Source organism: Pleurodeles waltl, chromosome 8 (genome assembly GCF_031143425.1).
Source record: "Pleurodeles waltl isolate 20211129_DDA chromosome 8, aPleWal1.hap1.20221129, whole genome shotgun sequence".
NCBI lineage: Eukaryota > Metazoa > Chordata > Amphibia > Caudata > Salamandridae > Pleurodeles > Pleurodeles waltl.
The window spans coordinates 70,042,516-70,186,694 of NC_090447.1; the positions used below are offsets into that span (position 1 = coordinate 70,042,516).

At 46.8% G+C, this 144,179-nt stretch overlaps 2 protein-coding genes across 5 annotated transcripts in view; one reads left to right on the forward strand and one right to left on the reverse strand.

Moving 5' to 3' along the window:
- Window positions 1-23,357: 23,357 nt before the first annotated feature.
- TAF10 (TATA-box binding protein associated factor 10) lies at window positions 23,358-45,230 on the reverse strand. Of its 3 annotated transcripts, none has more exons than XM_069203727.1 (5): window positions 44,822-45,230; window positions 36,414-36,565; window positions 35,921-35,985; window positions 26,153-26,267; window positions 23,358-24,180 (listed from the first exon to the last, which is right to left on the reverse strand). In XM_069203727.1, exons 1-5 carry the CDS (start codon window positions 45,048-45,050, stop codon window positions 24,091-24,093), a joined length of 651 nt encoding a protein of 216 aa, XP_069059828.1. In that variant the 5' UTR covers window positions 45,051-45,230; the 3' UTR covers window positions 23,358-24,090. The 3 variants fall into 3 exon arrangements, with proteins under 3 accessions (XP_069059828.1, XP_069059827.1, XP_069059829.1); XM_069203726.1 differs by having other exon boundaries at window positions 36,414-36,571; window positions 44,822-45,228; XM_069203728.1 differs by lacking the exon at window positions 44,822-45,230 and adding an exon at window positions 44,188-44,365.
- Window positions 45,231-134,149: 88,919 nt separating this feature from the next.
- Window positions 134,150-144,179, forward strand: part of NUP98 (nucleoporin 98 and 96 precursor) — a 603,720-nt gene continuing 593,690 nt past the window's right edge. For both annotated transcript variants that reach the window (XM_069203729.1, XM_069203730.1), the window contains exon 1: window positions 134,150-134,263. The gene's annotated coding sequence lies outside the window, so the exon portion shown is untranslated. The remainder of the gene's footprint in view (window positions 134,264-144,179) is intronic.

Genomic DNA, 144,179 nt, shown 5'->3' on the forward strand with positions numbered 1-144,179 from the left:
GTCCTGAATAGTGGGTGACTCCTCCTTGTTTTTCTCATTATCTCCCCTGGACTTGCCACCAAAAGTGGGGGCTGCGTCCAGGGGGCGGGCACCTCCACTAGCTGGAGTGCCCTGGGGCATTGTAACACGAAGCCTGAGCCTTTGAGGCTCACTGCTAGGTGTTACAGTTTCTGCAGGGGGGAGGTATGAAGCACCTCCACCCAGAGCAGGCTTTTGTTTCTGTCCTCAGAGAGCACAAAGGCCCTCAACCACATGGGGTCAGAACCTCGTCTCTCAGCAGCAGGCTGGCACAGACCAGTCAGTCCTGCACTGAACAATTGGGTAAAATACAGGGGGCATTAGATGCCCTCTGTGTGCATTTTTTAATAAATCCAACACTGGCATCAGTGTGGGTTTATTATTCTGAGAAGTTTGATACCAAACTTCCCAGTATTCAGTGTAGCCATTATGGAGCTGTGGAGTTCGTTTTTGACAGACTCCCAGACCATATACTCTTATGGCTACCCTGCACTTACAATGTCTAAGGTTTTGCTTAGACACTGTAGGGGCATAGTGCTCATGCACCTACGCCCTCACCTGTGGTATAGTGCACCCTGCCTTAGGGCTGTAAAGCCTGCTAGAGGGGTGACTTATCTATGCCACAGGCAGTGTGAGGTTGGCATGGCACCCTGAGGGGAGTGCCATGTCGACTTAGTCATTTTCTCCCCACCAGCGCACACAAGCTGGCAAGCAGTGTGTCTGTGCTGAGTGAGGGGTCCCTAGGGTGGCATAAGACATGCTGCAGCCCTTAGAGACCTTCCCTGGCATCAGGGCCCTTGGTACCAGTTACAAGGGACTTACCTGGGTGCCAGGGTTGTGCCAATTGTGGAGACAATGGTACATTTTAGGTGAAAGTACACTGGTGCTGGGGCCTGGTTAGCAGGGTCCCAGCACACTTCTCAGTCAAGTCAGCATCAGTATTAGGCAAAAAGTAGGGGGTAATTGCAACAGGGAGCCATTTCCTTACAAGTGCCATAACATAAGACGTGGTGAAGCAAGCATGGAAGACAGGATGGTACACATGATAATGGAAATCACATTTCCCAGATTCAGAGTTGTAGACCCAGCCACTAAAAGATCAGCATACTTGGGCACTCTTCTGGGTCAATAATGGCCACAGAGTATTTATGTCTGAACACCGAGCTCCCTTATCTAGCAAGTTGTTAGAAATGGGGTCTTTGGTTGACAGTCAGGTTACCCCCTGTCCAAGCAAGGACCCTCACTCTAGTCAGGGTAAAAGAGAATCACCCTCAGCTAACCCCTGCTTACTCCCTTGGTAGACAGGCAGAGCAGTAGGCTTAACTTCAGAGTGCTAGGTGTAAAGTATTTGAACCAACACACACACAGTAACTTATTGAGAACACTACAAAATGACAACACCAGTTTAGAAAAATACAAAATATTTATCTAAACAAAACAAGACCAAAATGACAAAACTCCGACATACACAAGTCAAGTTATGAATTTTTAAAGATTAAACTAAAAAATAGCGCTTAGAAACACAAAATGGTTCGATGAGGTGTTAACACAGCGTAGTGACGGAGCCGTTCCCAACAAGCCGACACCAGTGGCGCCGGATACGGAGACGCGTAGACCCCCAAGTACATTACCTTTGGTGAAGAGTGAAAACAAGTCGATGCGTGAAGTCGGGGATCGCGGCGTCTGTGCGAAACTTTCAATCCCCGCACTTCGAACGGCGTCGGTGACGACGTAGTGCGGCGACTTTCACGGAGTCGCGGATTTCAGCGGGGCTGCAGCGGCGTCAGGCCTGTGAAGGTCATCGCGTTGCAGCGAAGATCACAGAGTCGGTTGCAGGCGGCGTGACCAGATTCAGCAGCGGCGTCGGTCCGAAGTCTATTTCCTTGGATTTCCACGAGCTTTCCTTTCAAGGGCCCAGGGACTGGATAGGGCACCACTTGTCAGAGCAGGAGTCTCTCCAGAGACTTCAGGTGCTGGCAGAGAGAACTTTTTGCTGTCCCTGAGACTTCAAACAACAGGAGGCAAGCTCTAAATCAAGCCCTTGGAGATTTCTTCACAAGATGGAAGGCACACAAAGTCAAGTCTTTGCCCTCTTACTCTGGCAGAAGCAGAAACTGCAGGATAGCTCCACAAAGCACAGTCACGGGCAAGGCAGCACTTCTCAACTCTTCAGCTCTTCTCCAGGCAGAGGCTCCTCTTGTTTCCAGAAAGGGTTCTAAAGTCTGTGGTTTTGGGTTCCCTTCTTATACCCAATTTCTCCTTTGAAGTAGGCCTACTTCAAAGTAAAGTCTCTTTTGAATGTGAAATCCTGCCTTTCCCAGGCCAGGCCCCAGACACTCACAAGGGGGTCGGAGACAGCATTGTGTGAGGACAGGCACAGCCCTTTCAGGTGTAAGTGGCCACTCCTCCCCTCCCTCCTAGCACAGATGGCTCATCAGGAAATGCAGACTACACCCCAGCTCCCTTTGTGCCACTGTCTAGTGTGAGGCGCAACCAGCCCAACTGTCAAACTGACCCAGACAGGAAATCCACAAACAGGCAGAGTCACAGAAATGGTATAAGCAAGAAAATGCTCACTTTCTAAAAGTGGCATTTTCAAACGCACAATCTTAAAATCAACTTTACTAAAAGATGTATTTTTAAATTGGGAGCTCAGAGATCCCAAACTCCACATGTCCATCCGCTCCCAAAGGGAATCTACACTTTAATCAGATTTAAAGGTAGCCCCCATGTTAACCTATGAGAGGGACAGGCCTTGCAACAGTGAAAAACGAATTTAGCAATGTTTCACAGTCAGGACATATATAACACATTACTATATGTCCCACCTAAACCATACACTGCACCCTGCCCTTGGGGCTACCTAGGGCCTACCTAAGGAGTGTCTGACATGTAAGAAAAGGGAAGGTTTAGGCCTGGCAAGTGGGTACACTTGCCAAGTCGAATTTACAGTTAAAACTGTACACACAGACACTGCAATGGCAGGTCTGAGACATGATTACAGAGCTACTTAGTTGGGTGGCACAACCAGTGCTGCAGGCCCACTAGTAGCATTTGATTTACAGGTCCTGGGCACCTCTAGTGCACTTTACTAGGGACCTACTAGTAAATCAAATATGCCAATCAACAATACAATTTACAGAGAGCATATGCACTTTAGCACTGGTTAGCAGCAGTAAAGTGCTCAGAGTTCAAAAGCCAACAGCAACAGGTCAGAACAAATAGGAGGCAGGAGGCAAAAAGATTGGGGATGACCCTGCATAAGCAAAAAAACGTCCAACACGTGATTACTGTGACTATAATTTTTTGCACAACTGACTCATTCTTTCACTTTTGTTGTTTTCTCCCGTTCACTTCTACACAGTCCTCCTGTTTCTTTACCTGTCGCGATTCATTATTGCCTATTGTTAGCTTGGCTTTCCAGACTTCAGAAGTCATATGGTAAGGATTTGTACTGTTATTTACATGTCATAATTTCTTCCTGCTGGGTGACACCCCCCCACCCCTGCCCCACCCCCCTCCCCCACACACACCTTTTAGTGATTCATGTTCTCGCACTCTTACGTAGAGGTTTAACTTTGATGACTTGAGATGCTGTGCTTAAGGAAATTCAGATCTTCCAAATACAAACCTGCAGGGATGTTTCTCTCTCCCTCTCACCTACCACGCCCGATTTTCCCCTTAGCGTGGGTTTTGAATACCATCTTTGACCTAATTCAAGGGAGTAAGTCAGCCCATGGGGAGATGGAGGAATTGGCCTTGACACCCTCATGCTTGCAGTACAGAGCTACAGAGAATGTGTAAAAAAAAAAAAAAAAAAAAAAAAAAAAAGGACGAGTGATGGAACTACCCAGTGCAGGGTGGTTAAGATATTAAGATAGTAGGGAGAGTGATGGAAAAGAGATGGTAGAAAGGTGGATAAGCAGTGTAAATCACTGAAATAAAGAGTGGAGTGGGCCAAAAACAAGCTTGAGTGTGCTTAAAAGGAAACTGGGAAAGGTAAGGTAAGAGCAAAAGGAAGACACATTAAAGTGGTAGCTTGACTGAAGAAAGTGTAGATTCTTTCCTCGCAGGAGAGGCAATGCTTTGGTTCCTTACTTGCAGGGGACATGATGCGTTGATTCTTTCATCAAAGGAAAGGCAATGTGCTGATTTTCGGACTCAGTTCCTTACTGCAGTGCAAGGTCGATGAGAAATTGACACCCCCCTGCCGCAAAGCATCAGTGCGCATAGACCCCTCACACACGTAACCCCTATGCGACACCCTCTCCAACCACTTCCACCACAAAATCCTGGACATCAACAACAGCTTCATACCACACACACCCCTCACTCACCCAACTCAACCCCCACTCATGAACCCCCCCGCCCCCCCCCCCCCCCAACACCACACTCACCACCTGGGCCCCCACCACACACGAAGAAACCGAAACAACCATGAACTTCATCCACTCCAGATCCCCCTCCGACCCCTGTTCACATCGCATCTACAACAAAGCCAGCCAAACCATCGCCCCCATACTCCGCGACATAATCAACTCTTCTTTCTAATCTGCCACCTACCCAGACTCCTGGAAGCACGCGGAAATCACTGCTCTCCTAAAAAACAAAACAAAAAAAAAACAAAGCCGACCCAGACACCCTTTCCAACTATCGCCCCATCTCCGTCCTCCCTTTCCCCACCAAGGATGCCGAGAAACTAGTCAACGCCCGCCTATCCCACTTTCTCGAAGAAAACAACACTCTTGACCCCTCACAATCCGGGTTCCGCAAGAACCACAGCACGGAAACAGCCCACATCGCATGCACTGACGACATCAGGACCAAAGTCGACAAAGGCGAGACAGTCGCACTCATCCTCCTAGACCTCTCCACAGCTTTTGACACGGTCTGCCACCACACACTCCGCACACACCTCCACAACATAGGAAATCGCCACAAAGCCTTAGACTGGCTCGCCTCCTTCCTCACCGACCAGACCCAGAGAGTCCGCCTTCCTCCTTTCCACTCCACCGCTACCATGATCATCTGTGGAGTCCCCTAAGGGTCCTCCCTCAGCCCCACACTCTTCAACATTTACATGATCCCCGTAGCCAACATCCTCCGATCACACGGATTCACTATCCTCTCCTACGCAGATGACACCCAACTTATCCTCTCCCTCACCTGCAACCCCACCACTGCCAAAACCAACCTACATACTGCTCTCCTCGACACCGCCAACTGGATGTCAAATAACCACCTCAAGCTTACAAAACCGAGATCATCATCTTTGCCCAAACAAAACCATATGGGACAACTCCTGGTGGCCCACAGCCCTAGGCCCCGCATCCACCCCCACAAATCACGCACGCAACCTTGGCATCATCCTGGACCCCTCCCTCTCCATGACAGCAAATCAATGCTCTAACCACCACCTGCTTTCACACACTCCGCAATCTAAAAACAAATCCTTCAAATGGATTCCCCCAGAGACCAGGAAGACAGTCACCCATGTGCTCATCAGCAGCAGACTAGACTACGGTAACGCCCTCTACGCCGGCACCACACTCAAACGCAAACTCCAGAGAATCCAGAACAAAGCTGCACGCCTCGTCCTTGGCCTCCCCCGCCACAAACAAATCTCATCACACCTCAAATCCCTTCACTGGCTCCCCATAGACAAGAGAATCACATTCAAGATCCTCATCCACGCACACAAATCCCTCCACAACACCGGCCCAACCTACCTCAACGACAGAGTGAACTTCCACACTCCCACCCATAACCTCCGATCAGCCGACCTTGCCCTAGCCACAGTCCCCCGAATCCAATGCACCACCACAGGAGGCAGGTCCTTCTCCTACCTCGCCCCCAAAACCTGGAACTGCCTCCCCACCAACCTCCGCAAAAACCAAAGAACTCCTGCTCTTCAGAAAGAAGCTGACGACATGGTTGTTCGAACAGTGACCCTTCCTGCCCCCCCCCCCCCCCCCTTGACCCGCCCCGCGCCTTGAGACCCTCACGGGTGAGTAGCGCACTCTATAAATTTTTTGATTGATTGAGTGCGTGGTTATTCTTCTTCAGGTCACCAGCTTACACTTCCAAGGGACCAGGGACTGCAGTTGGCACAACTTGGCAAGTAAGGACTCTCCCTGGGCACTGGGCTGCTTTTTATCCGACTGAGCACGAACATTACAAAAATGTTAACTAAACAAACATTTATTAACAGGTTAATTACAGTTAAAAAATAAAAAAAAAAGATATATCTAGGTGGTCCTGCACCACTTAACTTTAGGAACACTCATTTTTAAAAACATCTTGAAGCAAAAGTGTAAAAATATGACGTCTCTTCAGAATTCAAAAAGTGTATTTTACTAAATCAGATGATATTAGTACATTGGAAATTGAGAAGCTTTGTGTATTTTTGTTTTGTTTTTTAAGTGATTTTTTAATAAACATGACTCTAGAAACATTCATTCTTCCCCCACCCTGGGCAAGTCAGTTGTTATGTGGCCCTTTAAGTGGCCTGGTTTCATGTTATACAGGAACATTATTGTTTATTAAATCAAACAGAGGAGACCGTTTTGTTCATCAGTAATCCTAAAGTCCTGTATTTCTAGTGCTTCTATATGTGTGAATGGAAGGACAGTGGAATACAAAATTGCAAAGCATCACACAATTTGATAAAGTGGGGAAGCCGGGATTAATGCCTGGTTTTCTGGTTTCACTTTGTGCAATTCAGCCACTAGATGGTTATGCTTTACTCCCCTAAATCCACCTTGCCTCCAACACACTCCAAACCTCCCCCCAACTATGACTGCCACACTATTCGCTTCAATGCGACCCTTGGTCACATCACAGACCAAAACTATGGCCCCCCCAGGAAAATCTTTGCAAGTACCCATGGTCTATACTGGTAGTGAACCCGCCATCGCTGATCTGCGTTGTGTCATTGTTCCAATATAAAACATTTCTAAGTGAAATGCTAATGTCATTGTTGTGTGCCCTGAAAGGGTCACACACAGTACATTTCCCAAGTCTCAAAAGGAAATTAAGACCTTTTCAGGGAAGAGACAAACTGGCATAGGTCTTTCACTCTTTTTACCGAGTTATACTGATATGGATAGGAATGAAAGGAGCCAGACGTGTGGGACATCTCTCATCTGCAGGTAACTGTGCAGCGCTGTCTCAACCCCACAATCAGTAAATACACAAACATTGGTGGTTCACAGTAAACCTATTCTTTATTATGTACCAGTCTCCCACAAACCATGTGAGAACAACCATGATTGCCAGTAATGCAGTGCAGACAATGGTTACTGAAGTGAATGCAAAATACACACCAATTGTATTCTTCACTCAGCTCTACAACAATGAATTTAACATCTACCTAATTTATTATTCCGTAGCTACAGCTATTGTTTTGCTGGAGTTCTATGGTGTCACTTGGATAGTCCCCGCAGACCTTTATGCCTGAAGCTCGATAATCACCTGTGAGCATCCCTACAGCAGTCGGTACATCTTCCGCAGACAGCGGTACCTTTTATACCTTTTCAATACATTATGGCCTAAGGAGCAGGGAGGCCTTCTCTGCTTGGCTCATGTACTTGCTACGCAGTCTCTACGTTTTGGGAGGCACCCAGAAGTTGCCACTTAAGCATATTCTTTGGTTCTGTGTCAGAGGAACTACAGAAGGTCACTTTATACCGATGCAGTTTCCTTGCTAATGTGTAATGCTAAACACTACAGAGTGGAAAAGAAAATGTCACTTACCCAGTGTACATCTGTTCGTGGCATTAGTCGCTGCAGATTCACATGCTGTGCATAGTCCGCCGTCTGGTGTTGGGTCGGAGTGTTACAAGTTGTTTTTCTTCGAAGAAGTCTTTTCGAGTCACGAGACCGAGGGACTCCTCCTCCTTTGTTTCCATTGCGCATGGGCGTCGACTCCATCTTAGATTGTTTTCCCCGCAGAGGGTGAGGTAGGAGTTGTGTATGTTAGTAATAGTGCCCATGCAATGGAATTAATAAGTATGTACAAAATAAAGCTTAAGGTAATATATTTACAAATGTACAAATGTTGGAGATTACTTCCAAACGGCTACAGGCTCCCGGGGAGGCGGGTGGGCGCATGTGAATCTGCAGCGACTAATGCCACGAACAGATGTACACTGGGTAAGTGACATTTTCCGTTCGGTGGCATGTGTAGCTGCAGATACACATGCTGTGCATAGACTAGTAAGCAGTTATCTCCCCAAAAGCGGTGGTTCAGCCTGTAGGAGGGGAAGTAGTTTGAAATAAAGTTCTCAGTACAGCTTGACCTACTGTTGCTTGTTGTGCAGATAACACATCTACACAGTAGTGCTTAGTAAATGTATGAGGCGTAGACCATGTTGCTGCCTTACATATTTCGTTCGTTGGAATATTTCCTAGGAAGGCTATGGTAGCGCCTTTCTTCCTGGTTGAGTGTGCCTTTGGTGTAATAGGCAGCTCTCTATTTGCTTTAAGGTAGCAGGTTTGGATGCACTTAACTATCCATCTGGCTATACCTTGTTTTGATATTGGATTTCCTGTATGAGGTTTTTGAAATGCAATAAATAGTTGTTTTGTTTTTCTAATTGGTTTTGTTCTGTCAATGTAGTACATTAGTGCTCTTTTGATGTCTAATGTATGTAGTGCCCTTTCAGCTATTGAGTCTGGCTGTGGAAAGAACACTGGTAGTTCTACTGTTTGATTTAAGTGGAACGGCGAGATAACTTTTGGTAAGAATTTTGGATTGGTTCTTAGAACTACCTTATTTTTGTGTATTTGAATAAATGGTTCCTGTATAGTAAACGCCTGAATTTCACTTACTCTTAGAGATGTAATGGCAATGAGAAATGCAACTTTCCACGTTAGGTATTGTATTTCGCAAGAATGCATGGGTTCGAAAGGTGGACCCATGAGTCTTGTTAAGACAATGTTGAGGTTCCATGAAGGAACAGGTGGTGTTCTTGGTGGTATAATTCTCTTTAGGCCTTCCATAAATGCTTTAATGACAGGTATTCTAAACAGTGAAGTTGAATGAGTAATCTGCAGGTATGCAGATATTGCTGCGAGATGTATCTTTATGGAAGAGAAGGCCAGATTTGATTTCTGCAAATGTAGTAAGTATCCTACTACATCCGTTGGAGATGCATGTAATGGTTGAACTTGATTATTATGGCAGTAGCAAACAAATCTTTTCCATTTACTTGCATAACAGTGCCTAGTGGATGGCCTTCTAGCTTGTTTTATGACCTCCATACATTCTTGTGTGAGGTTTAAGTGTCCAAATTCTAGGATTTCAGGAGCCAAATTGCTAGATTTAGCGATGCTGGGTTTGGATGCCTGATCTGTTGTCTGTGCTGTGTTAACAGATCTGGTCTGTTGGGTAGTTTGACATGAGGCACTACTGACAGGTCTAGTAGTGTTGTATACCAAGGTTGTCTTGCCCATGTAGGTAGTATGAGTTTGAGTTTGTTTTGACTCAATTTGTTTACTAGATATGGAAGAAGAGGGAGAGGGGGGAAAAGCGTACGCAAATAACCCTGACCAATTCATCCATAGAGCATTGCCTTGAGACTGCTGGTGTGGGTACCTGGATGCAAAGTTTTGGCATTTTGCGTTCTCTTTTGTTGCAAATAGGTCTATTTGAGGTGTTCCCCAAATTTGGAAGTAAGAGTTTAGAATTTGGGGGTGAATTTCCCATTCGTGTACTTGTTGGTGATCCCGAGAGAGATTGTCTGCTAGCTGATTCTGGATCCCTGGAATAAACTGTGCTATTAGGCGAATGTGGTTGTGAATCGCCCACTGCCATATCCTTTGTGCTAGGAGACACAGCTGTGTTGAGTGTGTTCCCCCCTGTTTGTTTAGATAATACATTGTTGTCATGTTGTCTGTTTTGACAAGAATGTATTTGTGGACTATGATGGGTTGAAATGCTTTCAACGCTAGGAATACTGCTAACAATTCGAGGTGATTTATATGAAACCTTCTTTGATGTACGTCCCATTGTCCTTGGATGCTGTGTTGATTGAGGTGTGCTCCCCACCCTGTCATGGAAGCATCTGTAGTTATCACGTATTGTGGCACTGGGTCTTGGAAAGGCCGCCCTTTGTTTAAATTTATACTGTTCCACCATAGAAGCGAGATGTATGTTTGGCGGTCTATTAACACCAGATCTAGAAGGTGACCCTGTGCATGTGACCATTGTGATGCTAGGCACTGTTGTAAGGGCCTCATGTGCAATCTTGCGTTTGGGACAATGGCTATGCATGAGGACATCATGCCTAGGAGTTTTAACACCATCTTTGCATGTATTTTTTGTGTTGGATACATGGCTTGTATGACTTTGTAAAAATGTTGAACCCTTTGTTGACTTGGAGTGGCTATCCCTTTTGTTGTGTTGATTGTTGCTCCCAAGTATTGCTGTGTTTGGCATGTGTGACTTTGTATAGTTGATGGAGAACCCTAGTTTGTGGAGGGTTTGTATGACAATCTGTGTGGTGTGAACACCTTGTTAGGGAGTTGGTCTTGATTAGCCAATCGTCTAGGTAGGGGAACACGTGTATTTGCTGCCTTCTGATATGTGCAGCTACTACTGCTAGACATTTTGTAAAGACTCTCGGTGCGGTTGTTATACCGAACGGCAACACTTTGAATTGGTAATGTATTCCCTTGAATACGAACCTTAGGAATTTCCTGTGCGAGGGATGTATCGGTATGTGGAAATACGCGTCTTTTAGATCTAAGGTTGTCATGTAGTCTTGCTGTCTCAACAGTGGTAATACGTCCTGTAGCGTGACCATGTGAAAGTGTTCCGATTTGATGTAGGTGTTTAGTGTTCTGAGATCTAAGATTGGTCTCAGTGTTTTGTCTTTTTTTGGTATTAGAAAGTACAGTGAGTAAACTCCTGTGTTTCTTTGTGGACCTGGTACGAATTCTATTGCGTCTTTTTGTAGTAATGCTTGAATTTCCAGATCTAGCAGGTCTAAATGCTGTTTTGACATATTCTGTGTTTTTGGTGGGACGTTTGGAGGGAGTTGAAGAAATTCTATGCAATAACCATGCCGGATAATTGCTAAGACCCAAGTGTCTGTTGTTATCTCCTCCCAAAATTTGTAGAACTGGCTTAGTCTTCCCCCCACTGGTGTTGTGTGAAGGGGTTGAGTGACTTGTGAGTCACTGTTTGGTTGGCGGGGTTTTGGGACCCTGAAATTTTCCCCGGTTTCTAGGGAACTGTCCCCCTCTGTATTGGCCCCGAAAGCCTCCCCTTTGGTACTGTCCCTGGTAGGTAGACGGTGTTGTTTGTGAGGTACTAGCTTGTGTGGTTTGACCTCAAAACCCCCCTCTGAAGGTTGTTTTGCGAAACATGCCAAAAGTGCCTCTGCCCTGCGGGGAATAGAGTGCGCCCATGGCCATAGCTGTGTCAGTATATTTTTTCAATTTTTCAATTGCCGTGTCCACTTCGGGTCCAAACAATTGTTGTTCATTGAATGGCATATTGAGTACTGCCTGTTGTATCTCAGGTTTGAAGCCGGATGTGCGCAACCATGCGTGCCTCCTTATGGTTACCGCGGTATTTATTGTTCTTGCAGCTGTATCCGCTGCATCCATATAGGAACGTATTTGGTTATTGGAGATATTTTGTCCCTCCTCAACCACTTGTTTTGCCCGTTTTTGTAATTCTTTGGGTAGATGCTCGATGAGATGCTGCATCTCGTCCCAATGGGCTCTGTCATATCGCGCTAGGAGCGCCTGCGAGTTAGCGATGCACCACTGGTTTGCAGCTTGTACTGAAACCCTTTTCCCAGCTGCGTCGAACTTGCGGCTCTCCTTGTCTGGAGGTGGTGCGTCGCCTGATGTGTGCGAGTTGGCTCTTTTACGAGCTGTTCCTACGACAACTGAATCTGGTGGCAGTTGTGATGTGATAAAAGTAGGGTCCGTGGGCGGTGCTTTAGATTTCTTCTCCACCCTTGGAGTTATTGCTCTGCTTTTGACAGGTTCTTTAAAGATCTGTTTAGCGTGCCTTAGCATTCCCGGGAGCATAGGAAGGCTTTGATAATTGCTGTGGGTGGAGGAGAGGGTGTTGAAAAGGAAGTCATCCTCGACAGGCTCTGAGTGTAACAACACGTTATGGAACTCTGCTGCCCTAGCTACCACCTGTGCATACGCAGTACTGTCTTCAGGTGGTGAGGGCTTAGTAGGGTACGACTCAGGGCTATTGTCTGATACTGGGGCGTCATAGAGATCCCACGCATCCTGGTCATCTTGGCTCATAGTGGTATGAGCTAGTGAATGTTACGGTGTCTGTGCCGGTGATGTATGAGTTACCGGTGGTGGAGAGGGTGGTGGAGTTACCTTCTTTACCACTTTTGCTTGTGGTGTCTTTTCTTGTGGTTGGAAATAGAGTTTCCTTTTCCTCCTGATTGGGGGAAGAGTGCTGATCTTCCCTGTACCACTTTGTATGAAGATCCGCTTTTGGGTGTGGTCTACATCTGTGGTTTGTAAATCTTCCTCAAACCTGTGTTTGCGCATTTGGGAGGACAGTGATTGTTCCTCTGAGTACGAACTGGCTGTCGCTTCGGTTGCTGGTCGTTTAGGCACCGAAACCGTGTCTTTTGTTGTTTTCGGCTCCAACGAGATTTTCCTCTTTTTCGGTGTCGAACTTTCTCGGCGTCGACCATCTTCGGTGCCGCTGTCTCTGTGCCAAGCAGCCTCGGTGGTGCTGTCTCGGTGTCGACCCTTTTCTGCAGCACTTTCTCGGTCCCGAGATGGCTGCGTGCCTGTGTCTCGACCCGAGTCGGACGACCTCGGCACCAGTTCGCCTTTTTTCGGTGCCGATCACCTACTTTATGGGTTGAGCCATGGCCTGTTGGCAGTGGCGTCCCCTAGGCTTTGTCTGTTTTCCCGTGTGGTGCTTGCTTAGACGTCTTACTCACGGTTTCCTCGACGTCGAATTCTTCCGAGTCCGATTCATGGATGGAGAAGGCTTCCTCTTCTTCTCCCTGTTCCTCGAACCCTCGTTGTCCTGTCGGCGTGGACGCCATCTGCAACCGTCTGGCTCTTCGGTCACGGAGCGTTTTTCTTGACCGAAACGCTCGACAGGCCTCACATGTTTCTTCCTTGTGCTCGGGTGACAGGCACAAGTTACAGACCAAATGTTGGTCTGTATAGGGATATTTACTGTGGCATTTAGGACAGAATCGGAACGGGGTCCGTTCCATCAGTGTCGATGTTGCACGCGGTCGGGCCGACCAGGCCCCGACGGGGGATCGAAATTACCCCGAAGGGCTACCGGAGCTCTTCCGGATTCGGTGTCGATTCTAATCTAACCCGATACCGAACGAAACAATACCAAGGTAGTTTTCCGAAGTTATGACTATCTTTCCGTCCCGAAACACGGAGCGAAAAGGAACACGTCCGAACCCGATGGCGGAAAAAAAACAATCTAAGATGGAGTCGACGCCCATGCGCAATGGAAACAAAGGAGGAGGAGTCCCTCGGTCTCGTGACTCGAAAAGACTTCTTCGAAGAAAAACAACTTGTAACACTCCGACCCAACACCAGACGGCGGACTATGCACAGCATGTGTATCTGCAGCTACACATGCCACCAAACATGTCCTTTCCTGGCTTAATAGAATGAGCAACAGAACAGAGTGGAAATCAAACATTTAATTCTGTAAATCTGCATTATTCTAGTAAACTCAAGTTGGCACAGGCCTGTCTTTAGACCTACACATTTTATCCAATGCATAAAACAGGATCATGTGGACATACAGCAAGGCCTGTTTTGTATGCAACGTTATTAAATTATATACAAAGTATGCCACACATCACTGCTAAATTTATGAGTAAAAATAAATGTAGCCAGCAGAATAGCAGCCTGCGAGCTGCTCTATTTTAATGGTAACAGTTCTGCAGGGCTGATTCGTCCTCTTACCTTCCAAAATCTCTATCAAGTTCCCATATTGCTGAATCCTGGAACCATCTCTTACCTGCAGCTTAGCAGTTTACTCCTCCTCCTCCTCTTGGTGATGCACCACTTGACTATCATTGAAACAAGGAGGACCATAGTCAAATAATTTGCCCTTTTTTGGGCCAGCCTCCCGATAGTGCCCCTTAAACAACACAACCCAAGAAACAGTTTAAAGATTCCATGTTGTATTAGACACTGCGACTCAAATCATTAAATTGCCTGTTTACCACAGGGCCCCTGAGCAGGTTCCCATGACATGGATTTTCACAACAACATACCAACACAATCAAATAAAAGGCCTAGAGAAACCAGAGTGTGAAGTCTCAACCAAACTTAAAATTCAGGGATACCATGAAGCAAGACTGGCACAGTAGAAGTGACACCAGTGAGAATGTTTCACCAAAGTAACATGAACATAGAATGCAGATTACAATGGATTGTTGTATCTAAATAGACAACATACATTTACTTTCTCAAAAGGGAAAGCTAGCCATTCCTTGCATACAAAACAAGTCACTCTACTTTTTCACATTTAATACAACACAAGATATCCTTGTTACAATCAACTACAGCGACTCCTCACATCATCATACTTCTTGGAAAGTTACCAATATTCCTTTACTTGTTATTGAATCTATTGCGGATGGTAAACCGCATGGAACGGTCATATAAGGAACGGTGTGAGTCCTTCAGCTGAAGATAAAGATACTGCTTTGTTCTGCCATCCAGTATACCGGATGGATAGCTGGGGTACCACTGAGGTACAGGATCTGTCTCTCGAAACAGGACCCTAAGCAGGTCTACACTGAGGAAAGCAGGCAAGGACCAGAAAAAAATAAATCTTTTAACAAGTAGATGCACGCAAGATTCCTTGCAACCTCAAGTTTCTGAACAGCACCCATAGCATGGAAACAGGTGCAAAGGAAAGCAATGACTTACTTCTGGGAAAAGAGCCGGGCCCAGAAGGCTTTGCAGCAGCTTTTTATAAAGTATTTTGCAGCTAAGGCAGAAGAGCATCGCCCCACTGCATTCAGGAAAAGTAAAAATAAAATGATAACAGTGCTATGTTATTATCACTTTATTTTTCTTGGGGGCCAGGTTGGGGCAGAGTGGGGCTGGAGGGGCCCGTAGGAGGGATGTAGGAGTAGTGTGTGCACCGTAAGTGTGCATGTCTATTTGGCCGGCCAAACAGACATGCGCACTTTGCATTTTCCCACCTGGCTGTGTTGCACACTCCAGAGAACTTGCACAGGCCTTCACTCCCTGTGTGAGCGCCAAACCAGGCCGTTCACACCAATCACGATGCTGGCGTCATGCTGGTGACAGCAGCATCATGATTGGCTGAGAGTGTGTGCTGCCGGGAAGAGGACAAAGGATAGACAAACACACCTCCCAAAGGAGTAAGTTTTATTTTATTTTTTTACCCCCATTCAGTGGCAGCCACCACTGGTATTTTGTCCACTGCTGTCTCCTGTTTAAAAGCACCTATAAAACACCCTGTCCTCCACATATCCCCAATAATGCACAGATCAAGGACGCAAAGACCTCACACAATGTCAATCATATTGCCTCATATCACTGTTGAATATTGAGGTAAAAATCTTTACAGGCATATTGGCATACCCCCCTTAGGCTCACACATGCAAGGAATAGTGGATCCTGAATCAAACAGGCTTTATCCTCGAGAGAGGGGGCTGTGATAACACCAAACGCATAATAAATATCATCAATAAAGCAGACGAGGAAGGCATCCATCTTACTCTCTGTTGATGGCGAGACAGCCTTTGACCACGATCATTGATTGTTTCTGCTGAGTCTACTGGATAAATTTGGTTTTGGTCCCAGTCTTGGAACCTGGGCACTGAGCTGCTACTCTGGCTTGGTGGCCAGGGTCAGTCAATGGCACCTTGCCATAATCCTTTAAAGTGCATAGGGGACAAGACAGGGGTGTTCGTTGTCCCTTTTTTCCAATGAATACAAGATTAAATCCTAGATTAAGTAAATACAAATGGGCAAACAACAGTATAAAATTCACACTTTGTCGACAAAGTACTAGCAATGGTGTCTGACCACTTGACCTTCATCACTGCCCTCCTACACAAATAAGACCTGTTTGGTAGCATCTCTGGATTCAAAATGCATACTCAAAATTCCCAGTTCTTGAGCATCAAGACCACTCGGAGATTATGAGATACTTTGCAAAATACTATTTCCCCTTTCCTGGGCACAAAAGCACATCCACTATCTTCACATCAAAATATACCCCACTACAGATAAGATAGTCTCTCAAAATGATGAAGAACTACTAGGGCAGCCCACAGATCTAAAGAGCTTGCAAATTGGGACATTTATGTGGCTGGACCGCATTGAGGCGTTAAAGATGACCTTCTCCCTAAAATGTCATATGTGATGCAAATGATTGATCCTCCACCCTTCCCACACCCCAGGTATAACAGATAAATTACAAAGAATCATAGAACAATTAATATGGGATGCAAGAAGCCCAGAGTGGCTAAAAAGCAGGATACCGGACCCTTGGGGAGGGTGGTTTGAGGGTTCCCTGCTTGATGCATTATATATAAACTTGTAGTACAATTCTGACACATAGTAGAATAGCATTGCCCTTTGTCAGAGAAGCTTGCTTTACAGACCAGATACTCACAGGAACTCGTGTGCAAGGTCCAGGGACCTAACAACTTCCCCCTCACTGATGATTCCTATAAGAGGAAATCCTGCTTTCTCAGCAGCTAAGGAAGGGACTACATTCCTGCGATGGCAAGTAGCCATAGGAAGCTGGCTCTTTATACAGGGGACCACAATGAGGTACACTGTGCAAAGAGTCCAAGCAATACCATGACATCCCAAATGATCTCTTTTTGGGGTAGTGTAGTCAAACAGTTAGGCATCTCACAGGGTAGTGTTAAGCATGTAAGGCACACACTCATGCATTAAGTAAGACACACCAATTCAAGAAATCCGACAACAATTTACAAAAGTAACGAGTAGTTGTATGTAAATTTAGATACCAATATCATGAAGATCAAGTGAGTAATTTGAGTTAGGAATTTTTATAGTTTTCAAAAGTAGAGTGCATTTTTCAGGAAGCTGCAATATAATCCAATTGAGGAAAAGAAAGACAGCAATCCAAGTAGAGTACAACAATTTACAAGACTAATCTCCTGGACTTAAGGGCGTTTTGGGGCAAGTTCCAATGCCATACCAACAGGTCACCTCAGGGAGCTCTGGTGCATCAGAGTGCAAAAGTGTATTACGGCATCAAGTGTCCCATTCAAGTCTATGGTGATCGGTCCAGGGGAACCCACAGGGGGCCTCCATCCTTGAGGTCCTCGGGCACGTGAGGACATTGTCAGTCCACTCCTCTTCGGGATGTAGGGCACAGGGGTCTTCTGACATTGGGTGCAGCACTAGAGTTTGTGGTTGCAAAGGGGGTGAGGGGGCTGCAGAAACACTGCAAGCATGGACTGGGGGTCCTGTCTGACTAGGCCATCAAGTGGACTCAGGTCTCACAAGGTGGGGAGAGGTGGGAACGTCCTTGGTTCTCTTCTAGGTCTGGGGCAGAAAGGTGCAGAGGTGTCCAAGGGCATCTGGCTTTTGCCTCCTGGTCACTTGTGGTTGCAGGGTTGTCTGCAGACACCGTTGTGAAGTCCACAGTGGGAGAGCACAGGCTGGGCTTCTTTTCTGGAAAGCCCAGGGACCACACTGCCATCGCTGGCCCACTTCAACATGGGCTGGGCAGCTCAGTGCAGTGGTGATGTCTGGTTTCGGGTGGTCACGGTCCTCTCAGGGCTTTCTTGGGTACGTGCAGATGCAGGGAAGCAGTTCCTCTACTCCAAGGTAGTTCCTCCTGGCGATTGGCAAAGCAATGGCAGCTCCGCCCATTTCTTGGAGGCTGCAGCAGCAGGACAGGTCAGTTGCTCCTCTAAGGTCATGTGCAGCACACAGGCTGGCAGGTTTGGAGCCAAGTCAGTCATTCTCTTCGGTTATTGGGTCCAGCAGTCTTCTTGTCCACGCCTCCTTTTGGGTCCAGCAAACATCTGAGGATCTGGTATCAGGGGGTCTGTCAATACTCAATTTGGGGGGGGGGGGGGGGCAATCACCCTGTCCAGAGGTCCTTAATTCCACCACGTGCAAGATGGTGGAATTTCCTAACTTGTGCCCACTTCAAGCTGGCCACCCCTAGGGGTGTTCCCAGTCTTGAAGTGTGCCACGCCTCCTGCATAGCTAGTTTTCCCAGGTATCAGATGGGCCCTGGGTCAAGAGGGGTGGCATCCTCTTCGGATAAAGGCCAGGTCTGCATACCAAAGGTGGTGAGCTTCTTTGAAGCTCCTGCCTTGGAACGTAGGTCATCTGGCAGGGAAGGGTGTTTAACACCCCAGCCCAGACAGGCTTTTGTTTTTGACCTCTCAAGAGCAGAGGCTCTCCCCCAGGTCAGATTCTCATCTCTCGGTGGCAGGCTGGTCAGAACCGGTCTGTGAGCTCACCAGCAGTTGGTAGGTTTTTTTCAGGGGGCACCTTTAAAGGTGCCCTCTGGGTGCATGTATTAATAAATACATCACTGAAATCAGTTAGGGTTTATTAATAGGAGATGTTTGATACCAAACATCCCTATGTTCAGAGAAGCCATTGTGTAGCTGGGGGAACATGTAGCCATTATTCTCCTGGATCTTAGCTCAGCGTTTGACATGGTTGACCACTCTCTTCTTTGCGACAGACTCTGCAAGATAGGCGTGGGAGGCCCTGCGCTCTCTTGGTTGTCTTCCTTTCTCACAGGAAGATCCTTTCAAGTTCTGGACCGCTCTTTCTTGTCAGAGGTCGTTCCTTCAGCCTGTGGAGTCCCTCAGGGGTCCTCCTTAAGGCCTACTCTCTTTAATATCTACTTATCTTCCTAGGCTAAAGTAGTTGCTCCGTACAATCTTTCAGTGATCACCTACGCTGATTATACTCAAACTCAATTAGTGGTTTCTCTCTCCGGTACTGCGAAGTCTCCCTCCGTCAATTTATCTGGCTGCATGAGGGATATAGGCGACTGGATGATTCAATCCAAACTCAAATTCAATGATGGCAAACCTGAAGTACTCATTTTAGGCAATGGTTCCCCTGCCTCCACTTTATCATGTTACTCAGAGGCCTTCTCCAGTCTCCCTTCCCCTAAAGGACAGGTAAAAAGCCTAGGTTTTGTATTGGACTCCCGTCTTACGATGGAATTACAAGCTAAGAAAATGTCCTCGGTCTGTTTTGGTCTTATTAGATCGCTTAGGAAGATTCTCAATCTTCTTCCTGCTTTGTCCAGAAGGATCCTGGTCCAGGCATTGATTCTTTCTCGCCTGGACTGTGGGAATTTCCTCTATCTCAGCTCCCCGGAATACGTGATAAGGAAGCTGCAGATTGTACAGAGCGCAGCAGCTAGGCTCCTTACGAACTGCCTAAGGAAGGCACCTAACTCACCGAAGAGGAATGAGCTAATTAAAACATCCAGTAGAAGAGTGAAAGGGAATTAAGGCTGCAAGGAGGAAAAAAATCAAGGACAAAAATAAATAAATATAGTAGCACGTTGTTAATGAATGAGCAAAAAAAAAAAAAAACCACCACACACCGCGCAGCAACACATCCATTACTCGTTAAATGGATCCTTTAAATGTAATTTAATCAGAAACCGATATAGGAAAATACATAAGGCTTGCCCATACCTCTTTCTCCTACCACAAGTAGTCAACTAAGCGTGCAAGGAAGAAGTCGCAGTTTGACATATTTCATCCAATGCACAACAAGGTCATTCCACTCTGTCACAGAGAGCCCCTCAGGATGACTGCGGAAACGTTTTGCATGGTGTCCTAAAACACAACGCCTGACTGCACAATGAGCGCACCATCTTTCTCTGAAAGCTTGCCATCCCTGCTAAGCTCTTGGCCTGGATGTAAGATAAGCTTGTTTCAGGGGTTTCACCACTAGGACGCAGGTATGGAGGAACGTGTTTTAGACCAGTCATCCCATACATACTCCTGGACCTGCAGAAACGGGGACTAGCATGCCTGTCTACGTCTTGAGCTTCAGGTAATAAAAAGGGCTAGAACAATAAGCTCCCCTCTCACCCAAGTAAGAGTTTACTACACTACTAAATAAAAACATTTGCATATGTTTGGCCAACCATTTCCTTTAACACGGTTATTAGCAAAGACACAGGACCTCAATTCAGAGTTTAGAGAAAGCTGGAAAAACCTCCAATATCTGGACCATTCTCTAATTACACAGTACCACTAACCTCCATCCACAGTAATATTCCTATGGTGAGGAGATTGACGGTAAAGTCTACTCCATATTAACCTCCACGAATTGAGAACATTTCAGTTCCTTCGGTCTGTATACGAGGCCCTTAGCAAGCTTGGATTTCTGCTGAGGGGGAAGTTGTGCCCTTTGGGGAGTAAGGGTGTCCCCTCTATCCCCCCCACTCCACCCCCCCAACCACTCCACACTCCTCCCTTCACACACACAATGCAAGACTGCTCTATAGTATTAGACTATTAGACGTGCCACAGTAAGGCCAATGCAAACCCCAAATGATTACTTTGTAATCAGGCTACGAGTTTAAGCCAGCCCATACCCCGGGAAAAAATAATTGAAGTTCAAGAACTGAAAGTGTTATTGGCCTAAAACCCAGGGATAGATGTACATATTGCACAATAAATGGGACTCCTAGACAGGTATGCTTATTAAATTCTCAAAATTAATAAAGAGATCCGAGCCAGGTGTTTGGCACCAAGAGTCAAAGCCAAGCTATTGAAATATGTGGTATGCAAGGAGGTATGCCGTGAAGAAGGGCAGTGAACAAAAGCAGGTCATTATTAACTACCGGTTTCTGCCAGAACCCACTTTACAGCCCAAAGTGAGCAGAAAGGGCTGGATGTAACCTGCAGATTGTGAACAAAGGAGGATTATGGTCAGTAACCTTAGGCGGTAGCAGTTCTCTCTTGGCTAGACTGCATACATGTGTGAATGAGATGCAGCTTGGCAGGTTTTACTCTGCAGGCTCCCTCTGGCTATGTATTGCAAAAGTCCAGGATTTCAAAGGTTCTTATAATGTTGAAAACAGTCACTCAGGACCCCTAGTCCACAGGTGGGAGACTGCAATAATAGGAGACCATCAGAAGACACACATGGTAGAAAACTATTTTTCCCTTTTACACAGTTCAAACCCCAGCTGTGTGAGCCTTGGAAAACCAGAGGACAGAGAAGATCTTAATGATAACCAACCATAGGTGGGCCTAGGCACAAGAGCCCAACTACACGTGACAGCAGCTCTACAGCTTCCTTTCTGATTGGTTGCAAGAGAGGACTGGTTTATTCTAATGACATGTGGTATGTAGACCTTTGTGTGGAGGCAGGACACCGCCTATTGCAGTGTAAGTGCCAGTGACAGCCCATCCAGGTACACCCAAGCTATCTATTGTGTATGGCTGTCTAGGAGGAATACACAAAGCCCAACTGTCATCTGCACCAAGCCACGTGACCCAGAGACAGGCAGCAAGCACAAAATGGCTAAGGCAGGAAAAAGCAGTCTTTCTAAAAGTGTCATTTTCAAAATTGTATTTTAAAAATCAGACTTCACCATAAACTCAGAATTTATTACAATTCCAAAGACACCAAACATGATCCAAATGCCTGCTCCCATTTTGAAATGATAGCTTATTAAATGTAATACTCTAACCCCAATGTTATCCTATGGGAGAGGCAGGTCCTTTCACTATCAAGGCAAGTAAAACTTGAAAGTACATGTCCTGCTTTTTAACTACACTGCACCCTTCCCAATGGCCTGCCCAAGCACAATCCGAGGGGTAACTTACATGTATTAAAAAAGGTGGGTTTGGACCTGGCAAAAGGTTTACTTCTCCAGGTCAAAATGGCATTCTAAAAAAAACTGTCCAAACAGGCTGCAATGGCAGGCCTTAGACATCTTTAAAAGGCTACTTTTAGTGGGTGGCACAATCAGTGCTGCAGGCCCACTAGTAGCATTTAGTTTACAGTCCCTGGGCATGGGTAGTGCCACTTTACTAGGGACTTATGTAAATTAAATAAGTCACTTGGGTATAAGCCAATGTTGCCACGTTTTAAGTGCACAAGCACTTTAGCACTAGTTAGCTGCGGTAAGGTGCCCAGAGTCCTAAAGCCTGCAAAAATGAGATCAGTATGTACACAAAAATTCTATCCTTGTCCTCTATGAGGCGCTAATGTGAAGCTCTTTGCGTTCTGAAAGGTACTCTTCGGGAGGGGAGGGCGTGGAGTGGGGGCGGGGGGCAAGGCAGTTATATTAATCACAGCATCAGTAGTACAGAAACAGGGCTAGAGGATTCTACAAATGGGTGCTGCTGAAATGGAGCAATGCTATCATGAGGAGAGTAGCCAATGAGAGCCAGGTATGCATTGTTTATAACAAACCAGTCTCCACATTATTAAGCTCAAGGTAAAATGTGATGCCAATGCTGTCCTACACTCCCAACTCCTCGAGTCTGCTTTCTGGTCCTCCTTAGCCTCCATGCCTTGGTTCTTGTCCCTTGTCCAACAAGGCATAGGTCTTCTTCTCCAGGTAGTGTCCCCCTGGTCTTCCTCATACAGTTCATGGTCCTCCTCTTGGTTGTAAACTGTTCTTCCTGGTCTTGGAACTCCTTTAGGTCCCATTTTCTCTGATGCTGCTCCAGATATTTATCCTGATGGTACTGGTCTCCCTGGCCTTCATACTCAGGTCCTCCAGGTCCCCAATCACCCTACCCTGGTTGTTTGCCACGGTTCCCTAGTACTGGTTCTCCTGGTGCTGCTCTAGCTCCAGTTAGTCCTCCTGGGCTTAGTCCTACTGATGCAGATCCTTCTGGTGCTGGTTCTCAATATTCCTAGGTCTCATGATCCTAGTCCTCTGGTCCTCCTGTAATTATCCTTCTGGTCCCGATTGTTCTGGCCCCTAGCCTTTTTTAATGTACTGGTTATATTCAGGTAATGCATCCGTAAACCGTATCAATGCAAGTCTTTCAGGCATTTCTGGGCAACACTTGGTGGTGGTAATCCAATGATGGTAATAATAAATTATACACGATTGGACTCCACACTGTTTAATAATCTAGCAAAATCACATTATGCGTAGTTAGAAGGCCACTTTTGTGACTAAACTGCCCAGCAAATGAGTTTTCCATAAGAAAACCAACACAGAACTGGTATCAGGTTATATTTTAAATCTGGTATGGTCATATATGTCAAGGACTATTTTCAACCATATCCTCTGGAGTGAAAGCATAGCAAGCCAAGTATAAAATACAGAATACAAAATATTTTGCCCAAGAGGAAATAAACAAAAGTAGCATAAAAACTCTTTATTTTACAAGTTAAGTGATATGAAAATCTAGCTTCAATGTGCACATAATATAAAAATTAACATCCAAATGAATTAGTTTTTCTGACCACAGCACTTGGCACAACAAAACATTTGACAACAAAAAAATGTAACTCAATCTGAGAACACAAATAATATCTTTACAATGACAAGAGAAGTGGTTGTTCTAATTGGTTTGTTTTATAACATAAGAAAATGGCAATTTCTTAAATTAACTGCACACCTTTAAATTTCACTTTCACTTCATTCAATAAGGGGACACCACAAACCCATTATCCTCAATACTTGCCAAATAGTTTCTGCTACAGCACAGTTGACTCTTACCAGTATATTGCCAACATCCAAACTGGTGTTTATAACAAAAATGAAATAAAGTCTGACATTTCCATGCTCCAGGGTTGTCCCTCTCTTTGAATTAGGACTTAGTCTTTTGAAAATTCATAGCATGGGTCCCTCCAGCAGGCACATATTAGCAACAGTCGAGCTGAACTGGGTGGAAGTGTCCAACTTCCACTGTGATCGTCTAATTGCATAAGTAATAGCTGCCTTGAAACTAAACATCCATGCCAACAAACTTTTTGAATCCATGGACTGCAAGCCCGCCATGCCTCAACAGTAACAGCAGGCCTGTGTCTACTTGAAACAGATCTGCAAAGGATTCCGCTCTTGGAACATTTGTGAGCAGGACAGTAGAGCATTTAGGTAAAATAATGAGGCTTCTTCACATTAATTCCATACTCCGATAATGCTGGGGCCAAATCTTCCATGGTGAGTGTGTATTTTTTATCCTGAATAAGAGACAATAGTCAAGAGAATGTAAATGAACTGCAAAAACAATTCAAAAGGCAATTCATTACATAGACACAGGTACATAGTGAGTCACATTAATGATATTAAAATTAATATTTGGGGCACAGAATATTGAAATTCAAAACCTTCCACATATTCTCCCCACCTTGAGTATATCGAAAGATACACAGTGAACACACATCTACAACCTCAATTAATGGTGTTTCAATGCTGTACCATCTCACTGTAGAGATAAATATATACAGAGCACTCAAATAGCTACAACGTTCTCTTTTCTCCATGTGGGTATGTTATGGAGACTTAAACCTATATAGAAGGCTGGTATGTGGTAGCCTTAAGTGTGTGTTTTTTTTGTTGTTGATGGAGTTGTGGTTAGAAAGCAGTTATGTGGATGCCACAAGCTAGAAAGGGTATTCACCTCATTAAAACTAGGTCCAAAAAGACGCGATTGTTAGTTTAAAAATAACAAGATGTTAGAAATGGGGTCCCTGGTCAGCTAGGATATGCACCTCAGCGAGGCAGAGCCCACCACTCTAGTCAGGACAAGGGAGCTACCAATCCTTACTTAGTCCATTACTGTCTCTCCAAGTGGGGGACAGCACCCTCTACTTATACTCCTTTGGTGCAGCCTTCACAAAAAGGGGGAGAAGGGGTTCAAACTAGCACTAACCGGTCCAGGGATGTCCCTTTTCTCCTCCAGCACTGGCTCAAGACATAAGCAGGAGGGTAAACAAGCCCTGTGTGTGAGCCCAGGGCACAGCCTTTACAGATGCATGTGTGCCCAGCCTCTACCTGTCCCAGCCAGGAAGACCATTCAGTATGCAGATGCACTCGTGACACCTCCATCCTCCCTGTGTACTGGCCATCTGAAAAATATGCACAAAGCCCAGCTGTCACTCTGCTCCAGACACGGATTGGAATCAAGCTGCAAAACACCAGAGTCATAAGCACAGATAAATGCTCACTTTCTAAAAGTGGCATTTCTATAATGGTTATATAAAAATAAAAAAAAACCTACACCAGTAAGCAGCATTTCTCACTAACACACCAAACATGCCCATGCCACCCTTTATAGATCAGACAATAACACTTAGACATACGTTAGGGCATTTCCAATGAAATCCTATGAGAGGAGCAGCACTCACAGTAGTGAGAATCTAAATAGACTGTCACTACTAGAACGTGTAGTACATAAAAGGCATATGTCCTACCTTTTACATACACCGCACCCTGCCCATAGGGCGAGCTAGGGCCTACCTTAGAGGTGACCTTTGTGTAGCAAAAGGGGAGTTCCAGGCCTGGCAAGTAAATTTAGCTGCCAGGTCCCTGTAGCAGTATCTGTGCACACAGATCCTGCAGTAGCATGCCTGAGACAGGCTTGAAAGGCTACTTCTGTGGGTAGGGCAAGCTGCGCATCAGGCCCACTAGTAGCATTTAATTTACAGGCCCTGGGTATAACGGATACCACTGTACAAGGGACTTATAAGTAAATTAAGTGTGCCAAACAGGTGAAAGCCAATCATGGCAAGTTTAGAAGGAAGAGCACATTCACTGCTGATCAGTGCTAAAGTGTAAGTGCTCAGAGTACCAAAGCCAACAAAAAGAGGTCTGAAAAATAGGAGGAAGGCAAAACGTTTGCAGGATGACCCTGTAAAAAGGCCTAGGTCCAACGCAAGACATGAAGTTGAATTACTCAAGTGAACTGCCAATGTCAATTCCATAATTAGTGAAGGGTGAACATTTGATTGTGAAAAATACCGAAAGGTCTTTGGCATCATGACCGCAAATCCTAATTCTAGCTGCTTATCATTTTACAATATTACTGTCCACCTTTGTAACAACAAAAATAACCAAACTTCTAGCTAACGCAAGTGAAGTTTAAGAACTCAAATTAAAGTTTTATGCAGACCAGAACTTCCTCTTTAAGACTTAAGACTGGTCGGTACATACCTTGGTTTTGTTACGAGAGCTAACCGAGGCGGTTCCCTTCATCTTGCAGTGCTGTAAGGCATCATTGGCAATATCCGAAATGAACTTCTGAGCAGCCAAAGATATTAAGCGAATTCTATAGAAAACAATGACATACTTAGAATTCATAGCTCTCATATTTTCCAAAACAAAAATAATCAATTTTCTACACTAGTGTATTAGAAGAGAGGTGAGATAAAATCCTAAACCTGGGCTGAGTTAAATGGGAGGGACAGACAGGTTGATGTTTAGAAGTGTGTATAGACAATTTAAAGAGACATAGTACTTTACCCTGTGAAATGTTTCTAGCGCATATCAGTTAACCATTGGTTGGCTGCAGCACTATACAGCTTGCAGAATTGTGAACGCTACAAGTCTCACCAGCAGCTAGCCAGCTTAAGGGGATGGAGAAGTTACAATATTACCTCTTCAACCTTGTTTACAAAATGAATCATGGCACTTCCTCACAGGCACCACATCACTTGGCAAAAATAAAAATTACAGCCTTCTATATCCAAAGCAGAATCTAAGGCTCCTGCCAGGAACGGACCCATGAAAGGTCTCCTAGAATGACAGTTTGTTTTCTGTGTCTGCATCTCAAACATCACAGGAACCATAACTAGGCCTGATCTTTTTATTTAGCTCCATTTATCCAGTTCTATTTTTTTTAGTACACAATCGAGTACAGGGTGTCTTTTTGAAGTAACACGGTCTTTAGTGACATGAAAGTAAGTTTCTGTAACGGGGAAAGCCTGGATTTCACATACTCTTTTCGCAAATGCGATGAACAGTGGAGCTCTGGTTGTCCAGATGCAGTATTTTAAATCTAATTAGTGGATTAGTGGTAAAGGACCTAACACCAACTCAAAAAGACCAGTATTGAGTTCCCACACTACTGGCAGGGTCCTTTGGGGTCACGGCACCACCACATAAAAAGATCTCCGGCAAAGAGCCCCCCCTCACGGGGTGGTGCCCGTCAGACATTGCAGCGCCGGTCTGACGAGGAGCAGTGCCTATGATGAAGCATGACACCCTATGGGTGTGTGAGGCCTCTTGCTCCTAGAATTTAGGACCCCGGTCACTACTTTCTGTTTTACATGGTTGGAACAGTGTATTACTTATTTTTGTAAAGGACCTAACACCAACTCAAAAAGACCAGTATTGAGTTCCCACACTACTGGCAGGGTCCTTTGTGGCAGATACACTCTGAATAGACCTTTTGGGATTCCTTAATCCTATAGGACCTAGGTGATGGCTCATTTGGGAGGGCCTGTAACATGATGGTGGCAGGTTTGCTGTGAGAATCGGCCTGCAGTGCTTCCTTTTCATTTTGGCCATTACTTTGGGCAACAGGGGGGGGGGGAAACCTGCAGAAAAGCACAGACAAACCTTTTGCACATCCTATTGAAAGGGTCGTCCCTAATTAGTTTTGCTGAACAGGTCTCATTGTATAGAAGCATTTTTTCTGGTTGCTATGTATTGCAAAAAGATCTCCATTCAGTGTTCATCACATGCTGAAAATTTTATTCAGGATGTTGTCTTTCAGCTTCTACTTGTGACAATTTTACTAAAATAGTCCACTTGGTTAATCCGTATCCCCCAAAAGGTGTACTATTGCTCATACATTGGGGGGGGGGGGGGGGGGGAATTACCTAGTGCCACAGTTTGAGCATGTTCCTCTCAGTTTGTTGATATAAAACTTGAGCGTGGTGTCTGTCTTGATTACCACCACAAAATGTTGTATATGTGTTAGAAATTATTGTAGGGCTCTTCTTAACCACATATTTGAGGACATTTATGTACAGGTTTCATTCTTGTGAGGGCCACAGATCCTTGGCTGACAGTTCTTGAAGATGATCACAATACCCCATACATTGATGGGGCTGTCCTGAAGAGAATGTGGGACTGGGGTAGACAAAAAATCAGCCCTGGTCCTGTAGCCTTTGGTGATGTCTAACAGAGCTTGCTTCATTATGTTTGTCAGTATCAGCAACTTTGAAAGATACAGAAACTAGAGTCCACTGGCTGTGCAAATAAATTCATCCTGGAGAGGCTACTTGTCAAGTCGGCAGAAAAGAATTAGGACTATGCATGACAACATTATGCCTAGAAGCAGCCGCAGACCGTCGATAAAGGCAATGGGCCAACGCCGCCTCACCATTTTCCCGGAGAAAAAGTGTGTCTGTCAGCCCTGTGGGGGTGGCCTCTTCTGCCTCACAAAACTGCCTAGATGTCCTCCCACTAGTGCTGCGGGTTTACACACACAAGAAAAAAAAAAAAAAAAAAAAGAAGGGGGGGGGGGGAGGAGATGAAAGGAGGGTTAGCACAGAAAGTACACCCTCAGCAGCACGGGGGCGGCTGGGTGCAGTGTGCAAACATGCGTCGGGTTTCCAATGTAAATCAATGGGAGACCAAGGGGTCTCTTCAGCGATGCAGGCAGGCAAGGAGGGGGGGGGGGGGGGGGGGGGGCCTCCTCGGGGTAGCCACCACCTGGGCAAGGGAGAGGACCTCCTGGGGTCACTCCTGCACTGGAGTTCGGATCCTTCAGGTCCTGGGGGCTGTGGGTGCAGAGTCTTTACCAGGCGTCGGGATCTGAGGAACAGGCAGTCGCAGTCAGGGGGAGCCTCGGGATTCCCTCTGCAGGCATCGCTGTGGGGGCTCGGGGGGGCAACTCTGGCTACCCACGGTCTCGCAGTCGCCAGGGAGTCCTCCCTGAAGTGTTATCTCCACAAGTCGAGCCGGGGGCGTCGGGTGCAGAGTAGCAAGTCTCACGCTTCCGGCGTGAAACGCAGTTGTTTTAAAGTTGCTTCTTTGAAACAAAGTTGCAGTCTTGGGTGAACAGGGCCGCTGTCCTCTGGAGTTTCTTGGTCCTTCTAGAGCAGGGCAGTCCTCTGAGGATTCAGAGGTCGCTGGTCCTGGGGAGAGCGTCGCTGGAGCAGCTTCTTCAGAAGGGGGGGGGGGGTAGACAGGCCGGTAGAGCTGGGGCCAAAGCAGTTGGTGTCTCCGTCTTCTCTGCAGGGTTTTTCAGCTTAGCAGTCCTCTTCTTCTTAGGTTGCAGGAATCGGAGTTCCTAGGTTCAGGGGAGCCCCTAAATACAGAATTTAGGGGTGTGTTTAGGTCAGGGAGGGCAGTAGCCAATGGCTACTAGCCCTAAGGGTGGCTACACCCTCTTTGAGCCTCCTCCCAAGGGGAGGGGGTCACATTCCTATCCCTATTGGGGGAATCCTCCATCTGCAAGATGGAGGATTTCTAAAAGTCAGAGTCACTTCAGCTCAGGTTGCTTAGGGGCTTGTCCTGACTGGTTAGTGACGACTCCTTGTTTTTCTCATTATCTCCTCTGGCCTTGCCGCCAAAAGTGGGGCCGTGGCCGGAGGGGGCGGGCAACTCCACTATCGGGAATGCCCTGGGGTGCTGGAACAAAGGGGGTGAGCCTTTGAGGCTCACCGCCAGGTGTTACAGTTCCTGCAAGGGGGAGGTGATAAGCATCTCCACCCAGTACAGGCTTTGTTACTAGCCACAGAGTGACAAAGGCACTCTCCCCATGTGGCCAGCAACATGCCTCGAGTGTGGCAGGCTGCTAAAACCAGTCAGCCTACACGGGTAGTTGGTTAAGGTTTCAGGGGGCACCTCTAAGTTGCCCTCTGGGGTGTATGTTACAATAAAATGTACACTGGCATCAGTGTGCATTTATTGTGCGGAGAAGTTTGATACCAAACTTCCCAGTTTTCAGTGTAGCCATTATGGTGCTGTGGAGTTCGTGCATGACAGACTCCCAGACCATATACTCTTATGGCTACCCTGCACTTACAATGTCTAAGGTTTTGCTTAGACACTGTAGGGGCACAGTACTCATGCACTTGTGCCCTCACCTATGGTATAGTGCACCCTGCCTTAGGGCTGTAAGGCCTGCTAGAGGGGTGACTTATCTATACTGCATAGGCAGTGTGAGGTTGGCATGGCACCCTGAGGGGAGTGCCATGTTGACTTACTCGTTTTGTCCTCACCAGCACACACAAGCTGGCAAGCAGTGTGTCTGTGCTGAGTGAGGGGTCCCCAGGGTAGCATAAGACATGCTGCATCCCTTAGAGACCTTCCTTGGCATCAGGGCCCTTGGTACCAGGGGTACCAGTTACAAGGGACTTACCTGGATGCCAGGATGTGCCAATTGTGAAAACAATAGTACAGGTTAGGGAAAGAACACTGGTGCTGGGGCCTGGTTAGCAGGCCTCAGCACACTTTCAAATCAAAACTTAGCATCAGCAAAGGCAAAAGGTCAGTGGGTAACCATGCCAAGGAGGCATTTCCTTACACTATGTAAGGAGTCTCAAACTAGTGTGTGGAAAACACCTTGTGTGCTGGTTACAGAGAGTCAACTTAAGAAACTTAGCGATACTGAAATGATGTTTTGAGACTATGTTTAAAGGAAATAAAACAACAAGCATGCAACATAACATTCTGTGTATACATTTTCATGTAGAAGCAGTGACAGATTATCAACTCCAGGGTCAATTGGACTTTCATATGCACATTTTAGGTGCCCTTGATAACCTCCGAATTGGTTTTTAGATTTTGGACTACTGCAAAGGAAAAAATAATTTAAACCCTGCGTTGTGATAAATTCTTTTTTGTGAGGTATGAAAAGCCTTAATGACTAAACGCCTGATGCAATTTTATTTGTGACGTTTTTTCCTTAAATATTTTGCATTTTACATAATATGTTGTGGACGTTGGAAGTTCTCTGGTTAGATAGTTAAACGGTATGGTCCTTTGTTGTTAAGCGTTTAAAGCATTTATTGAACAAGAATGAATTCTTAAACATGGTGCCACCTTTGCCAGTCAGCAGGTAACTGCCAGCAAATAGAACCCCGCTGTTCAACCTTCTTTGTTAGAACACAGGATCCCTAAAGAGTACTTTGAGCAATAAAATATATTAATTTGCCAATTACAAAATTATAAACATCCCCCTCTGTTAACAAAGAGGATGCTAAGAACTGTAAAACAAGAAATCTTAAGATGAGGAATGAGAATAAAACAATTCATATATAGCAAACAACTTCAAAATATTAAAAGTTTAATGAACTGTGTGACCGTTAACAAGTATAGACATACTAAGCTACAACAGTATTTACACTGGGGCGAAACCATGTAGTAAACACAAAATTTAATTTAACATAATCCTGCAAAAAACACAGGTCATCTTCTTGGTCTTGGAATGCTACTGATCCTGCTACTTGTCCAATATTGGCATTATTTTCAACTCCAAGACTCTCACAATCTCCACTTCCCAAGCAACCTCGAGTGCCACTTGAACTCACCATATCTTCATTTCTCATTAACATGCACCCACTACACCCATCAATCATGCCTTCATCCTCTGCTTATCCAAGGTCACTGTTTGGCCACCCTGCTTAAGTTCCATCATTCTCCACTGGTCAGAATGACATTCCACCCATGTACTTTCTTCACTTTAAAAAGGTCCTAAAAATGTATTCAAGCCTTTAAGCTTCCAGATTGAATCTTAACCCAATCACTTGGCACAATTCTAGCCCTACCATTCCCCAGTGGCAAATTATCATTGTGATCATCCTTCCCTTCAATCAAATCTTGCATCCAAGCGGGACTGAGTTTCGAAATGGGTTTCCTACCCCTCATCATACAAAATAGAACCTTTCCTGTAACCGTGTTTTCAGTAGTGTGATAAGCCCATACTAGATCTGATATTAACCTCTTCGTAGCTAGGCCTCCCCCCCCCCCCCCCCCCAAGGTGCCAGGCCTTTTTTGGCTATTTAGGGCAGTTCGCGCTTGGGCCCTCATAACTTTTTGTCCACATAAGCTACCTACACCAAACTTGTGTCCTTCCCCCCACCTTCACCCCCCCCCCCCCCACACAAACATCCTAGGGATTCTAGAGGTACCAAGACTTTGAGGGATCCCCTGGAGGAGACAAAAAAAATTAGCCAAAACACTGCAGATTTTTTTTCCTTTTTCAAATGGGAAAAAAGGGCTGCAGAAGGCGGCTTGTGGTTTTTTCCCTGAAAATTGTATCAACAAAGTGTTTGTGGTGTTAAAATCACCATCTTCCCAGCTTTCAGGAACAGGCAGACTTTAATCAGAAAACCCAGTTTTTCAACACAATTTTGGCATATTACTGGGGCATAACCCATTGTTACTATTTGTTGTTCTTTTAGCCTCCTTCCAGTTAGTGACAGAAACGGGTGCGAAACCAATTCTGGATCCCGGACAGCTAAACATTACTGAAAAATAGACAAAATTCTGAATTCAGCAAGGGATAATTTGTGTAGATACTACAAGGTCTTCCTACAGAAAATAACAGCAGAAATAAAAAATAAAAAAATAAAATCCACAGCCATTTACTAAAGTAATATACTGTTGCATCTGATGGACTTCTGATTGTGGAGATATATGGGGCTTGTAGGTTCATCAAGAACCCTAAGTACCCAGAATCTGTGTTTTTGGTCCTGGGCTCAGGAGCCATGTAGGAAAACATACCAAACCCAAACGTTTCTGAAAACTAGACACCTGAGGGAATCCATGGAGGTGCAACTTACATGGACCCCCCCCCCCCCCCCCCCAATGTTTTCTTACCTCAAACTTAAAATTTAGCTTAAAAAAAAAAAAAAAAAAAAGAAAGAAAAAAAAAACACACACACAACATTTCTGTGTGAGATCACTGCACCAGGACTAATTTCCTACCACCCAACGTTCCCCTAAGTCTCCCGGTAAAAATCATACCTCACTTGTGTAGGTGTGCCAAGTGCCTGTGACAGAGAAGAACCAAAAACATGTCGAAATTGAGGGGGAACCAAAGCGGATCAAAAAACATTTTTAGGCTGACAAGTGGGGCAGAATTTTTATTGGCACAGATTAGACAATGCTGGGTGGTAGGAATTTTGTGGACTCCTGCAGATTCTGGAAGGGTCCATCACAAAAATGTGGGGGAAAAGTGTGATTTTAAGCAAAGTTGGAGGTTTGCAGGGCATTGTGGGTAAGAAAATAGTGCAGGGTGCATGTGACTCACACCACCCTGGACTCACCCAGATATTTAGTTTTCAGATGTGTCTAGGTCTTGTGGATATTTGTACATGCCAGTGTACAAAAGTCCAAAAAGTACAACCCCCACCATTCCAAGCTCTCATGACCCAAAAGTAAAACCAAAACAATCAAATGAACTCTTGCTTGCAGTTGGATAAGATGTTTTAGTGTGCTGGGGGGGTGCATAACTATGCCCATACTGGTTGGTAGCCACCACCACACTTTTTTTATTTTTATTTTTTTTAAATTCATTCCCTGGCATCTAGTGGACTTTCTGCCCCCCTCCCCGGTTGTGGATCAGGGATAATTGCCCCATCTTCCCACTGGTGGCCCGAACAACTTTGGCCCCATTTATTTGGGGGATGGCCATAACCCCACCCTCATCTTGAAAAGAAAAGAAAAAAAAATCCTTCCTGGTCTCTGGTGGGCTTTCTGCCCCGCCCTAGGGGGCAGATGGGCCTTACAAAAATGGCGTCTAGTGGTTTCTGCCCCCCAGGGGGGCAGAAATAGTCTAAATACAATTTGCCACCCAGGGGAGCGACCCCTGCCTAAGCGGGTCGCTCTTCATACATAAAAACATAAAATAAACAAAAAATATATCTATATCCCTAGTGTTAAGGGGTTTCAGATCGGCCTAATTATAATTAAGGGGGAAGCGATTCCTCTTCCATCCCCGACAGGGGGTGTGGGTGGAAAGCCCACAGTGGGCCTGGTGCAGGACGAGGTCCCAGGTAGCATGGGGGTAAAACCTCCACATCCAGTCTGTTGACCCCAGCTAACTGCAGTCCTCCCTTAATCATGTGGTACGCCCTTTACACAAATCCATTCGCACTGGGACTTTATAACGCTGTACGTCAATGTTTAATACCAGAGGACATTAAGAAGTCTCATCTCTGCAGATGTCAGCTGCGTCCCATTGTCAATAATGAGGACAGCAGGGAATCCTTCCTCTCAGTAATACTTCCCTTTAAGCTCTTATAGTTGCTGTAGTAGTGATTTCAGACAACTTTTACAACCAACCATTTAGAATGAACATCAGCCATTGCCACAGCAAATTTTCTTCCATAATCCAGAGCCGACATGGGTCTAATGAAGTCCAAGCATACTCTATGCCACAGGCTGCTAGGGTCACAAGTATTACTACCATCTGTTTGTACACCAACTCTCAATCTCTTTTCAATCTCCTTGCATACAGAACGTCATTCAACCCATTCTAGTAAGTCATCATCCATTCCTGGCACCCAAAACGCCACCCGAGTCTTTTTTTGTAATAGTCTGCCCCAAATGTCCTTCCTGTGCAATTTCAATCTCTTGCGTACTTCTGTAGGCGGGATATTCTTGTCTCCATGCAACACTATTTTCTCTCCTAGTTCAGAAAATACATCCAGTACTTTTCTGTAGGGTCAAAGTACTGCAGGAAGAGTGCTGACCCTTCTCTCATCTTTTCAACACATTGTCACTCTCTATGGCTGTAGACCATTCGGACTTGCTCACTATTCCCTTGCTCCAGTCGACCACACCATACACACTCCCCACTGCTCCCTCTTGTACATTCTTCATTACTCCTTTTTCCATCTACACATTCCCAGGAGTGCCATGTGTGAAAGGCAATCTGCCTGAACATTTCTCTAACCAGGAAGGCATTCTATTCTATGGTTGTACTCTTGCAGACGTGAGGCAAGTCTAGAAAGCCTTGCTGAACCTTTACCAGTATCTCCGGTTGACAAAATTAGCAACGGTTGTTTGTGATTAGTTCATAATGTAATTTGACATCCCCACGCATATGTATAGAAGTATTCTAAAAGCCACGTTGCTGCCAAGTTTTTTCCAATAACGGCATTGTGTCTCTCGGATGTTGTTAGCGTGCATGAGGCAAAAGCAACAGTTCTCTGTGGAGCCCTTAAAGAGACCAAAACAGCACCAATCCCTATAGCACTGGCATCAGTGGTTATATTGTTTTTTTGTTTTAATTATCATAGGGTACCAATAATTGGCACTACACACTTCTCTCCATCTGTTGGAATTATTGCTGTTGTGCAGACTCTCAACATTCACTCCTTTGAGCATGAGGGCTTTCAAATTCTGTCTTGTTAGCAAAGTTGTTGAACTTTGCATAGTACTCAATTAAACCTACAAATAAAAATAGTACAACTGCTCTTTGTCGGTGCTGATTTATTGGCAGCTGCCAAGTCTCCCTTAGGTTTGACACCTTCAGTGGTTAAAGTGTGATCAAAATATTCTACTTCTCCGACTAAGAATGGCCAAAAAAGTCAAATCTGACTCTGAAACTCGGTCTAACGCCAATTTAAGACCAGATCTAAGGAAACCACTCTAATGGTTCTCGCTCATTCTTAACCTCAACCCTGTTTTCCCCTAGGGTGAGAGTGATGCAAGTTACCTGTCTCAGTGTGCACTATCCCTTCAGTCAGGAGGATGGCAGTTTAGTGTTGTTCATCAGTACCAATCACCTCACTCCACAACAGTGCACTTGTGACAATGACAAACAGAACCAGCTACTTTTTCTACAGCAGACATCAAATAAAAGAAATCTAGCACAAAGTGCAGATACCGCATCATTCACTTCAAGAGCTGGATAATGGTGAAAAAACCCTTATGCCATGCCCCATGAGTTCTACCGGGGAATTTGATCAATCGAAAGAGGTTTTTTTTTTTACCCCTTTAGAACAGATTACTCACATGCGAGGGTCAGATGCCTCAAAGCCAGCACGATTGAGGTAATATCCAGTTACTGCATCTGGAATCTGTCAGTGGGAAATGAGAAACTAATTACTTAAACACCTTCAAAAGCTGAACATCACACAAACATAAGACGGAATTTAACACCACTGATCTTCACACAGAGTAAAAACATTTCAAGTTTTCATTGGGAAGACCAGCTCTGTAATGCTTGAGAATGGCAATTCCAAGACTGAAAGGTTAAACAATGCTCAATTTCGTATTTACTTACAGATTTTTGTCTTTTCTAAGCTTAGCACAGAAGTTTTCAATTTATAGGGATGTAAACTCACATCAAAAAGATAAACATTCACCACGGTACAACTTGATCCCATGTGAGTTCATAGTGCATCAGTATCTTGGAGCTAGACCTATTCAGACGAACTGTGGGTAGTACATGTGTAGCCAGTAGTCTCTTTACTGACCTGAATATTAATAGTAAGATGACTCGTACCGTGGGTGTGTAATCCTCCAACTGCATCAGAAAGTCAACTAACGGAGTAGTGGAAAGAACAGGCTTCACATCTCCATTTGCTGCACCTGGTGGCACATAGACCCCGTTGGACATTGATCCTTCAGACGGGGCAGCAGCTACTGCTGCAGGCACTGGTACTGGGAAAGAAAAAGACCAATTAGCCTAACAAAGGAAAATGCAGCCTAATTTCCTGGGGGCAAATGCAAATCACAAGACGAGATGCATACTACTCAACATGCAACACATCTCCCTAAACCAATGGCAATAACCTGGAAATAAGACAATATCCCCTCTGATGTTTCTTTTGCCTGTAGGCCACATCCTGGCATCCCCCCCTCCTGGTCCTCCCCTACTGGCTTTTCAGTTCTATTCCTACGTTACACGTTCCAACCAGTTTTCTCAGACTAGCGTCCTACTTGCTTCCTTCTCTCCTCAGATCATCCCTTATTCACTCTCTTTGGTGTTCCACTATGTCAGAGAAGCACCTATCCTCAACCCTGTTAAATTTCTCAGGAAGACATTTAGATCCTAGCAGATGGCTGACAAGGATGTCAAAGACCTTTGCTTTCATCAAAACATCTGGCACGGATCTCCGTCCTTTGGCAAAAGTAACCACTTTGTCCACTTCTTTCAAGGCACCTAAGGCTTGCATAGTGGGTGCCATGTTTTAATTACCCACACTACAATTTTTCGAGAGGAAATAAATTCCCAATGGGAGAGTTTTTCTCTCAATACAAAAATATAAATCCCCCACCATACAGAGAGCCCACCCCCCTCAGCATGTATTGTGAAAAACAGAAAAAATAAGGCAGTGTATCAACTATTTTATGATCTTAGGTGGCCAACATAAAGCTTCTAAACATGGTGAACATCTTAAAATGGTAAACCAATGCTATTCTAGGGACAATAACGTTCCAAAATGGCTTTACCGGTGCGGCATTACATTTGCTGATCTCCACTGGGAAGCAAAAAAAAGGCCCTTGAAACTTTAAATACGTCCAGGATTGAAGAAGAACACTGGAGATCTACGATGATAGTGTGAACAAGTATTCTAAATGCTAACCGCCGAGTGCAGCACTGAAATAATTAAGAGGCAATGTCTGCCTGTAGTGTGGTACAGTCAGTCCACCTGAAATACTGAGCCCTGAACAGGCAGGCACGAGAACAGGTAGGCCGGCCTTCTTGGGAGCAACCCGCCACCTGACTTGAGAATTCTTAACCCGGCAGGCTTGTTTCACCCCAGAAGGATGGCTCTAGCAGCAGTAAGATAGGAGCGGCCTCTATGGTCTAAGGAGGCCCCAAGCACACCACCAGTTGAAGCCTCCACCCTGACAATGAGACCTGGACGAGCAGGATATGGCTGCAGACCTCAGCAGGAGACAGATCAGCGTAAGATCAAGGAGCAATTCCCCCTTAATGCAGGATTTGGCCCAGCGCTAGAACTGCAGAGACAGGAGAGATTCTTAAAAGATATGTTGGAGACATATCGGTGACTGAATGAGAGATGATTATCAAAGCCTGGAAAATGAGTTTGAAAGATTAGAAGCAGACTGCTGAGAAAAAAATAAATCAAGAAAATTAGAACTCCACTTGATCTTGCAATCATCTTATTGCTCTAATTAAGGCATTACAAGAAACAAATGCAGGATATTCAGTTCATATTAATTGACGAGGCACAGAGTTAAGGCTAGTATGGCGAGACAGACATGATCCAGGGCACTAGACTAATTGCATATTAACAGAGCAGACTACCCAAACCACAGGGGATGTATTGAAAATTTACAACACAATAGCCTTTTCTTAAAGAATACAGCTCTATGGGTGCTTCGCTTGAATATATAACCCACATTGACTAGACACCCCCAGAGAAAGATTAGGCAGCCTGGACGCCAAGGTGTAGTGAATGCAACCTAACTGTAGTGGTTAACCATGATAACAATTGTGATTATTCCTTGAGGTGAGTACTTACCCGCCTCAACTAACAATCCAGTTTCTTACAGCAGCCATTAGGATATCAAAGGGGAATGCCTCAACTTGCACATATCTAACCTACTACGAGAATGTGAGAACGTCAACTTTTAGTGTGGAAACTTCAGGAGCCTTAACTATACTTTGAAGGTTGTTACCCAATCTCATTCCTTCTGAGACTCATTATCACAGAATGTGCTCCTAAAAAGGAGTTACTTGGAATCCTATCTTTCCCCCAAAACATCTGAACTTCTTTGTCCAACATAACTCCATCAGCCCTTTGACTTGGCACAATCCCAGGAATTCGTAAAAGTCAACTCCGACTCTCCCTTGGAGCTTTGCTCTCTAGGCACCTTGAAAAACGACATCTCCAGTTACGCCCCCCAATGCAACGCTCCCTTTTTCACCAACCTGAAGCTAGAGCACATCAAACGTCCTTTAAAAAAAAACAGTCCTTGACATTGTGATCGATCTAATTTCAGGTTATTTGTAACAGGCCCACTCTAGGGAAAGGGGATAGGGAGAGTTGTATTCCAACAAATTTACACTGTTCTTGAAAAGAAGGCCTTCTCGAATGTTTAAACTGAATTCCAGCATGCAAGCAGTAAAGAATTATCCCTCCTGACAACGTAGGATGACTTCAAATTAACTGTTGATATTAACACAGTGACTGATCCCCTCTTCTAAGACCTTTGCTTTTGACATAGTACACCTAGCTATGGTATCTACCCCTTCGCCTCTGTTAAGAATCTATAAGTGGTCATGGATCCGGATACCCCATATTCCAAAGATCAACCAGGCATCCAAATTGATCTACCCTTAACATACGGATAAATATTTCCCATTGAGCTCTGTATCAGGCCCACAACACGACTGCCCTAACCCTACCCTGCCTGCTTTAAACCAATTCAATTTACCTTTGAGCCCATGCTTCCTACACAGACTAGAACGGAGATGGAAGTTCCTTGCCTGAATTCTGCTCCTTCAATGACAGATCACATGCATCCAGCCCTTTAAGCTCTATACCGAGGGCCAATACCCAGGAGCATCAACTTCCACGAATGTTGCAGTACATACAAGTTTGTTCAGGTTACTGGTAAAGGTTTTCCACAATGCTAATGCACCAATTATCTTCACAGAAAGAACTGCTTCACCTTTAGAAATGTATGCGAGAAAGGAAATTCTACTGAAAGTACTTTAATACAATAAAAATCAAAAAAGAACCTCTGGTAAACCTTAGCTGATTATGGCAAGGTTAGTGAAGCCCTAATGCAGTGGAGTTTCTTTCCATTACAGATAGAAAAGTCATCACATTGTATCCCAAACTGGAAACAGACTCCCTCCAACTATGTGGAATTTCAAAGAGTTTTAAAGACGCATTTACTAAACCCGCTACCCACCATCCCTCTCCGTCTTCCACTACTAGGGGAAAGAAAGAAAGAGAAAAAAAAAAAAAAAAAAAAAAAAAAAAAAACCACACACACACACACACACTATTTTGTCCCTTTTCAATTATTTAATTTTTATACACACCTTGTGAATGTCCAATTGGCGTGGAGCTTTAGTCCACAGGAACAGTGCCTTTTTTTATTATTATTTATTTAGCTGTGTGTTTGATTTCCTCTATGTGTAGGGCAACTTTTGAGGTAGCCTTCAGAGAGGTAAGTGGAGGCTATGTGATGTGCTATATGTAAACAACCTCTCCATTCTCACACCCCACCAGTAACACAAATTCAATGTGGCCAGCTTTTTTTTTTTTATAGATCATAACATTAGTATCTAGCAGGACCGAATGACTAAATCTGTCAGCGCGGTCATCATCTCTAGGTAGCTCTTTGGATACAGTCAGGTTTTTCCAGCATGGAGGGAGCACAGAGTAAAAGCGTACACCTTTTACTGCCATCTAATGCCAGCAATACTTCCAAGGGTCAATAAAAGGCAACTCTTTCTCTTAAAAAGTCTCTGGCACAACTTTCAGAAAAATTTATGAGCAGAATGCCAACATCAGACAGTAACTGTCAAAGAATAAAAAAGAAGCAATGGCGATAGCATTTTCCTCTAACTACCGAGCTAAAGAATAACAAATAAAATAACGATACCCATCTTCAAAGAAAACATTAAAAAAATAACGCACCAGCCTGTATTAGAAGTGCATGGGAAAAACTGGATAAAGCATCATCTGTATTACACTTATTCTCAAACAATACCAAGGTCCAGCTAACTAGTCTATACGTTGCAAAGGAGGCGTTTCCGTTTCCAAGCACTTGCCACCATCATTGCATGCTGTAAGATTTGTTACAATTATGTCTGCATTAATACCAAATTCAAGCTGCTAAAAATTGTACCCATATTACTATCTGATTGTTCCAAAGTGGACTTTATGGGTTATCAATAATGAACAAACATGTGGGCCCAGTGGATGTGCATGCGTCTCTCTCTTCCAATGAAAGTTTATCTTGGACAAGTACATTTTATTAAAACAGATGCACTTAGTTCTTTTTGGTTATTTTTTTTATATAACTTATCTTGCTGAAACAACAAATCTTTCCTGTTCTTTTCCACTCATGTGCCCTAATTAAAAGCACAATGCACACAAGCATTCCAATTGTTTCCTCATCATGCCTCATTCAGTGGTGGTGGAGGTTATCTGCCATGGATGTCCTGGGCTCCGTTCTACTATAGCTCTGCAAACCAGGCCTTTCTGCATGTTAATTCAGGGTAGCAAGGGCAAACAGCCACAGGGTGTGCTGTAAAGTAGCGAGGGGGTGAGGCGATTAGACCAACAATCAGACATAATATACTGTCCAGTGCTTAGCTATTTAGAATAGAGAGTATTTGTACTAGGACAACAATGCTAAATATTTGAATCTATCCATTATGCAGGTTGTGCTAACCAAAAGGTACTACACTCCAACCACCCGGGCAACCATTTTTAACTTGCTTTACAGTCTAGCTTTACTTTAACTTATATCAAGGAGCAGGCAAGAAATAGGCTCAGGAGCAGGATGCTTTAAGTTCTATTGGATCTGTTTAAAGTATTTTAGAAGGTATTTTTTTTTTTTTAAATAGGTTTGACAGTCTCAGGAAGTGCAGTGGTTTTATCAGTGTGCCTCTCATTCTCTCGTAAGTGTAGGCGCAGGTATGCCCCTGGATCGCTCTGTCAAGTTCAGCAATTTCCTCTGGGTGCACCTCATGCTGTAAAAACTATGCCTTCCTGAACCGTCTGTCCTTGTGCAGGGCCAGGTAGTCTTTCCTTTCTCAGCAGGAAGTCTGTCTTCTCCAGGTAGATCCTTCAGCAGAAGGAAATATCTTCAGGTGATGTGCCTTCGCCTCTGAAGGCTGTGTGACAAACGCCAGCCCCCGGTATGCAGCAGTTTTTCAAGAACACTGCGGAATGCAAAGAACTTGGTCAAGAACTTGGAACTGAAACAAAGTAGGTGGCTTGGATCCTACTGTGATACAGAGTTTCTACACAGGGGATGTGGAACCACTGTCTCCAACTTGAGAAGCTGTTTGGGTGGTTCTCTTTCAAGTGTCTTTCTCAGGCTGCTATCCAGACACAGCCTTTGTATAAAGTGATATTTCTCACAGCTGATAGCACTGGGGTTATAGCTAAGTAGGAGCACCCACAACATGGTCACCAAGACGCGTGAGTTTTCTGCCCCAGGCTTCCTGAAGCAGTAATCATATTCAGAAAAAAAGGGCGTACCCTCAAAACTTCCTCACCTTGGATACTGAAACTGGAGTCCCATCCATCACTCCTACTCTTTACCAAATGAAAGTGCGCAGGAAGATCTAATCAGCAGCCACTTTCAAACAAATGCAGCCCCGTAGCCATCTGTTTAGCTTCAGTGTCCATCTCCAACCTCTAGCTATGAGAACGCAAGCAACGCACTGCCAAGGTTTGAAGATACTATCCTAAGTTTGTGCTGTGCTAAGCCTGAGGCATCCAAAATACAACCTGCTGGCATCAGTACTCAGGCTCACACACAGTCCTATTAAAGATGAATCATGGTAGACAAGGAATGTCAGCACAAAGGGTTGGGTCTCCCATAACATCAGAACGGTGTCAGTAGCTAACACCCTTCTTGAAAGGGATAACAAAAAGTTTAATCACACTATACTTTATAAAACATTTTCACTATGAGAGCATGCTGGATGCACCCATCAAGATCAAAAACCAGTTCCTGAACCTTACGGTAACAGGAAAAGGTCAAGGTTTCTGCTAACATCAATGGTTGCCGTGATGCCAGGGCCAAAATCAAATTCAGGATTCACGATTCATATGGAGTCAGGCCCTCATCACAAAGGAACACACTTGAACACCACACAGAAAACATTCCCCTTCCAAAGCTCTTGCTTCCACATTCTTCTGCACTGCTCCCACTGAACATTCATATGGCAATCACCAAGAACAAGCCACAGTGACTAGTGGTGTGTGAATCCCGGGTACAAATCCTTTAGATTATGGTAATCCTGTAAGAGCAAGCTCATAGATTGTGGTCAACACTTACCATGGAAAGTTGCATCACAGTTTTGAAGTCTGATTTTTTTTTTACCAACCACGCTCAAATTCGAGAAGCATCCTGCTCGACTACAGAGTAATTATTTTGTTCACCTTTGTGTGTCCACAAAACAAAAGTAACGCTGTTTTTACACCTTCTCTTTTTAGCATCAGTACTGCACTCAAGTTATACTTACTGAAGTAATACATTGTATTCTGGAGGTAAACAAGTGCAGAAACAATGCTTCCAAATGCAGTTCTTAAACACTTAAGACCTTTTGGTTTGTTCCTGTTCCCACTCAACTTGCCCCCGCCTCAATGAAAAACTTACAGCCGTTTTAAAGACATTCCGAAGCTATCAAGCGCTTCAATACCACAATAGTTGTTGGGCTAAAAATATCAACCAGCATCCACTGATACAGGCCAAACACTCCAGAATGCCAGATTTATGTAAGTGTGATTGCATTTGCACACTCCTTTGAGAAACCAGGTCTTGTTTGTTGATTAAAGCCTGGCACTTCACAAGTGTCTCTTGCTTCCAGACATCCTTCTGAGTCGGTTTGCCCTCATTCCAAAACCTCTCCCCTCGGACTGCACCTGTCATTCTTCCACATGCTCCCCTGCCACAGCATATTCCCTCCTGTCGTCTGCAGTACCAACGCACTTTCCTTCCATATGCTCCTAGGACATCCCAGGACTCCAGCCTCTAGATGACCCACTGGACATACACAAGCGCTCTTTCAGACACCCCTATGCCCCTCTGACGGTACTCGTTCTTCCTGTCCCTTTTGCACTGCACTGTTTACCCCCACTTGCCTTCAGTGCCATCCACCCACTTGTTCCAAATGCCAACACATGTTCTCCTTTCGTGCTGTGGCAATGCCACTTCATCAAGTCTCTTAAACAGACAATATCCACAATGCTAACTATGTTGATACCCAAGTAAACATTCACCCTTATGAAAATTTAAGTTATGACAAGAAACGTGAAACTGACCCAAAAAGAGATGAATTTATCCTATCTCTAAACAAAGAGCCAGTTAAGTGATCTACTAAACAAAAGGAGATAGGCCCTATTCCAAGAGATCACTTCAGCTAAAATTCTAGGCATCGAAGTTAATAAACTATTCCACCTTGACCCACCAATGAAAGCTCTGGCCAAAAATGTCAAATACCATGTAAAATTGCTCATAAGCATCAAACCTTTCCTACTTAAAAAGTTCTAGTTATTGTACATATAGATTACAGGAAGATGCTATGGGCTGGACTGCGTAATTCTCACACAACACTCTTGAAAGCGGTTCTCCATCTGACAGGATGTCCGACCTCCAAGATACAAAGCAGATAATCGGTCCTTTCGTGGCTAGTTTTAGTTCCCCTGACACTTCCCTGGAACGTAGGCCGCCTGCATCACCTAAAATGAAATTCACATTAAAAAGAGACATGAACACTAGTCTCAAAAACGTCAGCACCTTGGCAGAAACTTTAAAGGCACAGACTCTGATCAAGAGGCACAGGCTCTGATCGAGTGGGACACTCCCGGATTGAGAAAATCTTCCACCCTGAAATAAGCGCACTCTAGCAATGCACCAAACGTCTGGAATGCCAGGCCAACGCGTATCCGAAATGGTGGGAATCTCCGCTAATTAAAGGGAAAAGAAAGAGCCTGAAACACCTGTCAAAACCTGGGCCCACCTACAGCATCCAGTACCCACAAACCTGCAGAAGGGCACCCGTATCTCCCCAACGAAAATCCTCTGACCTCAACGTGCCTCGTTGCCCATCTACGCTGTCTGAAAACTGGAAGATAGTAACATTAATACATCTGAAGGGCAGAGCCCAATGCCTGGTCCCTCTCTCACACCTGCCCCGAGATCTCCCTCCTACCGCACCAGGGGGTCACCCGGGGCACTCACCGCTCGCTCTCCGCTCCCCCGTCTCCCTCCCCGGAGGCAGGCCGCTGCCGGGCCCGGCCACCGCCCCGGGCGCCGCTGATCCGGCCCCACTGCCCCCCACGGGCCCGGGGGTAGGGGGTCCGGGGACGCCCAAGGCGGAGGGGCTGGGTTTGGTTTCTTGGCTGGGGGCGGGCGCGGCGCTCGGCGGCTCCGGCTGCTCTCCCATCCCGCTGGGGGCAGCGGCGCTCATGGCGGACGCGGGGGTTCAAGACGAGTTATCTCCCTCTAAAGCTCGGCCGCCAGCAGACAGCGCGCGCTCATGTCCGACCCGGCGCAGGCTTATGACGAGCCGTCCTCGCGTCCAACCGCGCATTCCCATTGGTCAGAGACGGGCGTGACTCGTCGGTCTCCTCTTTCGAACCCTGACGTCGAAGGGCTGCGCAGACGGATTGTTTGGTGGGCGGGACTAAAATGTTTTCCTGTCACATTAAACCGCGAGCTGTGAAAACAAAGGGAGGACTATGGCCGAGTCTCCCTTTGACAGGTCGGCGAGAGAGTCACGTGACCATGAGTTAGGGCCCCCCCCCCCAAGCCCGGGAAAACCTATTTTTTAAAATGCAGAAGTTAATTTAGGACTTTGAAAGCAGGAATGCATTCGTACCTACTTACTATGATGCAACCGTTGAAGGAGAATACATTTTTTTCTAGCTTACGCGTCAAGAATTTTCAATTCTATTAAGGACACGGAGGCGAGGATTATGCTGTCTCCTTCTTTACTTACTCCAAACAGCCGTCAATCATTATACAGAAAAAACAATAACTACAAGCCCCATGAGGCATAAGCCCAGCATCACCTGGCCCAATCACCACCCATACCCTTTGTCCATAAATGCCATGACCTTTAACGTCACTTCCTCTTTCTTTGGTTAGGTCCGTTCGCAAACAGTTAAAATCAAAAGTTCTCAAAACTGCAAACTTGATGTGAGCCGAACTTCTCTGGAACCGAACTTCTTGAATGGACCGACGAACAGGTCCGTGAACAAAGTCCTCAGAATAGGAAAGATGCGATCTCAAGAGTTCTTCTGATCAGACCCTGAGGAAAAAATATACATAAGGTAATATCCCATAATAAAGCAAGGAAACAATATTTCAATGATAATAACAGTTCAGGGTGGGAAGAAATAATGTCTATTATATAATCAAAACATAATTACAATCATTTGATATTAACAACATTGTTTCTTAGGGCGGGATAATCCTCGCCTCCGTGTCCTTAATAGAATTGAAAATTCTTGACGCGTAAGCTAGAAACATTTTTATTCTATTTCAGGACCGGAGGCTCCGATTATGCTCGTTTAAAGCTGATTAATAACCACAGAAGCAACGTCTAAAACAGGTTTTTGATAGAATTTTCTAAACGTGGATTCAGACGACCAGTCTGCCGCTTTCATAATGTCCTCTAGACGAGAACCTAGAGCATATGTCTTAGACGCCATTGCGCCTCTCACTGAATGAGCTCCAAATATGTTAATGTCTATGGCTGCTTCATTCATTAACCATTTAACCCATCGAGACAAGGTAGCAGATGAGACCGGTTTAAAAGGTTTTTGTAGAGCTATAAGGAGCTGACCAGAGGTATCCTGTCTAAGAGACTCTGTAGCCATTTCATATTGTCTTAAGCATTGAACCACACAAAGTTTTGGGTTGTCTGAGAATGCTGGGTAAGATACCAACCTGCAATTAGTCTTTGTCCGTTTGGAGATGTTAAAAGTAATTCCTTCTGGTGAGTACACTCTACCTGTTAAGTCCAAGGCTTTGACGTCTGATACGCGTTTGCAGGAGATGAGGCATAATAACATTGTCAATTTGGATGAAATCTGTTTACGGGATAAAGAACCATTGTCTGGCCAGGATTCCAAGATCTTCAGTACAATGTTGACGTCCCATAAGACAGTATATTTAGTTTGGGGAGGATTGGATAAGCGAATACCCCTAAGTAACTTACATACTAGCGGATGCTCACCCACCGGTTTCCCATCTATGTGGTTATGTCCAGCTGAAATGGCCGATCTAAAGTTGTTGACTGTTCTATAAGCTAGGCCCGAGCCAGCTAGTTCAGCCAGAAAATTAACAATCATTTCAATATTTGATTCCACGGGATTGAGATCCCGTCTATCGCACCAACTAGTCCATCTTCGCCATGCAGATGTATATCTCTTGTGGGTACCTGCTGCCCAGGCTTGCTTGATGAATGTCGCAGCTTGCTGCAAAATTCCTAGGGTGTTCCATCTTGCCCTGAAACCTTCCAAGCCATCAATGTTAGTTTCAGTGAAACAATCATTGGATGTTGATGATTCTCCGGGTTCAAAAGGAGATTCGGGCGAGGAGGAATGAGAAGAGGTAGGGTGCAGGTTAACTGAAGGGCAAGTGGGAACCAAGGCTGAGCTCTCCAGCAAGAGGTCACTAATATGTTCTCTGCTTTCTGACGTCTTATCTGAGACAGTACTCTGGGGATCATTAAGAACGGGGGAAAGGCATATCCCCGAAACTTCGACCAATCTTGGAGAAAAGCATCGGTCGCTAGAGCCAGAGGGTCTGGGCGCCAGCTGAAGAAAGCTGGTATCTGAGTATTGAGACGAGATGCGAATAAATCTACTTCGCACAGGCCCCAAAATTTGGAGATCTGTTAAAAAATTATCGGATCCAGTCTCCAGTCGCTGAAGTCTGTCAGGTGTCTGGAGTTCCAGTCCGCTATTGTATTTTGGGCCCTGGGAGATATTCCGCCATGATAGTCAGGCGATGGCTGAGGCAATAGTGCCAGAATTCCTTGGCAATTTCGGCCAGTATCCTGGATTTTGTGCCCCCCAGTTTGTTGACATACCGCACTGCAGATATGTTGTCCATTCGTAGCAGAATGCAGCAGTCCGTCTTTTGAGGAGAAAGACTCCTGATGGCAAACGGGCCCGCTAGGAGCTCTAGGCAGTTGATATGAAGAGTCTGTTCCCAGGTCGACCAACGACCTCCAGTTACTATCGAGCCGCACCGGGCTCCCCGTCCCCAACGGCTGGCATCGGACTCTATCACAATTTCTGGGTGAGAGCCGAAAATTGCCCTGCCGTTCCAAGCTTCCATGTGTTGGAGCCACCAATGAAGTTCTGCTTTCACTTCGTCAGTCAGGGGAATAATTTCTGAGTAGCTGAGACCCTGTTTAAGGTGTCTGATTTTGAGTCTCTGAAAGGCGCGGTAGTGGAGAGGGGCCGGGAAGATTGCCTGAATCGAAGAGGCCAGGAGACCTACTATTCTGGCAATGTTCCTCAAGGAAATTATCTAGTTGGCTAAAGCAGCCCTCAGTTCTCTCTTGATTCCTCAGAGTTTTTGAGGTGGGAGAATAAGAAGGGAGAGGCTGGAATCTATCCTGAATCCCAAAAAGTCTATCACTTGGGAAGGAATCAATAATGACTTCTGCACATTGATAAGGAAACCTAATTCCTGCAGAAGATTGATTGTCCATTCCAGATGTATCAGGAGTGTCTGGGGTTTCTGAGCCATCAGAAGGATGTCGTCGAGGTAAACTATGAGTCTGACTCCCTTGGATCTCAGCCGTTCCATCACGGGCCTCAATAATTTTGTGAAGCACCACAGGGCCGATGAGAGACCGAAGGGGAGAGCATTGAATTCCAGACAGTGTCCTTTCCAAAGGAATTGTAGGAATCTCCTGTGAGGGTGAAAAATGGACACTGACAGGTAAGCGTCTTTGAGGTCGAGACGCACCATCCAATTTCCCTCTAGAAGAATGTCTCGTAACAAGTGAATACCCTCCATCTTGAAGTGTCTGTACAAAATCCAGTAGTTGAATTCTTTGAGATTTAGCACTAGACGGTGACCTCCTCCCTTTTTGTCTATGACAAAGATGGGGCTTAAGAAACCTGTTGGGTGTGGGGAGGAATAACTTATCGCTCCTTTGTGTAAGAGGTCTTGAACCTCTGCATCTATAAAAGTCTGATCTGTTAGGAAAAAATAAATTTGTGTTGGAGTGGAAGTTTGGATCGGAGTACTTATAAACTCTAGATGAAAACCAGTAACTGTCTGAAGAATCCAGGGGTCTCCTGAAATTATTTTCCAGTTTTCTAGGAATAAGCCCACTCTGCCCCCAAGACGTACTTGAGAATGAGGAATAATGCTCACCTGAATAACTGGAGTCTTGGAGCGCACCCTGCTGACCTCTGTGGGGTCCTCGTCTGTATCTGGGGCGTCCGCCTCGGTTGCGAGTGGGGTAGAAGGTGGTGTCCGATTGATCGGAGTACCAGTTGCTTCTCCCTCTTGGGTAGGGATATTGAGAGCTTTGGAAGGATCCTCGGCCGGGCATACGCCCTCCAAAACGTCCGGCCCTGGCAAAAAGGTTTCTTTTGAAGACCTTCTTAAGTGATAAGTGCGCCTTGTCGAGGGAAGAGAAAGTAGCGCAAAATTTTGCTAGATCCTTAATAAAGGATGAGCCAAAAAGGAGGCCATCGGCCGATGGGCCAGCTTCGGAGGTTGCCAAGTCTGTTAGTTTGGGATCTATTCTCATAAGAATGGATTTGCGACTTTCCGACGACACCGCACAGTTTGCGTTGCCCAGTAGGCAAAGTGACCTCTGGGCCCAGCCAATCAGGACATCGGTATCCACGGGTGTATTTGATTGTTTGGCAAGGTAGGCCATGTCTAGGATTTTAGTCAAGGGGCCTGTGACATCCAGTAGTTTGTCTTGGCAAATCCGCCATGATCTGTCCAAACCTTTTTTGGGGTCTTTGCCAAATTTTCTCATGAATGTGACCATGTTGGGGTCAATGTCAGGAGTGTCCGTCACCTTTTCATCTACATCAGGTCTAGGGCATTCAGCCCTAAGGCTTGAGCGGACCTCCTTGTCAAAACTTCTTCTGACATTGTCGTGGATGTATTGAGCTACTTCAGGAGGTGGGGTCCAGTTGGAGGCTCTAGGGTGAATGATCTGTGTGGGGTCGAAATCTAGGGTTTTAGCTGAGGAAGGTTCTTTCCTAAGTTTTTTGCTGGTGATAGGAGTGTCCGAAGTGTCAGAGTCGCTGGAGTCAGAGTTGGAATCAGAAGAGGACTGAGAAGAGTCTAGGACTTTAGAGTTACTATAATTATGCTCGGAGGAATGTTTTTTAAATAATTTGTTAAATGCTTCAGCATGAACACCAGAGATCGTGTTTTCAACTTCTTCTAGGTTTTTGGTTTTGGTTTTGGTTTTGCATTTAGATTTCTTCTCTTGAGAAGAGGATTGATGTTCGCTATGCCAACCCTGGGATTTGGCGAAGTCAAATAATTGCCCTGAAAAGGGTCCCAAAGCTTTAACCAGGGGGTCATTAACAGATTGCTGCACTCTGTTATCTAGGGCTTCAACTAGGTTTACTTCTAGTTGGTTGCCCAAATCATCAGGGTAATACCCTGTCTCATTCTCACTCCATTGTGCCATAATGGGAAAATAAGGGTTTGATATTACAATAACAGGGGGAGTGTGAGCCCCTGACAGGCAATCAGCAGCCCGAGTATAGCGTGGAGGGAGCTGCCTGTAGTGAAAAAACACTCTAGGCGAAGCCTTATTATATTTTACAACCCGAGTTCTACGAGGAACCGGGCGTCAGGGAGCAGAAATGAAATGAACAAGGAGGAAGCAGCAGGCGAACGCTCCGCGCGTCTGAATATCAAGCCGTCTCATCAAAAGTGATGAGCTCGGCTCGAAACGCGAGCACGAAGCGCGAGCATCGCAATTGAAGAGGGACTACACGGCCGTGTAGACGCTCCCGCTCCCACTCCACAGGGCTGAATAAAAGTCGGAGAAAAGCCTCTAAAAATAAACACAGTGTAAGGAAAAAACACACGGGTTAGCGCGAGCGGAATCGCGTCGCTACCCGACAACATTAACTAGATACGTTTAATCTGATTATATAATCTAAACATACAATTATGAAGAGAGTATAGAAAAAGTCACTTATCTGCTGCGGAGCAGCAAAGAAAGAGGAAGTGACGTTAAAGGTCATGGCATTTATGGACAAAGGGTATGGGTGGTGATTGGGCCACGTGATGCTGGGCTTATGCCTCATGGGGCTTGTAGTTATTGTTTTTTCTGTATAATGATTGGCTGCTGTTTGGAGTAAGTATAGAAGGAGACAGCATAATCGGAGCCTCCGGTCCTGAAATAGAATAACTGTAGAAAAACAAAGGAAGTTAATTTCCCCTTTAACCATAGAGGCCAACATTTTTACAAGTGGAAAGTGGGAGGTTTTGAAAAGAATGGATTTTGTCCATTCGTTGATACATATTGAAGCAAAGGCAATGTTAGGTGAGAAACAGGTCAATTAAGGCGTTTCTGGCTTAAAAATTCGGGAGAGATGCCTTTAACTTGTTTTAAGAAGAAATAAATTAAGCAAAGAAAGCCAAAACGCCCTTACTTTGTGGTTTGAAACTCGGAATCTTCCGCATATACCATGAGTGTTGGCATATGCACTCTGGGCCTGGGTGTCTGAGGTATTATGTTGCACTGGGAATGAGGTGGGCGTATGGGTGGCCATTAGGCTTCTACTCCCACTCGATAAATTATGGCCTGCTTGTACATTATTAAGAAACAGGCCCTGTGGGGCCTATTTTATTTACCCCATCAACTGCACCCGCCTTCGGGGTGTGTGCTGTAGCTCTGTCTTATTATGGATTTATCAAGGTGGCACACTACGGATGTCAGGTGTAGGCATCCACCCACCCACCTCACTGACACACCTGTCAACTTTTCAGGACCATTCTATTGAGGACACAGAGACAAGAATTTTGCTTTGCTTTTCTGTACTGCAAAATTATAGCAGCCAATCAGAATGTTTGAAAATATAACTACGTTTCCTATGAACACAAGAACATGTCATAACATTGTCCACCAATCACTATGCAAGTACCTCTCTAAATTTGACAGACACCATCTTGTTGTCTCTTTCTTTGCCGGACTCTGGCTTTGTAGTTGCCAAAAGTCTTAACTTCAAAGAACATTGGACCAGCAATCCAGTCCAACATATTGAGCATTCTACAACCTCAAATTGTTGACCTTAGAGCAGCTCATTCTTGACAGAACGTCAGGACTTCAATTCTATGCGAAGGCTGGAAATTCGATGACATCATGGCTGAACGACACGTCATCTGTCTCCTCACTCTTGCTTCCGTTTGTTTCCTGAAATTTAGCTCAAAATGTAATTCCTGCCACAAATCATTGTACTTAACCTAATTATCACAATCTACAAAGGGAATGTAATCAAAGTTTTTGTTGCCAATATACATCAGACCATTAATCATTCCTAAGGTTTTCCTGAATCTTAGAAAGGTGATGTTGAGGCAGGCCGGAGATGGCGGGAAAGTCCACAGCCTGCCAGCGAGGGATGGTTGTCTGGATTTTGTGAAACCTGGGATAGATAGAAGTCCGGAGAATCTTGACTATCATTTTTAAGATGGAACATATTTTGAAAATTATATATCCGTGGGGGAAGTCTTTTGGACATGAACCATTTTATCTACCAGTCATAATGACATCCATCCTATTGCATTTCAAACATTTTGGGCCGTTTGCGATTGCAAAAATGCATTTCGATATGTATCAAGTTCAATTTGCGAATCAGTAACTTGTTACCGAATCGCAAATTGGATTTGCGACTACATACTGATTCGGTACTAGGAAGGGGCGTGTCAAGGGCGTGAATGCAGTTGCAAAACAATCGCAGTTAACACCAATTTCAAATTGGTGCTAACCCATTCGCAAAGGGGAAGAGGTCCCCAAGAGACTCCTTCCCCTTTGTGATTGCATGCGGAAACATTTTTTAAGAGCAGGCAGTGGTCCCACGGACCAAAGCCTACTCTTGAAAAATGAAAAGAAAACTTTCCATTTTCCTTTTTTAAACGCATCCTGTTTTCGCTGCATTAAAAAAAAAAAGAGATTGATTTATTTAAAAGTAATCACAGACATGGTGGTCTGCTGAGCCCAGCAGGCCACCATCCCTGTGATGGTAGCCATTCGCAATGGGTCGCAAATTGCGACTTACCTTATAAATATTAATGAGGTAGGTCCATTTGCGAGCCCTTGCGAATCGCTATATGAAACTCCTGGCGTTTCAACCTTCCAATAGCGATTACTTAATTGCGATTCACAAAAAATCGTAATTTGATAATTTCTATTGGAATTATTGAAACATCTGGCCCTATGATTTAACTGAAGCCTTTGAATAGCTTGTACTATATTACATCCATAGTATTGGCATAAAGTGGCGTTGCTAATATAAAAATATTCACCATCCTCATTTTCTCAACAAGTGAGATGAATTGAAGCATATACTTTGTTTTCTAACTGATAAAAAATAGGATTGAGTAGCAATGTTAATCTCTGGAGTTTGATCAGTTCTGTATCTGTTTTGACCCCTATGGTGTTCAGCATGTTTATTGGATTTGAGGATTCATCCAAATCCTAGGCCTGTAACTGGGTTCTCATAGAGAGGGTGAATTACTTGGTAACAAAATTTCCACCTAATACTATCATAGTAGCAACTATCTTCCCTCCTCCATCCCTCCTTGGATTGCCCAAACCTCATTTTACTACTACAATCTCCCAAACAACCCTTTCTAAAGTTTCCCTTATCTTTCCCTCCTTTGACTCATCCCAAGCCACATTTTACTAGTATGATCTCCTTCATCCATTTGTAGAGACTCTTTCCACCTCCAGCTCTACTTTTACTCATCCCAAACCTCATCTTACTACTATGATTCCCAAATAACACTTTATAGACTTTTCCCTGATCTATACCTCCACTATCCAACTAACAGACACTGCTCAAATTAACTCAAATTTCCCAATACTAATCATCCACTAATCTTTTTGGGGTACCGTAGTCGCATACTACTCGACGAAAAGTGCTTCAACGCCTTGTCAGGGGTAATAAGCACTAAATAAATACATATACAATTACAATACCAGTAAGACACTACCTATGGGTGGGATAATCCTTGTCTCTGTGTCCTTAATAGAATTGAAATTTATTGATGCCATAGAGATTTTGCTATTCTATCACAGGACTGGAGGCTCAGATTATACTAGTTTAAAGCTGACCAACAACAACAGAAGCAACACCCACATTAGGTTTAAAATAAAACATCTTAAACATAGACTCCGTGAATCAATCCATTGTTCTCATAGTATCTTTCAGTCTAAAACCCAAGCATAAGCTTTTGAAGCCATTGCGCCTCATGTTGGCTGTGCCCCAAAAATGGAAACATCAATAGCTGCTTCAGATAAGAGCCATCATACCCATTCCCAGCCTTCAAGAACGCCATCCGCAGACACCACCAACTCTTCCGAACCGGCAAAAGAACCGCCAAGAGAACCACCTTTAAAGAATTCATCAACAACAACGCACACAGCTACGAGGAGCTCTTCAACATCGTGAAGGAGCTCTCCAACCCCGGCTCCAGCGTCAACGACATCCCACCATCACAAGACCTTGCGACTCCCTAGCCACCTTCTTCTACCGCAAGATTGCAGACATCCATGACAGCTTCAAGACTCAGACTCCCCCGTCAACCACCAACACCACAGACTCACCACCCACCAGCCTCCTGCTCTCCTGGACCCACGTCAACAACAACGACACCATCAAAATCATGAACACCATCCACTCCGGCTCTCACCACATCTTCAACAAAGCAAGCTCCGTCATCGCACCCCAACTCCGGAAGATCATCAACAGCTCCTTTGAGACCGCCACCTTCCCGGAGAGCTGGAAACACGCCGAGAACAACGCCCTCCTCAAGAAACCCAAGGCGGATCAAAGGCACCTCAAGAACGTCCGGCCTATCTCCCTGCTCCCCTTCCCGGTGAAAATTGTCAACAAACAACTGACCTGTTTCCCAATCTGGATTCTGCAGCAACCACAGCACCGAAACCGCCCTCATCGCCGCCACAGACGATATCAGGACCATACTTGACAATGGCGAAACCTCGGCCCTCATACTCCTGGACCTCTCAGCCTCGTTCAACACCGTCTGACACCACACCCTATGCACACACCTCAACGAAGCAGGGATCGGCGAAAGAGCCCTGGACTGGATCACCTCCTTCCTCACCGACAGAACTCAGAGAGCCCACCTTCCACCATTCCGCTCTGAAGCCACCAAAATCATCTGCGGCGTACCCCAGGGATCGGCCCTCGGCCTGACCCTCTTTAACATCTACATGTTCACAAACATCGCCGATCTCACAACCTCAACATCGTCTCATACGCTGATGACACCCAGCTGATCCTCTCCCTCAAGAAGTACCCCGCCATAGCCCAAACCAAACTCCACGAAGGAATGAAGGCCATCGCAGAATGGATGAAGAACAGCTGCCTGTAACTAAATTCTGACAAAACTGAGGTCCTCATCTTTGGCTCCACTCCCTCCCCATGGGACGACTCCTGGTGGCCTGCCACACTGGGAACCGCACCGACACCCACCGACCTGGACTCATCACTATCAATGACCCAGCAAGTCAACGCCATCTCTTCCTCCTGCTTCAACACCCTCTGCATGCTTTGGAAGATCTACAAATGGATCCCCACTAAAACCAGAAGGACGGTCACCCAGGCGTTTGTAAAGAGCAAACTGGACTACGGCAATGCCCTCTACGCAGGAACCACGGCCAAGCTCCAGAAAAGACTGCAAAGCATACAGAACGCCTCCCCACACCTCATCCTGGACATCCCCTGCCACTGCCACATCACAGCCCACCTGAGAGACCTACACTGGCTCCCCGTCAACAAGAGAATCACGTTCAAACTCCTCACCCACACTCACAAGGTATTGCACAAAACCGGATCAGAATACCTTAACAGACGGCTCTCCTTCTAACCCCGACCCGACAGCTTCGCTCCACCGACCTTGCCTTTGCCACCATCCCACGCATCCACAGATCGACCGCCGGTGGCAGATCGTTCTCACACCTCGCTGCCAAGACGTGGAACACTCTTCCCACCCACCTGCGACAGACACAGGACCTACTTGCCTTCAAGAGACACCTCAAGATATGGCGGTTTGAGCAGTAGCAGCCCCCCCTCCCCTCAGCTCCTTGAGACCCTCACGGGTGAGTAATGCGCTTTACAAATACCCTGATTGCTTGATTGATTGACCCATCTAGCCTGAGTTGCTGAAGCCGCTGGCCTGAAAGACCTCTGGAGCACAATTAACAATTGACCTCTACCATCCTCTTTAAGCTCTTTGGTACTATCATCATACATTTTCAAACACTATACAACAACAAAGTTTCTTAATATTAGTAAATCTAGGCTAAGCAATACAACATGAATGTGCCTGTTTATGTTTAGAAACATGAAACAAGTCTCCATCTGGAAAAAAGACACTCTACCTGATCAATCTAGGGCTCTGACATCTGAAACCCTTCAAAAGGAGATGGGGGCATAACAACCTAGTTAGCTTGGTCGACAACAGCCTCCTCAATAAATAAGTATTATTCGGGTCACCTTCCAGGAACTTTAAAACCATATTAACATCCCATATTGTGGACTATCTAGACTGAAAAATCGAAATCCCCTCATCATTTTACAAACTAACAGATGTACTTGATGGTTTGCTATCAGTAGGGACATTTCCTGCCGAAAAGACAGGATATAAATTATTTACTGATTGGTAGGCCAGTCCTGTGCTGCTTGTGCGAACAGAAATGTTTAAACCACGTGCAATCCTGCCTCCATGGGATCCATACTCCTTTTGTTGCACTAATAACTCCATCATTTCCAGGCATACAAATATCTCTTATTTGTGCTGTATAATCTTGCCTAATTCATGTAAAAAGGAGCCTGTTGCAAAAGTCATGGTACTTGCCATCGACTCCCGAAATTCTCCAGACCATGAGTGTCAGGATCACGGATTGCACAAGCGGCTCTGTTTGACACAACAGATTCCTGAGCAAATTTAGAAAGACCGGAATCTCTTCCAAAGAATCACAAGCCATCTCCAAGAGCACTTGAAACCAAGGTTCCACTCTACACAACAGAGTCACCAGGATCAACTCCACCATCTGTCTCATCACCTGATCTGTGACTCAGGATCATTAGGAAAGGTGAAAGGCCTAATGAAAATTCCCCAACCAGTCTTGTAGGAATGGATCCTTTACTCTCGCCAGTGGATCTGGTCTCAAACAAAAAAAAAAATACTCTAATTGTTTGTTGAACCTGTATGTTAAAAGGTCTCTGTGACAGGGAACTAGACCCCGTCAATGAAGTTGAAGGACCAGGGCTGACCGAAGGGTGCCCCAGGGGGACCAAGCAGAATCCTGCGTGCCGACATAGGGGAAGCACGCAGGTGAGGAGATGAGGGGACCGGAAGAGGGGGTAGCAATGAGCCGACAGGAGGACGCTGGCAAGAAGCAGAGAAAAGACGCCGTCAAGCAGGAAGAGAAGGTGACCTGGGAGCAGGAGGTGAGCGCCACCAAAGAACAGGAGGAGAATGTGACCGGGGAGCAGGAAGTAGACGTTGCCCGAGAACAAGGGGAAACGAGACCGGGGAGCAAGAGGAGAACAGGCAAGGAAGAGAGTGGACCAACAAAGCGGTTGAGGAGGGAGCAGGAGGAGACTGCGGAAGAACCAGCCCAACGGAGGAACAACAAGGTTTCAAGAGTCAGGACCCAGAAACCCGCCACGTCCCAGGAGAGACGTGGCTATCCGAGGTACGTGCCCGATTGCAGGGCTCTGCCTCATCCATATTAAGGAGGGGAAAGAGGAGGTGGGGAGAGGCAGAGAAGTCAAAGGATATACCCATATTACCGAGGCTGGAGAATAGGGAGGGGAATTGGAAGAGTCTGAAAACCTCACTGGGGAAGCATGCTGACTGGTGCACATTAGGAATCACAGTGCATGCAGTCACCTTTATTTATTTTTTTGGGACATCAGTATCCCCTCTTCTTACTAAATATCCACTCCTCCTATTATTAATATTATATCTTTTTTTTATATAAGAAACACCACATACCGATCAACAGACTTACCTGTCATTGGTCCTTTCTCTTTCTTTTCTTAATGTGCACACTGCTGAGCGCTGATTTTCCCAAAGACCGGAACCACCTGAGAGAAAAGAGACAAGAAGGAAATCAAAGTGATGGACTAAACTAAAAGTGTGAAATATTGGAGACAAGACAATAAATCACTTCAGTTATCACCCATTCATGTTTGTCATTTGGCCCATGCAGTTCCAAAACACCTGGTACAAATAGGAACCTCCCTGGAAATCCTCTTACAGTCTCTCTACATGGACCTCACATCCGACTCAACGAGTGAAACACCGCAGATGAAAACTCCAGTAGCTGTGGTCTGTCAAGGACCTGGAGTTCCAATCTGTGATGACATTTCGTTGACCTGGAATGTACTCTGCCACTACAGAAATGTGACGTTGAAGGCAAAATTGCCACAATTCGGTTGCTATCACTGTTAACAGTAGAGATTTTGTGCCACCAAGTTTGTTGATGAAACCACAGAGATATTGTCCATCACCTTAACAAAACAACACCTTGTCTTTTGCAGTAATATAATTCTGATTGTAAAAGAAACCACCAACTGCTCCAGACAATTTATGTCAGGGTAAGTTCCTCTCTAGACTATCCTCCCCACCATGGGCACTGAACTCCACTTAGCTCCCCAGTCGCGTCTGCAGACAGCCAATTCTATTAACCTCAAATTGACTGCCAAAAATGGCCCTGCTATTCCAAGTCTCCATGTGCTCCAGTTACCAATTGAGCTATGTAGCCTCCTTCACTGACAGCTTCACCTGGTCTGCAAACGGCAGACCCCAGTGAAGGTGCTGGATTTTCACTCTCTCAAGCTCCCTGTAACGCAGGTTGCTCGGGAAAATCTCTTGGATCAAAGATGCCAAAAGGCCTACAACGGTCGCCACCAAATGCAGTGATAAACTCTGACTGGTTAGTGGTGCTGACCTCAGTTCCTTGTTGATGCTCAGTATACTCTGAAGCAGGAGCAGTAAAGTGCTTGAAAGCCAAAAAACTCTATATTTTGGGTCTGAGTCAATACCAATATTGGTGGTCATATCCCTAGTTCTATCTAGATTAAATGATTGCATTGCCTTATATTTGGGCATTAATCAGAGACCACTAAAAAAGCTTCCACTGCTGCAAAACTCCCCCTTTCGTCTTATTAAGAAACTACCAAAGTACTAATCTGCTAGGGCAGCATTGGCAGATCTTCACTGGTTTCCGGTTAAAACGAGAATTGCGTTCAAAGCATTGTGTTTGACACATAAAGCAATCTACGGAAAAGGTCCAGAGTAGCTCAAAAAGAAGTTCACCTGGTATGTGCCACCAAGACCCCTTCGATCTGCCATAGCCAGAACAGTTCAGATTCTTAGAGTCAAGAAAGCAAGATGGGAAGGTCCTAGTTTTGTTTATACTACTGGTCACCTCTGCAATAGATTGTCCAGGATAAATGTAGTATCACGTTGCACTCCTCTTTAGTTACAATAATCAAATCATCCAGATAAACTATCACTCATACTCCTTTGGTTTGAAGAGACTCTACCTCTGGTTTCATTAGTTTTGTGAAACACCATGGGACCGTTGAGAGGCCGTAATACTTGAAACTTGTACCAACGAGACCCCCATTGGAACTGAAGGAAGTATCAGCGTGGAGCAACAATTTGAATGATGAGGTAGGCATCCTTCAAATCCAATCCCACCATCCAATCCTGTTGCCTTAGGAGGTCTCTCAAAAGATGGCAAACCTCCATCTTTGAACAATGATATAAGATCCAACCACTGAATTCCCACAAATTTAACACCAGTCTACAACCATCGCTTTTTTAACTTACCAGGGAGAAACCCCCTGGGATGGAGTTTGGCATACAATAGTGCCCCCTTAGCCAATAAAACCAGAAGCTCTAAAACTATAAAACTTTGCTTGTGTAGGTAAAAAATATAATTGCCTGGGATGCCCATGCTGCCTTGGGGGCTGTAAAACTTGAGTTTGAAACCCTAAAAAGTCTCCAACACCCATGCATTCTACGTCACCAACCACCAATTATGACAGACTAGCGCAGTCTACCCCCACAATCATGCTTGACCCAGGGATAATCGTTATCTGCAAATCTTGAACCAGAACATGCTGCGGACAGTCCTTTATAGCCTCCTCTGTGGCATCTGCTGCGGCCTCCTTTGTTTTTGGAGGGGAAAAATGTTCTTCAGCGTGCACCATCATACCAATTTCCCCTTCTGTGCGAGGGAAAACCTCTTTGGAGGCCCTGATGGAATTGAAAGCCTGGAAATCGACCCCTATATCACCCAGCCTGTCCAAAAAGGCCAGGCTGGAAAACCATGTTAATGACATCTGTGCCATTCCGAGTGCTGTAAAAGGGATTACAAATTTACCCAAGTCTTTCACAAAGTGGTCTCCAACCAACATGCCTTTCACCATGGTACCCGCCTCCACAGAGTCCAACTAAGTAAGTTAGTATAGATTTCCTACACTCTGCCAAAATGCCACTGTTGACATTGTCAAGTTGGCAAATAGCTCCTTTACGCCCACTAGTCAAAATCTCAGGATCCACAGGCAAACTGGATTCTTTAGCTTGGCATGCTAGTTTTAAAATTTTAGTGAGCGGTCCCGCCAAATCCAGAAGCTTGTCCTGGCATGCTCACTAGGATCTGTTGATCCCTTTCTTGGGATCTCTAGTGAATTTCCACATCAAGATGACGGTATTAGGATCAACACCCGGTGTGTTAGCTACCTTGCCTTGTAAAACAGGCCTGGGGTATTCTGCTTGGAGACGATTATGCACTTCCTTGTCAAGTCTCCTGCACAATCTGGCCTGAGGATATATGGACAGTAGCATGCAGTCAGAGAATATTTGGTGAATGGTATCATCTGGATCAAAAGACAGCACTCCAAAGTGACCTCAGGGTGCACCAGCAGATTAAACTGAATGCCTTCTCCTCTTCCCTGAGAAGAGTGGCTTCTGGGATGAGTCAGACTGAGTGGTATGATCTGAGGCATTGGTGTCATTTGCTTGAGTCAGGGAGTGTGGCCTTGAAGCATCCTGCTGAAGAACCACAATTCTATAACTGTGATCTTCCAGACAAGTCTCAGATAATTATTCAGACATGGATGAGGCCAATTTGTCAATTAAGCCTTGGGTCTGGAAGGTTTTGGTTCTGAGACGATCTTTGATGGGTCTGGAGAGGTTGCGAAGTGAAAAGAAAACCAGGCTGGAGTCAGAAACTGAGAAAGCAGATTGAAGGATCTGAATGCTCAGAAGCAAGAGCCCTCACACACCCAGGTGGGTGTCATGCACAAGGCTCCTCTGGTTCACATTCCCCGGTGGAGGATGATACGGATTCTGATCATTCTGATTCCTCTGAGGAACAGCAACTTTCTGGACTGGGACACTTGATCTGTATGGCAGTCAAGCATTCTGACGTTGGACCTGGGTGATATAGTCCACCAACAGTCTTCCAATTAGATTCCTATGCCTGAGTTCATGCATTTTATCCAGGCCAGGCTAGGCAAAAGATTTGAAAAAGACGTGTGTAACTGCCTTTGGGTAGAATGCTGGAGACTGACCTCATCTGGTAAGGTTGTAGAAACTCTAGATGTAGACCCCAATACGGTAACATTTATGAGGAAATTCTCAAAGGATTCTAAGGAAGGGATTGATAGAACCAGGATTTGTGCCAGGGCCAATTACATGACTTGTCAGGTCCTAAGTGCAAGATTTTGGAGATGGCCTTCCAAGCCAAGTACACAAGCATACCCATTGACTCAGATGCTTTGGCTGGTTGGACCCAACATTCAGTGTGGCAATTGGGCAATGCGAATTGTGCAAATTTGGTTGAGTGACATTGTCCTATCCTAATGAGGACTGATCTAAAGTTAACAGACCTAGTCTAAGCTGAAGCTGGTCTAGTGGTAGAAGGGATGGTATTTGGGGATCTTTTTGTAAAAGATTTCAGCAAATTTGTCACAACATTTACTGCGTTGGACAAGAAGGTGTTTCAATCAGGCAATTGGGAAGGGGTGGGCAATGCAGGGAATGATCGTCAGGCTGCTGGAATGCCAGTGTTATGAGGGTTCCCTGGAGGGCGGTTGAGCCAGACACTACATCTGCTCCTGGTGGGGTAATTTATGTATCCATTCAACTTACAATAAACCCTCTCATAATTTATTTGTGCTGTCTATGTATTTCTACATGCCAACATGCATGATAACATCATCAATCTAGGAAGCAGAATATCTTCTGTGAGAAAGATGTACACTACTCATAGTGGGAGTTTCTCCCTCCTGTTTTCTTCTCATAAGTGGTTTTGATGATTTTTATTGGTGGGCAACTTTCCCTTGAATCAGAATACTTCTTTCTCAAGTCTCTGCTCTTGGGTCCTATTATAAGCTATCACAATGCAGATTCCATAGTCAATGTGCTATGCTGTTTGACCCATCATTGAACTCAAGTATCTCCTCCTTCATAGCGGTTTCAGGATTGAGCCACCTGTCTGTTACATCTTTGTCTCAATAATTTAAAGATCAAGGTGTTTCACCGCCCGTTCCCTCTTTTACTTGTCTTAACCTTATTCTACATTTTTCATTATCCACCTCTAGTCATTCAAGTATGCTTTTCTTTATCTCCAGATACGGTGTCAGCCCACGCGGATTAGCAGCCTGATTTGCTGTTTTGTCCCCCCTGGTCATTTGCCCATGCAGCAGCCTGAGCAATTTGCTCAAAGTATTTGAGTAAATCAGGATCTCCTTCAGGGGTATATTGTTGCAAAACAAGGGACGGAAAGTGCCTTTCTTTTGCCCCAACAAATCTGCAGGTCTTCCAATGACCATATCTTGACACTGTGGTGCTTTGCTAACTGTTCAGATTGAGCCTGAATAACTTTTTGAAATGATTCCTGATCTTCTTGAGAAGTTTCCATAAATGTTTGTAAAGCCGCCTCAAGCTTCTGTTGTCCATCTGCAGGTTTTGCAACAAAAGCCTCCATTTCTTCTGACACCACTTTGTTGAAGCATTTGTGGAAATAAAGCTTTGGTGGCTTAGAAATTGCTGTTTTTTCAAATGTTTTTTTTAATTCCTTTTACATAAACACAAGAAAAAACAATTTCTCAGGTTATGCCTCTGAGTTCTCTTCACTTTTTAGAGCATCATGCGTTTTAAACCTCTCATTTCCTGGTTTCTACCACCAACATCCCTTAGGGAAAACAAATAAAAGAGTCTCCCAGGTAAGTTTCTGTTTCGTGGTTGAAGACTTTTTCCTCTATCTGTACTTGTTGGAAAATGGACCCCTCTGAAGTGTCAACCCAAACCTTTTGCCTTCCTTCTGCTCTTTTTCTGACCTCATTTTTGTTGATTTTAGGACTCTGGGCACTTTACCACTGCTAACCAGTGCGAAAGTGCATGTGCTCTCTCCCTAAAACATGGTAACATTGGCTCATACCCAATTGGCATATTTAATTTACCTCTAAGTCCCTAGTAAAGTGCACTAGTTGTGCTGAGGACCTGTAAGTTAAATACTACTAGTGGGCCTGCAGCACTGATTGTGCCACCCACATATGAAGCTCCTTAACCATGTCTCAGGCCTGCCATTGCAAGACATGTGTGTGCAGCTTCACTGCCACTTCGACTTGGCATTTAAAACTACTTGCCAAGCCTTCAGCTCCCCTTTTTCTACATATAAATCACCCCTAAGGTAGGCCCTAAGTAACGCATAGGGCAGGGTGCTATGTGAGTAAAAGGCAGGATATGTACTTATATGTTTTACATGTCCTGGTAGTGGAAAACTCACACACTCATTTTTCACTATTATGAGGCCTGCTCCTCTCATAGGCCAGCATTAGAGCTGCCCTTATATACTTTTAAGTGGTAGATTCTAATCTGTAAGGAGTAGCCATGTCATGTTTAGTATGGCCAGAATGGTAATAGAAAATCCTGCTTACTGGTGAAGTTGGGTTTAATATTACTATTTCAGAAATGCCACTTTTAGAAAGTGGGCATTTCTCTGCACACACTGCCTTCTGTACCTTACAGTCTCTCTCCAATCCATGTCTGGTCTGTGCTGGTTGGCAGCTCTCCTTGTGCATTCCACCCAGACAGTCATAAACACAGGACACTCAGCTGCATCTGCATTCATCTGCATACTGAATGGGTCTCCCTGGGCAGGAAGGGTGGAGAGGCCCTCACGTACGCTTCAAAGGCCAGTTGTCTGACCCCACACAAAGGACTGATAATCCCCCACAGGGATCCTGGTGGACAGGGCTGGGTTGAAAGGGGATCTTGTGCACTTCACAACCACTCTCTGAAGTTGCCCCCACTTCAAAGCATTTTTAGGTATATATACTGGGTCTGTGATCCTCCAAAATCAGATGCTTCTGGATCTACAACTGGACTCTGTCAGAGGCACTGCCTAGTTTCCCAAAGGCCTCATCCGGTCTGCTTTGCTGGAAGGACTGCCGTTGTGCTTGTTGCCCTGCTGCCTGCTGGCCCCTGACTCTGCTGGAAGAACTGCCTTCCCCACGAGTGCTCTCCAAGAGCTTGGATTGAGCTTGCCACCTGTTCTGAAGTCTCAGGGCCACAAAGAGTTCACCAAAGAGAAGAAAATCCCTGTGCATGGTAAAATCGAAGCAACACCTGCAGAAATTGATGCTGCACCTGCCTCGCAGCTGAAAATTTGCTGCATCGCCTACCGGATCGAGTCAGAGCTTGCTCCTTCTTACCAGTGCGTCATGGATTTTCAATGCATCATCCCTGGGCGTCAAAATATCCTTGCATCGCAGTGATTAACCAAGGCTATGCTGCTGGAAATCGATGCATCACCTTGCAACGTGGAAAGTAACAATGCACCGTCTGTGCCGTACTGGAAAATCCAACTCAGAGCCTTCTTTTTCAACGCATCTCCTCTGCGGCCCCATGCGTCGTTATTTTTGATGCATCCCAGGTACTGTGTGTTAAAAGGATACAACCACTGATTCTTAAGTATTGAGACTCATCAACACCTTCAAAAAGAGATATCTTGACTTGTGCATATTGGATTATTTTCGTTTTGGTTTTATTTTATTCAGATAAATATTATCTAATTAGCTAAACTGGAGTGGGGTACATTTGTGGTGTTTTCACTGTGTTGCAGTATGAGTTATTGCCCAAATACTTTACACATTGTCTTCTAAGTTAAGCCTGCCGGCTCTGTGCCAAGCTACCAGAGGGTGAACACAGGATAATTTAGGTTGTGTAGTGACTTATCCTGACTATGATTGTGGTCCCTACTTGGACACGGGTGTATACCTCAGCCAACTAGAGACGCGATTTCTAATAGTACTTGTTTTGCCTTTCCTAATCTTTTCTCTGCTTTTCCTCTTTCCTCTCACATCCTTTTGTGCCATCCTGATCAGTGGCCTTACTGGTCTCTCCGTTGTGCTGACCTTAAAGGGGAAGTAAACCTAGTAGGTAGAAAAGGGGAAAATAATCAAGTAACCCAAAAGAACCACTGGGTGAATACAAGTGAAAAAAAAACAGTTATACTCTGTTTTCTACAGTTATTAACAAAATGTTTACAAAACTGACTTTATATACTTTCTTTCAAGTACACTGTTTAACTTCTTGTAGCCAATCACCATCAAGGAAGAGGAACGCTTTGCAGACCTGTCACATGTGTAATTTCTCAACACCATGAAGGAAACAGAGAGGGAAACAAAAAAAGGAGCAAACAAATCAAAGTGTGGCTAAACATCTTTTACACTAAGGTGTCTGGTGAACAATCACCCACCTAGAATGCCGCAGTCCTCCTGGACTGACAGGATATAAGGCGAATGTTGTTGGTGTCCACCACTCTTCTGACCAGGCATCTCCCTCCTCGATGTCCCAATTCTCAGAGTCCTCCTCTTCAGGTCTCTCATTACCTTTTCATTCCTCTGGGTTGCGTCCCTCCACCACTTTCTCCATATCCTCCCCGTCTCCTTCCTCAAATACATCTTTCCTCCATCATGCTCTTCCTTTTCTCTTATCACTTCCTTGACTCCTTTTATCTTAGTGTCTCTGCCAAAGAAAGCCCGTCCTCATTTTGTTTGTATTTGAAAGCATTGGTGTATATTATTCTTCATAAGTTTAAAATCTTTCTTGCATTGAGTGAATGGTTTGATCATTTGAACCTGGAAGCAAATCCCTAAACATAGTGCAATCACTTCCTTGCCAAACGGTGAATCTTGATGCATCTAGAGCCAGGGTAAAATTTGGGTTATTCAACACCAGAATAAAGGTTGTTATCAAGGGAGATTTGGTAAGAGAGTCCCATGTTTCCATAAGTAGTCGTCTTGTCTTTGAGAAATAAACTAATTTCAGTCTATTTTTGAAGCCACAGGAGGTTCTATGGTGGTCTCCCCAACAAATGCATTTCCATAATAGGCCATTGTTTCTCCATTTCCCATCATGATCATTCAAATGCAATACACAACTGTGCTACTGCTTCTAAGGTCTGTATGTATGGGAGGCCCATAACACCTGCTCCTTTAACTCCCTGTAATACCTTTCTAGATATTCTTGGCTTGCTTTTCTGCCAGACAAACTCATCCCATGCTGATTGCATCTGGCATATATCTTGCTTTGGGTATTATTAATAGTACATCCAGGAAGAAATATAGCAGTCTTCAGAGAATGTTCATCTTCAAAGTTGTCATCCACAAGATGAACAACAGTCCCCCATTGTTAGAAATGGGGTCTTTGGTTGACAGTCAGGTTACCCCCTGTTCAAGCAAGGACCCTCACTCTAGTCAGGGTAAAAGAGAATCACCCTCAGCTAACCCCTGCTTACCCCCTTGGTAGCTTGAAGGTGTAAAGTATTTGTACCAACACACACAGCAATTTAATGAAAACACTACAAAATGACACAACACCGGTTTAGAAAAATAGGAAATATTTATCTAAACAAAACAGGACCAAAACGACAAAAACCAGACATACACAAGTCAAGTTATGAATTTTTAAAGATTAAACTCAAAAATAGCACTTAGAAACAAAAATGCTTCGATGAGATGTTAACACAGCGTTGTGACGGAGTCATTCCCAACAAGCCGACACCAGCGGTGCCGGACACGGAGTCGTGTAGACCCCCAAGTACAGGACCTTTGGTGAAGAGTGAAAACAAGCCGATGCGTGAAGTCGGGGATCGCGGCATCTGTGCGAAACGTTGAGTCCACGCACTTCGAGCGGCGTCGGTCACGACGTGGTGCGGCAACTTCCACGGAGTCGCGGACTTCAGCGGGGCTGCAGCGGCGTCGGGCCTGCGAAGAGCGTCGCGTTCCAGCGAAGGTTACGACGTCGGGTGCAGGCGGCGTCACCGGATTCAGCAGCGGCGTCGGTCCGGAGTCGCCCGAAGTCGATTTCCTCGGATTTCCACCAGCTTTCCTTTCAAGGGCCCAGGAACTGAATAGGGCACCACTTGTCAGAGCAGGAGTCTCTCCAGAGACTCCAGGTGCTGGCAGAGAGAAGTCTTTGCTGTCCCTGAGACTTCAAACAACAGGAGGCAAGCTCTAACTCAAGCCCTTGGAGATTTCTTCACAAGATGGAAGGCACACAAAGTCCAGTCTTTGCCCTCTTACTCTGGCAGAAGCAGCACTGCAGGAAAGCTTCTCAAAGCACAGTCACAGGCAGGGCAGCACTTCTTCCTCAGCTATCAGCTCTTCTCCAGGCAGAGGTTCCTCTTGGTTCCAGAAGTGTTTCTAAAGTCTGTAGATTTGGGTGCCCTTCTTATACCCATTTTAGTCTTTGAAGTCACCTTTCTTCAAAGGGGATTCACACCTACTTGTGAAATCCTGCCTTGCACAGGCAAGGCCTGAGACACACACCAGGGGGTCGGAGTCTGCATTGTCAGAGGCAGACACAGTCCTTTCAGATGAGAGTGACCACTCCACCCCTCCCTCCTAGCAGAGATGGCTAATCAGGAAATGCAGGTTACACCCCAGCCCCCTTTGTGTCACTGTCTAGTGCGAGGTGAAAAACAACCCAACTGTCAAACTGACGCAGACAGGGAATCCACAAACAAGGCAGAGTCACAGAATGGTTTAAGCAAGAAAATGCTCACTTTCTAAAAGTGGCATTTTCAAACGCACAATCTCAAAATCAACTTTACTAAAAGATGTATTTTTAAATTGTGAGTTCAAGGACCCCAAACTCCACATGTCCATCTACTCTCTAGGGGAATATACACTTTAATCATATTTAAAGTTAGCCCCCATATTATCCTATGAGAGAGACAGGCCTTGCAACAGTGAAAGACGAAGTTGGCAGTATTTCACTGTCAGGACGTATAAACCACATTACTATATGTCCTACCTTATCCATACACTGCACCCTGCCCTTGGGGCTACCTAGGGCCTACCTTAGGGGTGCCTTACATGTAAGAAAAGGGAAGGTTTAGGCCTGGCAAGTGAGTACACTTGCCAAGTCGAATTTACAGTGTAAAAATACACACACAGACACTGCAGTGGCAGGTCTGAGACATGATTACAGGGTTACTTATGTGGGTGGCACAACCAGTGCTGCAGGCCCACTAGTAACATTTGATTTACAGGCCCTGGGCACCTCTAGAGCACTTTACTAGGGACTTAACAGTAAAACAAATATGCCAATCATGGAGAACCAATTACATACACATCTTAAACAGGAGCACTTGCACTTTAGCACTGGTTAGCAGTGGTAAAGTGCCCAGAGTAATAAAAACAGCAAAATCAGAGTCCAGCACACATCAATAACCTAGGGAACAGAGGCAAAAAGTTAAGGGAGACCACGCCAAGGATGAAAAGTCTAACACCTGTCCCCCCCAGCTAAAAGTGGGGAGCAACTACCCAACCTCATGGGAGTTCTCATCACTAAGGCGGAAGAATCTGGACAGACCATCAGCATTGGTGTGTTCTGTACCAGGACGATGTTCCACCGTAAAGTCCATCCCCTGTAGGGAAATGGACCACTTCAACAGTTTTGGATTCTCACCCCTCATTTGCATTAACCATCTGAGGGGCCTGTGGTCGGTCTGAACTCGGAAGTGAGTCCCAAACAAGTAGGGTCTTAGCTTCTTCAGTGCCCAGACCACAGCAAACGCTTCGCGTTCTATGGCACTCCACCTACGTTCCCTGGGTAGTAACCTCCTGCTAATGAAGGCTACGGGTTGATCTAGGCCCTCTTCATTAAGCTGTGAGAGTACTGCTCCAATACCATGCTCTGAGGTGTCTGTTTGCACAACAAACTCCTTGGAGTAGTCAGGTGCCTTCAGCACAGGTGCTGTGCACATGGCAGCCTTCAGGGCATCAAAAGCGTTCTGGCAAGCCTCTGTCCAGATCACTTTCTTGGGTTGCTTCTTAGAAGTCAACTCAGTTAAGGGGGTAACAATGGTACCATATCCCTTAATAAACCTCCGGTAATATCCTGTGAGACCTAAAAAGGCTCTCACTTCAGTCTGGGTCTTAGGAGGCTCCCAAGCCAGAATCGTGTCAATCTTAGGCTGTAGGGGTGCCACCTGGCCACTCCCCACCTGGTGTCCTATGTACACCACAGAACCCTGCCCTATTTGGCACTTTCCGCCTTAATAGTGAGGCCTGCCTTCTGCAGGGCCTCTAACACTCTCCCGAGGTGTTGCAGGTGTTCCTCCCATGTGGAACTAAACACAGCAATGTCATCCAGGTAGGCGGCACTGAACTCATCCAGTCCTGCCAGCACCTGGTTGACCAACCTCTGAAAGGTGGCAGGGGCATTCTTCATCCCAAAGGGCATCACGTTGAAGTGGAAGTGCCCATCTGGGGTAGAGAATGCGGACCTCTCCTTTGCCCCCTCAGTTAAGGCAATCTGCCAGTACCCAGATGTTAAATCAAACGTACTGAGGTACTTGGCAGCTCCTAACCGATCAATGAGCTCATCAGCTCAGGGGATGGGGTGTGCGTCAGTCTTGCTGACCGCATTGAGACCCCGGTAGTCCACACAGAACCTAAGTTCCGGAGTGGCACCAGGAGCAGCAGCCTTTGGGACCAATACCACTGGGCTGGCCCAAGGACTGGTGGAGTGCTCAATAACCCCTAGGGTTAGCATTTTGGAGACTTCCTCCTTAATGCAAGCCCTGACCCTGTCAGTCACCCTGTAAACCTTATGTTTAACAGGTGTACTGTCCCCAGTGTCCACATCATGTGTGCACAGGTGTGTGACTCCTGGGATCAGGGAAAACAGCGAGGCGAACTGTCCCAACACGTGGCGACAGTCCCTCTGCTGTTCCTCAGTCAGGGAGGGGGAGAGGATCACTCCCTCCACAGACCCATCTTTCTCTCCTGCAGACAGGAGGTCAGGAAGAGGCTCACTCTCTTTCTCCACCCCGTCATCTGTCGCTAGGAGCATGGATAGCTCAGTTCGCTCAAAGTGTGGTTTGAGGCGGTTGACATGTAGGACCCTCAAAGGGTTCCTGGGGGATTGCAAGTCTACCAGATAGGTGACCTCGCTCTTTCTTTCCACCACCTCAAAAGGCCCAGTCCACTTATCTTGGAGAGCCCTAGGCTCCACTGGTGCCATGACCCACACTTTTTGTCCAGGCTGAAACTCAACCAGAGTGGCATTCTGGTCGTACCACTGTTTCATATCCTCCTGGCTTGCTTCCAGGTTCTCCTGAGCGAGACTCCTGAAGCGGGCAGTCTGGTTTCTTAGTGCCAGCATGTAGCTAAATACATCCTGGGGTGGTTTACTAGGAGCTTTCTCCAAAGCCTCCTTCACCAGACTGAGCGGTCCCCTCACATGGTTGCCATAGATGAGCTCAAAAGGGCTAAAGCCAAGTCCCTTTTGAGGCACCTCCATGTAAGCGAACAGAAGGCATGGCAAGAGGACGTCCCACTTACGCCTCAAGGGCTCTGACAGGCCCTGAATCATGCCTTTCAAGGTGCGGTTGAATCTCTCAACCAGACCATTACTTTGGGGGTGGTAAGGTGTGGTGAACTTGTACGTTACCCCACACACCTTCCACAGAGACTTCATATAAGTGGATATGAAGTTTGTACTTCTATCAGATACCACTTCCTTGGGGAACCCCATGTGGGTAAAAACTCCCATCAAGGCACGTCCCACCACGGGGGCAGTGACCGTCCTTAGAGGAATGGCTTCTGGGTACCGGGTGGCATGGTCCACCAAGACCAGGATGAACCTGTTGCCCATGGCTGTCTTGGGATCCAGAGGCCCCACAATGTCAATTCCTACCCTTTCAAAGGGAGTACTGACTACAGGTAAAGGTTGGGGGGGACCTTTGCATTTCCCCCCTCTCTTGCCACTTGCCTGACAAGTCTGACAAGACCTACAATAAGCAGCTGACTGCTTGTGCATCAAGGGCCAGTAAAAGTGGGAGACAAGCCTCTTATAGGTCTTGTCCTGCCCTAGATGTCCTGCCAAAGGCACATCATGAGCCAAACCCAGTAGGAAGGCCCTGAAGCACTGGGGTACCACCAGCATACGAGCTGACCCAGGCCTACGAACCTTAGGCTCACTATACAGGAGGCCATCCTCCCAATATATCACGTGAGTATCTGGCGCCTAACCAGCCGCCTGGGCTGCAGCCTGCTGCTGCAGCCCCTAAAGAGTAGGGCACTCCTTCTGCGCTGTGCAGAATGCTTCCCTGGTGGGTCCCCCTTCCTGCTGCCACTGTGACAACTCAGGGACCTCCCCCAGTTCAGCCACCTGCTCCCCTGTAGGTTCCGGGGCGTCACCCTCAGGCTCCGCCTCCTCCCGGACCGTGGGAACCTCGGGCCGGTTTCCCGTGCCCCCTGCCCTTCCTCTTCTTGGCGGTCCCCTGGGCCACTGTTTCAGGCTCCAGGGGCTCTTGACTACCCTGATTGGCTGCCATAGACCGGGTGGATACGCATACCCACCCAGGCAAACCCAACATCTCCAAGTGAGACCTGTGTTCCACCTCCTTCCAAGGGGAATCCTCCAGGTCGTTACCTAGCAAACAATCAACAGGCATGGTTGGACTCACAGCTACTTTCCAGGAACCTGAGACCCCCCCCATTCAAAGGGAACCTGCGCCACTCTGCAGAGGCGCTCAGAGTTGTCTACCGCAACTACTTGGTGAAGTACCCGGGGATCAATCTGCTCTTCAAACACCAGGTGACTCCTCACTGTAGTCACACTGGCTCCTGTGTCTCTCAGAGCCTCCACCCTCTGTCCATTGATGGTCACCCATTGCCTGTACTTCTTAGTGTTATCAGGCACTGGGTTTCTCTGGACCATCTCACTGTCCCCTAGTGAGAGAAGGGTCATTTCTGCTGGTTCCCACCAACCTGAAACCAACTCCTCCCCAAGCGCTACACTGGCCAAACCCTGGGACGGTGCACCAGTGGGTGCCGGTGTACTTTTGGGGCATTTGGGGTCCCCCCTCACATGACCCACCTGGTCACAGGCATAGCACTTACTTGGGGGACCACCTGCCACTGGCTTCCCTTTGGACAACCATGGCTTCTTTTCACTGGGGGGTTGGGAATCCTTACCCTGGGAATCAGTTTGGGGCCCTTTAGAGAACTCCCCCTGTTTGCCCTTACCCCCCCCTTTCTTCTGAGAGGGACCCTGCCCACCCTTGGCGTGGTCTCCCCCATACCTCTTTTGGACCCTGGTGCTCTCCCAGCGGTCCGCTTCCTGCGCAAGCTTCCTGGGGTCAGTCACCTTCCTGTCAATCAGGTGCTCGCGCAGATCTGGAAAACATAAACTGTACAAGTGCTCCCAAGCAATTAAATTGTAAAGCCCCTCATACGTGTTTACCTTACTGCCCTTCACCCAACCATTCAGTGACCTGCAAAAAGAATCAACACATTCCAACCATGTTTGGGATTCCTTTCTCTTGTAGGATCTAAACTTCTCCTTGTACTGCTCAGGGGTGAGACCATACCTGGTGAGTAAGGCCTCCTTCATGACAGGGTAGGTGAGATCCTGAGCATCCCCTAAGGCTGTCAGTGTGTCCCTCCCCTCTGCCTCAAAATGCTTCCACAGGGCTGCCCCCCAATGAGCTTCAGGGACCAGGTTCATGTGGAGAGCTGACTCATAACCCTTGAACCACAAGTAGATATCATCCTCCCTCTTATAATCCCTCACAAGGTCTTTTGGGATGTGTACCCTTCTCTCAGGCTGCACTGTAGGATTGCCACCACCATCCCTACTAGGCTGACTCCTCTGATCTATCTCTTTTAAACTGAGCTCATGAACCATTGCTAACTTCCTTTCCTCAATGGCCAGCCTTCTCTGTTCCATCTCTAGACTGAGCTTTTTCAGCTCCAATTGGTACTCTCTCTCTGCCTGTCTGTCCTGTAACTCTTCAGGTGTCAGACCCTTGGAGGACACACTGCTACTTGCCCTGGAGACTCTCTCCCTGGAAATAACAAGTCTCCCCACTATACCATTATGTACTGATTGCCCTCCCTCCTCATCCTCATCCTCCTCATCCTCAGTGTGCCCTCCAGTGCTTCTGGTTGTCACCCAGGCCCTCAGCGCCTTTTTCAGCTCATCCTTCTTGGAAGAGCTCTTAATGGGACAACCAACATTTTTACAAAACTGCTTTAGCTGAGCCTTGTTATAACTATCCAATTGCTTCAGGTCAAAAACAGCTTCAACTGATGGATCTCCAAGTAGAGACATGATGAAAGGTTAAAAGAGTGCAAAGTTCCAAATGCAGAAACAAGTTCCCAAATGAAGTTCCAGAAAAGTCAATCACAGGATCAGCGAAAAAAGAAACTGAATGCAGAGCAAAAACAGTCCAAATTGAAAAATAACAAAAATCACAAGACTAGTAGTATGTGGTCAAGTAGTGGTCTGAACTCAAACAGTAGTGTACACTTAATTACTGTATGTCAAGTACAAATACAAGTCCAAATCCCAACCGCTGATCACCAATGTTAGAAATGGGGTCTTTGGTTGACAGTCATGTTACCCCCTGTTCAATCAAGGACCCTCACTCTAGTCAGGGTAAAAGAGAATCACCCTCAGCTAACCCCTGCTTACCCCCTTGGTAGCTTGGCAGAGCAGTAGGCTTAACTTCAGAGTGCTAGGTGTAAAGTATTTGTACCAACACACACAGCAATTTAATGAAAACACTACAAAATGACACAACACCGGTTTAGAAAAATAGGAAATATTTAACTAAACAAAACAAGACCAAAACGACAAAAATCCGACATACACAAGTCAAGTTATGAATTTTTAAAGATTAAACTCAAAAATAGCACTTAGAAACAAAAATGCTTCGATGAGATGTTAACACGGCGTCGTGACGGAGTCGTTCCCAACAAGCCGACACCAGCGGCGCCGGACACGGAGTCGTGTAGACCCCCAAGTACAGTACCTTTGGTGAAGAGTGAAAACAAGCCGATGCGCGAAGTCGGGGATCGCGGCGTCTGTGCGAAACGTTGAGTCCACGCACTTCGAGCGGCGTCGGTCAGGACGTGGTGTGGCGACTTCCACTGAGTCGCGGACTTCAGCGGGGCTGCAGCGGCATCGGGCCTGTGAAGAGCGTCACGTTCCAGCGAAGGTTACGGCGTCGGGTGCAGGCAGCGTCACCGGATTCAGCAGCGGCGTCAGTCCGGAGTTGTCCGAATTCGATTTCCTTGGATTTCCACCAGCTTTCCTTACAAGGGCCCAGGGACTGGATAGGGCACCACTTGTCAGAGCAGGAGTCTCTCCAGAGACTCCAGGTGCTGGCAGAGAGAAGTCTTTGCTATCCCTGAGACTTCAAACAACAGGAGGGAAGCTCTAACTCAAGCCCATGGAGATTTCTTCACAAGATGGAAGGCACACAAAGTCCAGTCTTTGCCCTCTTACTCTGGCAGAAGCAGCACTGCAGGAAAGCTCCACAAAGCACAGTCACAGGCAGGGCAGCACTTCTTCCTCAGCTATCAGCTCTTCTCCAGGCAGAGGTTCCTCTTGGTTCCAGAAGTGTTTCTAAAGTCTGTAGATTTGGGTGCCCTTCTTATACCCATTTTAGTCTTTGAAGTCACCTTTCTTCAAAGGGGATTCACACCTACTTGTGAAATCCTGCCTTGCCCAGGCAAGGCATCAGACACACAGCAGGGGGTTGGAGCCGGCATTGTTAGAGGCAGGCACAGTCCTTTCAGATGAGAGTGACCACTCCACCCCTCCCTCCTAGCAGAGATGGCTAATCAGGAAATGCAGGTTACACCCCAGCCCCCTTTGTGTCACTGTCTAGTGCGAGGTGAAAAACAACCCAACTGACAAACTGACCCAGACAGGGAATCCACAAACAAGGCAGAGTCACAGAATGGTTTAAGCAAGAAAATGCTCACTTTCTAAAAGTGGCATTTTCAAACGCACAATCTCAAAATCAACTTTACTAAAAGATGTATTTTTAAATTGTGAGTTCAGGGACCCCAAACTCCACATGTCCATCTACTCTCTAGGGGAATCTACACTTTTATCATATTTAAAGGTAGCCCCCATATTGTCCTATGAGAGAGACAGGCCTTGCAACAGTGAAAGACGAAGTTGGCAGTATTTCACTGTCAGGACATATAAACCACATTACTATATGTCCTACCTTATCCATACACTGTACCCTGCCCTTGGGGCTACCTAGGGCGTACCTTAGGGGTGCCTTACATGTAAGAAAAGGGAACGTTTAGGCCTGGCAAGTGGGTACACTTGCCAAGTCGAATTTACAGTGTAAAAATACACACACAGACACTGCAGTGGCAGGTCTGAGACATGATTACAGGGTTACTTGTGTGGGTGGCACAACCAGTGCTGCAGGCCCACTAGTAGCATTTGATTTACAGGCCCTGGCACCTCTAGTGCACCTTACTAGGGACTTAACAGTAAAATAAATATGCCAATCATGGAGAACCAATTACATACACATTTTAAACAGGAGCACTTGCACTTTAGCACTGGTTAGCAGTGGTAAAGTGCCCAGAGTAATAAAAACAGCAAAATCAGAGTCCAGCACACATCAATAACCTGGGGAACAGAGGCAAAAAGTTAAGGGAGACCACGCCAAGGATGAAAAGTCTAACACCCATCTATTCACATTGCTATTTATCTCACTTATGAGGGACGTATATTTTTCTTTGTACATATTCTGAAGGGTTTATGTAATTTGTATCCCAAGATATTCAGAGAACCGTTTCCTCCATTTAAAAGGAGAAATGTGTTAAATTTATGTTCTAATGTGCTTATTTTGATCCCTAGAATTCAGATTTAGTGAGATTGACGTTAAACATATATACCATTCTATTCTGCAGTACTAGGATAATCGGCTGTGTGGAATTAACAGGGTTCACCAGAGACAGCAGGATATCAACTGCAAAAAAATTTATCTAATGCATATTGCCCCCAAATGGCATTCCCTTTATTGTTGGAGCATGTTTGGTCAACTGGACCAGTGGGTCTTTTGATAACGCAAACAGGAGTGGTGCTAGAGGGCATCCTTGTTTTGTCCCACATGAGAGCCTAAAGCTGTCTAATTTGTCTCTATTATTCAGAATTCTGGCTGCCGGGCTTGTGTAGTTAGCCAAAATGTACTATTTCAAGTACGGACGATCCCCATGTTATCCACCTCTTGCTGTAGATAGGCACTCAACATGATCAAATACCTTCTCAGCATCAATAGTCAATATTTTCATGGGTATGGAGCATCTGTTGATTTTCTCTATCAGATACAGAACTATACGTATATTTTCAAATGTCTGGTGGTTTATTATAAACCCCAACTCGTCCGGGTCAATCAAAAAGGGCTTGATTTTTTACAGTCTGTTTACCAGTACTTTCATATATATTTTTAGGTCTCAGTTAAGAAGTGAAATGGGACTATAAGCTGCACATTGTTCTTTGGGCCTTCATGTTTTATGTAACAGGGTTATGCCCACTTCACACTGTGACTGCATCACATGGTGTCCCAAAACATATTAAATAACCTGGTCAAATTTGGGGCCAGCAGGGAAGTAAAGAGTTTACACAAGGTAATTGTTGATTTTACTGAATATCAATAGCTGGGTTCTAATGTAGCATATTGTGCGTAGCATTATGGTCTGAACCAGTCTAAGCTCAGCCATGATTACCATTTACCAGGGGTAATGCAAGGCCTCCTCCCATTCAGTATCCTCTCTTTCTTCTGAGTCACCTTCCTATTTCACTCTGACTTTGCCTAACATGTGAGGTGTATTGTTCTCAAGTGTCTTATAAATTATTATACATCTCTTTATTGGCATTTTGGTAAGTACATTACAATGCATTGCAATAATTAGGATTTTGAATTATACTACATCTGCAGTGCAATATGTTACATTTTGGGTTTTACGCCCATATCTAATCCAGACGTATGTATATAGCCAAGTCTTCTTCATTCACTCAATTCATCATCTCAAATATTCTCCAGTTACTTAATAAACATTCAATAATAACAATAATATTATGAGCAAGACCCCCCAACCCACTCCTGGTACAGGTTTACATTCAACTCATATAATCCTTCAATGGATCATTGGTGCATATTTTTTATTTCTCTACAGGAATACCATTCCCCCTGTCGCTTTCCCCACAGTTTGTGGCAATGTTCATTACCCCCCTATTATCAGCACCCTCCGCATCTATCATTGCAGGATTAGACTGACCGCCTCTGGTCATGTGTTAGTTATATGTTGCTCCAGGGAATCGGACAGCGTTGTATTTTGTGTGGTGCTTGTGCTCCCCTCCTATCTTGGCTCACATTCTAGCATCCTATCCATCATGTCTGCCCAGTCCTTCAAGTCTTCTCCCTATTTTTCATCCCTACGGGAGTTTTCCATGCGTATTTCCTCTGCTCTAGTCCATTCTAAGACATTTCTGCACCATAGGCTAGTAGACGGTGTTCTTGTCCCCAGTCATCCCATGGCCACCCTCCATTTTGCGAGTGTCAGCGCCAACTGTAAAAATCTCCAGCGCATCTTCCCATTCTTATGGTGGGTGATCATGCCCAACAAACATCTCTGCAGCTTTGTCTCAAGTGTGAGTGTGGTTACCTCTCTCAGCTTCTGTGCCACCCTTAGCCAGTACCGCTGCACTGCTGGGCATTCCCAGGCCAAATGTATGAACGAGGCCCCATCTATGTGACATCTGAGCATCTGGCCCCTCTGTGTAGGTACATCCTTTGGAGTTTAACCGGGATTAAAACAGTGCGATGTAGGAAATTAAAATGTGCTAGTTTTAATCTTGCGTTGCAAGATACCCGTTTCACCAGTTCACGTGCCCAGTTACAGTCCGTATCTGCAAATTGTGTAACTAAATCTTCTTCGCACGCCCGTCTACTAGTATCTTATAAATTAGAGAGACAGCTTATTTGGTTACTGTAGGAAAATGGCTCCTTGTTGCAGTTACCCCCTACATTTTGCCTGATATTGATGCTGACTTGACTGAGAGTGTGCTGGGACCCTGCCAACCAGGCCCCAGCACCAGTGTTCTTTCACTAAAAATGTACCTTCCTTCCACAATTGGCACACCCCTGGCACACAGATAAGTCCCTTGCAAAAGGTACCAGTGGTACCAAGGGCCCATTGACCAGGGAAGGTCCCTAAAGGTTGCAGCATGTGTTGTGCCACCCTAAGGGACCCCTCACCTAATACATGCACACTGCCCTTGCAGATTTTGTGTGTTGGTGGGGAGAAAAAGGCAAAGTCGACATGGCATCCCCCTCAGGATGCCATGCACACAAAATACTGCCTGTGGCATAGGTAAGTCACCCCTTTAGCACGCCTTAACGCCCTAAGGCAGGGTGCACTATACCACAGGTGAGGGCATAGCTGCATGAGCAATATGCCCCTACAGTGTCTATGTCCATTCTTAGATATTGTAAGTACAGTGTGGCCATATTAAGTATATGGTCTGGGAGTTTGTCAAAACGAACTCCACAGTTCCATAATGGCTACACTGAATACTGGGAAGTTTGGTATCAAACTTCTCAGAATAATAAACCCACACTGATGCCAGTGTTGGATTTATTATAAAATGCACACATAGGGCATCTTAGAGATGCCCCCTGTATTTTACCCAGTCCTTCAGTGCAGGACTGACTGGTCTGTGCCAGCCTGCCACTGAGAGACAAGTTTCTGACCCCCTGGGGTGAGAGCCTTTGTGCTCTCTGAGGACAGAAACAAAGCCTACACTGGGGGAGGTGCGTCACACCTCCCCCCCTGCAGGAACCGTAAGACCTAGCAGTGAGCCTCAAAGGCTCAGACTTCGTGTTACAATGCCCAAGGGCACTCCAGCTAATGGAGATGCCCGTCCCCCCCGGACACAGCGCCCACTTTTGGCAGCAAGTCCGGGGAGAAAATGAGAAAAACAAGGAGGAGTCACCCCCTCAGCCAGGTCCACCCCTAAAGTGACCATTCCCTAGAAAATCCCCCATCTTGTTTTGGAGGATTTAGCCCAATAGGAATAGGGATGTGCCCCCTCCCAAAGGGAGGAGGCACAAGGAGGGTGTAGTCACCCTCAGGGACAGTAGCCATTGGCTACTGCCCTCCAGCCCTAACACACCCTTAAATTTAGTATTTAGGGGCGACCCTAAACCCAGAAAGTCAGGTTCCTGATGACCTCACAAGAAGAAGAAGGACTGCTTAGCGGAAATCCCAGCAGAGAAGGAAAGGAGACAACAACTGACTTGGCACCAGCCCTACTGGCCTGTCTCCTGCTTCAAAGCACCTGCAAAAGAAAAGCAATGCATTCTGCAGGTCTACCGACCTCTGAAAAACCTCCAGAGGACTGCATGCATCACAGAGGATCAAGAACTCCCATGGACAGCGGCCTTGTCCAAAGAAGAACAGAAGAAGAAACCTCTTCTGAAGGACTCCTACCTCACTCCAGAAGCGTGAGTCCCCACCACTCTGCACCCGACGCCCCTGGCCCGTGTCCAGAGAAACCAATGACCCAGAGAGGATCCCCAGGTGACTCCGATGACGTGTCCACCCTGGGCTAACCTCTCTGCACCCCCAAGACGACGCCTGCAGAGGGAATCCCGAGGACCCACCTGACCACAACTGCCGGGAAAGAAGAAACCCAACACCTGGAAGAAGCACTGCACCCGCAGCCCCCAGGCTCGTGAAGAACCAACTACCAGTGCAGCAGTGACCAGCAGGCAGCACATCACCCTTGCCCAGTCGGTGGCTGGCCCGAGAAGCCCCCTGTGCCCTGCCTGCAACATCTGAGTGACCCCCAGGTCCCTCCATTGATTTCTATCACAAAGCCGACGCCTTGTTTGCCCACTGCACCCGGCCGCCCCTGTGCCACTGAGGGTGTACTTTGTGTGCCTATTGGGACACCCCCTCCTCCTCTCCCCTAGTGCTCTATAAAACCACCCTATTCTGCCATTAAGGACGCAGGTACTTACCTGCCAGCAGACCGGAACCAGAACACCCCTTGTCTCCATAGGCGCCCATGTTATTTTGGCTCCTCTGTGACCTCTGCACCTGACTGGCCCTGTGTTGCTGGTGCTGGGTGTTTGGGGTTGACTTGAACCCCCAATGGTGGGCTACCTATGCCCCAGAGACTAAATTGTAAGTGATTTACTTACCCTAATAACTATACTGTACTTGCCTCCCCAGGACCTGTTGAAAATTGCACAGTGTCCATTTTTAAAATAGCTTATTCCCATTTTATGAAAAACTGTGTACATTACTGTTTTGGTTCCGAGTTCTAAGTGTTACTATGCAAAGTACCTTACATTTATTGTCTGCAATCTGAATCTTGTGGTTCTAAAAATAAATAAACAAAAGAATATGTTTCTATATAAAAACCTATTGACCTGGAGTTAGGTCATTGAATGTGTGTTCTCACTTATTGCTTGTGTGGGTAGAACAAATGCTTAACACTACTCTCTGATAAGCCTAACTGCTCAACCACACTACTACAAATAGAGCATTAGTATTATCTCTTATTGCCTCTGTCAAGCCTCTTGGGGAACCCCTGGACTCTGTGCACACTATCTCTCTCTTTGAGATAGTGTATACAGAGCCAGCTTCCTACTTCTGCTATTTATCTGTTCTCCAGTGGGGAGCAGTCTTGAGCTGACACATCACAGCACACATATAAACGTCTAGGGCATGCCTAAGTCATAAATATCAAAACACTTAATTGCCAAAAGACTATAGTAGCACTGTAGTTGACCCAATGGTTTCAACCCATTATTGCTCCAGACATCAAATAAAGGGGGTCATTACAACCCCGGCGGTACAAGACCGCCAGGGCTGTAATGACGGAAGCACCGCCAACAGGCTGGCGGTGCTTCTCAGGGCATTACGACGTCGCACCACGGGGCCGGCGGTTTTCCGCCACAATGGCCCCGGCGGTAGTAATCCGCCAGGGCAGCAGGGGATTACGAGTCCCCCTACCGCATGGGCAGTGCAGGGGCCCCCTGACAGGGCCCCGGGCAGCTTTTCACTGTCTGCATAGCAGACAGTGAAAAGCGCAACGGGTGCAACTGCACCCATCGCACGGCCGCAACACCGCCGGCTCCATTTGGAGCCGGCTCCTGTGTTGCGGCCGGGATCCCAGCTGGGCCGGCGGGCGGAAACTAGGTTTCAGCCGCCCGCCAAGGTCGTAATGAGGGCCAAAGTGTTCATCTCTATTATATTCCACTTAGCAAACCCCTTCCTACACAGTGCTTCTTTAAAGAGATCACTCACCTAGGGGCGTTCATTTTGTCACTGTCTCTTTCTATTCAAGGTTTATCTTTGCAGTCTGCCATGCATTTATCACTGACAATTTATGACCAGGCACATTTTGGGACCCTCCATTTCTGTATAGTGCTGCTGGGTAGCCTGGAGTCTTCAGTATCTCTCCCTGTGATGCAAAAGCCCAGTCATTCACCATCATTAACTGTGACATCTAATAATGCCTATGGATATTTGGTAGAGCTATGCCACCATCATACACCTCACAGCAGAGTGTGCATATTAAAATACTGGGGCCTTCCACTCCACCACATTGTACACCTTTATACATCACAATACTTTACTGGGGCAGGGCGTGAGGTGCCTGGGGCGAAGGAGATGCCCAACCTCCTGGGTGAGGGGGCACGGGAAACACGCTGAGGGGCTGCTGGGAGGGCGGTGCTGGTACGGGGGTGGCAGCTGTACCTGTTGTTTGGGTGGGCACAGAGGTGTCCGCCACCGCCAGGGAGCTTCCATCGGAGGAGGAGTTGCTGTCTGTAGTGTCCCCTCCTGTCTCCGTCGTGGTGCTCCCCTTGCCCTTCGTCCCACTGGTGCCCTCACCGTCGGTGGATTCGGCCTCCAGACCCATGTGGGATGCAGCTCCCTCCGTCGCCGGTGCCTCTGCTCCTCCGCCAGATGATGCTAATGCACAATAGAACAGGGTGACAAAACAAGAAGGGGAGGGAGAGACAGAGGATACACTTGGTCAATGCCCGCAACAACACTACCATTGGCGTACACAACACACAGGGATCAGCCCTATGCACTAGGCCATGCACTACCAGTTACATAGCTAGTCACCAGCCCATGGGGTACGTTGCCTAATGCCATCAGCTGCACACCTGAAACCAACAGGACCCTGCCCAGTAGTAGATGGCCACTTTAGTATTTTACCCAGTCCTTCAGTGCAGGACTGACTGGTCTGTGCCAGCCTGCCACTGAGAGACAAGTTTCTGACCCCCTGGGGTGAGAGCCTTTGTGCTCTCTGAGGACAGAAACAAAGCCTACACTGGGGGAGGTGCGTCACACCTCCCCCCCTGCAGGAACCGTAAAACCTAGCAGTGAGCCTCAAAGGCTCAGACTTCGTGTTACAATGCCCAAGGGCACTCCAGCTAATGGAGATGCCTGCCCCCCCCGGACACAGCCCCCACTTTTGGCAGCAAGTCCGGGGAGAAAATGAGAAAAACAAGGAGGAGTCACCCCCTCAGCCAGGTCCACCCCTAAAGTGACCATTCCCTAGAAAATCCCCCATCTTGTTTTGGAGGATTTAGCCCAATAGGAATAGGGATGTGCCCCCTCCCCAAAGGGAGGAGGCACAAGGAGGGTGTAGTCACCCTCAGGGACAGTAGCCATTGGCTACTGCCCTCCAGCCTTAACACACCCTTAAATTTAGTATTTAGGGGCGACCCTAAACCCAGAAAGTCAGGTTCCTGATGACCTCACAAGAAGAAGAAGGACTGCTTAGCGGAAATCCCAGCAGAGAAGGAAAGGAGACAACAACTGACTTGGCACCAGCCCTACTGGCCTGTCTCCTGCTTCAAAGCACCTGCAAAAGAAAAGCAATGCATCCTGCAGGTCTACCGACCTCTGAAAAACCTCCAGAGGACTGCATGCATCACAGAGGATCAAGAACTCCCATGGATAGCGGCCTTGTCCAAAGAAGAACAGAAGAAGAAACCTCTTCTGAAGGACTCCTACCTCACTCCAGAAGCGTGAGTCCCCACCACTCTGCACCCGACGCCCCTGGCCCGTGTCCAGAGAAACCAACGACCCAGAGAGGATCCCCAGGTGACTCCGATGACGTGTCCACCCTGGGCTAACCTCTCTGCACCCCCAAGACGACGCCTGCAGAGGGAATCCCGAGGACCCACCTGACCACAACTGCCGGGAAAGAAGAAACCCAACACCTGGAAGAAGCACTGCACCCGCAGCCCCCAGGCTCGTGAAGAACCAACTACCAGTGCAGCAGTGACCAGCAGGCAGCACATCACCCTTGCCCAGTCGGTGGCTGGCCCGAGAAGCCCCCTGTGCCCTGCCTGCAACATCTGAGTGACCCCCAGGTCCCTCCATTGATTTCTATCACAAAGCCGACGCCTTGTTTGCCCACTGCACCCGGCCGCCCCTGTGCCACTGAGGGTGTACTTTGTGTGCCTATTGGGACACCCCCTCCTCCTCTCCCCTAGTGCTCTATAAAACCACCCTATTCTGCCATTAAGGACGCAGGTACTTACCTGCCAGCAGACCGGAACCAGAACACCCCTTGTCTCCATAGGCGCCCATGTTATTTTGGCTCCTCTGTGACCTCTGCACCTGACTGGCCCTGTGTTGCTGGTGCTGGGTGTTTGGGGTTGACTTGAACCCCCAATGGTGGGCTACCTATGCCCCAGAGACTAAATTGTAAGTGATTTACTTACCCTAATAACTATACTGTACTTGCCTCCCCAGGACCTGTTGAAAATTGCACAGTGTCCATTTTTAAAATAGCTTATTCCCATTTTATGAAAAACTGTGTACATTACTGTTTTGGTTCCGAGTTCTAAGTGTTACTATGCAAAGTACCTTACATTTATTGTCTGCAATCTGAATCTTGTGGTTCTAAAAATAAATAAACAAAAGAATATGTTTCTATATAAAAACCTATTGACCTGGAGTTAGGTCATTGAATGTGTGTTCTCACTTATTGCTTGTGTGGGTAGAACAAATGCTTAACACTACTCTCTGATAAGCCTAACTGCTCAACCACACTACTACAAATAGAGCATTAGTATTATCTCTTATTGCCTCTGTCAAGATTCTTGGGGAACCCCTGGACTCTGTGCACACTATCTCTCACTTTGAGATAGTGTATACAGAGCCAGCTTCCTACTTCTGCTATTTATCTGTTCTCCAGTGGGGAGCAGTCTTGAGCTGACACATCACAGCACACATATAAACGTCTAGGGCATGCCTAAGTCATAAATATCAAAACACTTAATTGCCAAAAGACTATAGTAGCACTGTAGTTGACCCAATGGTTTTAACCCATTATTGCTCCAGACATCAAATAAAGGGGGTCATTACAACCCCGGCGGTACAAGACCGCCAGGGCTGTAATGACGGAAGCACCGCCAACAGGCTGGCGGTGCTTCTCAGGGCATTACGACGTCGCACCACGGGGCCGGCGGTTTTCCGCCACAATGGCCTCGGCGGTAGTAATCCGCCAGGGCAGCAGGGGATTACGAGTCCCCCTACCGCATGGGCAGTGCAGGGGCCCCCTGACAGGGCCCCGGGCAGCTTTTCACTGTCTGCATAGCAGACAGTGAAAAGCGCAACGGGTGCAACTGCACCCATCGCACGGCCGCAACACCGCCATTTGGAGCCGGCTCCTGTGTTGCGGCCGGGATCCCAGCTGGGCCGGCGGGCGGAAACTAGGTTTCAGCCGCCCGCCAAGGTCGTAATGAGGGCCTGTAAGGAAATGCCTCCTTGGCATGGTTGCCCCCTGACTTTTTGCCTTTGCTGATGCTATGTTTACAATTGAAAGTGTGCTGAGGCCTGCTAACCAGGCCCCAGCACCAGTGTTCTTTCCCTAACCTGTACTTTTGTATCCACAATTGGCAGACCCTGGCATCCAGATAAGTCCCTTGTAACTGGTACTTCTAGTACCAAGGGCCCTGATGCCAAGGAAGGTCTCTAAGGGCTGCAGCATGTCTTATGCCACCCTGGAGACCTCTCACTCAGCACAGACACACTGCTTACCAGCTTGTGTGTGCTAGTGAGGACAAAACGAGTAAGTCGACATGGCCAAGGAGGCATTTCCTTACACAACCCCCCCCCAAACGAAAGAGGATGAGACTAACCTTTCCCAAGAGAGTCTTCATTTTCTAAGTGGAAGAACCTGGAAAGGCCATCTGCATTGGCATGGGCAGTCCCAGGTCTGTGTTCCACTATAAAGTCCATTCCCTGTAGGGAGATGGACCACCTCAACAGTTTAGGATTTTCACCTTTCATTTGCATCAGCCATTTGAGAGGTCTGTGGTCAGTTTGAACTAGGAAGTTAGTCCCAAAGAGGTATGGTCTCAGCTTCTTCAGGGACCAAACCACAGCAAAGGCCTCCCTCTCAATGGCACTCCAACGCTGCTCCCTGGGGAGTAACCTCCTGCTAATGAAAGCAACAGGCTGGTCAAGGCCATCATCATTTGTTTGGGACAAAACTGCCCCTATCCCATGTTCAGAGGCATCAGTCTGCACAATGAACTGCTTAGAATAATCTGGAGCTTTTAGAACTGGTGCTGAGCACATTGCTTGTTTCAGGGTGTCAAAGGCCTGTTGGCATTCCACAGTCCAGTTCACTTTCTTGGGCATTTTCTTGGAGGTGAGTTCAGTGAGGGCTGTCACAATGGATCCATATCCCTTCACAAACCTCCTGTAATACCCAGTCAAGCCAAGGAATGCCCTGACTTGAGTCTGGGTTTTTGGAGCTACCCAGTCCAGAATAGTCTGGATCTTGGGTTGGAGTGGCTGAACTTGGCCTCCACCTACAAGGTGGCCCAAGTAAACCACAGTTCCCTGCCCTATCTGGCATTTGGATGCCTTGATAGAGAGGCCTGCAGATTGCAGAGCCTTCAAAACCTTCTTCAGGTGGACCAGGTGATCTTGCCAGGTGGAGCTAAAGACAGCAATATCATCAAGATAAGCTGTGCTAAAGGACTCCAAGCCAGCAAGGACGTGATTCACCAACCTTTGGAAGGTGGCAGGGGCATTCTTTAAACCAAAGGGCATAACAGTAAACTGATAATGCCCATCAGGTGTGGAGAATGCTGTTTTCTCTTTTGCTCCAGGTGCCATTTTTATTTGCCAGTACCCTGCTGTCAAGTCAAAGGTACTTAAGAATTTGGCAGCACCTAATTTGTCTATGAGCTCATCAGCTCTTGGAATTGGATGAGCATCTGTCTTGGTGACAGAATTGAGCCCTCTGTAGTCCACACAAAACCTCATCTCTTTCTTTCCATTTTTGGTGTGAGGTTTGGGGACTAAGACCACTGGGCTAGCCCAGGGGCTGTCAGAGCGCTCAATTACTCCCAATTCCAGCATCTTGTGGACTTCCACCTTGATGCTTTCCTTAACATGGTCAGACTGTCTAAAGATTTTGTTTTTGACAGGCATGCTGTCTCCTGTGTCCACATCATGGGTACACAGGTGTGTCTGACCAGGGGTTAAGGAGAAGAGTTCAGGAAACTGTTGTAGGACTCTCCTACAATCAGCTTGCTGTTGGCCAGAGAGGGTGTCTGAGTAGATCACTCCATCTACTGTGCCATCTTTTGGGTCTGATGACAGAAGATCAGGGAGAGGTTCACTCTCTGCCTCCTGATCCTCATCTGTTACCATTAACAGATTCACATCAGCCCTGTCATGGAAGAGCTTAAGGCGGTTCACATGGATCACCCTCTTGGGGCTCCTGCTTGTGCCCAGGTCCACCAGGTAGGTGACCTGACTCTTCCTTTCTAGCACTGGGTAAGGGCCACTCCATTTGTCCTGGAGTGCCCTGGGAGCCACAGGCTCCAGAACCCAGACTTTCTGCCCTGGTTGGAACTCAACCAGTGCAGCCTTTTGGTCATACCAAAACTTCTGGAGTTGTTGGCTGGCCTCAAGGTTTTTGGTTGCCTTTTCCATGTACTCTGCCATTCTAGAGCGAAGGCCAAGTACATAGTCCACTATGTCCTGTTTAGGCTCATGGAGAGGTCTCTCCCAGCCTTCTTTAACAAGGGCAAGTGGTCCCCTTACAGGATGACCAAACAGAAGTTCAAAGGGTGAGAATCCTACTCCCTTCTGTGGCACCTCTCTGTAAGCGAAAAGCAGAAATGGCAAGAGGACATCCCATCTCCTTTTGAGTTTTTCTGGGAGCCCCATGATCATGCCTTTTAATGTCTTGTTGAATCTCTCAACCAAGCCATTAGTTTGTGGATGGTATGGTGTAGTGAATTTATAAGTCACTCCACACTCATTCCACATGTGCTTTAGGTATGCTGACATGAAGTTGGTACCTCTGTCAGACACCACCTCCTTAGGGAAACCCACTCTGGTAAAGATACCAATGAGGGCCTTGGCTACTGCAGGGGCAGTAGTCGACCTAAGGGGAATAGCTTCAGGATACCTGGTAGCATGATCCACTACTACCAGGATATACATATTTCCTGAGGCTGTGGGAGGTTCTAGTGGACCAACTATGTCCACACCCACTCTTTCAAAGGGAACCCCCACCACTGGAAGTGGAATGAGGGGGGCCTTTGGATGCCCACCTGTCTTACCACTGGCTTGACAGGTGGGGCAGGAGAGGCAAAACTCCTTAACCATGTTGGACATATTGGGCCAGTAGAAGTGGTTGACTAACCTCTCCCACGTCTTGGTTTGTCCCAAATGTCCAGCAAGGGGAATGTCATGGGCCAGTGTTAGGATGAACTTCCTGAACAGCTGAGGCACTACCACTCTCCTAGTGGCACCAGGTTTGGGGTCTCTGGCCTCAGTGTACAGGAGTCCATCTTCCCAATAGACCCTATGTGTTCCATTTTTCTTGCCTTTGGACTCTTCAGCAGCTTGCTGCCTAAGGCCTTCAAGAGAGGGACAGGTTTCTTGTCCCTTACACAGCTCCTCCCTTGAGGGTCCCCCTGGGCCCAAGAGCTCAACCTGATAAGGTTCAAGCTCCAAAGGCTCAGTTCCCTCAGAGGGCAGAACTTCTTCCTGAGAAGAGAGGTTCCCTTTCTTTTGCTGTGATGCAGTTGGTTTCCCAACTGACTTTCCTGTTCTCTTGGTAGGATGGGCCATTTTTCCAGACTCCAGCTCTACTTTTTCACCCTGTGCCTTGCATTGTGCTCTTGTTTTCACACACACCAGTTCAGGGATACCCAGCATTGCTGCATGGGTTTTTAGTTCTACCTCAGCCCATGCTGAGGACTCCAGGTCATTTCCAAGCAGACAGTCCACTGGGATATTTGAGGAGACCACCACCTGTTTCAGGCCATTGACCCCTCCCCATTCTAAAGTAACCATTGCCATGGGATGTACTTTTCTCTGATTGTCAGCGTTGGTGACTGTGTAAGTTTTTCCAGTCAGGTATTGGCCAGGGGAAACCAGTTTCTCTGTCACCATGGTGACACTGGCACCTGTATCCCTCAGGCCCTCTATCCTAGTCCCATTAATTAAGAGTTGCTGTCTGTATTTTTGCATGTTAGGCGGCCAGACAGCTAGTGTGGCTAAATCCACCCCACCCTCAGAAACTAGAGTAGCTTCAGTGTGGACCCTGATTTGCTCTGGGCACACTGTTGATCCCACTTGGAGACTAGCCATACCAGTGTTACCTGGATGGGAGTTTGGAGTGGAACCTTTCTTGGGACAGGCCTTGTCTCCAGTTTGGTGTCCATGCTGTTTACAGCTATGACACCAGGCCTTTTTGGGATCAAAGTTTTTACCCTTGTACCCATTGTTTTGTGAAGAGGCTCTGGGCCCACCCTCCTGTGCAGGTTTTTGGGGGCCTGTAGAAGACTCTTTACTATTTTTAGTTTTGGTTGTCTCATCACCCTTCCCCTGGGGAGTCTTTGTGACCCCTTTCTTCTGGTCACCCCCTGTTGAAGTCTTGGACACCCTTGTCTTGACCCAATGGTCCGCCTTCTTTCCCAATTCTTGGGGAGAAATTGGTCCTAGGTCTACCAGATGCTGATGCAGTTTATCATTGAAACAATTACTTAACAGGTGTTCTTTCACAAATAAATTGTACAGCCCATCATAATTACTTACACCACTGCCTTGAATCCAACCATCTAGTGTTTTCACTGAGTAGTCAACAAAGTCAACCCAGGTCTGGCTCGAGGATTTTTGAGCCCCCCTGAACCTAATCCTGTACTCCTCAGTGGAGAATCCAAAGCCCTCAATCAGGGTACCCTTCATGAGGTCATAAGATTCTGCATCTTTTCCAGAGAGTGTGAGGAGTCTATCCCTACACTTTCCAGTGAACATTTCCCAAAGGAGAGCACCCCAGTGAGATCTGTTCACTTTTCTGGTTACACAAGCCCTCTCAAAAGCTGTGAACCACTTGGTGATGTCATCACCATCTTCAAATTTTGTCACAATCCCTTTGGGGATTTTTAACATGTCAGGAGAATCTCTGACCCTATTTATATTGCTGCCACCATTGATGGGTCCTAGGCCCATCTCTTGTCTTTCCCTTTCTATGGCTAGGAGCTGTCTCTCTAAAGCCAATCTTTTGGCCATCCTGGCTAACAGGAGGTCATCTTCACTGAGAGCATCCTCAGTGATTTCAGAAATGTGGGACCCTCCTGTGAGGGACTCACTATTTCTGACTAACACAGTTGGAGACAGGACTTGAGGGGTCCTGTTCTCCCTATTTAGGACTGGAGGAGGGACATTGGCCTCCAAGTCACTAATTTCTTCCTCTGTGAGGTCATCATCAGAGGGGTTGGCTTTTTCAAACTCTGCCAACAGCTCCTGGAGCTGAATTTTGGTAGGTCTGGAGCCAATGGTTATTTTTTTGATATTACAGAGAGACCTTAGCTCCCTCATCTTAAGATGGAGGTAAGGTGTGGTGTCGAGTTCCACCACCTGCATCTCTGTATCAGACATTATTCTGCTAAGAGTTGGAATACTTTTTTAAGAATCTAAAACTGTTTCTAGAATCTAATTCAAACTTTTAACAAACTTTTAAACTCTAAAAAGACAATGCTAAACAGGGACTTAACACACAAGGCCCTAGCAGGACTTTTAAGAATTTAGAAAACTTTCAAATTGCAAAAATGAATTTCTAATGACAATTTTGGAATTTGTCGTGTGATCAGGTATTGGCTGAGTAGTCCAGCAAATGCAAAGTCTTGTACCCCACCGCTGATCCACCAATGTAGGAAGTTGGCTCTGTATGTGCTATTTCAAAGTAAGGAATAGCATGCACAGAGTCCAAGGGTTCCCCTTAGAGGTAAAATAGTGGTAAAAAGAGATAATACTAATGCTCTATTTTGTGGTAGTGTGGTCGAGCAGTAGGCTTATCCAAGGAGTAGTGTTAAGCATTTGTTGTACATACACAGACAATAAATGAGGTACACACACTCAGAGACAAATCCAGCCAATAGGTTTTTATATAGAAAAATATCTTTTCTTAGTTTATTTTAAGAACCACAGGTTCTACATGTAATATCTCATTCGAAAGGTATTGCAGGTAAGTACTTTAGGAACTTCAAATCATCAAAATTGCATGTATACTTTTCAAGTTATTCACAAATAGCTGTTTTAAAAGTGGACACAGTGCAATTTTCACAGTTCCTAGGGGAGGTAAGTATTTGTTAGGTTAACCAGGTAAGTAAGGCACTTACAGGGCTTAGTTCTTGGTCCAAGGTAGCCCACCGTTGGGGGTTCAGAGCAACCCCAAAGTCACCACACCAGCAGCTCAGGGCCGGTCAGGTGCAGAGTTCAAAGTGGTGCCCAAAACACATAGGCTAGAATGGAGAGAAGGGGGTGCCCCGGTTCCGGTCTGCTTGCAGGTAAGTACCCGCGTCTTCGGAGGGCAGACCAGGGGGGTTTTGTAGGGCACCGGGGGGGACACAAGCCCACACAGAAATTTCACCCTCAGCAGCGCGGGGGCGGCCGGGTGCAGTGTAGAAACAAGCGTCGGGTTTGTAATAGAAGTCAATGGGAGATCTAGGGATCTCTTCAGCGCTGCAGGCAGGCAAGGGGGGGGTTCCTCGGGGAAACCTCCACTTGGTCAAGGGAGAGGGACTCCTGGGGGTCACTCCTCCAGTGAAAGTCCGGTCCTTCAGGTCCTGGGGGCTGCGGGTGCAGGGTCTCTCCCAGGTGTCGGGACTTTGGATTCAAAGAGTCGCGGTCAGGGGAAGCCTCGGGATTCCCTCTGCAGGCGGCGCTGTGGGGGCTCAGGGGGGACAGGTTTTTGTACTCACAGTCTTAGAGTAGTCCTGGGGTCCCTCCTGAGGTGTTGGATCGCCACCAGCCGAGTCGGGGTCGCCGGGTGCAGTGTTGCAAGTCTCACGCTTCTTGCGGGGAGCTTGCAGGGTTCTTTAAAGCTGCTGGAAACAAAGTTGCAGCTTTTCTTGGAGCAGGTCCGCTGTCCTCGGGAGTTTCTTGTCTTTTCGAAGCAGGGGCAGTCCTCAGAGGATGTCGAGGTCGCTGGTCCCTTTGGAAGGCGTCGCTGGAGCAGGATCTTTGGGAGGCAGGAGACAGGCCGGTGAGTTTCTGGAGCCAAGGCAGTTGTCGTCTTCTGGTCTTCCTCTGCAGGGGTTTTCAGCTAGGCAGTCCTTCTTCTTGTAGTTGCAGGAATCTAATTTTCTAGGGTTCAGGGTAGCCCTTAAATACTAAATTTAAGGGCGTGTTTAGGTCTGGGGGGTTAGTAGCCAATGGCTACTAGCCCTGAGGGTGGGTACACCCTCTTTGTGCCTCCTCCCAAGGGGAGGGGGTCACAATCCTAACCCTATTGGGGGAATCCTCCATCTGCAAGATGGAGGATTTCTAAAAGTCAGAGTCACCTCAGCTCAGGACACCTTAGGGGCTGTCCTGACTGGCCAGTGACTCCTCCTTGTTGCTTTCTTTGTTCCCTCCAGCCTTGCCGCCAAAAGTGGGGGCCGTGGCCGGAGGGGGCGGGCAACTCCACTAAGCTGGAGTGCCCTGCTGGGCTGTGACAAAGGGGTGAGCCTTTGAGGCTCACCGCCAGGTGTTACAGCTCCTGCCTGGGGGAGGTGTTAGCATCTCCACCCAGTGCAGGCTTTGTTACTGGCCTCAGAGTGACAAAGGCACTCTCCCCATGGGGCCAGCAACATGTCTCTGGTGTGGCAGGCTGCTGGAACTAGTCAGCCTACACAGACAGTCGGTTAAGTTTCAGGGGGCACCTCTAAGGTGCCCTCTGTGGTGTATTTTACAATAAAATGTACACTGGCATCAGTGTGCATTTATTGTGCTGAGAAGTTTGATACCAAACTTCCCAGTTTTCAGTGTAGCCATTATGGTGCTGTGGAGTTCGTGTTTGACAGACTCCCAGACCATATACTCTTATGGCTACCCTGCACTTACAATGTCTAAGGTTTTGTTTAGACACTGTAGGGGTACCATGCTCATGCACTGGTACCCTCACCTATGGTATAGTGCACCCTGCCTTAGGGCTGTAAGGCCTGCTAGAGGGGTGTCTTACCTATACTGCATAGGCAGTGAGAGGCTGGCATGGCACCCTGAGGGGAGTGCCATGTCGACTTACTCGTTTTGTCCTCACTAGCACACACAAGCTGGTAAGCAGTGTGTCTGTGCTGAGTGAGAGGTCTCCAGGGTGGCATAAGACATGCTGCAGCCCTTAGAGACCTTCCTTGGCATCAGGGCCCTTGGTACTAGAAGTACCAGTTACAAGGGACTTATCTGGATGCCAGGGTCTGCCAATTGTGGATACAAAAGTACAGGTTAGGGAAAGAACACTGGTGCTGGGGCCTGGTTAGCAGGCCTCAGCACACTTTCAATTGTAAACATAGCATCAGCAAAGGCAAAAAGTCAGGGGGCAACCATGCCAAGGAGGCATTTCCTTACAGGGCCAAAGTGTTCATCTCTATTATATTCCACTTAGCAAACCCCTTCCTACACAGTGCTTCTTTAAAGAGATCACTCACCTAGGGGCGTTCATTTTGTCACTGTCTCTTTCTATTCAAGGTTTATCTTTGCAGTCTGCCATGCATTTATCACTGACAATTTATGACCAGGCACATTTTGGGACCCTCCATTTCTGTATAGTGCTGCTGGGTAGCCTGGAGTCTTCAGTATCTCTCCCTGTGATGCAAAAGCCCAGTCATTCACCATCATTAACTGTGACATCTAATAATGCCTATGGATATTTGGTAGAGCTATGCCACCATCATACACCTCACAGCAGAGTGTGCATATTAAAATACTGGGGCCTTCCACTCCACCACAGTGTACACCTTTATACATCACAATACTTTACTGGGGCAGGGCGTGAGGTGCCTGGGGCGAAGGAGATGCCCAACCTCCTGGGTGAGCGGGCACGGGAAACACGCTGAGGGGCTGCTGGGAGGGCGGTGCTGGTACGGGGGTGGCAGCTGTACCTGTTGTTTGGGTGGGCACAGAGGTGTCCGCCACCGCCAGGGAGCTTCCATCGGAGGAGGAGTTGCTGTCTGTAGTGTCCCCTCCTGTCTCCGTCGTGGTGCTCCCCTTGCCCTTCGTCCCACTGGGGCCCTCACCGTCGGTGGATTTGGCCTCCAGACCCATGTGGGATGCAGCTCCCTCCGTCGCCGGTGCCTCTGCTCCTCCGCCAGATGATGCTAATGCACAATAGAACAGGGTGACAAAACAAGAAGGGGAGGGAGAGACAGAGGATACACTTGGTCAATGCCCGCAACAACACTACCATTGGCGTACACAACACACAGGGATCAGCCCTATGCACTAGGCCATGCACTACCAGTTACATAGCTAGTCACCAGCCCATGGGGTACGTTGCCTAATGCCATCAGCTGCACACCTGAAACCAACCGGACCCTGCCCAGTAGTAGATGGCCACTAACACTATTGGGGTTGGAGTGCTTCAGAGCCTGCCCAACAAGGGACCTACCCTGCCATGTTCACCCTGGCCTAGGGGCACCCACAGCCCACATCCCCCACCCAGGTAAAACCTTAACACGCGCAAAGTCATGATTCTGAATCTGTACTCACCCCGTGTGGCTGCTGTGATGCCTTCAAGCGCCCATCCTACTCCGGATAGGCCACCGCCAGGATGCGGAACATCAGGGGGGTCAGGGTACGATGGGCACCCCTTCCTCATTGGGAGGCCAGGCCCAGCTGGGCCTCCGCTGTCTTCCTTGCCCAGCGGCACAGGTCCTCCCAGCGTTTGCGGCAGTGGGTGCTCCACCTTTCAAATACCCCCAGGGTCCGCACCTCCTTGGCGATGGCACACCAAATACCCTTCTTCTGATGGGTGCTGACCTTCAGGAAAAAAACAGCAGAAAAGGGATTAGTCATACCGTCCGGACTGTCATACTCATGGCCCACCATATCCCTCCCATCCCCTTACGCACATACATTGTCCACCATACTTGCAGCACTCTGCCCAGGACCTCTTAGCCCCCCCCCCTACATGAGGCTTACACACACAGCACTCCATACATTCATGGCCCACACATCATGCTCATAGAGTTCTCACCTGTTTGTCTGGAGGACCATAGAGTAAAGTGTACTGGGGTAGGACCCCATCCACCAGTCTCTCCAACTCCTTCGAAGTGAAGGCAATGGCCCTTTCCCCAGACACTTCAGCCATTGTCGGTTCCAGACACAGGTCACAGCAGCACTTGCAGTGTAGGTCCTCTCCTGTTGAAGGTCAGGTAGCAAGTGAGTGAACAGATAGAAAATGGTGGTCACGTCTGCGGCGGTGCGTACCGTCACCGCCGGCGTACTTCACCATTGGCTCCTGGAACCCATGGGACCCAATGTTAACCAATGTGAAGTTGCGCGGCGGTCGTCGACCGCTGACTGCTACGGCGCACAAAGCCAGCAGAATTACCTCATTTCCATTTGTCTCTCCTCAGAGGTCAGGCAGCCAATTCAGGGGGGCACAGCCATGGCACCTAACTGCGTCACAGCAGACATTGGCACATCAACTGACTCTCGAATTCACATACTGTTTCTGTAAAGGAAGAAATGCATTTTTATTACAACATATGTGTGAATATGACCCTCTGCTTACAGTTTTTCTCCCTAGACTTCAACCGCTGAGGATGAATATGAGATGGAGACATCCCCCCGTGTACAGACCCCTGGTGGACCTGGCGACAGTGGAGGACAGACACATTATCCTGACCTACAGACTTGATAGGGCAACAATCCAAGAACTGTGTGCCCAATTGGAGCCAGACCTGATTTCAGCTATCTGCCAGCCAACAGGTATCCCCCCCCTCTTGTGCAGGTCCTGTCAGTGCTTCATTTCCTGGCAAGTGGTTCCTTCCAAGTGACAGTGGCCATGGCATCAGGAGTGTTGACCAGAGTGTTGTCTGCCCTGCTGAAACACATGCGCAGCTACATCGTATTCCCCCAGGTGGAGGGTTTGGCCACAGTGAAAGCTGACTTCAATGCCCTGGGACATATCCCCAACATCATTGGTGCCATTGATGGTACACATATAGCATTTGTCCCCTCCCGGAGGAATGAACAAGTGTTCAGGAATAGGAAAAGCTTTCACTCTCTGAATGTGCAGATGGTGTGTTTGGCGGACCAGTACATCTCCCATGTGAATGCCAAGTATCCTGGCTCTGTGCATGATGCCTTTATCTTGAGAAATAGCAGCATCCCATATGTGATGTCTCAACTCCAGAGGCTAATAAGTGGCTAATAAGTGAGCCCATGGCCCCCACCCAGTTGATGTAGATATATGGGTGTGGGGTTGTCCCTAAGGGTGAGTGTCTGTCTAACAGGTATCCCTCGAATATTTGCAGGTGACTTTGGTTACCCCAACCTCTCATGGCTACTGACCCCAGTGAGGAATGACAGGACAAGGGCAGAGGAACGTTACAATGAGGAACATGGGCGAACAAAGAGGATTATTGAGCCGACCTTTGGCCTCCTGAAGGCCAGGTTCCTGTGCCTGCATCTGACAGATGGATCCCTGTACTACTCACCCCAGAAGGTGTGCCAGATCATCATTGCATGTTGCATTTTGCACAACCTGGTCTTCAGACGCCAGGTGCATTTTCTACAGGAGGATGAGCCTGGAAATGGTCTTGTGGCAGCAGTGGAGCCTGTGGACAGTGAGAAAGAGGAGGCAGAGGAAGAAGATGTGGACAACAGAAGTTCACTCATTCAACAGTACTTCCAGTGACACACAGGTAAGACACTGTAACTTCACTTTCCATTGCAGTTTTGTGTTAGACATTGGACCTGGCAGCCTGATTCCCTATGTCTATGGTGACTTACTGCACCCTTTGGCATCTCTATTTTCAGATCTCTGTGCCCCACTTTGGCTCCTGGTGTGTTTACAGTTGCCCACTACAGCTCATACCTATGCATACATAACTGTACAGTTGAATTACAATGTTTACAGCTTGTTAAATGAATACATGTTGAAATCAGCATGTGTTGTGCCACCCTAAGGGACCCCGCACCTAGTACATGCACACTGCCCTTGACAGACTCCATACTTTTTCTTTTTAAATATATTTTTATTAACAGTTTGCTGTTTACATCACATAATCACATTGTTGGGAACATCTTATTCTTGTTATGCCTATTATTTAAAAGGATGTAACATTGTACTTGCGTTTATAAATATCTTGTGTTGTGGTTGAACGCTCACCCAGGGCTCTGTCGATCTCTGTTATCTGCTAGGTTTGTGGTCCTAGCGTGGATTTCTATGGGTGTCTGGTTCTTGCAGTGCTGTGTTACCCGTTCGTTTTTCATATACTTATGACAGCTTCAACTCAACATTAAACTATATACATACTTAATGGCTTTTGTGGGTGGAACTAGTGTTGGGTTGCGGGGGTAATTCCCTGAGGGGGTTTTACTTGGGGGGGACTGCCAATCTTACTCGTGTATTTTGCTACTGCTCTCTGCGTTCAACTTATGTTCCTCTCCGGGCTGTTCCCTGCAGTTTGCTATGAGCTGATTGTGTCTTTTACTAGTTTTTCCCTTAATGTTTTCCACCTCTACATTAGTGTTATTGTTGGGGAAATCCCCTGCCCACTTTCCGTATTCACTCAGGTTTCTGCTTCTGTTGCCGCTGTATTGGGAGTTAGTGGTCTTTCTCTTGTGGCAACCCAGTTCATCATTAGTTCTTCCCACCCTGGGGCCATGGGAGTCTGCCGGATCCCCTTTGCATCCTCCGTCTTTTATACCTGCAATTCCGCCCCGGCCCACCTTGTGACATCGCTTTTCCATTCAGCCAGTGAGGGTTGGCTAGAAGCCTTCCACCCCTTTGTGATTAATCTCTTGTAGAGAGCCAGGGCAAGATCCAGGAAGCGACCCTCAATCTTCCCCTGTGACGTGTTCGTCTTCAGACCCAGCAGGCAGACATCGGGGGTTAATGGTAGTATTGTGTCATATAATCCTGACATGTGCTCTATAACTGCTTTCCAGCCCAGCTGTAACACTTCTCATTGCCACATCATGTGGTCAAAGTCTGCCTCGCATTTGTCACACCTGGGGCAAGTCCTGGGGGATCCCCCATATATGCGAAACAGTCGGTGAGGGGTAAGGTATGTTCTATGCAAAAGTTATATTGGATATATTGTAACCGGGTATTGCACGATATCCTCCGGGGATAGGCCAGAGCTCTGTTCCAGTCTGACTCAGTTAGTTCATGCCCGATTGTTTTCTCCCATCTCTCCCTTAGCCCGCGCATGGGGTCCAGAGCAGACTCTATTTGGGCTCGGTATATTTTCGTAATCAAGTGGGGTTCTTCCCCCGAGGTTAGCAGGAGGTGTAATACTCCGTGGACCCCGGGTTCCGCATTAATCGTATCCCAATGGTCCTTCAGAGTGTGCACTAGTCTCCTGTGCAAAAGAAATTGACCCTGAGGGATTCCCCTTACCACCAATTCGGTGAAGCTCTGTAGCTTACCTTCCCTAAAGAGTTCTCCCACCGTCGTAACTCCTGCATCCGTCCATGCACCCAACTCTCGTCCCCCAAGTCCAACTCCTTTCGGCTCCACTCCTAAAACCGGTAATGGCAGCGCCGGAGAGTAGGGTGGACTAACTCCAGTTCTTCTCATGCACCTTTTCCAGCATGCTAACGCAGTGCTAGTCATTAAGTTGTCCCCGATAGGGGAGAGCTTTTTCCCCATCATACGTGCTATTATTCGGTCTATGTCCAGCACGCCATGGGAGTTAAATAGGTCCAGCTGCCCCCTGCCCACTGTCCAGCCCGCCACCCACTGCAGTTGGGATGCCAGGTAGTATGCCTCAAAGTCAGGAGCCCCCAGGCCCCCCGCCTGCGTCGGTCTACACATAGTCGACAGTGCTGTGCGCCTACGACCCACATCCCATATCAATTCCCGAAGCAAAGCGTTCAATTCCCGAAACCATGCAGGAGGGACCCACAACGGGATGTTAGCAAAGTAGTATAGGAGACGGGGAAGCATCACCATTTTAGACAGTGCCACTCTGGCCATTGTTGTTAGTTTTAGTGATCGCCAAAACCCAACTGAGGCGCGCAGTGACCGGAGTGCTCTACCCAGGTTACCATCACGGAGGTCGGCCAACTCATGAAATATCTGGATCCCCAGATATTTAAAGGTCCGCGGGGCCCAACACACATCTCTTGGGCACGTTTTGGGGCATACGTTGTTTGGCAATATAGGGAATACAAATGTTTTGCTTCGATTAAGGCGAAGTCCCGATAATTCCCTGAAGTCCTCTAGGTTCTTTAAAACCCACGGGAGGCCACTTGGTCCATCTCTTAAATACACCAAAATGTCGTCCGCGTATAGGGAGATGATATGCTCGTCTGGGCCCCAATTAATTCCTTTACCGACTCCGTCCTGTCGCAGTTTGGCCGCTAGGGGCTCAATTGCCAGAGCAAATAGCAGTGGGGATAGGGGGCATCCCTGCCTGGTTCCTCGATATACCGGGTATGTAGTAGATATTGTTCTGCCTGTCTTCACCCTAGCCAGCGGGGAGGCGTACAGTAGGTCCACCCACCTCACCCAATTTTCTCCTAGTCCCATCTCTAGCATCACAGCCTTGAGGTAATCCCACCTGATCGAGTCGAAGGCCTTTTCGAAGTCTACTGCTAAAAGGGCCCCTGTGGGTAGTTTCTCTGCTGCTGGCATATGTAAAATAGCAAAGATCCACCTCAAGTTTAACGATGTGCTGCGGCCAGGAACAAAACCATTTTGGTCTGCATGCACTAGTGCGGTCATTCGGGGGAGTAGTCTGTTAGCCATAATCTTACTGAGGATCTTAAAATCGCTGTTCAGCATTGATAAAGGGCGGAAGTCAGTCACTGGTGCCTCCCTGTTTTTGGTTTTGAGTAGCGGCACTACCAAGGCCTCACGCAGTGTGCCTGTTAGTTCTCTTCGTCGCAGAGCCTCCGCGTATACCTCAGCTAGTTGGGGCACTATCGGTGTCTTGTATTTTTTGTAAAAGTCCATTGGAAGACCGTCTGTACCAGGGGTCTTCCCGGGAGCTAATTGCAATATGGCCTCACTGATTTCCTCCGCTGGTACCGGACCCCCCAGACTGTCTCTCCCCTCTGGGTCTAAGGTTGGGAGAGCGATTCGCTGGAGGAAATCCCGAAAGGCTTCAGCCCCTAAGTCCTGGGGTTTCCTATATAGGTGCATATAATATCCCCTAAAAGCTTCATTGATTGGGCCTGGGCTTCGCCTGCAAATTCCCTCTTTGTCTTGTACACTCGTGATGGGTTCTCCTCCTCCGCCCGGGCGTACCAGCCAAGCTAGCAGCCTACCTGACCTACCTTCCTCTGATTGTACTGATGTTAGGTATTTTTGTGTGCTATGGCATCTAAGCTGTGCTTCAATCTGGGAGTGTTCTCTACGGGCACGCTTATATTCTTCATTCTCTTGGGCTCCAGTATCCCGTCTCACTTCCCATTTGTGTATTTTCTTCTCTAAGGAGGTCAGTTCCCTTTCAAGTGTGCGTTTCACCCCCACCGACTGGCCCAGGCAGAAACCCCTCGTCACCACTTTAAGTGTTTCCCACTCAGTTGCCCTAGACCCGGTAGATCCACTATTAATCTTGATATGTTCTGTCAAATGGAAACGAAGGGCCTCTCTATACGCCTGATCCTCCAGCGCAGCGGGGAGCAGTCTCCACGATGGTATTGGGGGCCTGTCCCCCAGAATACTCAGTGTCACCAGTAAGGGGTTATGGTCTGATAGTGTGCGGCCAAGGTACTCTGCGTGGGTCACATAACGCGCCAGGCCCGTGGTGCATGTTATTCTATCAATTCTTGTGTGCAGTCGGTGGAGGCCTGAGTAATAAGAGTAGTCGCTGTCTCTTGGGTGTTGTTCCCGCCAGACATCCACAAGCCCCCAGGAGTCCAACCATTCACAGAGCTTCCTGGCTGTTCTAGTGGACACCGCACCCCGCAGCGGAGGGGTCGATCTGTCCATGTTAATGTCCAGTATTGCATTGAAGTCCCCTCCCACTAGTAATTCTCCTGCACATTGACGGGTGAGGTGGCTCGATGACTTGGTCAGGAAGGGGACCTGGTCCTGATTGGGAGCATAAATGCAACTCATGACGACTGGAGTACCATGCAGTCTCCCTTCTAACACCACAAATCTGCCCTCTCGGTCTATGTTGGATGAGTCTATTATCAGTGGGACCCCAGCCCTGACCCATATCAATGCTCCCCTCGCATAAGCCGAGTACTCTGTGGCAAACACCTGTCCTCTCCATCTTCGTCTCAGTTTCACAACCTCCCCTGCTATCAAGTGGGTCTCTTGTAACATTGCCACCTGCGCCCCTCTTCTCTTCAAGTAGGTGAGGACTCTGGGCCTCATTATGACCCTGGCGGGCGGCGGAGGCCGCCCGCCAGGATGCCGCCCTCCATAATACCGCTCCGCGGTCAGAAGACCGCGGAGGGTATTATGAGTTTTTCCCTGGGCTGGCGGGCGGTCTCCAAAAGACCGCCCGCCAGCCCAGGGAAAAACTCCCTTCCCACGAGGATGCCGGCTCGTAATCGAGCCGGCGGAGTGGGAAGGTGCGACGGGTGCTACTGCACCCGTCGCGTATTTCACTGTCTGCTATGCAGACAGTGAAATACTAGCGGGGCCCTCTTACGGGGGCCCCTGCAGTGCCCATGCCATTGGCATGGGCACTGCAGGGGCCCCCAGGGGCCCCACGACAATCCTTACCGCCATCCTGTTCCTGGCGGGCGAGCCGCCAGGAACAGGATGGCGGTAAGGATTGTCAGAATCCCCTCGGCGGCGCAGCTCGCTGCGCCGCCTTGGAGGATTCTTAGGGGCAGTGGAAAACCGGCGGGAGACCGCCGGTTTTCCCGTTCTGACCGCGGCCAAAGCGCCGCGGTCAGAATGCCCAAGGGAGCACCGCCGACCTGTCGGCGGTGCTCCCGCCCCCGTTGGCCCTGGCGGTTCTCTACCGCCAGGGTCATAATGAGGCCCTCTGTGTCTTTTGGCAGGTGTGCTCAACCCCCTAACATTCCATGTTATGAGATTATATTCTGCCATTTTAGTAGAGTAATTTGATAATACCGTCCTTGGCCCCCCCCCCGGTTACCACTCTTTTCCTACCCATGTTCGGAACCTTTTCTACTATTATGTTATGTGTCGCCACCCATATAGCCAAAATAACTGATAACTGTAAAACCCAACTCCCCCACCCCGGGGCGCCTACTAACCTGCAGGTAGCCCAGAAACTCACGCAACAGTGCAACTTGTTCAACATTATAGCTACAGTTCTCGCCAGGCTAGCTAGACCAGCGAGGTACTGGTTCGGGGGGCGGTCAAGTCCGGAGGGGCAGCATGATCCTCTGCTGTGCCGTGTTGCCAGGTCCGTTCGTGTAATGCTTAACCAAGATCATCAGCGGTCTGCGGGGTCACCCTAGGTGCTTGCGTCGAGCAGACCGAGTCCCCAGCCGAAGAAACCACGGTATCATCTGAGTCCTCTCCTGAGCCCCCCGGAGGGGAGGTTCCACCGCCGACTCGGGCCGCAGCCTCCAGAGCCGCTCTCTTGTCTTTTTCCTTTTGTGTTTGTGTTGGCGCTAGCCTCGGTCGACTCCCAGGTCGTCGCGTCTCACGAGCATGGCGATTTCGGCCCGCAGTCGCTCTCTCGCCGACGGGCCTGCCCCCCTGGAGCCCCTGCTTCTCGAGCCATTCCCATGCCTCCACTGGGGTTTGGAAGAAAGTGGTTTTCTCATCCAGTATCACTCTCAGTCTGGCCGGATACAACAATGAATATTGAATCCCTTCGTCTCTGAGGGTCCTTTTGACTGCTAGGAATGAGGCTCGCTTGTTTTGTACATGCAGAGTATAGTCCGGGAATAGCGTCACCTCCCCATTTGCTACCTTGAATGGGCCCATCTCTCTGGCCTTCTGTATGAGAATGTCTCTGTCTTTGTAGTGCAGCAATTTGGCAATCACCACTCTGGGTGGCCTACAGGGGGCAAGAGGTCTCGACGGCATTCGGTGTGCTCGTTCCAGCGCATAAAAGGGCGTTAGGCATCCGGGCGCAACCGTTGTGCTAAACCATTTTTCCAGGAAGTCCACCATGTTGGACCCTTCGATTCCCTCAAGAAGGCCCACCACACGCACAGTGTTTCTTCTGTTTCTGCCCTCCGCGTCCTCTGCCCTTTCTTCTAGGTGCGTTACTCTAGCCGCCAGGGAGGTCACCTCAGCCGCAAGGTCCTTCTGTTTCGGTTCAACAATTGCCAATGTGGATTCCGTTTCCTTGAACCTGTCCGCCAGTTTGTGGTGTTCTGTCCTTAGGAGGCCCACTTCGACCGCTACTTGATTGATGTCATGTTGTAATGTAGTCTTTGTATCTTCACGCTGGATTGCAGGTGGGGCCGTTCTTCCATTTCTTTGCGCTCTGGTGGGGATGCAGTGTCCATGGTTTTCTTCTTATGACGGGCCCTGGGGGGCATCGGCCGGGCAGGCGGGGAGGACTGCACCCTCAGGCGCAGGCTCGAGCCTCTTCTCAGGCCCACTTCCTTTCGCAGTCTTGTGACTCAGGCTTGATCCCCGGGGCCCAGATCGGCGCTAGGCTGGGCCCGCTAGTGCAGTGCCGGAGAAATCCTCACCCTCCGCACGTTCATTGGGTCCTGTCTTCAGCCGCTCCGATTACAGCCTCTAGGGGGTCGCAGCCTCTGGGTCCGCCACTCTTTCTAGGCTGGGCAGTTTCTGTTTCCTCCTTTATTTTCTTTGTTCTTTTCATTTCTGTTTTTTTGGGTTCTGCCCCTCCCTTTCTGTGGTGCTTTTTTTCCTATTTTTCTATTTTTCCTTTTTTTTATTTTTTTTATTATTATTTTTTTAACATTTCCTGTGTTATAGTTGCTCCCCCGCGGGGCGCCCTCTTGCTGGGGCCCCCGCTGCTGCTCAATGCTGCCTCCTGATCCCAGGGCTCGGTCCACACCGGGCTCCTCCGATCGCATCCGCCGACCCCAGGGCCGGGCGCCGCTCAGTCCCGCCTCCCGGGGAGGCCCGACAGCCCCAGTCCCCCTCACCGGGATCTAAATCGGCGGGGTCGCCCCATCCGCTCGCGCCGGTCAAGCCGCGACCACGGCCTCACTCGAGGCCCCGGCTCAACGCGGTAAGGAAGGCCGCAAGTCCACCCTGGCGCCTGCGGGCCGATCTCGGGTCCGCGCTCGTTCCGGATCACGGACGGTGACCGGACAGCATCCAGGGTCCGCTCCCAGCCCAGCGGACGTCTGCAGCCGATGCGTCGTCCGGAGGCGGCACGCTTTTCTGTGTGAATTTTAGCGGCCCCTCCGGAGCTAGGAGATTAGACGTCCGCCATCTCCCAGCAGTAGGCCACGCCCGACAGACTCCATACTTGTATTTGTTCCAAGGGCGTTTATTTATGTGCTAATAAGTGGAGGAGGTATTGCAATGGGCTGAGGTGATGGTGGAGGAAAGTCTAGGGTAGAGTCCAGTCTATTGGTATCACAGGTGCAGTGTCCAATGGGGCATAGGAAGGGGAGCAATAGCAGTTCAAGGTGGACAGGGTAACAGAGTGGGACAGAAGGGGGATAATCAGGAGAGTCTTATTTCCTGGCGGAGGTCTTGGCAATGTTCTATGGCTTCTGCCTGGATCGCAGGGACCGTTTGCGGGGTGGTTCTCCTTCTGCAGGGGGTGGGGTGCTGGTGGCCTGTAGTTCCTGTGGCGGGTCCTCCTGTCCACTAGCGCCCGTGGAGGTGGAGGGCTGTTCTTCGGTTTGGCTAGTGTCAGGGGCCCATTGGTGTGCCATAGCCTCCCTCATGGTGTTGGTCATGTCTGCCAGCCCCCCTGCAATGGTGACCAGGGTGGTGTGGATGTGTTTGAGGTCCTCCCTGATCCCTAGGTACTGTCCCTCCTTCAGCCGCTGGGTCTCCTGTAACTTGTACATTATCTGGCCCATGGTCTCCTGGTAATGGTGGTATGCTCCCAGGATCCCTGCAAGTGCCTCGTGGAGAGTGGGTTCCCTGGGCCTGCCCTCCCCCTGTCGCACAGCAGTCCTTCCAGCCTCCCTGTTGTCCTGTGCTTCTGTCCCCTGAACCGTGTGCCCACTGCTACTGACCCCAGGTCTCTGATTGTCTTGGGTTTGTAGGGTTACCTGGGGTTCCTGTTGTGGTGGACACACTGCTGATTGGCGTGTCCTGTGGACAGAGTGATGGGCCTGCTGGGTGGGTGCTGTGCTGGTGTTTCCTGAGGGGGAAGGCTCTGGGGAGGGTTGGGACTGTGGCAGGGTAACCGATTGTCCAGGGGTCCATGATGGGCCAGAGCTGCTGTCACCACTGTTGGCCTCTTCTGTGGGGGACTGGATGTTGGTGGCACTTCCTCTCCGGTGACATTGAGTGGGGGTCCTGTGGGGATGAAATGAAGTGTTATTGTATCTGTGTGTGCCATCTTGTGCATGGGTATGTTTCCCTCTATGGTTGTTATTAGCAAGGCAGCTTTGGCTTGTGTGAGTTGTGATTCGGTTGGCTAAGTGATGGTTACTAGTGTGCATGCTGTGGTGATGGGTGTCCATGCAGGTCTGTGATGGGTGTCCATGCATTGTTGTTGCATGCATGGCTTGGTATTGGGTTGTGATAGTGTGATATGTGTGAGGTGGTGGAGTGATGGGGGTGAGGGTAGGAGTTTGTGATGGCATGCAGGTAGGGTGGGGGATTTAGTAGTAAAGATTTGACTTACCAGAGTCCAGTCCTCCTGCTACTCCTGTGAGGCCCTCAGGATGCATGATCACCAAGACTTGCTCCTCCCATGTTGTTAGTTGTGGGGGAGGAGGTGTGGGTCCACCGCCAGTCCTCTGTACGGCTACCTGGTGTCTTGCAACCACGGAACGCACCTTCCCCCATAGGTTGTTTCCACCTCTTCCTGATGACATCCCTTGTTCTTGGGTGCTGTTCCACGGCGTTGACCCTGTCCACGACTCTCCGCCATAGCTCCATCTTCCTTGCAATGGACGTCTGCTGCACCTGTGATCCGAATAGCTGTGGCTCTACCCGGATGATTTCCTCCACCATGACCCTTAGCTCCTCCTCTGAAAACCTGGGGTGTCTTTGTGGTGCCATGGGTGTAGTGTGAGTGGTATGTGTGAGGGTGTGTGGGGTGATGTGTTGGGGTGTGTGATGTGAGGTGCGTGCATGGTGTATGGCTGATGGTGTTATGTGGCTCAGATTAAGTAGGTGCTCCTGGCTTGTCTCTCTCTCAGTTGGCAATATATTGTTTTTGGCCTGAAGGGTTGTGGGTAATGTGGGTGTGTGTTTTATATTGGATTGGGTTGTGGGTGTGGTGTGGGCATGTGTGTCAGGTGTGTATAGTTTGAATTGTCCAATGTGGTGTAGTTTTGTTAGTGTGTGTGTATTTTGAGCGTGGCGGTGTGTACCGCCAATGGTTTACCGCTGCTGTGATTCGTGGGTCCTGATGCTGTGGGCGTATTTCTGTTGGCGTAATGGTGTGGGTTTTGGTACCGTCAGTTTATCACTGACCTTTGGTCTGGCGGACTTGTGTGGGTGTCTGTATAGTGGCGGATTTCTCTGTGTGGGTCATGATACCCGTAACGGTACACCGCTGCGCTCACGGTATGTTGGCGGCCGTCAGCACGGCGGTTGGCGGCATTTACCGCCAGGGTTGTAATGAGGGCCTAAGTCTTCTTCCCACTCCCGTCTACCAGTGTCTTATAAATTAGAGAGACAGCTTTTTTGATTACCACTTCTGCTAGTTATCTGTTCTCCAGTGGGGAGCAGTCTTGAGTTGACACATCACGGCACACATATACATTTAGGGCATGCCTAAGTCACAAATATCAAAACACTTCATTGCCAAAAGACTATAGTAGAACTGTAGTTGACCAAACCCATTTGGTCAACTACAGTAGAACTGTATTGCTCCAGACACCCAGACAGAAATAAAGTGTTCATCTCTATTGTATTTCACTTAGCGAACCCCTTCCTACACAGTGCTTCTTTAAAGTGATCACTCACCTACAGGGGTGTTCATTTTGTCACTGTCCCTTTCTATTCAAGGCAGAGTGTGCGTATTAAAATACTGGGGCCTCCCATTCCACCACAGTGTACATATTTATGCATACCAATTCTTGATTAACTCTTCAAGTTCCAAGTGGGATGTTCTTTAAAACAAAGACAGGAGTTTGGAAAGCTTAATTGTGAAGAAATCTGCTTGGTGGTGAAGGAAAGAGGCAATATTCAACAGTGTTTTATATCTTCCCTGAATTTGCTGAGTACCCTTTAAAGGTTAAGATAATAAATTATCACTTATGTTTTGTAACATGCATAACATTTGAAGTTAGAGTCTCTCACTGTAAGGAGGTATCAGAGCTACAGGTTTGGGAACCAACGAGTCAAGTGGAATAATAAAGATTTACTCCAATTCCAAAACCAGAATACTTCCTGAACTTCCTAAAGCTATAATGCATACTTTCTATAATCATGTTTTTCATCCCACAGGCCAAAGGCCTTAGAGCCCAGGCAGAAAGCATGAGGTTTTACAGGACATGCCTGTCCTGTGCCTCTGCCCAATGTAAAGCGCTGTGATAAAACATAATTTACTTTTAACATAGCTTGGTCAGGATTCCATCACTCTGCTACTGGGTCACAGTGAAAACAGACCAGCTGCAGCCTGGAAATCATCACCAGATCTCATCCAAGGTGTGAATATTTCTACAGCATGCATGCTGTTTCAGTCCATGACACAGTGGAAAACCTCTGTTTGCTTCAGTGGAGTCCAGACTCCAATGCTCTTGCCAGTTTTCATAGAGATCCAGCATCCACCTTGCAATGCTGTCAATGGGACAATCCGACTATTCCTCAGCACTGGATTCTCTCTTCCGGGACTTGTGAGAGAAAAGTATTACAAACACGTTTCATCACATTGCATGCCTTGCTCCACATATAACTTCAGCCTGGTTTCCACACCACCATTCTGATGCATTATGTGCCATGTCACCAGACTTTGCTTAGATCATATTCTTGTGGTGGACCTTTGTTCTGTATCTTGGTTCCTGGCACCTGCGGATATACTGGTGCATACTTTTATGCTGTCTGTGCTTTTCTCTCTCTCTGCTCTTATCCACACCTTTTTCCTGGTTTCCTTGTTATCCTTCTTGTGCCTTCTGACTTTCTAAGTGCAGCCTTCCTTCCATTGGCTCATCCCTGATTCTGAGCACCTGGTCAATTGCTCACACCTGTGATGTCTCCCTGCAACTGTGCTTCTCCCCAGAGCTCCCAGCGCTTCTTTCCTGTGAGCTCAATGCTCAGTGTTCTCACCACCTTCTTTCCTGCTCAGACTCTGTGCGAATTGGACCTGTCGAGGTGCTTTGTTGTTAGGCTTGCTCCTAGTTTCTGTGTTCTTGTCACCTGTTTCTCTATCCGTGTTCCTTGTTGCTATCCCCCATTGTCCATTTTCCTGTTTATAGAATTCCATGTCGTATACTGTAGGTTCCTAGTTCTGTCAGCACTCTTCCAGATTCCTTTTCATGTATTACAGTTTTCCTAGTACTGCCTGCACACTTACAGTTCTCTCTTTTTTTTGGAAGTAAACTCCTTGCTTTGTATTTCAGTGTTCTTTGACCTGCATGCTTCGAGTCGTGTTCTTGTTTCACAGGTCCTTTTTTCCCTAAGTCGTATTGCTACATTCAGATCCTCTTGTTCCATTCCCGTTGTCATCTCCTGTGTTTATGTTGAAATCTTAGTTGTTACCAGTTGATGCCAGAGGGATCTGAAGTTTAGCGTCTCTTGCAAAAAGACTCACCCAGTGCTCTTCTTCCATAACAGCTATAGGGTGTCTTCCAAGACTCTTTGAGATTACCTGCTTCTTGGCTTATCTTGTTGGAGCTCACTGAAACCATCAAGGTGGGGTAGACTTGAATTCATGAAGATAATTATCACTACAGTTGTTTTCTACCTGCCCTCCATGTTCCCTATCATGTTTATACCTTCACCTTTAAGTCAATTAACCTAATCCTGAATACATTTTATGGAAAAGGAATTGCTATCATGAAACTCTAAATCATAAAAGAACATCTTGGTGTCATTTTCCTGATTTTAACAACTATCAAGTCATAATCAGACAAGTATAAGCCTTCTTCTGGCAGACTATGAAAAACCTGAAACACCTCCATGAGTACCTCCCACGCCCCCACCACACCATCGATAATTGTGTATGCCGTCATCAGTAGCTGGAAGGTGGGGTGGATCACAACTGGGTTATTCTCAACTCCACCAAAAGAATAATATACAAATGCAAGGTTCTTAGGTCAAACTAAATCAAATTGGTTTAATTCTGCTATATAAATCAACTGTGACATGGAACTGACCAACCATCGCCAATTCTGAAAAAGACAGATGGAGAAAGGAATCTTCATCATCAGGCAGGCAAACCCCATTGGAACAGTGGGGAAAAAGCATTATACAATGTTTCCTGGCAGTTCATGAATGCATCATGCTCAATTAATGTATTGCTAACACATCTACTTTCCTTTAGAAGCAGAGAACAAAAATCCCCACTACCTAAACCAAAAAGTGAATGTAGAAGACCATTAAAAGAGACCATTAAAAAGCACCTTGTCACGTCTAAAAACAGAAGCAGCACAACCTATCTCATGCCTGGTTCACCTCACTTGACATCACCTTGTCTATTAACATAGAAAGACATACCAATGGTCTAAATCTGTGTTTCTCTTGGAATTGATAATCCCTTATACTTCACAAGACCCTGAGGTCCCCAAACTAAATTCAAAAGCCAAATCGGTAAGCAAAAACTCATGCTGCAGCTGCCACAGTCCCTACACAACAATCAAACACATGTGGCATTTCCGGAAAAAACATAGTGAATTATTGGGAAGTAGCCTCAAATATGTCTATCAGCATTGTTGCTTCAAACTCAAGCCTCTCAGTGAAAAACCTCTTTTCACAAACCTTAGACGCTCATCCAGCTTTGATCAATGCTGAAACTGCATTTTTAGACTGGTTAACTTCAACTGTTCTTCAGAAAATCCCCATCCTTGTCACTCTGCAAGGACTCTAACACATCATCCTGCTCGCACTGGTACAATTCTACCTGTCATTACAACAGAATTTCACCAACACTTCCAGTTGTCTCTGCTGCCAAACACCACGCCGCAGTCAATGATATGTTAATAGTTTCAACTGTGGTCCTCATGAAAAATATGGTATTGGGCAACCGTATAGCTGCATAACTCGGTTCCTTCACATTCCAACACCCCCAAATCTCACAGCACACAATCAGCCAAAAATAATAGCTCTGCTTGTCAGTGTAGAAAAATAAATTCTGTTCTTTACTAATTTGTGGAACAATAGCACTACCTCACAGCTTTCTAGTTTAAATGTTTTTTCACGTCTCCATCAAATTAGCTTCACACAACACTATGGGCCTCATTTCGACTTTGGCGGTCCTTTCATAGGACCATTGAAGCCGCTGCAGGCAAAAGACCGCCAGTAATGGAGGTCTTTTGCCCGCCATATTAGGCGTGTTCCACTGGCGCAGCGGGCGAAAACAGCATTTTTGCCCGCTGGCCCAGCGGAACACGCACCACAACATTGACGACGGCTTGTAATTGACCCGGCTGCAATGTTGTGGTGTGTCCGGTGGGACAGCACCCGTTGTGCATTTCACTGCCCGTAATTCGGGCAGTGAAATGCACGATGGGGCTGTGCATGGGGGCACCTGCACTGCTCATGCCAAGTGCATGGGCAGTGCAGGGGCCCCTCAATACCCCCATTCTGCCAGCCTTTCCATGGGGCTGGCAGATGGGGACTCGTAATCCCCAGGGCAGGGCTGCTTGCAGCGCTGCCCTGGTGGATTACAACCTCTGGGACCACCAGGCTGTAGGCTGGCTGCAGCCTGGCGGTGTCGGCGGTTTGACCGTGGCGCCTCCGCCACGGTCATAATGAGGCGGTTGGACCACCATCGCAAGGCTGGCAGTTTAAGACCGCCAGCCTCGTAATGAGACCCTATGTATTTCAAGAACAACCTTTCCCTTTGTCAGGATTTTACAGAAGCATAATCCCTGCACACCACTTTAAATCAGGGGTCACCAATGTTTTCTGTAATAAAAGCTACTTTAAAAAATATCATTCCAAGCTAGTATGCAGAATGACCAGCAATGATCACTTCAGTGCATCAGACAGGGTTGCCACCAGTAACGTAAAAAAGGCTTTATCAATTTGGAATTCCTCTAGTTGGGTAATACATAACAGCCATAGCAGCAAACCCTTTGGTACAAAGGTAATAATAGTATTAATATCTCCTTGATGCCGCCTGACTTGCCATTCAAGTATTGACTTTAAATATATTTTACAAGGTCAACAATTTTCTCCTAACATCAGCTTATGAGTTCTGAAAATACACATATTCTGATCTTGGAGCCCACATTTTAATTTTGGCGTACATATTTTAATTCAGCCTAGCAAAAGCTTCTAATTTAGTGGGCTGGGCTGCACACAGGAGAGCTCCTTATGGGTAGCTGGAGAGCTACCAGTAGCTCTAGAGCTATTCTGTGGAGAAGCCTGCTTTAAACTTTTGGTCACATGACTGTTCCATAATTACTACAAATACCCCTCATGGCTGAAAATGTTGCGTCGAAAGTATCCAACTCTTTCAGCCAGGCACTATTCTGCATTTCAAATTCAATTAATTAGTTATGGCTTGTTAAAACATCTCTCAGGACATTCTTTCAGGATTAAACATAAGATCCATTTTTAGACCACTGTAATCCATCTAATGGATATTTTAGGGTCAGAAAAACCTATTGAAAACTCATTAAAACCCTCCATAGAAGATGGTATGAACAACGGCGTATGGAACGTGTTGTTATCAAAAAAATTAAAAGCAAATCGTATACATCTACAGTTTGATGAACACTTATTAATACTATAATCCTCCATTATAAAAACCCCCGAAACCCTCAATCCTGTATTGAGCCCTTCTGGTTCCATACTTTTTAGGTTCAGAATATATGTCCATTCTTTCTGTCTAAGTACGCACTCTCTATCACCTCGGCGATAGTCCTGTGATACATTTCTCAGCACCAGGAATTTTAGAACCCCAGACTATCATTATGTTGCATATGTTTTGTGATGCAACTGCTTAATTTAAATCTTTGTATTCAATGGCCCTAAAGAGCTCTGCAATTCAAGTTTTAAGTTTGCGGATTGTGCTTCCCGCATAAAGTTTTTAAAAAAATTTACAGCCATTGTCAAACGATTTAAGGGCTTTCAAACCAAATGGACAATATTTACAATACCCATAAGTAAAACAAAATGCTGTAGTGAAGGTAACCACATACCTTTTACTGCCAGCACATTGAACAGCAGAGAAGTGTGATTTTGGAAGTAAGTGACCGAGGTTGGGCAGTTTAATAACGGTCATTTACTGAGATTTCAATACTTCTAAATTATTAGCTTGTACTAGAAGGTGCCAATGCTTGACAATAATTTTCATTAGCTGCCAATGATTCATGGAATACTTCATTATAAGTCTTGTTGTGTATTGACCATCCACATTTTTAGCATCATTTTGCTCTGCACTATTAAACAACAGAGAGTTTCTGCTGAAAGAAGAGACTTTCCTTTGCGCTGCCTAAGAAGACCACATTTATAGCCCCGATCAACACATTTCTGTTTTTTTTTTAGTTTCTGCAACTAAGTCCTCAATCGTACTACAATTTAGCCTTGCACGAAGATACTCTCCATAGAGTATGATTTTCTGTAGTGGAGTTGGGTGGCACACAACAGAGAATGTGTAGCAGTTAATTTTCTATGGGAGGTGGTTGTTAAAATATTTTCACTGACAATGACCAAGATATCAAGAAATAGTATTTATCTCTGGCTGAGATTCACCCTCAAATTTATATTACGCCTCTTCCCATTTAAAAAGTTGACATAGTTTAAAAGATTATCCAATCACCTTTCTATATTATGAGGATGTTGTCTATGAATCCCAGACAGAGAGAGATTTGTTGCAAGAAGTCATATTCAGTTGTTTGCCCCTCATACTCTTGTTCCCACCATCCAATCGTAGTACTGAAGTATGATGGCACAACTTTCCAAGCCTGCGCAGTTCAGCAGTTTTGTAAATAGAGCTTTCCATCAAAAGTGAAATAGTTGTGGAGGAGAAAAATCCAATCATTTTTGTAATAGTTGCAAGTGATCAATAGAACCAGCTGTCCTCGACTTAAAAAAGATTTTAAACCGTCCTCATGTCAAATACATGTGCCAGTGTGACAGAACTGAAAACCAGACTGCAAAAAGCAACCCCTCACTCTTGTATCTGGACATGTGGCCCTCACTTATCAAGTGTTTGAACTGCACCTTTAATACCACCAGAGACGTAGCTTGGTCACTGAGATTGGGGGGATGTGACCTTCAGATTTTCCAACAATCACGCCGGCGTATAATGATAAGATACATTATAGAACAAAGAGGGCGCCTGAGAGGGGCCTAAGGGTCAGTGGAAAGGGGGAGGAACGCGGATGTGTGAGGGTATTAAGAGATAAAAATTAAATATTTAGTAAAGTAACCAATATTTTGAGGACTTTCAAAACAGAGAGGGAGAGTGTGTGTGTGTGTGTTTTGTCTGTGTGTGTAAATATTCCTGGTGAAATCTGACACATCTTCCCCTACCTGACTGAAAACCCCTGTACCCAACTATTTATGAGACAATACATTCATTAGGTAGTTGTAACTCCCCAAAAACCCCCCTGAAGCTAAACCCCTGAATGCAACTAAAGAACCTCACAACCAACACCATAATTCAGGTGAAGAAGTGATGAAGCTTGGGGACAACAAGACAACCACCAGAAGTATCTTTATGCATCAACCGAATTATAGAGTAGGGAAGTCACCTTTAAAAGTAGCGCTAATTCAGAAGACATTTGCTTCTGTAAAAGACCTAACATTTTACATGAACCTGACAGATACTATGGCGGTCATTATGAACACGGCGGGAAACACTGCCGACCGTTGTGGCGGCGGTGAACAGAATGCCGCCGTTGGCAGTGAATGGAAACCCGCCATATAATGAACGAAAATCCCCGCCCTGCCAAAAATCATCAGATCACCACTCCCCACCATGACCCTGTCGGCAGGAATCCCGGACCTCCCCACCCCGCCACCACCAAGCACACTCACATCCCGCCCTCCAAATAATGATGCCCAAATCACCTTGGCGGACAGTGGAGGCTGAACGACCATTGGCGGCTCTGACCGCCACGGGCGGCAAGTGGACTTAATAGCAAGAAGTTCACACATTGGATAAGCGTGTAACCCACACACCTGACACACATCCATAGCCCCATAAAACACCCCCAGACATACCCCACAATCCTTTGCAATGAAACCAGTCCAAGAAGATGGAGAGCACCAGAGGCAGACATCGAACGCCAGCATAGAGGAGATGCACACCAACCCACAGAAAAGCACCCTCACAGCGTTCCCAGCCCCGACACCATTCACCTCACTCACCATGTCACCCCCCAAACATCCACGCTTCACCGAAAGGGAGTTAAGGACCATGGTGGACGAGATCCTGAAGGTGAAGCCACAAATATTCGGGGCCGAGGTGCAGCACACACCCATCGCAAGGAAGATGGAGCTATGGCAGACCATTGTGAACAGGGTCAATGCAGTGGGACACCATCCACGCACCAGGGACGACATCCGGAAGAGATGGAACGACCTGCAGGGGAAGGTCAGGGACATGGCATCAAGACACCATATCGAAGTGCAGAAGACTGGTGGAGGACCGCCACCAACACCACCAGAATACACAGACTGGGAGGAAAAGGTACTGGCCATCCTGCACCCTGAGGGACTCACTGGAGGAATGGACTCGGATAAGTCATCAACATATACCCCATATACACCATACCTGTAATGCATGCACCACCCCACCCACACCCACCAGGACCAACACCCCAACCAGGCATCAGCCACTACATCCACCCCGCATGACCACAAACCCACTAACAGGCCCACATCCCTCCTCCTGTGCACAGTCACCTACCCCTGCAAGTACCCACAATGGAACGACACCCCCACCACAATGCAACCCCCCAGTCAACGCTAAATGCAGTGTCAACCTCACAAAGGTGCCCTGTAAGGCCACTGAAAGTAACCCCAGCAAAAACTATCCCAGTCCTGTTCACCTCAAATGTTCATGCAGCTGTAACAGACATGTCTATGTCCCCCAACAGGCACCATCACCCATACAACCCTAATGGATGGGACAAGGAGTGCCACTGCCTCCCAGGAAGACAGAGGCACCTCATAGGACACTGGTGAAGGATCCCTGGACACTGATGAGCAGGCAGGCCCCTTACACAGTCCTGGACCCTCACCATGCAGCAGCCCCACCCAGGAAACCACTGTCACCCCTACCACCCAGTCAAGACCAGCAGCCCAGGGCAAGCCTCCCCACACCAGTGTATCCAGGCCACAGACTGGTGGGATACAGGTACAGAGGCCACAGTCCCCCACTCCCAACATGCAGGAAGGCGAGGGCCCCAGTACAAGTGGTACTACCAGACCTGTGCAGGGGACACAGGCACAGGGGGCTAGGGCACGTGCAAGGGTGGCAGTGGGCCGGGGGGGGGCACAGGATGGATGCAGCAGCCCAGGACGTGATATCAGAGGTATTGGGGGCCTACCAGCATACCCATGACAGGTTGGCACAGATTGTGTCCACCCTGGAGCACAGTCAGAGGATGCAGCAGGAACACCACCAACAGGCCATGGAGCAGTGGAAAGAGCACAACACCACAATGGCCACCATAGCAGGAGCACTGCTGCAGCTGGTCCAAAACCAGTCTGACACCCACACAGAAGTGGACCATGTTTCAGCTATCATTACCAACCCCCCCTATATGACTGAGCACACTGACAGTATGTGTCACAAACCTCAATGTCAGGCCCAAGTCCAACACAGTTACTGGAAGTAGAGTTGTATCAGTTCGGTCCTGGAATTGACATCTTCCTCTTCCTCATCATCACCATCACTCTCCTCACCTCTCTGAGGTAGCTGGTCAGGACATACAGCACCCTCCACCTCCAAGAGGGGGCTAGAATGTCTCACTGCCACGTTGTGCAGCATGCAGCAGGCCACCAATATTCTACATACCTTTTCAGGCCTATAGGCCAGGAAACTCCCAGAGATATGTAAACAACGAAATCTAGCCTTCAGGAGACCTATAGTTTGCTCTATCACCCTCCTAGTATGTTCATGGGCCTCATTGTAATTCCTCTCTGCATCCGTCCTGGGATTCCTCACTGGTGTCAGGAGCCAACGCAAGTTTGGATAGCCAGAATCACCTAGAAAAAGGTGCAATACAGAGTCGTCATTGTTATGCCCCTTAGTCAGACAGCCTGGCTGTCTGCTATGTGTCAGTTAGTGACAGGCACACTTACCTATGATCCACCCTCTGTCCTCTTGGAGTTGTTCCATCCTGTGTGGCACACTACTGTTCCTCAACACAAAGGAATCATGGACTGAACCTGGGAACATGGCATTCACATGTGAGATGTACTGGTCTGCAGTACATACCAATTGGATGTTCATGGAGTGAAAGTTCTTTCTGTTTCTGTACACTTGTTCACTCACTCTTAGGGGGATGATCGGTATGTGGGTACCATCGATGGCACCTATGACATGGGGTATGTTGGCAAAGGCATAGAATTCCGACTTGATGGCGGGGAGGTCAGTACTTTGGGGAAACCTCACATAGGACTGCAGGTGTCGTACAAATGGATTCAGAAATCTTGTCAGTACCATGCTGAACATTGGCTGTGAAAATCCAGCACCCATGCCCACTGTCACTTGAAATGAGCCCGTGGCCAGGAAATGGAGTGCGGAGAGCACCTGCACTTCAGTAGGGATGGCATGCTGATTACAATTTCCCGGAGTTAGTGCAGGATCCAGTAAAGCACAAAGTTCCTGAATTGTTGCACATGTGAGTCGGTAATTGATTATGATCTGACGCTCCACCATGTTCCTCATATCCACAAGTGGTCTGTACACCGATGGTGCCCTTCCTCGCCACAAGGGTCGGTACCTACGAGGGGTTTCAAAAAGGTGTGATGAAGACACATACATAGGAACACATTTCATCATTTGGGCATTGCATAGTTCATTGTAGTGACTCAACATTAACTGATTCCTGACAGATCTACATCTACACCTCAATGAGGGAACAGAGTATTTCATGTGTGGTATATTACGGAATGGTCACATGCTTAGGTGCTTCATGTGGCTAGTAGGGCCTGCATTGTGCAAAGTTTTATTTATAGATGTGTAGTTACTGCCAAATGTCTGCTCACTGTAATCCAGGCCTTTCATTGTGGAAGTGACCTCATACCGCTAGCGGTTGACGTCACAGCATAAGGTGGTGTTTACCGCCGTTCGCACCGTCATTGGTTAACATGGATGCCAATGGGTAATCCGTATCATGATTGCCGCCGGCGGTGACGGTGCACACCGCTGCGGAACGTATGCGAGTTCGTCATAGATTATTCACTTGACTCCCTGATCTCGTGCGGACAGGTACTCCACTGTGTGTACTGCTATGGCCTGCCTCTGGCAATGGATGTGGCTCGTGTTGCAGGGGAAAGGGCCCCGGCCTTCACCCAGGAGGAACTGGAGAGGCTAGTGGACGGGGTCCTGCCCCTATTCACAAAACTGTACGGACATCAAGAGGTACAGGTGAGTCTGGGTTTGGGGGGCACTGTTTGGGTGTAATGGATGGTGTTGAATGGACATTTGTGTGCACCTCTGAGCCTGCATGGGCCATGGTGCATGGCATGCTGTGTGCATATGGCCTGTAAGTCTGAAAGTACTGTCCGTCCCATAGTGGGCAATTAGCCAGCTGTACCTATCTTGCAAGTGCCTGAACTCTGTGTTCCATATGTGTGTCACCCTTTTAGGTCAACGCCCACCAGAAGAGGGCACTTTGGCATGCCAACGCCAAGGAGGTGCGGACCCTGGGGGTCTACAACCGGCGGAGCACCCACTGCAGAAAGAGGTGGGAGGACCTTTGGCACTGGGCGCGTAAGATCTGTGAAGCCCAGCTGGGGAAGCCCTCCCAACGTGGAAGTGGTGCCCGTCGGGCACTGACCCCCCTCATGCGACATATCCTGGCGGTGGCGTACCCAGACCTGGATGGGCACTTGAAGGCTGCACAGCAGTCACAAGGGGGTGAGTACTCATTTCACAAACTTCAGTCTGGAAGGATGTCTGTGTGTGCATTAGGGTTCATGCTGCTTAGAGGCAGGGACTCCGACTGGTGTCCATCTACTTTATGGTCCCCAAAGGGTGTAGGGGTGTCTTTGTCAGGTCTCCCACACGTCGCCTCCTTAGGTAGTCCAGGGGATGGGAGTAGAGCAGTATTCTGGTTAGTAGTCAGGGGCATGGCCATGGGCATAGTAAACGGTGCTGCTTGTTGGGTGTGTCTTCTGGGTGGGTGTATGTCTGGCCATTATGTACCTCCACTCAGCTATTTACAATTGTCTCTCCTGTTTTGTCTCCCCTTCCCTATTCTCTTGTGTTGGTTTGGTATAGTAGCAACATCTGGCGAGGGAGCTGAAGCACCGGCAAGTGGGGAAGCAGCGGCCCACTGATCCTCGGAGGCATAGACATTCGACGCCCAGGGGACCAGTGGGTGGGAGGGCGAGGGGAGTTCCACGGGGGAGGCAACTACTACAGGAGGTAGTGACTCCGAGACCTCCACCGGAGGTGGCCACACCACTACAGTGACATCTTCCACCACCCCCCATTCCATCACCGCCCTCCCTTCTGCTCCCCACCGAGTTGCCAGTGCCCGCTCACCCAGAAAGGTGGGCGTCTCCTTCGCCCCAGGCACCTCCTCCCCTGCCCCGGTCAGCCCTGCTGCCCTCACAGAGGAGGCTATTGAACTCCTGAGAACCATCTCTGTAGGGCAGACAACCATTGTCAATGCCATCCAGGGGCTAGCATCAGAGGTGCAGCAGACAAATGCCGATCTGGATGGCATTCAGGGTGCCGTGTCTGCCCTACAGAGATCTTTTCAGGCTCTGGCCTCCTCTTGGACGGCAGCCAGTTTCCCTGGCCATTCCGTCCCCCCTCCAACCTCATCTACCCCTTCCAGCACCCCACTCCCTTCACCCGTCCAAGGCACACATTCAGACACGCAGTCAAGCACATCAACACACAAGAAACACACTTCTAAACACAAGCACCACACCTCCCACCACAAGCATTCACACAGCCAACAGACACATGCACACACAACAACGTCCACTTCCCCCAGTGTGCCCACCTCTTCTGCCTCCCTGTCTGTCCCCTCTACATCCACACCCTCATGCACTGCACCTTCAGTCACTGTTGCTGCTCCTCTTACTGCACTTACCACAATAGCAGACATCCATACATGCACCCCATACACCCCACCTGCACTCACCACAACTACTGTAGTTGACACATGCAGCACACTCACCAGACTTGCAGACACCCACACAACATACATCCACACTGTGTCAACCCCCCTCCTCCAAAAACACACACACACACCAAGACACACACCCATCACAGATCCACCACACCACAGCATACTGTCCTGTCACCTGCACCCACTACACGCACCCCTACACCACATACATCCACTGCCTCTGCCTCCACTTCCACGCCCTCATCCAGGACTACCCCAATAGCTCCGAAGAAACTTTTCCTCTTCCAGGCTGACCTCTTCCAACCCACTGGCCCACCCCGTCTTGTCCCCAAGCGTGCTCACCTCATCGCCCTTTCTACTCCTTCCACTTCACAGTCCACCCCGTCCGCCTTTCACATTCCCGTGCCCCTTCCCCAGAGAAGAAAAAGGCCCGGGCAGAGCCTAGTCCATCTGGTTCCACCCGCTCAAAACATCCCCCCTTCAAAGGACAAGACCACCCCCCTCCACCTTCCAAACGAAAGTCCAAGGACCACCCCCGTCGCAAATCCCCACCCCACCATCCCCTGCCCCCATTCCGTGAGGTACCTGGATTCCCCTTTGTTGCCCCATTAGGTGGAGTACCGTGCACTTGTGGGAGTCAGGTTGGGTCCGTTGTGGCCCATGGCAATTGTAGCCATACGGAATGGCCATTGGCCCTGTTTGGACTATTTGGCTATGTGAGCTTTCATTTAAGATTTCTGTGTGACCTGTGTTTTGGTGGCACACTGTTGAACCCTGGTCTTTCGTTTCATTGTTTCTGGGTGTGGGGCATTTGTATGTACTATGGTCAAGTTGGATTAGCCTTGTGTCGGGTAAGTACCTCTTCCTGTGGGGTGTATGACTTGTGCTGCTGTGAAGGGTTGGGGGGAGTTGCAGGGAGGGTGGGTATGTGACTGTGCCCTTTCCTACCTTGTTTCGTAGGTTGCGGTAGTTAACGTCGTCGTCTTTGTCGGCGGTCTCGGTCGTGGAGGTATATGGCAAGGAGCAGGGCTGGCATGATCTGCAGCTCTCTATCCATGTCTGCTTCGGCGCGTTGTGTGGCCCTTCAGTGAGTGTTTCCTTATATTTGGTTAATTTCCGTCTGGCTTTGCGTGGCGGTGGTTCCCGTCCTGGGACTGGTGGTTCATTATTTGATGGGCGGGTTGGGCCTTTCCATCGGCCTGGTGGGCGGACTCTGCCGTCGTCGTCGCCACTCCTCTGCTGGCGGTCGGTGGTTTTCGGGATGCCTGTCTTTTGTTTGGTTCATTATTTGGCGGTCCGGCGGCGGCGCGGAACGGTCCGCGTGTTCATAATGAGGGCCTATAATTCTAAAGAGAAATTAGCAGCCAGTGACTCATTTTTGTAGTCAATGAAGCGGGAACACTATGGATCTACCACACACCTCTCTCTTTTGTACTGGGCACAGTTTAAAAGGAACAGTGTCTAGTCTTATTTAGTGTGAGGGAAAGGGATATGGGATGAAAACAGAGAGGAAAGGTCAAGTCAGTCACAGCAATTCCACCATCGTCCACCTACGTAGTCCGGTCTTAATCATCTGGAGGGTTATGATGTGTATGTTGCAATCCAGTTGGTTCTGTAATTAACTTAATAGAAACACTGCAAAAAACAAATTTACTAGTAATCAAATTGTGTGTGTAGCTGCTTCATATAAACCATGTTTCCTTAAATATATCTTAACATAGGGCTGTCTCTGCCTCTCTGTTATTTGTGTATTGAAGACCCTTTTATGGAAGTGCTCTGAAAAGTCATGGCAAATGGGATGTCTGCCTCTAAATACAGGATGGCAATACTACTGCTTGCATAGCATACCTTGACAAGTATCTTCAGACCCTCAGGGTAATAGACAAAACAAATTATGCTTCATTAACAGAATATATTGCTTGGTACACAACAAACAAATAAAAAATTATGTAGGCCTCTAGCAAACAGACTAATTTGGCTGCACTGAGAGCTTAAGAGATGGAGATATCACAGCCAGAGAGAATAAAGTTAATCTAATGATAGTTTAACAGTCCCTAAATAGACAGCCGGACAAACAGTTCAGGCAACTGCTCTGTTAGAAAGAGTAGGGACATTTTAGAGAATTGGTGAGACCACATAAACAGACAGAAGAAGTTAGCCAGGCAACAGATAGTACACGTAAGCATTAAAGCTAGCAAAAACTAACACAATGTTTACATAGAAGTACTGCTTGTGACAAATTTACACGGAAGTCCAGGAGGACCCACACTCTGCTGGTAGACAGGATATTGCAAGTAAGATTGGGACCTGTCCAGGTTAAACACGAGTAAGCATTCGAGCAGAAAAAAAGACAGCAAAAGCGGACGGCTCGTCAAGTACTGGCAAAGACAATAAGTCTTGTCATAGAGGCCTATTGGCTCTACCATTGTTTTCTTCATGCTGTAAAGCATCAAAGCAGATTGTGTACAGCATGAAGGAAACAGTTTTAAAATAAGCATGATGACACAGCCACTGGGCCCTGCCATTTTGGCACTTGCATGCTGTAAAACAAGCATGCATGCCTACACAATGACACAGCCCAGCACCCATTGCACTTTTTGTGTTTAAATGTTAATGGGGTCTGGTAGTGGGATGAGGGGGCCAGACATTGGAGCAGTGTGGGGAGGAGCATGAACAAGAGTGGGGAGGGGTGGCACAGAAGTATACACACACGAATGAAAGCTACTTAGAGGAGGGAGCATCGATGCACACATGCTAGAAAGGGCAACATGAGCTCAAGTGGAGGCAGAAGAGAATGGATAGAGAACAACCAGGGGGCACACAAGCTTACAGGTGAGAGTTGGGAACAAATGCACACATGTAAGGGAGAGAAAGAGTGTGGGGGAATGAAGCACCCGAGGGAGGAAGCTTGTAAACACATGCATTCTTATAGAGTGCTCAAAAGAAGAAACAAAGTACCTCCCAAATGTGAGCAGGGGAAGTGCACAAGTACTTGGCCCATGCTCCAGTAGAAGCCAAAACCAGGGCAGCCCTGTATGCCAGTGGTCTTCAAATGTTTTAATGCTACGCCTCCCAAAGGAAAAAACAATTACCGGGCCCCACTCTAAATTTCTCACAATTATTCTATTAAATTGGCAATGTTTAAACATGTTTATACATAGTTAAACATTGCAGCTAAGTTCTGTTACTGTTTTCAAAAATGCAATTAAATACATGATGCCAAACATACTATTCAGGGCAGGCAGGCCTTACTAACGTGTAAAGGTATCCACAGTGTGATTATTAGAAGTGAGGGGGGGGATTTTGAAGGGTATTTGGAGTCCCTCCCCTTTTGACACTAAGGGCCAGATGTAGGAAGCATTTTGCATGGTGCAAACTGCGAAAATCGCAGTTTGCGCCATGCAAAATGCCGATCGCGATGCTCATTCACAATTTGCGAGTCGGTACCGACTCGCAAATTGTGAATGCGACTCGCAAATAGGAAGGGGTATCCCCTTCCTATTTGCGACTCGCATCGCTATGCTAAATTGCTTTGTGACCGCGAATGCGGTCGCAAAGCAATTCGCAGTTACCACCTGTGTCACACTGGTGGTAACCCATTCGCAAAAGGGAGGGGTCCCCATGGGACCCCTTCCCCTTCGTGAATGTTGCCAAAAAGGGTTTTTCAGAGCACTCTGAAAAACCAAAACCAAATGGTTTCGTTATTTTTTTTATTTTGCAACTCGTTTTCCTTTAAGGAAAACGGGCTGCAAAATAAAAATAAAAAACTACTTTATTTAAAAAGCAGTCACAGACATGGAGGTCTGCTGTCTTCAGCAGGCCACCATCCCTGTGAGTGCAGGGACTCGCTATGGGGTCGCAAAATGCGACCCACCTCATTAATATTCATGAGGTGGGTCTTTGCGACCCCATAGCGAATCGCAGACGGTGTCTGAGACACCGTTCTGCATCCGAATTTGCGATTTGGAAAATGCTACATCTGGCCCATACTCCCAGCTGGGATAAAAATGACAAAACATGTTGGTGATGGCCTAATACAGACCCAGCTACTGCTTCTCATTTTTTGCAGCTTAAAACAAAGCCCTGATATCAGCATAATGCTTCTTTAGGCCAGAGCATGTTGCACCTATGGGATCACTTGATGCCCCTCTATGGGGGCCTGCCCCCCAGTTGGAAGACCCATGTTGTATGCCTGTGAGAACCGGGGTGATAATATGATAATCTAACAACAGCCCTGTGGGACTCATTAATGTTCTGCTTCACTCTTACTTTCAAAACAATGTGGTTGAAACCAAATAAATTTATCAAAAGAAGTGTACAGGCCAACTACTTGATTACTTATAAATAAACATGTTGTCTAGGAACAATATATAGTTCATAGCATGCAAATGTACAAAAGTTGTTTAGTGTATGCAAAGCAGTGCTCAAAGTCAAAACAAGAATTGTATACATATGGTACAATATAAAACAAGACACTGAAAGATAACTGGCTTACTCTGGTTTTTGGGAAAGTCAACATCCTATGCGTATGTTTGATATCTCCTCACGTAAATGAAAATGCTGCATAAACCCTAGGGAGTTGACGTTTCAAACCGGGAGCAATTAATTAGGTCTCATCAGTATAGGTGCTGTGACTAATGTTCCACCATTGGTGTAGACCAAGAACGAAATAAATTGGATCTCTTCATGGTCATGGACCGAGAAGCAAGATCGTCTCAAGTATGTGAAATGCCCTTTTTAAGAAAACACATCAGCAGTAGTAGAACAGCGACAAACTGAAGCCTTTGTGTCAAAAATCTTTCAAGAAAACTGCACTGCTGGTCTACTTAGCTGGTCAGTGGTGCATCTCAAACGTATTGAGGTTCTTCCATTCTTCCTCACCAGGTCAGCATCATACTGTCGGTCAGTAAGGAGAGGGCCAATCACAAGATCAAGTGAGGCCTGCATGTGCTGACAAATGAGAAGAAAGCAAATCAGAGTGACGATGAAGCCAACCAGGAGTAAGTAGTGAGTGGGCTCTAAGATCAACGTAAGCAAATAAAAGTTCTCACAAGCGACAGGACATGTACAGTCTTGGGCAAGACCTAAAAGTAAACTACCCCACTACTGGTGGCTGGAAATGCACAGGAACTATAGGTGGGAAAAGGTAAGGACCAGGGTCTGATTCAATTGTATCACGCATACATAAAACCACAAACAGGATGGCAGTTGATTGTGCAAGAGAGATATGAACTTCACAAAACCATAAGCAACATCATAAAACTATAAGGGAAAATATCTACTACGTATACATATTTTTAGAAAAGGAGGAATAGAACGTTCAGTTTGGTGATTGTGAGAAAATGTGGTTTACTATATGATGTGGTTGTTGGATCTCACCATGTAATATGCTCACAAATCTGACTTGGGTCCGGTCAAGCTCATTTGTTAAACCTTAGTTCACCTCTGGGTAGCTATGGCTTAGAGCAGTCAGACTTAAACAAAGGAACAAGTGTAAAGCGTTTAGAAGTACTAAAACATTGAAAAAAGGAAGTCATGCACCAATTTATAAAACAGATCTTATTCTTATGAAAGTTTAGACACCAAAACATGAAAAGATCCACCAGAAAGTTCTGGAGATATAGGGGGTCATTCCAACCCTGGCGGTCATCGACCGCCAGGGTGGATGACCACGGAAGCACCGCCAACAGGCTGACGGTGCTTCCCTGCCCATTCTGACCGCGGCGGTAAAGCCGCGGTCAGAAAAGGGGATCCGGCGGTTTCCCGCCGGATTTCCCCTGTCTGGGCTGAATCTCCATGGAGATTCCGACCCCCTTCCCGCCACCCTGTTTCTGGCGGTTTTTACCACCAGGAACAGGATGGCGGGAACAGGTGTCGTGGGGCCCCTGCACTGCCCATGCCACTGGCATGGGCAGTGCAGGGCCCCCTAACAGGGCCCCACCATGATTTTCACTGTCTGCTTAGCAGACAGTGAAAATCGCGACGGGTGCAACTGCACCCGTCGCACCCCTGCAACACCGCCGGCTCCATTCAGAGCCGGCTTCTATGTTGCAGGGCCTTTCCCGCTGGGCCGGCGGGCGCTCCTTTGGCGGGCGCCCGCCGGCCCAGCAGGAAAGCCAGAATGGCCTCCGCGGTCTTTTGACCGCGGATCGGCCAAATGGCGGTGAATGACCGCCATAGAGTTTTAAATAAATCATAAATTACTGCAAAATTCTAACAAGCATAGGTAACTGCAAAGTTTGAAAACTTTGTAAAACTTTTAAAGGGTTGTGCTCTGCTACTGTGGGACGCTTTTGGTGACAAACTCTGACAAGAGGAAGACCAGAAAGTGGTGGTAGAACAGCTACCTTACCACCAAAGCAGTCTCAAGTCCAGTCCCCGGATCTGTGTGCAAACCGCTGTAGACTTTAATGGAGTGGTCCTGATGCAAGGGATACAGGATGCTAAGGATGCTGTGAGATGTTGAGAATGCTGTCCGGTTGGCGGGGGTTCTCCTGCGGCTATTTCTTGGTCCATGCTCTAGGAGGGACTTTGGTCACAGGGGTCTGTGCATCTCAAAGTGCTCTTTGGTTTAGCAAAGTTTAAGTCGCCACTGGACTTTTGGTTTTTATTTACAGAAAAAAACAGGGGTTCCCTTTGGTGAAAGCTAGATTTTGTTGTGGGTAACATAACTGTACTCTTTCTACTCTCCCAAGCCCGGCAGACTTGGGTGCAACCTTTTGAGCATCAGAACTTGATTGTCCTGGCTGCACGTTTGTGGTCAGCAGCGATCAAGCGATTGTGGCTACTGACTGGCCAGGATGGGCAACTTTTGTGGCCCTAGTGCTCTAATAGGAATTCAGCCAACTGACTCTTGCAGTTCACCTCTAATGTCTCGGGCTCTGGAGTGACTTTTCATGAGTCAGGCACCACAGGTGCGGTCCTATATTTGCTAGCCCAAGGATCAACACGTGCAGTCCAGTAGTGCAGTCTCTCTTGCCAGGCCCAGGGAACAGCAGCCTCTCTTGCCAGGTCCAGGGAACAGCAAGACAGTTCTTCTTTGGTCCTCTCTCCAGTCTAGATGTGATCGGAGGTCTTGGTGCCATGGGTGCCTTAATAATTCCCACAAACTGCCCTGTGAGACTTGGTGGTTACTAGCCAATGGTCTACCAGAACATTTATCGCCTGATGATGACTTTCTACAAAGCATGGCATCTACTTATCCCAGAGTGCACGATTCTGCCCACTCCCAAGATGGCAGAACCCATCTCTCAGTGTGTGAAGCTTGGTAGCCCACTCTAGAGATGGGGCTCCCTGAGGGCTACACGCTCATGGAAAAAACAGTTTTGCAACTAGTCTCCACTCTCTGTCCTCGATGCCAACCCATCTACCTCAACAAAAGAGCATTTCCTCTTGTTTGTGCCCACCATTTGCCCTTCAAAGACGGCTTCCCCTTTGAAGCTTGACTTTTGGGCTCATACCCTGTGTGGCTTCTTGCCTGGGAGAAGTGACACAGCTTCCAACAGCAGACCTCTACTGTTTTCACTCCTAGAAGTTGTTTGCATTTCTCCCCAGGAGGGCTGTCTTGTGGCCAGCATCTGCAAATGGCTATTAGAACTTGGGCAACAAATTGGTAACTTTCTAAAATTTGCCTTCAATTAAACATTCCACTAAATTCTACCTAGGCATTAAGCAGAGTTTAATGTGATCCTTAATTTGATACTTTGAGGTACCAACTTTAGTTGTCCCGTTCAGGAGTTAGCATAGCTAAGTTGCCAGTGTGTAACCCTGTATTCACCAATGGTTCCACTAGCCTTTCCACAGTAAAAATGACAATTTGAGGATTTTACTGTTAGGACACATAAAAACACATGTCCCGCTTTTTAATATACAGCACTTAGCCTTAGAACTCGATAGGCCAGCTTTAAGGGTGACATACATATCTTAAAAAGGGAGGTTTGGTTTTTGCCATTAGTTTAAATGGCAAAGTTGAGTTAGCAGTTTAAAACTACTCTGTGAGTCTGCAGTGCAGACTGGAATACATGTTCTCATGTTGTGACATTCAGGGTGGCACAATCAGTGCTGCAACCCTAGTGGTACACTTTAATTTACAGGTCCTGGGTACTTCTGATACGTATAAGTAGGTAAAGTTATACCAATTGGGCAAAACATAGTTCAACATTACACTTTTAAGGGTCAAAGCACTGGCACTGAGGTCTGAGCCGAAAAACCAGCAGCATCACTCCAAAACATTGTGGGCCATTATTCAAAAATAGGCATTTCCTGACAGCAATAATGAGAGAACTAGACACCAAACACTATTATCTATCTCCTGTAATGTACACTAGCCTACTCACTGTCTTTAGCCTATTGATTATTTTGCTTTTTACTTCAAATATTATTAATGTTTCAACCCATTTGTCTTATTCAATGCTTCAATATATTGTTTTTTAAATCGCAACAATAAAGTTTTACCATATCATGCTGATGACTATCTCTAACCTCTGATAGCCTCCACCCAAGGACTCATACACTAAATCTAGTGTTACCAGGCCTGCAGAGTGGCACATGTCATGTGTTAGATAATGCTTTATAGTTCTTCTTTCCACATCACTGCACTATTATATACTGGCATGCATACATTATTAGCTCTTCTACTTCAGCACATTACTTGAGGTGTGGTGATGGGTTTGCACTTTCTGTGAGATAATATGAGTTTGCACTTTTTGTGAGACGATTTCCTATATAAACTCTCGATTTTTACTTTTTTTAATTCCACTAGGGATGCTGTCTGTTTCTCTATTGAATTTGCTGCCCACTTGGGAGTCAGAATATTTTTGATTTTGTACTACTCTGTAATGATTTATTTGCTTACAGAGTTCATGGTGATTATTCTGTACCTTATCTTTTAAATTTTGTAATACGAACCCTTAAATGAAATCCATAGATTTAGAACTCAGGTTTTCAGCAAGCCCTTTACTTAATTGACTGTATTTCTGATATTTTGATGTATTGGGAGGTGGTTTAACTCGGGGAATGTTGCCTCATGAACTTTAGGTTCAATAGTGTATGTGATTTGTCAATCCGTGGGCATTCTGTTTTGTAAATTTTGGGGCTGCAAGAATTGCTGGGGACCCTGCATTCACATAATCTCTGCCTTTAATAAAAAAAAAATACAAAAAGGAAAAAATATGTGATAATAAAGCTTGCCCAACTTATATTTTCGGATAGTTTAGGAAATTATAGCCCCTCCTGCAGAGATGTTTGTTTGTTGAACAAATCCCAAGATACAGTGTGGTTAAGGGAGTGCAAGCAGTTAAAACGGTTGCTACAGGGATATGCGTGTAATCTATGGTCAGAAGCTTGATTGATCATAAAATAGCTTAAACAAAAGCTCTCACGTCTTGAAGGTCCATGTTTAAATAGGTTACCAAGTCCAGGTTTGCTCCTGAGCATTTTGATGTGTGTAGCCTTGTTAATTCCATTGTTATGTATTGCTTCCACTGGAAGCCTTTAGAGTGACTAACCAGATTTTAAATCTGAATATTAATTGTTATGAAGTTGCCTCAGAGCAACAGCTGGTAACAATAGTTGTTCCCAATGTTGCAACGTCATAAAGGAATTCCGGGCTACTCTGATGGGCTCTCTGAGAGCCTGTCAGCCCAGCGTTGCACAAGTGACCAGAGAGTACAGCTTCAGTTGAGGAGCAGGAACGAAGGCACAGGAAGAGATAAGAGTGGATTGCAGGAGACCAGTGTTTTTTTTTATCATTGGAAGAGGATATTATGTATGGCTTTCCCAATACTCCTCTGCCCCTGATAGATATCAAAATCAGGGTCAGGTGGCAATAATTTATGGATGGGTGGAATACATAGCATACAATTATAGGTGAGTATAAAATGAATAGCTGGGATGCTTTTCCTGTCACGGTTCTGAGCTCAAGAATCAAGCTTGTCTCTTGTTGTTTATTTGATGTCAATAAGAACGCCTTGGCGGAAAACCTCCCCATTACTCACTAGTACCAATTTATAATTCTGTATATAAGCTAAGGAATACAAGTACCTAAATATGAAGCTAAAATCTGAAGTTGATGAGCTTCTGACACAGGGACTTGTGAAACTTGAGAGCACTGGGTTCTGGTACATTAGAATGCATAACACTGCATGTAAGCTGGAGGTATCAATGTCAACACTGGGAATATCCATGAGGGAGACTTCAAGAAAACAAGCATTGACATACCCAATAGTTCTCACCTATGAAACCTACTGCATTGTTAATTTGTTTTTTTCCTAGATCGCCACAGCTAATGTGCATGCAACCACAGCAGGCATCTTTGAATTAAGTTTCATAAACTTTAAGAAAATCCATTCAAAGATAGCTTTCAATTATATGTTTGCCACGAAAGTGACCATCATTGATTCTCTTATGTTATACTTTAAGAAACCACATTCAAAGATGCCTACTGTACATGCATGTCTATTCGGAAAGTTTGGAATTCTTACAAAAAAACGTTAAGATGGCTGTCTTGCAATAAAATGCCAGGGGCACTGAAGGCATGAAGATGTTGTGGAGGTCACCTGCTTCATAAGAGGAATTTAATAACAAAAGTGGTGTGATAGGAAGAAAGAAAATTGTTTAATAAAGAGAGGAGGTATGGGAGGGGATATGAGAAAATAATGAAAAGGTAAATAGACCCTCATATGCAATGCAATTGAAGGTGTGATGTCAGCAGTAGAAGAATAAATGCTATCCGATTGAAACACTGTGAGACTAAAATGGGTGAGACAAAGACAATATTAGGGTGGACAGCCAGCAACCCAGGAACAGCAACAAACAGCTGTCTATGGACTAAAAATCACAGAATTTAGTTTCCACGTTAACTCACAGTGGGCAAAGAGATTGCTGGGAAAGCCAGCTGGTTCCCCCTGCCCTCCAAGAGTCCAGACGCACCAGAAGATGACTCTAGAGAAGATAGAGGAATAGCAAGACCCTTGCAGACTACGCAGCCTTCAAAACCACTGTCACCGCACACCACAATCTCATCAGAGCCACTAAGAAAACTGCCATACAGGAACAAATCAATGCACACAACACCAAAGAACTCTTCACCGTGATCATAGAATTTTACAAACCCAGCACAAATACCACGGACATCCCCCCTTCCCAAGCCCTCTGTGACAACCTCGCCACCTTCTTCCACCGCAAGATCTCAGAAATCTACGACCGCTTCGCAACACAGGACACACCAACCCCACCCGCCGTCGCCGCACCCAAATGTTCCAGATCCCTGCTGACTCTGACCAACTGGACCACCCTCACCACCGACGGCACCATATGGATCATGAATCCCGTCAACTCCAGAGCTCCCTCTGACCCCTGCCCCCACCACATCTACAAGAGAGCCAGCGACACCATTGCCCCTAAACTCTGCTGCACCATCAACTGCCCCCTCAAGACCACCACCTTCCCTGAAGACTGGAAACACGCAGAGATCAACCCTCTGCTGAAGAAACCCTCTGCAGACCGGCACTACAGAGAAGAAGACACCGACATGCGGACGGACTGTTAAATATTTATCTACGAGACATACGAGTGGACCTACCGGGGTTCTTCTTGATGGACAGCTCCGCACGCCCTGTGGACTTTCTATTTTTACTCATTGACGTTGATATCTAAGAGATGATTTAGCAAATTTTTGCTTTGGACTGCCTACTATCCTTGAGACGTATTGGAATTTACTTTTTGGAACCTTCCCGCATATTTTGGCATTGAAAAAGTCACTGATGTGACGAAACACGTGTTGGCTGTTTGCTTTGGAAAAATTGTTCCCCGCTACTTGGAATACCTCTCCAATCGGGGTCTTTTGTTTTGGAAAGATTGTTTCCCGCTACTTGGAATACCTCTCCGATCGGAATAAATTGAACTCTTCTCTGAAGACTGGATTTGAACATTGATGTGCTTGATATTTCTTATTCATTTAATCCCGTATGAGTAGTTGACTTGATCCTGTTTTTACTACTTTGCATACTGTGTGCTGTGATCTCTATTTGCACGGTCTTCAAGAACTACAGTCCCATCTCTCTGCTCCCCTTCTCAGCCAAAGTCATTGAGAAAGCAATTAAAACTCAACTAACTGAGTTCATCTAAACCAACCGCATCTTGGACCCCTCCCAATCAGGCTTCGGAAGCAACTACAGCCCTGAGACTGTTCTCCCCGCCGCAACAGATGACATCCGCAATCTCCTCAACTGAGGTGAAACCGCAGCCCTCATCCTCCTGGACCTCTCTGCTGCCTTTGACACCATCTCCTGTCACACCCTCGTCACAAGACAACACGATGCTGGCATCTGCAGCAAAGCCCTAGAGTGGATCCTCTACTTCTTCACCAGCTGAACCCAGAGAGCCAAACTCCCTCTGTTCTCATCCGAATCTACAGAGATCAGCTGCGGCGTCCCTCAGGGATCCTCCCTGAGCCCCACCCTCTTGAACTTCTAGATTGCCCCACTTGCAGACATCGTCAGAAACCACGGACTTAACACTGTATCATACGCCGATGACACCCAACTGATTCTCTCCCTCACCAACGAACTTGGAGCCTCAAAGAGCAACTTCGACAATGAGATAAAGGCAGCCACCTCCTGGATGAAGAACAGCTGCCTCAAGCTCAAATACAACAAAATAGAAGTCCTCATTTTGGGAACCACCCCCTCCACCTGGGACGACTCCTAGTGGCCTGCAGCACTCAGACCCCCCCGAATCCCACACCGATCGAACAACCGACCACGCACCCAACCACAGCATCATCCTCGACCTCAATTAACCACCAAATCAATGCAGTCTCATACTCCTGCTTCCACACGCTCCGCCAGCTCTGAAAGATCGTCAAGTGGATCCTCATTGAATCCAGAAGAATGGTCACCCAGGCGCTCATCAGAAGCAAGCTCAACTACAGCAGTGAAAAAAATCAGAGCAATGCACTCTATGCTGGTGTCACGCAGCTCCAAAAAAGCTGTAATGAATCCAAAACACAGCTTCCAGACTTATCCTGGACATACCTCACCACTGCCACATCTCTGGGCACCTGAGAGACCTCTACTGACTTCCGATCAACAAGAGAATTACTTTCAAGCTCCTCACACACGCATACAAAGCCCTCCACAACGTAGGACCCACATACCTCAACCATTGCCTCGCATTCTATATCACCACCATACAACTCTGCTCCACCCACCTGGCCCTGGCCACCATCCCATGGATCCACAAGACCACAGCCGGAGGAAGATCCTTCTCATACCTCACTGCTAAGACCTGGAACTCTCTTCCTCTTCATCTCAGGCAGTCTCCCTCACTGCCTCAATTCAGGAAGAACCTCAAGACCTGGCTCTTTGACTGAACCGGCCATCCAGCTCATCGATTGAACTGCAGATCTCCTCCCCTCCCCCCCCCAGCGCCTTGAGACCCTAAGAGGGGATTAGCTGTGCTCTACAAGAACCCTGATTGATTGAATGGGCTGGAGCAAGTGTGAGGCATGAGAAGAGATAAATAATGTTTACCTTAAAAGTCATGAGCCCCCCCCGCCCACAAATTCAGGGTATGCTCCTGAATGTAACAAGTTTGTTTTCTAGTCTGTCAGATTACTGTATTAGTGCATTCGTTAAAGAGATCTATTTTGTAATAAGTGGTGTATCAGTTCTACTACTCTCAACTGCTGCTCCCACCCAGGGCAAAGACATACTTGGACAAAAGGTATGAGTGATTTCCCTCATTTTAAAACAAACACTGCCTGCCACAAGCTCAAATCCATGCAGTCTTCTGTATTGTGCAAAGTACTTATATACAGCATATGTAAACAAGTTCAAAGTTACTGCAGTTTGCAAACATGATCCACTATTTTTAGCTACCTAATTTACTAAAGGATGCCACCACTTTTATTTTGGTTTCTCAGTCCAATTTCTGTCCCAATCCGACCATGACTGCTGCTCATTTAACACAAGAGGAGCAAATGCAAGTTTACCCGTGCAGGCAGACCGCACTAGCAGACAGGAAAGATCAGTGGTTCACAACCTATGGTCCTGGGAACCCTGGGGGTCTGCGAAGCCTCCTCAGAGGGTCCGTGACTGCTTGGAAAATTAACTAATATTAGCAGAATAATAGAGTGTATATACAAAAGTGGCTAAATGTGGAATTGAAAATGTATGAAAATACTGTAAATGTCAATTAATTTGAAATTGGTGGCTAAAAATTAAATTAGTATCCTCAGATTGATTTGTGGGAGCAGCACACGTGCATCAAACAGAATATGGTATGGGCAATGTGTGGCTTCAATGGAATAAAAAAAAACTCCAACCTTCCCATTAAACTTACAAAGTGTATTTTTGGGGGGGCAAATTAAATAGAATGTGCTACTTGATGGAATGCTTGTTTCTGTATTTTTGGTGGTATTGTTTTCCCGTTCAAATCATCAGCAATGTTTAGGTCAGGGTCGCAGCCTCCAGTAGTGACTCAGTGAGGGCAAGGGCAGACTCCAATGATGATTCAGTGGGTCCCAGGGTTCCAGTAATGATAAAGTGGGAGTCCAGAGAAGTCAAAAGGTTGGGAGCCTCTGGTATAGGTGATTGCAGTCTCGTGGCTGTGCACAGCAAGGGAATGCCCAGGATGGAAGTGGCAGCAACAACAACAAACAACATCTGGACTGTCACCGCCATTCCTGCAATGCGAGCTGCCTGTCAGAGGTGTACGCATGCGCACCACGTAGAAAGGGGGCTTGGGTATGTTGTTGGTTCTGTCCAGACATCGTTCAAACCAGGCTAGTCCTTTTACTCTTTCGCCTTCACATGTCACGCGGATGTACGACGCAGGCGGTGCTCTGACGTCGCTTCGGTGCTCCGCTTCCCGAAACAGAGTCGTTGGGATAAACAAAAAGTAATTGACGGGCAAGCCCTCCAATCGGCTTCCCGGGCGAGGGTGATTGACCGGCGCAGCTGCCTTAGGCCCGTGACGCCATTACGCTGCGCGCGCTCTGTTGGGGGTGACGCACTTGGCTCCCTCCTCGATTTCCGCGCTGGTTTGGGATCGCTCCCGGGGAGCGGAGAGGTGTTAGCGCGCGGAGCCCGGACGTACGGTGAGTGCTGGCGGCCGGGGGCTGAGGGGCCCGGTGCCTCGCGGAGAGACGGGCAGTGTCCGGCTGGGAGCGGCCCGGGAGGCTGACAGGCGGTCCTGGGCAGCGCTGACCGCCCTGTGCCGGTCCCCCCGCCGGCTGTCAGTGTGCTCCCGGGCCTCCTCGCCGCCCCGTGCCTCTGAGGCCGGCGCCCTGCAGGGGCCACCCCGCCACGGGCTTCTCGGGTGTAGCGCACACCGCCTGAGCTCCCGCAGCCGCTGCCCTCACGGTGGCCGGTGTCTGCCGATGGGCAGGTGCTGCTGCTGGAGCCCTGACGAGGTTCCCAGGTCCTTGTGTGAGGTGCTGCCCCGGTCCAGGTTTTATCCTTTCCGTCCTGAGGCTTGCAGTCTTGTTTATTCTGTTGGGGAGAAACCCAGGACTACAAGTCCCAGAATTCAAAGGATAAAACCCCGGACTGGAGCAGCACATCACCCATGGACCTGGGACGCGTGGCAGCCTTGCAATGCTGCTCCTTAGTATATTACTCCTGTATAGCTTCACATTAGTGACAAGTCTGCGGTGCATCCCGTGTCTCACGGGCCCCCGTTTACGGGGGCACCCAGCGCTTGATAATGATTACGGACTTAAAACTGTTATCTTTTGTTATGAATTACTAACTTAAAATAGTTCATTTTGGTCATGCCCCCGTAATGTTTCCTTCAGCCCAGTGCATACTAGTACAAACTTAAGTTGGCTGTCGTAGCTCCCAAAAGATCCTTCTTAAAACTTTCAAAGGCTGGGGGCGGTGTATTTATGTATACATCTCAACTAACTGAGCCCCTGAGGATAATGAAGTCCGGTGTTTGTATTCGACGGTGCCTTTAAGGGTGGGAGAAAGGAACAGTTGCTAACTGGGGTGTGACGAGTCTTTGCTAGCTGAGTTGAATGACCATGTTGATGAATTGAAACACACCCTATTACAAAAAAAAAATTGTGATTCCCCATTTGGTGTATTGATGTGGTGAAAATGAGAAAAAGGGCAGCATTGCTGAAAGTGAAACGTATACATATGTGTAACGTGGATTTCAAGTGCTGCACATGTGACGTCCGAATAATACGGTTACCTCATTTTAATTCGATAAGTTGTCATGTAACTCCGGTGACTATTCTGGTGAGTAATAAAGTGCCATGCTTTTGGTGCAATTTGAGGCAAGCCTACTACTTTAAAAGCAAGTCTGATAGTTGTATTGCAGCATTGATATGATTATTACCCCATTCTGGATTGTAAAATTATGCGAGAATTTTATGCAATTCTTTGGAAGGGGGGGTCTTCAGTTTTGCACGTGAAGAAGTGGTTTTTTTTATGGTTCTGAGGGCTCTTTTGTATGGTCTGCTATAGAGTGCTTTTGGTTGTTCCAGTCTCCTGACTTTATCCATTTGCATTGTAGTATGTTGAGTTTTCCTTCTTTTGATGTTGTGATTTAACCATAGATGCATTTTATTTCTTTGTAAGTGGATGTGCTGAGACTAGCAACAAAGTTGTAGAAGCTGTGTATTTATTTCGGTCGCATGTTTTTTTTTTTTTTTTTCAAGGTGGGTGTTGATTTGCTGGATATTTAGTTTTTTTCCTTTGTACAAGCCGCGTTGATTATTGTTGTCGTTGAAGTGTTAATAGATGTGTGGTTACTGAAGGTAAGAATGTTGGAGTCACTCCAACTTACAGGGGGAGTTGTATGTAACTGGCTTTTCATATGAATGCAAATATGGCATCTAGCATGTCCTGTGCAGTGAGTTAGGCCAGTCAATTTGTTATAGGTAGAAGGCTTAAAAGTTGGTTGTGATAGCTGTAGTTGTTGTTAGGCTGGCCTGAGTAGTTTTATTTAATTTTTGTTTAATTTTGAGGACGTCAAAGTAGAAGCGATATAAACTGGTTTTCCTTCAGACAAGCAACAGCATTTATGTTTATATTTGTTGTCAGTGTTTCAGCTGACTCTATCTGCTGTTGGAAGTAGCAGGAAACGAAACCTCTTGTAACTGTTTTATTTCTGTTTTAACTACTTAAAACTGCACTGTTTAAGAAGTGTAGATTTTAATAAAATAATTTGCTTTTTTTTTAAGTGAGCAAAACCATTCATGGTCATTGTTAAGGGCTAAGATGGACATCTTTTCTTTAATTATCATTTAATGGTGTAAAATGGATTTGGTATATAACCTTCTGCTGTTAGCTTGAATTGATCTGTAATGGTATTTATTCAGGCTGTTCATTCCTTTCCAACTGTGCCAATGGCTGACACTTACTTCCATAGCATGTTCTTAAGTGAATGTTCTTGGGCAGTCGTCAGTCAGTAACAATTTAGTAAATGACTAAGTCTGATCAGGTTGAGGTTCATACATCCTAGTTCCAGTCTAAGTTGGCTAGGGGAGCAGGCTTTGGGCAGACGAGTTATGAACTTTAAACAGTTGACAAATTGTTTCTCTACAGCCATGCGCTCACTCAATCCTAATATTTAGTGAAATACCTTTTGTCTTGGTTGGAGATATTGATTATGTCCATGGCATGCGACTGGAAGAGCTGCCATGGAGTCTAGCAGTTCATTGGAAGCATCTGTGTTGCCGGTATCCTGAGATATTAAGAGCCCACAAAAATGGTTGAGCCAAAAACAATGTTTAAGCAAGTAAATTATTCTTCACTGTGTGATTAAAATTTTGTCCCGTTGACATTGGCCACGGTGAGTTCAGATGTAAGGGGGGGGGGGGGGGGGGGTCAGGTTCAAGCCTGAGTAGCCGCGCCAATCCTTGGTAATTGCGTTTTTTTTCTTTTTTTTTCGGTCCTGTTTTAGTCATTGCGAAAGTAGTATGTTTTCGCTTTGTGCTAAGGTACTACTTTCTTTACTTTTCCTTTTAAATGTTGCACTGCATGAGGTTAAAAAAGCTATCTATGTTGAACAGCTAAGTTCTGGTTTAAATTTGAGTTCAAACATGGAATAGAATAAGACAGTCCTGATTATTTTTTGAATATTGAACATTTTAAATCTTTAACTGAAATTATAGACCTACATTTTAATAGAAATTTGTGGTGGACGCACGTACACATCAGATAGTTCTGTTTTGGGGATTGTCTAGTGCACTTTTTTTTTTTTTTTAATGTTCTTTGCCTGTCTTTCTGTACCCGTTTGTACCTGTGTACGATAGACTTCTACAGTTTGTGTTGCTGTCTGAACTGCAGCTTAAGGAAGCCTGTACATCTTTTGACCATGCCTTGCTTGTGTATTTCTTGTATCATTTTTTGCCTGTGTGAAGAAGTGTGTACTAATGCTGCCTGCGATGTATCTAGTCTCTGAAGGAATCTTGCTCTAGTGCTTATGCGTCAGGCATGTATGTATGTTTAAGTAGCCTTTTGTTGCTGCTACCAGAAGTCCTTCCTGTTCTTGAGGGAAACGCTGGACTAGAGTCCCCAGATAATTTACTACTTAAGTAAATTATTGCTAGACGTTTAAGTAGAAACGTTCTAATGAGCACTTGCATTGAATTAAGCTGTCATTGATAATATCGTGAATTGGAAAGAACAGTGCAAATGTTTCTTATTTATCACAATCTTCTTTTTTTGAACCGGGTGTAATGCCTCAGCTGATTGGTTTAGGTTGTATTGGCGAATATAAATTTGAAAGCAGGGAACAAAAACATTCATATAAGGAATAAGTTAACATAGTTGTGTACCTGAAAACAACTGCACATCGGCAAAGTCGCTGTGTAGCTTTATCTCCAACCTGGTCTTTCAAATATTTATGAATATTCTAGAAAAAACAAACCTGCTGCGCAGATCCGGCAGGGGGATGCATCAAAACATAAGTTAACCCAGTTGTTTGTGTCTTAAAATGAGCTTTACATTGTTTAACAATAAGAATTGGTGTATGATGAACTGAACTGCACTGTACCCAGAGAATCTAACGTATACATTTTACGTGAAATTTGTTATTTGTGGATCCATCAAATCTTCAAGAAACATTTCTTACTCTAGGAGTGGTGTGAATGTTGAGTCTTGTTGGGTTTTAAGATGACAAAAAGAGGAAGCAGCATATGCTCCGCTCTTATAAGTATTCTCCGCAAATGAAATTATGATTACTCTTTCTCAGTTTGTTAGAACAACGATGAGGTTAGCTTATAGTTACGTCAAATCTACTAGGCTAAGCTCCACGGGCCTAGCTTCAAGTGGGGAGATTGGGGTGTTAGACCCCTCCCCCCGCGTGTAGTTCCTGATAAATAGTTGGGTACAAGTGCTTTCAGTCTGGTATTGGGAGATGTTTGTTGGATTTCACCAGGTATTTTTACACACACTTTACCTCTCTGTTTAGAAAGACTTCAAAATTGTGTTTTCTCTCAGTGCCCCTACCAGTCCGCATCCCTCTCCCTTTCCACTGCATCTTAACCCCCCTCTTGGGAGCTCTGCTTGTCATATAATGTATTTTAACATTGTGTCAGTGTTATTGTTGGGGAAATCTGAAGCTCGCACACTCCTCAGTCAAACTGACATTTAACAAGATCATGTTGAGGATGTTCTTGATATTGCTGACACAGTCAAGTCACCTAATAGCAAAACATGTAATTTATACAGTCTAAAAAGATCAGGCTTCCCTCATCAATTGTTGAGAAATTCCACCTAATGACAAATTCAAACTACAATTGAGCCTGTGGGAGTGCTATGGAGATCTATTTGTCTATCTATTTTCTTTTTTTTTTCTTTTTTTGCGGTGACCCTTATAGTGTGCTCTTTCAAAGAAGAGGTTTAGACGACCATACATGGTAATTCTTACAGTGTGCCATTTCAAAGAAGACATTTAGACCTCCAGTAAACACTAGTAGTCCATGTATCAGCATCAAGGATATTTTAGACTCTGAGACCTGTAGAATCGGGGACACTTTGGGTGATGGTAGCGAATCTCTCAACTAGACTTCTACACAGGTTTACATTTTAATTTGGAAAATACAAAATTCATTGGTTTGTCGTCCAGGAATGTGGAATTCCTATAGCCAGACGACCACGACATATTGTTTGGGGTCAAGGACAAGTTTTCAGGCTTATTTTGTTCTTGAGACAAGTAGTCCAACCCCTGCAGCACAAACCCTTTGATTGCCAATTTACAGTACCACTTTAGAAAGGAGTTGCCTGTAGTTGAGGTAATATTTTTGTCTGGGTTAATACAAAGCTTTTAATATTGGGGTGAGCGCTCTAAATATGTGGTAAGCTCGGACTGTACTACTGACAATGGTTCCAGTAAAAAAAAAAAAAGAAAACGTGTACACACGTTTGCAAAGTAAATAAAAAAAAAAAAATGTATAATGCCCCCAGAATGCTCTTTGATTAGATGCAAATATTTGCATAAGCTTGAAAGCAAGACTGATGTTTTTTTGCTTTCAAAATAAAATGTTCACAAAAACTGCAACTAGGGAAAAACACGTTTTGCCGAACTGTAAAATTTTAGGTACCATTTATTTGAAGCATCATTTAGTAAAATATCTTGATGCTTTCTAGTTTTTCCAAAACATTTTCATAATGGAAAGTCAGTGTAACTAGTTCAAACAAAGTTATAGGAAACATGAACATAAAAAAATAAGCATTTTGCAAATCCAGTAGGTCCGACATTGCTGGTCAGTCTTGGTTTTCTCAAGGTGTCTTATTTTGACATGGCTTTTGTAAAACTTTATTGTTGTGGGAGCTGCTGGGCCCTCAGGATTGTAACAACTATCAGAAATATTTTTGGCCCCAAAAAGCACACATTGCCACAGTAATACTTGGCACTGGACAAAACTACTTTTATGTGCCAAAATGTACCTTGTGAAGGAGCAGATTGCGATCATTATAGCACAGTGTAACATTGATTTGTAAAAAGCAGAACGTGTTACTTGTGAGGGTATCCAGGTACTGAGAAGGAGCGGGTTCTGCATCATTCACAGTTAGCAAGCCGATAGATGGATAGAGAGAGAATTTTAATAAAACAAATGGTTCGGTTAACGCCAAACCTGATTAGGGGGTAAATTCTTTTAAAAGAAAGTCACAAGACTGCAGCCACGGTATGTTTTTGCATTAGTGCAGGTTTGTGTATTTAATGATTTCACAAGAAATTACAGAAATAGACTGGGAAATCATACTCCTAGACATTTTTTATCTGTTGAGCATTTACAAGTTTACTTTCTTTTCTCAGGAGTAAAGTTCAACCTTTCTCAGTATGGTAAATGATTAGAGAAGAGCTGGGGAAAACCCTTTTAAACACACATGGTAGTAGGTTTGCACAGACTCGCAAGGGCATTCCAGCCATGGTACTATTGCTTATCGCTACCTCCAGCCCCAGTATGTAAAGGTGGCAAAATAAGAAAGCTTCTAGTATTCCAGTCCTATTATAGTATTAGCTCTGGCATAATCAGAGAGGCTATTATCAGAGCTTTTAAATAATGAGATTGCTGCCATAATTTGTTGCCGTGTTACATAGCACCAAAGAAACAAGTGGATTTTTTGACAGAACAAGTAGATTTATGAAGCAGCCTGTCCTATGGACAAGTAGATAACTTTTTATATTCCACACCTCTGGTTTTACTAGGGGAAGAGTCTCTTCCTTCCCCCCCCCCCCCCCAAGACTAACTATTCATAGCTATCCACTTTTTCTGTAGACTCTGTGTCCAGAAACCATTTTTTGAGTGCCTTCTCATTTTCCATTTTCTTAATCTTAGATCTGACCAGGTTTTTATCTTTTTTGTGTAAGCCTCCAATGCATTTAATAATGGTAAGACCTATCCGTGCTTAATCCAAAAGGACAGTGTTGTCCACGGACATAAAGTAGAACATTACTTAGCCACCACTTGCATACAAACGTTTCCCACACATCGTCTGTATTTATACAAAACAGTAATGGGGCAGGTTCACAGCCCCACTTTGTCCCTGGTATTGTGCGGCGGTCACCTCTCTACTCTTGCCATATTTATTCCTGCTCAAGTATTAGTGTGAAGGTGACAAATCAAATTTATCAGTGAATGGCAGATAGCTTGGTGTTCTAGCTCTCACCATGGCAAAAAGGGACAATATTCACGTGAAACTCATTTAGAAAACATTTTTTGTAATCACGCGAAATAATTTTCTTGGCCAATGAATTAATCAATTAATGCAATATCCTTTGCACTGTAATCATTCTGTCAGTAATGATATGACATGCAACTAGTACTAGGCATGTCAAACAACATCTATTCCTTGTAACTATGTTAAAAAATAATTTGTGAAAAGAACACTGAAAAATAGAACATAATCAAAAAGGTATCTCCCTCCTCCCCCCCCCCCCCCCCCCCCAACCAACCCCTAGTGCAATCAGGACACCGCAGAAACAAAAATACAATCAATTCACTTATTTTTTTAACATTTTAGTGGTAGATCAATCCTTAAAGTTAAGACTGCCTCTGTCAGAATTTCACAGTAATATGTGTGGTTTAGACAGGTCGTGAATGGATGCAACGAAAAGAAAGAAGGTAGGGCAGGAGGTCTGTCTTATTTGTTGTCAACAACGTTTTGACCCTTGTCATAGATGTTGGGGTCCCATCAGGACAAACTGTGATCTTGGGAATGGCTGTATTGAAGAGTGTTCTGTAAATGTACAAAACCGAGAATAAAGCTGCAACTTGTCATGTGTTGTCATGTAATCCTGATATCAAAATTATAGATAAGGCCTTGGAATCGATGCCCGAGTTAAGAATTGGAGAGGAAAATGGCCTTTCGTTGCGTCAACTGCAGCAACCAATGCTCCTCGCAATTCAAAAAATGAGGAATGTCTAGGCTTCAAAGTCGCCAGTTCTCTCAATAAACACCATAATCTATCACTGATATGCAGTTAATAAATAAAAAAAATTGTTGTAAGCAACCAGAATGGAGGGTCTAACACTTTCGGTGGTGAATTGTCTCTATCTGAAGCAAGTTTGATTAGATGTGAGGAGATACACATCTTCCACCCAAATTGCAGCTTTTTGAAAATTGTTCTTAACAATACGTTGTTGCTCGAGTCAAGAAATCTTGATTTCATTCGTGCCCTAACTTTATTCTTGGGGCATAAGGGAAACCACTTCTTGACCCTGGTATGATTAGCTCATTACATATTTTGCAAGAGAAACAGAAAACATGCCTAGGGGGCTTGGGGACACAATCTCCAACCTGCTTAAAATGAGTCCTGTGAGCTTCGTTAGGGCTCCTCCAGGTTCCTGAGACCCACCTAACAGTAAGTACCCCCCCACCTCCCAGCCCCTCGCTCTGCCCCGCGCTACTCACCCTCTCTCCTGCTTCTTTTCTTCTTTTCTTCTTCTCTGCTCTTCCTCCTCGCTCCTCGTCTGTAATCTTCTGCTGTACTCTTCTTTTCCCCGTCTTCTCTCTTCTTCTCTTCTTCCTCATCTTCTTCTGTGGTCTTCTGCCTTCTGTTCTTCGTTTTCTGTATCTTCTTCTGTCTTCGGCTCTTCTGCCTCCTCCGTCTTCCTCTCCCCGCGCCTGCCCTCCTGCTCCTACCTCATCCCCCCCCCTCACTCGCATCCCCCTCTCTATCTCCCCTATCTAACCCGTTCACTATCTACCTCCCTCACTCCTCCTATCTCTCTATCCCACTATCTAATCTCCCTCACTCTCCACCTCCTCCTATCTTCCTATCTCTCTATCGATTTCTCTATCTACTTCTCTATCTTTCCCGCCACCCCCTCTATTACCTATCTTCCTATCCTCTCACCCACCTCTACAACCCCCCTCCCCTATCTTCACAACCCTACTCCTATCTTTCTCCCTAATCTCCTAAACCTCCTAACACTCACCCCCCTCCACCCTTAAACCCCCCTCACCCAGCTCTTCTCACTCTACCTGTCCCCCCCCCCCCCTCCTACCTCATATGGCGGCCGCAGCGGGCGCGCGCGCAAGAGATAAGCCCGTCTGCGCCTGGCCCGCGCCCAGCGCCACGACCCCTGGTCCCAAGCTCTCCCAAGCCCCGCTGATCTGCTACGACCCCACCACCCTCCACGCCCTCAACCCAGGACGCTCCAACACCTGCTTCCAAACTCACCCATGGACCCTTCGCCTGCAACTCCTGCAAACGCATCTTCCACCACGCTACTACCACGACCACAAGCCCACGCGCCATCAACCACCTCAAGTGCATCCTAGTCAACGCTCGCTCCGTCCACAAACACGCCGTCGAACTCTGGGACCTCCTGGATTCCACAGCACCGGACGTCGCCTTCATCACGGAGACCTGGATGAACGCCTCCTCTGCGCCAGACATCGCCACCGCCATCCCGGAAGGCTACAAGATCTCCAGGAAAGACCGCACCAACCAAGCAGGAGGAGGTATCGCCATCGTCTTCAGACTCCATCAGCGTCACCACCTCCACCGAAGACACCCCTCTCGCCGCTGAACACCTGCATTTTCAGATTCGCACCGACCCGAGGACCACCCTCAGAGGATCCCTCGTCTACCGTCCTCCCGGACCACGCGCCCCTTTCAGCGACGCCATCGCCGACTTCATCTCCCCGCACGCCCTCGCCTCACCGGACTACATCCTCCTAGGCGACCTCAACTTCCATCTGGAACAAAACAACGACCCCAACACCACCACCCTGCTCGCCAACCTCGGCCTCAAACAACTGGTGAACACCGCCACCCACATCGCCGGATACACACTCGACCCTATCTTCTCCGCCAGCAAACACGTCTTCTTCAGCCACACCTCCGCCCTACACTGGACCGACCACAGCTGCGTCCACTTCACATTCCGGCGTGAGACCCGCCACCTCTGCACTCAACCCATCCCTCATCGACAGTGGAACAAGATCCCTGAAGAGCATCTCTTCTCAGCACTAGCCGCCAACCAACCCACCCTCGCCATCGACCCCCAACGACGCAGCCCTCAAACTGGATCTCCAACTGCGCAG

Bases quoted from the DNA above. Each gene is read 5' to 3' on its own strand.
- TAF10 (XM_069203726.1), bottom strand. From the start codon at position 45,050: ATGAGCGCCGCTGCCCCCAGCGGGATGGGAGAGCAGCCGGAGCCGCCG. The intron at 36,572-44,821 runs GTGAGTGCCCCG...TTTCTTTCCCAG, and splicing joins GGGGGAGCGGAGAGCGAGCG to TACCAGTGCCTGCAGCAGTA. The intron at 35,986-36,413 runs GTACGAGTCATC...TCCCACTGACAG, and splicing joins TGGAGGATTACACACCCACG to ATTCCAGATGCAGTAACTGG.